Source organism: Pinus tabuliformis, chromosome 7 (assembly GCF_031772625.1).
Source record: "Pinus tabuliformis cultivar Carrire ecotype Pingquan chromosome 7, CPIR1, whole genome shotgun sequence".
NCBI classification, from domain to species: domain Eukaryota; kingdom Viridiplantae; phylum Streptophyta; class Pinopsida; order Pinales; family Pinaceae; genus Pinus; species Pinus tabuliformis.
In genome coordinates, this window is record NC_142293.1 from 242188886 (window position 1) to 242333064 (window position 144179).

At 38.7% G+C, this 144179-nt stretch overlaps 3 protein-coding genes across 4 annotated transcripts; 1 reads left to right on the plus strand and 2 right to left on the minus strand.

Annotated features, from left to right (window-relative positions):
- Positions 1-2278: 2278 nt before the first annotated feature.
- Positions 2279-5603, minus strand: LOC149246760 (uncharacterized). The gene is made up of 2 exons (XM_089455747.1): positions 3101-5603; positions 2279-2977 (listed from the first exon to the last, which is right to left on the minus strand). The coding sequence occupies exon 1, from the start codon at positions 5036-5038 to the stop codon at positions 3353-3355; it is 1686 nt and encodes a 561-aa protein (XP_089311873.1). The 5' UTR covers positions 5039-5603; the 3' UTR covers positions 2279-2977; positions 3101-3352.
- Positions 5604-10285: 4682 nt separating this feature from the next.
- LOC149246761 (UDP-N-acetylglucosamine diphosphorylase 2-like) lies at positions 10286-92984 on the minus strand. Of its 2 annotated transcripts, XM_089458017.1 has the most exons (16): positions 92839-92984; positions 92438-92654; positions 91864-91918; positions 90709-90860; positions 76098-76137; positions 75726-75818; positions 75506-75612; positions 75278-75352; positions 43573-43612; positions 43364-43446; positions 43194-43271; positions 42749-42892; positions 26662-26729; positions 18403-18517; positions 18087-18243; positions 10286-10469 (listed from the first exon to the last, which is right to left on the minus strand). In XM_089458017.1, exons 2-16 carry the CDS (start codon positions 92576-92578, stop codon positions 10372-10374), a joined length of 1446 nt encoding a protein of 481 aa, XP_089314143.1. In that variant the 5' UTR covers positions 92579-92654; positions 92839-92984; the 3' UTR covers positions 10286-10371. The 2 variants fall into 2 exon arrangements, 1 of the variants encoding a protein (XP_089314143.1); XR_016266554.1 differs by lacking the exon at positions 10286-10469 and having other exon boundaries at positions 18112-18243; positions 18403-18503; positions 92438-92874.
- A 21766-nt stretch (positions 92985-114750) lies between these two features.
- LOC149246762 (uncharacterized) lies at positions 114751-115967 on the plus strand. The gene is made up of 2 exons (XM_089455748.1): positions 114751-115179; positions 115311-115967. Exons 1-2 carry the CDS (start codon positions 115052-115054, stop codon positions 115816-115818), a joined length of 636 nt encoding a protein of 211 aa, XP_089311874.1. The 5' UTR covers positions 114751-115051; the 3' UTR covers positions 115819-115967.
- Positions 115968-144179: the final 28212 nt, after the last annotated feature.

Genomic DNA, 144179 nt, shown 5'->3' on the forward strand with positions numbered 1-144179 from the left:
GCTTATTTATTTTTCTTTTCAAGGTTCAAAGATTGGCTTGAAGTCCAACAGTCAAAATTGTATTGGTACCAATAAATTGTATCGGTACCAAAATTGTATTGGTACCATTGGAAGTTTGATTTCACTTGACAAGGATAATCTAAGCTAATTAGAGTAGGGATAATTGTGCACAAATAAGCTTAGTGTCAGGGCATTTAGATTTAGTTTGTATATACATTTCAGATTTGACTGAATAGGAATACGGAAGAGAGGTTTTAGGAAGGGGTTTTTCAGTTTTCAATCTTCAGATTTTACAAGTTCTCAAGGGTGGTTGAGAATAGTTGCAAAATTGAATCCATAGCCCAACAGATTAGGCACATAGTCTACAGCTCTTAGTGTACCACAAGGAGATGTTATCCACCATGGAGCTAAATGTTGTAACAATTACTGGGTTAACATTTTTGTTAGGTCAAAGATTCATAATTCATTATCTTCTGAGCATATTTAGATGAAGACGTGATGATATTGACATAGAACCAACAGTTTGTAGTGGAAGTGATGGCAATGAAAGAGGAAAAGGCGAGAATCGTAGTAAACCAGGTGAAGAAATTAGAAACTTCAACGTCGGTACTGGGTCAAAGAAAGCCTTCGTTGTTTCAGATGATTTTCCCAAGCATGGAGTACATCCTCAAGTTATGCATTGCCAATGCAGAATGCTTGACACTAGGCGTGAGGGAACAGAGCAATTGCATGGGTGGTTACATAATAGCAGATGGCATAAAAAACTTCCCGCTTCTTGCATAGACAGGCATTATAATGTTAATATAATTACAGTATTAAATCCAGCGTGCATGATGGTGTGTAGTTTGTAGCACTATCTGTCTGTCCATTCAGGGAGATTTGCTTCATATTTCTTTAAATCGGTGTGTGTTAGAAGGTTGAAATCGCAGATATAGTGGGGTCGTTCAGCGTTTCTTCAAACGGAAAATCAAACCAATTTACCATATCAAAGCCAAATAAATCTCCAGATCATCACTAATTGTGGGTATCTTGAAAGCACCCATCTAATATTCTAGTGAAGCACATATAAATGGTTATGAGATCATGCCCCATGTAAAATAAAAATAAATGACTTCTTTCTATAAAATAGATAGGTGTCGAAGCAGTTTGCAAACAAAGGAAGTTTCTGGATTTCACAATTGGATCAGTAATACGATTCAAGAGTTTTTAGGTAAATCTGAGAAGAACACTAGAGCAGGCTTATGATCTGCAAGTGAGATTGATGGATCCGACCAGAAGAAATTCGTCGTGTATTGTGATCGCAAAGCAGCCCAGATCTAACTGATCGGGTTAATTGCAAACCCCCTCGCTGGCGGACGGGTGATATTATGCTTTTGTTTGAGGTGATTTTGGTAATGTCATACATACAGAGACTATAAGCTGAGTTCTGACTGTTTATCCAAACTTCCTCGCAAGTTCATAGCAGCACATGCAAGGACTGTTTAGATTAGATTATTTATATTTGGACTGCATTTTTGGCAGCTGCTCCTTTAATATAACCATATAAATACCGTAGTATAAAATCCAAAAAGATTAAAAGGCATTGGCTGAAAGCGTAATTTAATTCCAAAAAAGTATTTACATGAAATTAAGTTTAAAGATTGATTTTATAACTAAAAGTGGAAGTTATGCTTTGGGAGAGAGATAAAAGAAATAAAGGGGGGCTTGGGGTTCGAAAGAGTGAGATAAAGTAAATAAAGGGGGCTTGGGGTTCGAAAGAGTGAGATGGGGGGCTTGGGGTTCGATAGTTTTGGGGGAGAAATCTGTAAAATATTGCACTGACAGCCCTAAGCAATTTTTCAAGAAATCAATACAGATTCCATTTTCTCAAGTTTGATTGCATTCTGTATTCTTCTCATGTGTATATGCAGCCTGTTCATAGCCTGTTTATTCTAAGCTGTGTTCTGGAATGTTTGAAATAAATTATTATGTTCAAGAATGAGTACATGCATGACCTTAACAAAATTTATTTTAATGAGATGAGATTAAAAGATTTGCAGGAGATTCAATTTGTTTCGAATGCACCTTTTGATCTTGTGGAATTGATACAATATAATTTCCAATGTTGCACAAAGCGCGATCGGGATTTAATCGGCGCCGGGAAAAAAGCGGAAAAAATCGACAAAAGCGGGAAAAAGGCGGAAAAAAGCGGGAAAAAAGCGTTTGGCACAAAAATATTCATTTTTTTTCATTTTTTTTCAATTTTTTTAATATCTAAACCATCTACAACATAAAATAAATACATTGACACATAAATATGATAAAAAAACTAATATATAAGATGTTTAATATCATTTCTAGCGCTAAAATCACACATAACATTGAATCATGTCCTGAATAGTAAGTCCTGAGTCCCAAGTCCAACTCAGCCTCAAAATATCAACAAAAAATATGATAATGTATCGCATCATGTCATAATGTCATATACAATAAAATGAAAGTCTAATCCTATTGATTTCCTCTGCCCCTCTTGCGAGAAAATGGCACAGCTTTCTCTTTCCCTCTAGATGTAGACGCTGGTGCCTGTGCTGGTGGAAATGGCAGTGGAGTCTGACGTGCTCTAGAAGCTGAAGAACTAGTAGTAGCAGCTACAGGAGGCTTAGGTGGACGGAGACCACGTCCTCTACTGGTGGTAGTGGTAGCCCGGGTAGCCCGGGTAGGCGGTGTCACCTCCTCCTCCTGCTCCTCCAACTCCTCCTCCTCCTGCTCCTGCTCCTCCTCCTGCTCCCCCTCCTCCTCCCCCTCATCCTGCACTAACCAATCCTCAGTGGGATCCATGAGAGGCCTCTCGGTCTCAACCCTCCATTCAGCAGTGGTGTCAATCCCATCCAATGAGATGGCTTCCGTATCAGGTGTCTTACTCTTCTCTAGTTGTCTCACCCACAATCGAAGATTGTAGTAGACATAGACCATGTCATTAAGTCTATGGGACTCCAACCTGTACAAAGTTCATGAAATAATAATTAATAATTAATATTATAAAAAAAATATTGTTTAAAACTTTAATGAATTCAAAAATTTATTTGGAAATTTGCAATATTTTAAATGTTTAAGTGTTAACCTATTGCGCTTCTTGTTGTGTATTTTTTCAAATACACTCCAATTGCACTCACATCCCGAGGAGCTGCATGTTTGGCTGAGGATGCGTACGGCAAGATTTTGCAAAAGGGGTACTCTGCCACCATACATCTTCCACCATGCGTCTACAACAAAATTACAAATAAAATTTTAAATAAACATAAGAAAAAAATGGAATTTGAAGAAACAATGAAATTTGAAAGTTGAAACAAAGTTACAAAGTACATACTACAAACTAAAAAATACCTGGCATTTTAATCGTCCTATCAATGACAGCCATCTCAAAGCCAAATGTGCCACCTGACAACTTATATTGCTCAATTTGTCTAGAGATCTCCATACGTTCTTCTGGAGATCTCACCATCTTCTGGACACAGGTTAATAATCCTTCCACGACCTCAACATCAAAATTAAACCCACATGCATAAGAAAATGCAGGGTTCAGGAAAAGCCCAGCAGCATGAATGGGACGATGGAGTGTGTTGTTCCATCGCTCATCAATGACTTCCCATAGGAGTTGTCTCTGAAACCCATCATCTCCCTTATCATCATAGTAGGACCGAATGGCTTCTTTGGCCCTGTCCATGGCTTCATACAAATAGCCCATTGCGGGCTTCTCACCATCAACCAACCGAAGAACCTTTACCAAAGGTTCTGTAACAGCGCACACCTCCTGCACTCCCGCCCAGAAGTCTTCCTGGTATGAAACTAGTTTGCAGACGGCCTCTCCTTCTGGTTTGCGGCTCATTGACGAAGCACGCCACTCCTCTGAAAGAAACATTCTCTTCAAATCCCACATAGAATTCAAGAGGGATTGAAGAGATATGAAACTCGTCGCAAACCGTGTAATGGCGGGGCGCACCAACTCTTTGTTGTTGGTGCATTTTCTCATCAAGCTAAGCACAGATGTGTGATTGTAAATAAATTTTGTGATGCTTTTTGATGAGTCAACAACCTTTTTGACAAAGGGAATTTTCCCTATGTCCTCTAACATCAAATCAATACAATGGGCAGCACAAGGTGTCCAAAATAAAGCAGGATGCCTGTCCATAAGCATTCTACCAGCAGCAACATAATTTGCAGCATTGTCCGTTATGACTTGGACAACATTTTCTGCACCCACCTCCAAAATAAACACATCCAGCAAATCACATAAAGTTCTTGCATCTTTGATTTGATGAGTTGCATCAACAGATTTGATAAACATAGTCCCCTTGGGACAACTAACCAAGAAGTTTATAAGGGTTCTCCCCTTTTGGTCAGTCCAACCATCTGACATAACAGTGCATCCTGTTTGTGCCCATGATGCCCTAAAATCCTCCAATCTTTGGGTGCAGTCACGCTTTTCATCTTGAAGAAGCCGGCCTCTGAAATCATGAAGAGAAGGGATTTTGTACCCCGGGCCAACACTGGCAATAGCATCAACAGTAGGTTGGAAAAATGGATTACTCCTTACAATGCTGAAAGGAATATCACTCCAGAGGAGAAATTTTGTCATCAACTTGTCAGCTTGTTCTTTTTCAGTTCTTTTTAGCATTGAACCAATAGTTGGTTGTGAACCAGGTGTGGTTCGAGGAACAAAATATGATGATGCAGCTACCGGATTGACTGACGCTGCAGTAGAACCAGTGCCACTTGGCCCACTTCCTTCAACTGACCTTTTTAGTTGCCTTTTGAGTTCTTCTTTGGCATCTCTAGTGTGCTCTAATTCTGCCAATGCTCTCATGGCTTTTTGGATAATTTCAGCATTTGTATTTAGACAGGGCCCCACATCATGTCCAGGGATTTGTGCAAGGTGGAACTTCAACCTGTACACCCCCCCGAATATTTCCTTTCCACACAACTTGCAATACAAGTTTTGTCTATCATTCGGAGTTTTAGGGTCACCATATTCCCAGAAAGGATCCAATTTCCTTGGCATGTTTGTTTTTGAATTTTGAATTTGCAAACCTATGGAAAAATAAGGATTAGGAAATAGGAATTTAGGATTACATAATACAAATTACAATTTAGCATTTGCAAAATTACAAGTTAATTATTTCCAAAATCCCAATTTCTAAACCCAAGTTACCTAACCAAATGCCAATGGCAAATGCCAAAAAACAATGAAAATTCAAAAAAAATAAACATTGTTTAAAAAAAATGAGAAAATAAAAATAAAAAATTGGTTCTCATAGTCATAACAAATTACCCATCCCAAATCAATGAAAAATTTCAAAAAATTCTTTAAAAACAATGAAAACCAAAGTTTTTATAGAAGCAAAACCAAAAAAAATTAATCTACATACCTCTTTTATGGACAAATTGGTGATCTTGGCTTGGATTCCTCCTAAAAACGCTTGGATTCGCTCCCAAATCCGACGGAAACCCTTCAGCTCCTCTCCCTCACCTCTTCTCCTCCTCCTCTGCGCGGCGACAGCACAATGAATTAAAAAAAAATCGAATTTGCCATATAAAACCCCGCTGCCCGCGCCTCCCACGATTTTTACGCAAAAAATCGCAATTTTTTCGAAAAAATCGCGATATTTTCAAAAAATCGCGATTTTTTCGATAAAAATCGGTATAAAAAAAAAGTGGCGATTTTTACGGATAAAAATCGCGATTTGATCGGGCAGAGGAAAAAATCGCGATTTTCCGATAAAATCGCGATTTTAACAACACTGATAATTTCAAATGTTAGAAAACACATAGTTATATTCCATTGGAATCTTGAATGTTAAATGCAATGCCTCTTGGGGTTCTAGTCTCTTGAATTCTTTATTACTCGAGGGATTAGTCCTTATCCTTCATTCTTCTATCACTCTTCAAAGTTGATTAAATCTGATTTAAATCTGCAGCTTCTGAGAAATTGGCCTATTTGGTTGAAAGAAATGAGCTTTTAGGGTTTCAAAGACTTATTGCAATCCAACTAATTTATCGAAGGTCTGCTCATTTTTCGAAAGTTTCAAAATATTTTGATGTTTGGTCATTGTTTCCTCTACAATCGGGTATTGTCTCCAGGGTTACAACACCTTCTATGATAGTTTTATATGTGCCGACAGCCTTTCCTTGTGTAGCCCATCATGTAGGCCAAGATGTATGAATGTAAGTTTTTAACCCTTGTCTAGTACCTTGGTAAGGTCATTTGATATCTTTCCTAGATCATTACTTGGCCTCGTCTAACCTTTTTGGGATCTCCTTCCATGGACATTCTCTTCCTCTTGGATAGACTTCGATGTGCATGTCTAATTTTGATCACTTGATTAGTCAATGATGCATTTGGCAGGTTTCAAATGTTCTCAAATCCATTTGAGGGTACACAAGGGTTAACTGAAAATATAATCTCAAGTTTCATGCTTCGCATATAGTGTGCAATACACCAATTCTATGTTCGATCCACCATTGTTACTCATGGATTTGTATAACTCGTGACCTACAGACCACAGCATGGATGATGACCCTCTCGCTAGCTGGGAAAACTCAACTCGTGTTTCATCGATCAAACTCATGTATGAACCTACCCAATGCAGGGATTTTGCCCAACAATTATTTGACATCCCCTCGATGCCACTAGGTCATTCACTTGTCAATAAATAACTTTATTTCATTTGTTTTAAAAGGTATTCTTACTCTCTAAAGCATTGAAAGTCTCCAAAATTTGTGACTAAAAGATCACCAACTTCTTAAGCTCTTGTGTTCTTGGATTTACTATCTTCTCAATCCCTCTCACAACAAAGACTCCCCCTCACAAGTATGTTCTCAGTTGGTTTTGCTTTCTTCCTCCTGTCACATTGGTCAGCTTGGATCTAGGGTCTTTCCATTAGTGTTTTCCTAGATCACCCAAAGCGGGCTACTAGTTCACTCACTACAATGAGAACACCTCACAATTGAGGGAACACAAAGATCTATTACATTGGGTATTATATTTATTGTTATTATTTGATAAACCTTATATTGTATATACATTGCTTTGCCTTGGACAGGATTTTCAAGGTATCTTGCAAGTAGATATGGGCAGAGATGCAAGAGGCTCAACTCTTACTGGTTTTTCACAAGAGGTTTCAAGTTTTCCTTTAACCCATGTAGCATATTTTCCTTCCTCCTTTTTTGCGTTGGCTTCGTTTCCTTTTGTTCATTAGTTAGAACACAAATTAATTAGAGGGTTCGTCTAGTTTCCTTTCTAAATGCTATTTCCATTTCTTACTATTATAGAACTCTTGGAAACTTGATCACAGTACCTTGTGAAATCAATTAACCCTACCTAAGCACATTAAATCAGATCTAATAAGTAATATTTACTCTCTTTCTTTCACCTTTTCCTAGTGCTCAGCTGCCCTCGACAATGGAGTAATGACTTCACTCCTTAATGCTCTCTTTTGGTCATGGTTGGGCCAATTTCGGCAATGTAGTAATGACTTCACTCCCTTAATGCTCTCTTTTGGTTATGGTTGGGCCAATTATGTGGATGTGTGATGCTTCTCTCTAACCAATGTGCTACAGGGGAGCCATATACTAATAATCTTAGAGAGATTCCATATATTTATCATAGTCTTACAGGACGCCATATACTAATAGTTTTAAAGAGATTAGAGAGATTCCATATATTTATCATAGCCTTGCAGGGAAGCCATATACTAATAGTCTTAAAGAGATTCGATATATTTATCATTAGCTATAAATACCGTCACAAAAGGACCTTATATTAAAGCATATCATTGTCCAGTTGGCAAGCCATGGAAACTTGATGTTTTATATTAAAGCATCATTCTCCAGTTGGTAAGCCATAGAAACTGAATGTTTTTAATCATATGCCTTTACACTTGAGAAAGACGTAACAAAATATGTTTTTCTATAACATAGTAAGCCATAGAAACCAAATGTTTTTAATCAGATTCCTTCATGTCTTTTGAAAGATGTAGCAAACATGTTTTTGGTTTTATCACCGTCCTTGTCAAATATATCTTAATAGTTTACACCTCCATTACATAATTTAGATAAGATAGTGGGATGACCATTGCGTAGAGACATTTAGAAATGCCATAAAAGATTCTTTTATTTTCTCCATATTAACACAAGTTCCCTCCATGGGACTTCACTCCCTTAATGCTCTCTTTTGGTTATGGTTGGGCCAATTATGTGGATGTGTGATGCTTCTCTCTAACCAATGTGCTACTACTAATAGTCTTAGAGAGATTCCATATATTTATCATAGCCTTACAGGACGCCATATACTAATAGTTTTAAAGAGATTAGAGAGATTCCATATATTTATCATAGTCTTACAGGGAAGCCATATACTAATAGTCTTAGAGAGGTTCTATATATTTATCATAGTCTTACAGGGAAGCCATATGGCATATGCTAATAGTCGTAGAGAGGTCCCATATATTTATCAGTGTGTTACAGGGAAGCCATATATTAATAGTCTTAGAGAGATTCGATATATTTATCATAGCTATAAATACCATCACAAAAGGACCTTATATTAAAGCATCATTGTCCAGTTGGCAAGCCATGGAAACTGAATGTTTTTTATATTAAAGCATCATTCTCCAGTTGGTAAGCCATAGAAACTGGAAGTTTTTAATCAAGTGCCTTTACACTTAAGAAAGACACAACAACACATGTTTTTTATCACATAGTAAGCCATAGAAACCAAATGTTTTTAATCAGATTCCTTCATATCTTTTGAAAGATGTAACAAAACATGTTTTTGGTTTTATCGTGTCCTTGTCAAATATATCTTAATAGTTTACACCTCCATTACTAAATTTAGATAAGATAGTGGGATGACCATTGGGTAGAGACAATTAGCAATGCCATAAAACATCCTTTTATTTTCTCCATGTTAGCACAAGTTCCCTCTATGGGACTTCAGTTCCCTTTTGAATAAAGCAAATATTTTATATAATCAATTACAATTATAATGTTTAAACTTTAAACATACAATGGATTGAACTGACTTTCCAAAACAAATTACAAAATGCTCAAACCAATCACCAATTAGAATGTTTAAGCATGTAATGGATTGAGGGAATTAAACTGTAGAGTAGTGGAGTGCTGCCCATGCATTTTATTTATCAAGATCCATAAAATCACTAATTCTGGATTTGAAATATTATGATAATCATTTAATGAATTTCGAACATAAAAGATTGCATGTGATTTCTGCTTTTATGAAATACCTAAAATAAATTTGAATTATGTAGCACATTGATGAAGCTCCTAAAGAAAATGACATGTTCACATGACATCTTCAACAGAAGTTTTAGACAACTAATGAGATATTAGCCCATTTAGCAATAACATCATGAGCAGCCTGCCCTAACACAATTTATACGAGCAGCTGCTGTTTTAATGTAATTAGCAACATAAGCTAAACACCAACATATATAAATGCACAAGAAAACATTAAGACCAGAGGCCTAATAGGATAGCAGGATCAAATTTCTAATTCCTACTGTGAACTCAAATGCCAAACTAAAACTGCCAAATACAGACAACAAAATTGAACATCAGTGCCTGATGATGCTACTCTCCCAACTTACAAATTTATAATGCTTCAACACCTTCATAGTCCATGCAATTTAAATACCTGATGTAGAAACAAACAAGACAACAGAAAGATATTAAGGTCTAAACAATTTTAAATGACAGATTGAAAAATGGATCTGCACTGCTAACCATGTCAGATAACAAAAGGCATATTTGACTATGAACACCAACTGGTAAGCACAACACAGTAATCATTAAAATTTCTGAAGTATTACTGACTCCACAGTAGATAGTTTACAACACCAACTGGTAAGAACAGCACAGTAATCCTTAAAATCTCTAATGTATTACTGAATCCACGGTTGTGAATTTAGAACACCAACTGATAAGAACAACACAGTAATCCTTAAAATCTCTAATGTATGTATATGTATTACTGACTCCACAGCAGACACTTTGCATATAAATATTTTGTAAGGATAAAAACATACATAATGCAGGAGTTGTCCATCACTATCAAACAATTAATCTCAGCCAGAGTATGTGCAAATCTACTTGCAAGAAATTTAATCCTAGTTCAACAAACAAGATTTCAAAGTTCTATAAACAGTACTGCTAACAAAAATCAACTGAACAATGAAAAAACTTATGTTGCCAATAATCAATGCATACCTCTACCACTGGAACCAATCGCTTCTACCCTGTCACAAATAATTTCAATTGCTGAATTTGTAAAGAGATTCATTCTAAAACTGCAACAGTTATTAATCACAATTCCACCTAAGCCGTGAGCTCGCATGGAGCATGGAAAGTCCGCCCTCGGCAAACATCTTCTAAATTTTCTCCCGCATAAGAGCAAAGTGGTGAGACCTCCACCCCTGCACAGATTTAGATATGTTTATCTCATTTTCTATTAAAATAGTTACTAAATTGGAAAATAACAAGTTATTTTGTAATAAGGAAAATACTATCTGTGTAACAATGTTGAGAAGACATCATGCATTTACTTAACCACTCTATAGAGCGCATACAGAAGAATGATGTCTTGATGCATATCCTGGAAACCTAGCAAAGATACAAACATGTGTTTGATAAACTAAACTGTAAGTTCGGTATGCATATCTAGCTAGTAACATACAAACATGTGTTTGACAAACTAAACTGTAAGTTTGGTATGCATAATGAAACAGAGCTGTAATGTTAGTTTCAAAGCTTTGCCCCTTCCTTCCAATAACAAATTAAAGTAATGCTAATGCAACAGCTTTATTAATACCATTATTAAGTGAACCTTTCGTTTTCATCTTAAAACACACTCTGAACGTCAACCCTTCTAAAGTAAGGTCCAGCTCTGACAGTCCTTCCAGGTTGACAAAGGTCAACCCTGAGTTAAAAGGGTTTCTCCTGGTCAGCCCTTCTTTAGAGGGAAAAGGTCTTGAGCTCAACTCAACCCAGCAAGGTCCCAATCCTAAATCTAAGAACACTAAAGCTGCCAGAGATGTAACAAAATTATGATCGGTAACATATCAATGCCTTGTTCCGCTTTTGATCACTCAGTGTAATCAACAATACAATGAAGTTATTGATATGCTGAAATAAATTACCATGAGAATAGGTACATTTTTGACAGCCCTAATCTTTTTCTCCAGATAATGATGTTTGAATATGTCGAAACCAATGTTCCACCAAGTTTCCAGGACGGGGACACAGGAACGGGGCAACGCACAAGGGAGACGTGTGCAAGAACCCCAAATTTAGAGAAATTCAAGTGGGGACAGGGGGACATCCAAGTGTATATATTATATATAAATTCAGCTTCAATATTGAAATACATTGATTCATGCATCATAAATGATTCAGTGAAATAGAAATTGTAAAATATGGTATACATTTGTTTAAATTCATCATTCATTATTCTTGAACCTGATTAGTACTGAGCAAAAAAGTAGATATTCAAGTCTGAAGACTGGAATAGTAAATTGAAATTACTCGGCGCATCGGGGGCTCTGCGGTGCGCATCGAAACTGGGTTTGTAGTGAGGGTTTTGCAAGAGGGGTCAGATAATAATATGTCACTGGAAGTCTTTAGTTTGTAGTGTTGCTGGTACTTGAATATGGTATCATACTTGTCAGCTGCTCCTTTCATGCTAGTGGTTTAGGGATGTTTAGGCACATGTATGGTGGAGAAATGGAGGATGAGATGAATTTTTCATTTGACACTAACAACTATTCTACCATCTAGACTGAGCAGCCACCTCAGACGTATGAGCTGGGATCTAGGGTAACAGTTGGCACTACAAGCATTGGGGTTTTCACCACTCTTCAGCGTTTGGAGTCGGATTGGGCGGTCTCAGAATTTACCTCTTCTACTGTAAGTTTGTTTGTGCAATGCAAGTAGTGGTCTTCCGAGTTAGGATCGACGCACTCATTAGGGTTTTTTTATTTTGAAATGCTTTCCGGTGTAGGCCTTTTTTCCAGATCTCCTTTGGATATCCAGGAAGAGGTTCCTTCATTTGAGCTTCTCCTTATGGCTCTAAGCTTGAGCGGGTTGTGGCAGAGGCAGGGGGAAATGAGAATGTGCTTACAGGCTTAGGGTTGGACAAAAGCAAAGGAAGAGGGTTGGTCGAGGGTAATGGAAGCAAGGAGGAGGAAGGTGACCCTTTAGGGTTTCAAGGGAATCAGGCCACTGGTACTAAAAATTATGTGGTTGTGGTGGAAGAGGCCAACAAAAGATATGGGGTTCGAGATGGGGTTTTGGACATGCCGCCAGAAACCGTAGGCGCTCAGATCAGTCTAGCAAGCCATCAACAGCTAGGCAAGAAAAGGAAAAAAGGTAAATGTGTCAAGGTTAAGTCTATTGAGGAGAATTTGGTGCTAGGGGAGGGTGTTCAATTGGGGGATGTGATGGACACCTCTGAGAGAGTGGTGGTCGGTCGAGCGAGGGGTAGACATTTTTTGGAGTTGTTGCATGCTTGGGTTGAATGAGAATGGCAAAAGGAGCTTCGTGAACTCCTTAAGATAAGTACTTTTGCCGGAGGGTGGTTCATGTTCAAATTTTCTTTTACAAAGTGGCCAGCTAGGTGATGAGTAAAACCTAGTGTATAGATTTAGTGTTGATTCTCTTGAAACGATGGACTCAACTTTTTTATGCTAGCACGGAGCAATTGGGGCTAGCTCCGATATGGGTTAGACTTCCAAAGTTACCCCCTAAGCTTTGGAATATGGACATGTTCAAGGCCTAGGCACATTGGAAACAAGCTAGGATCTTTTTTTGGAGGATAAGTCATTTGAAGAAAGCAGAAGAATGACCATTGCCAGGATCATGGTTAATTTGGACTCTCGTGAGGGGTTGCTTCCATAATTGAATATTTTTTATTGAGGTCTCTCCCATCGACATTTACGGGACTACTGGGGCATCCCTTTTAGGTGTCGTAGATGCCATAAGGTGGGCCATGTTCTCTGGGATTGTCATCTCCCTTTCTTGGGTAAAAAAGGATGCAAAACTTTCAGGGAGTAGAATTATGGTAAGGAGATGGGGCATGGTCTGGAGGGGCCCACGTCCGTTCCTAAGAGCACTTGGTAGGCTACAGCTGAACCTATGAATATGGACATGGATGCAAGGTTGAAGATAGGCAGAACGAGGGAGGACTCTGGACGAGATTCAATGGCGAAAAGTGCAACTTCATCTAGACTTCCTTTTTGGGGGAAAGGAACACACATGTCGATGCTCTCTCTAAAGCAGGTGCTATGCAAATTATGGGCTCGTGGAAGATGGAACAAATAGAAGACATAGCTTTTGTATATTACCACATGCGTTTTATAAAAGGCATTCAATTGGTCAGGGATCCTGAATGATAGTTATATTTCACTTCTTTTTTAGCTATGTTTATATCGATGCACTACGATTCCCAGGTGACTAGGAGAACTTTGAGTTTTTTTATACTTTTTTGGTATGATGATGTTGGTTGATCAAACTTTTGTGGGACAAAATCAAGGCCTCATAAAATGTCTGGGTTTAATCTAGCTAGTGGATGGTTGTTCTTTATATGTACAGCCTCTTTGAATGCACAAAAGTGCATATGCAGCATGTAATTTCCTACTTTTTCCATAAAAATTACAATTTTTCCTTCAAAAAAAAATTGAAATTACTCAAACTCAAAATAAATAAAAAGTGAGAAGTCAAAGACTTGATCTAAGGTCATCAACAACTAGAGTCAAGACTCAAAAGTTCAAACTAAATATAAACAATGGGCAATGAACCAAAGTTATAATTCACTTCTTTTCTAGCTGTGTTTATATCGATGCACTACGATTTCCAGGTGACTAGGAGAACTTTGTGTTTTTTTATACTTTTTTGGTATGATGATGTTGGTTGATCAAACTTTTGTGGGACAAAATCAAGGCCTCATAAAAGTTCTGGGTTTAATCTAGTTAGTGGATGGTTGTTCTTTATATGTACAGCATCTTTGAATGCACAAAAGTGCATATGCAGCATGTAATTTCCAATTTTTTTCCTAAAAATTACAATTTTTCCTTCAAAAAAAAAATTGAAATTACAACTCAAAATAAATAAAAAAGTGAGAAGTCAAAGACTTGGTCTAAGGTCATCAACAACTAGAGTCAAGACTCAAAAGTTCAAACTAAATATAAACAATGGGCAATGAACCAAAGTTATCAGAACCAAACCGGTAGACCCCAAAATTGAAAACTGGAAAAAAAAACAGACCAAAAATGGGTCGACCAGAAAATACATAAATATTCAAATTTTGAAAAAAAAAATACGTTAAATGTTCATATGCATCCCTATGGATCCAAACCATTTATACACAAATATGCAAAGTTTCTCATATATAGCAAGGGTGCATATAGTCCAAAAAAATTCATGCTACAACAAATACCTACATATCATCAAAATCATCATGTATACTGGGATCCTCATCATCAATATCACCATCCAAGCATTAAAATAAGATAGAAAAAAGCTTAACATGTCAAGTCTTGATTTTATATCATCAAAATCATCATGTATACTGGGATCCTCATCATCAATATCACCATCCAAGCATTAAAATAAGATGGAAAAAAGCTTAACATGTCAAGTCTTGATTTTGTTTGAGTGATGGAGACAATTTTACAAGGTTAATGACAGAGGAGCTCAATAAGCAATGTCACCAACATTGAGGTGAATAAAGTGCTTGGTGTTCTTGATTAAATGTTAGTTCTATACCCTCATACATGATAGAATCTAATGGAAACAATGCAATCCCCAAATCCTAAAATCCTGAAAAGTTTGTTGGGTTTTGAGTGGGATCTAAAATTCTACTCTCCATTTGAAATCCAATGAGCTCAGAACCCCTCTCAAACATGCCAAGTCAATTAATGGTAATGTTAAAAATTCAAGTAAAAAGATGAAAATGAAACATTAACACTAATTAAGAATTTAACATTACCATTAATTACATAGCATTGGTAGGGCCCTAGGGTTGAATATTAGGCTTCCCCACTTAAAATTGGTGTTTTACAGCAAAATTCATGGTGTGCCAAGCCCTTTTGAGGGGGGACACCCACAAGCACCTCTTTTGGGGAAATGTGTCCCCCAAATTAGGGAAACACTCCCCCCTCTATCTCCCCGAGTTTCCCCAAAATAGGGACATGGGGAAATGTTTCCACAGACATCCCTCCATCCCAGGTGCGTGGGAAATGTGGGGAGCGCGCACCCCACCCTGGGGGACACGTCCCCATGGAACACTAGTTGAAACTTGAAACCCATCATAACAATAACATTCTCTAATGGCCATTTGCCTCCTGACCAAACTTGGAGTGCCTATCCTAAGACAGAGGCATATCAGAGCCTCAACCTCTTTGATTTCCTTGAATTGTAAGCTCGTGATTACTTGGAATGCTAAAATCTGTGACGGCGAAATCATATAGAATAAACACAGGCTAATGCTAAGAAAAATCAGCACTGAGGAAACAGATACCAAAATTGTTGGGGGAAGGTTATGCTGGAAAGTTATGTACAAAGGTATTGCCAACTACTATCAATTTTAACAAAAGAAAAAATGGGGCATTTAATCCTTTGTGCAGTTTTAGACTTTTAAGTTCCAGGATCAAGCTAAATAAATTAGTGTTCTTGGAATTTGATGAAACTAGAGTACTTTTAAAAAAAATATAGGTCATGATACCATATTAGATCAGGTCGTAAATTGAGCATGTTAAGCATAAACACAAAAGCAACTTTAACTCAACTGTTTATAACTTATACCCTATTGAATCAACTTCAATATTTTTAGAAGGAATTTACTATTTTTTACAGATGCAAGCTGTGCCCATATTTGTTTCCAGTCAATGAAGAGGGCTGAACCCTATGCCGAAAGTAGAAATATCTCCAGATTGAAGCCAGATACTCATGTTTAAGATATTCATAGAAGAACAATAATCTTGTACAAGAGGCATAACTATAAAATTTGTATCATCAGGTAGTTGTCTATATACATGATAATTACAGAATCTCAACTTCAAACTCCTTCCTCGCAGTTTTTCTTGTTTTAAGCATTTGTGACTTGTTCAGTAAATTTGGTGCGGAAATGCCATGTATGTAACAATCAACAGGTCATATTTCTTATAATATATTGGTCTCAGCTCATATGGAGGATTTCTTATTTCTTGTAGCAGTTCTTATTCTCCATTTAAAACCAGTGAGTAACTATTTTCTTGTTGAAGAACAGGTACTACATGCGTACCGACTTGGACAGAGGATGTCCAGACATATCCCCCAAAACCATCACAAGAAGTTTGGACATCCCCTACCTAGCCAGGGGGAGACATCTCCACTTTCAGGGGAAACAACCAAGGGGCATGGGAGACATCCCCCATATCCCCAAGGATGAACTCTGAAAAAAAGGTACTACTTCCCATGCAATCCCTAACTCCCACAAAACAAGGAAACACAGCGGACAGGGTCCCTGGGGGTGGGGACAGGCCACTGCTGTTTTGTATATTGATGACAAGAGATAAAATTCAGATGTGCTTTTGTTGACTCAACCATAAAGAATATTAAATTTCAAATCTGTAATAGATTAAGGAAAGAGCACAACCTGCAAAAGTTTGCTAACGGAATTTCTCATTCTTTTACAACATATCTCATAGGTTACAGTAAAAAATTCTGGCAAACTTGGAGATTGAAAATAAAAATAGTTCTTCAGGTTTTATGAAACTAACCTAAAATAAACTAATTATAAACATTCTTTCTCAAATGAGAAGCACTATTTCTAGTGCTTAAAAAAAATTGCTAGGAATAGGCAAAAAAAAATTAGTATTTTTCATTTTAGAACCTTATCCTAACTAATTACAATTCAAGCAAATTTAATGCATGTCTTATTTCAACAAAGATTGCATGCACTGGGATCTAGTCGACTAATTTCCTAAATTTATCTTCAGCATATAGATGTTTCCAATTTTCTGTGCCCCTGCTAGCATACAACCAACATACCAAATGAGGATTAATTTCTAACATTACAATTAATGGTAATTTTGTTTTCTTTCGCACCAGAGATCAATAAATTTATAGATCATACTAAGGTATCAAGATAATGTCCATGTATTGTGTTGTAAAGGTTTATTGTGCTAATGCTTGAAAAAAATTGAATAGGCAAAGTATGTTTAGTATTTTTCATTTTAAAACGTTATCCTAACTAAATATAATTCATGCAAATTTTATGCATGTCTTATTTCAACAAGATAGCATAAACCATATTCAGTCAACCAATTTCTTAAATTTATCTTTAGCATTAGATGTTTCCAATGTTCATGTGGCACTGCTAACATGACAAACAATATAACAATGAGCATTAATTTCTAAAATTACCCTCAATGCTCATTTTGTTTCCTTTCACACCACGGATCAATAAAGAATCAAGATATATAGATCATATTAGGGTATTAAGATAATGTCCATGTATGGTGTTGTAAAGGTTTATTGAAATAGAATATTTAATGATATATAATACATATAACCAGTGGAAATAATACTACCTCTATAGATTTTCATGAATAGCGATCATGCTTTATATAAGATTAAATATCCCCATTATGCTCTAGCTCACTTTCTATAAATGCAAAATAGGAATCCAAGCGCTTTCTTCTTCTCCACAGACTTCAAGTATTTGAAATAGTGGAGGACCCATAAAATCTGTATGTTCTATGATCAAGCTATTATTACAAAGATACATAAATGTGCATAGTTTAACAAATTGTCAACGATCAGTTCAGGGTAATATGTGCCACATGGGTACATACATGTATAAGCGTGCACATGCAAAACAACATCCATGTCTGTTTTCTATTCTAATGTGGTTTGAACTAAAAGGCATACCTATCTTATGATTCCATGCAGAAGCATTAAATCCATATCTTCCATTCAAACATACCATGATATAAGAAATATAATGGTTAAAACAAAAAATTAACCAATACTCCTAAGCATGACTAATGTTTTACCAGTTGTGTACAAAGGCACTGAATGTGTCACAAAACCACCAGCAGCAATAACCCAACGAGTATGAAGATGGAGAACAAGAATTCGAGCAGTTTCAGGTGTATCAGTCGCATTGCCACTGGCATTTTTAACAGGTGCAAACTCTTCTTCACGCAACACCTGCACACAGATTATCAATAGACTCTTAACAAAAATAATATTTGATGATAAATACTAAATAGGAAAAGAAGAGGCTAGGGCATAGGAATCAAACATTGAACTCTAAGGGAACAAAAGCGTGAATACAAATGAGGAAAACCAATAAAATTGGACACTAACCTCAAAGAGGGCCATTGAAGGTGCATAAGGAAATGCATCAAATATAAATTGCTCCAACTTTATGCCCAATATATGCCCGTCAACAGAAGGCATTTTCTTCTCTGCCAGATGATAGCTGGTAACCCAGCAAAACATGTGAGAATATACTTATGACTTTGGCATAACATCACTGGGGCATCACTCTAAAAAATTCCATACTTTCACATTTTTATCAATGCAAAAAATAAAATAACTACAAAACCATACCAAAAAATATTAGATTACTGTTCATATAAAGTGTTCTTAAAACTTCATCAGGACACCACTGAATTTATAATTTGACATCAAGTAACTAACAGAAGGGTAACAAGCTTTAACTAAGCTCAAACCAATTTGAGCTCTCAGCAGCCAGTCCTACAGATAACTCCTCAATCACTTTTAAGTTTTGGGCTATGTTACCCACCAAAATGAGCAACCCTATAGGAGAAAACTTTTCACCTATTCTTCACATCCAGCCGGCAAGCCGTGCAGCCCCATACAGCCACCACTAGTTGATGATGTGCCATTATATCTCCACCACCTGCAGCAGCCATATGCCTCTCACCCATCCGGCATGAGCACATGGACGATGGTGAGCTTTCAATCAAAAGGTATTTCATTCATTTCGCAATCGGGTACTCATGCTTGTTTGCATTTGGGCATTTGATATGGATTATGGGGTGACCTGGAAGAAAGATGGGTTTTGACGGTGATCTTGTTCCCTCACCTTAATTAGGGGGTCAATCGTCAATCCTAATCCAATGGGACCACCCCTAATGGCCCAATGGGTATAGGAGGGGCACTACTTGGAAAGTCCTGATTGAGACAGCATAGTTCCATCTATCCCCATTCCATAATTACCACTTTCCATCATACATTACAAGCCCTTATCTCACATCCATTCTTCAGGTTCAAATGACCATTGGTTCTCTGGGATTTGGCACCCATACATCCTCATACCTAGTTAGGGCCCAGAAATTTCCCTGGTAGGTTGATGCAACTAAAAGAAAAAGAAAGAGCATATCATGGCCACAAAATAAAATAAAAAGAGTATCAAAATGCAAAAGATTGCACATGGGCAAAAGCCTAGCATGAGCCTACCTCACTCATTATGGTCATCACACGGTTCCTGAGCACATGTTGCTCCATTACACCATAGAGGAACCCTTGCATGTCCCAACCCCGATGAACAATGAAATGGCACATCCTTAAGGAGTAATACCACTGCCATACATCATTCAAAGCAAGCTCTAACCCTTTGGGCTACGAGCCAGAATACAAGGTAAAATCAAGCAAAAGCAAAAGGCACACGAGGTGTGGGAAAACAACGACCGAGTTGGTAACGCATGCATCCACGATTGCTCCCTCCTTGCATCTATACACTCAGGATGTGGATCCCCATCATGTTAGCCCTTTTGACAATGGCACTTGGCCATGAATTCTTCTCCCCGTCGTACCATCATTATTGTTCACTAACACCTATCAATTGAAGGGTGGAATGAAGCAATGTTACTTCCCCTAGGGGGTTGGAAACACCTAATGGGTTGTCCTTTAGCCACTAAGACCTAGGGAGGAGACACCATTGCAAGTTCACTTAGATGCAATAATGATTATTGTCCCTAATGACTGGTTGCTTTCACTAGACATTATGTTGTGATTGTTAGGTGGTTCAGCAACCCATGACCTGGGAACCTTACCCACAAGTACCTAGGCCCCAAAGAAGTATATTGGCACCCACAGGTGAAGCATTGAGAGCCTTGGGTCTCCGAGCAATAGCAGCAGCACATCATACCTACCCCTGGGCACCTACTGCAACTAGGATGTTCTGCCACTTTGCACTACATTTGATGATTCTTCAAGATGATATGCATGGACCCATCATGCCCCCAAGTCAACCTTGGCACTTTATGAGGGATGACAGTTGATTCAGGGTCCAAATGAGGATGGTCTCGCCTTCAAAGACTTGGGAGGGCTAGTAGCACCTCGAAAACCCTCAAAGTTGGAGTATAGATGGACACTTTTCACAGTTGTGGACACAGGAGACACCTTTGTGGTGCCCCAACTGGGATTTGGGGACCACATAGCGCCATTGACAGAGATTTATGGGCCAACCATCAAAGGATAATTTTTAGGTGCTTCCACATCACACGTGGCACTCTAGAGCACCCACGCTTGGCATTTGGAGCTTTTTTTACAGATGATGCCAGCCTCGAAGGCCTCACGGCTCACACATGTGGGATTTCTTTTGCTTTTATGTATAAGCTAGTTGGGTTGACTTGTAATGCAAGGGTTTCGTTGTAATTTGACTTGTTAGTAGGGGCTTTAGACTAATAATTAATAATTATGACTCTTCATCATCATCAATTGGACAATTTAGCCTCTTCAGAGAATTTCGACCTCTTTTATCTTTGACAAGATGTGACCTATGGAGTATACTTGGCTATTAGAGATCAATCTTGACATTGGTGAAGTTGTCTTGGATTGATAATGGAATGTTCATGCATTTTCATCTTGTAAGTGTGCCTATTTTTGAACAATTCCTATGCTTATGTCTAATGTATGGAATGTATTGATGATCTGGGGTTTTTTTATTTACCCTAATTTATTGAAAAACAATATTATAGTCTAGATGCCATAATTGCATGCATTACTCATATATGAAATGTATATGACATTTCCCTTAGTGAATCTTGATTGTAACTCACCTAGGTGACATCAATCCCTCACAAAGGCAATAGTTAGAAATTGTGCTAGTGCATCAAACATCCTTACTCCTTTGCAAGAATTGGCTAATATATCACCTTCATAGGCTCCATCAACCCAAGGACTAGGCACTAGCCATGTCATGTTGGTGATCAAGTCATTTTTATCCTGAATTTGAATTCTCTTTCTTTCTCTAATTCGGCCCTCTTAAGGCCAAGTAGCCCAACTAGGGATTAGTGCAAATTGGCAAGGAAGAGGAATTTTTGGTATTGGAAGGTCTCAACATCAAGGGTTGTAGTAGTCGCCTCAAAATCATTCCCCTTGGTGGCCATTCTTTCCAATTTTATCCATAATTCTCTTGCCCTAAGATAAAAACCCTAGTTTGTTATAGCTTCAACTTGAGGGCTTGTCGAAGGTTTCATGTGCCTTTACCTTGCTAATACTCATTATTTGAAGCATTTTCTTGGCATCTTGACCTTAGGTCGTCCCATCTCACAATATATCAAGTTGTTAGACGCACATGGAATGTGAAGAGATCTGGATTTTGAATGATAAAACAGTGAATTGCATTTCTTATTAACTTAGATGTACATTCATAATACATTGGAGTGATTGTTGGATTCCATATTCCAAGGTCTCTTGGACTCCCTTTGATTGTTCACATTCCACACCAACCCTTAGAGGATTAGATATCCAACATTCCCCCCCTTGAACTGAGGGGTTATGTATAAGTCCAAGAAGAGAGTTGTAATACAAAATGTGCAAAAATGCATGGCAGCACTAGGCTGAATGTGCTCTCTGAAATGTTGGTATAAAAGGGTGGTTTAGGGATGACCACCAACACTAGAACGCTTAGTGCAGTTCCTAGAACTCTTCCGAATCTAGCAAGAAGTTAAAGTCTTTTGCTAGAGGAAGTGCTGCTGATGCTTTGAAGAGGGAGACCTTCAGCCTGGAAAAGGGAGGTCTGCAACCTACATAAAAAGGGAGAACCTCAATCTGAAAAGAGAGGTATCAACCTGCAGTGGTTTAAGGATGACCACCAACTTTAGAATGCTTAACGCAATTCCTAGAACTATTCCAAAACTGGCAAGAAGTTAAAGTTTTTTGCTAGAGGAAGTGTCCCCAATTCTTTGAAGAGGGAGAAGCTCAGCCTAAAAAGGGAGGTCTCACCCCGCATAGATGATTTAAGGCTGACCACCAACCACTCTGGCTACAACTCTGAATCTGGTATGGCAAGTTGTGGCTCAAACTTGCTTGATGAAACTTCGAAGCTTGTATATGACCATCATTTCCCCCATTGCCAGATACAAAGTGAGATGATGGAGCAAACTCAAATGCAAGACTGTTCAGTACTCTAGAACAAATTATGTCATATGACTGAAATATCTTCTTGGCTCTTGAAGCCCATTGCCAAGAAGCAACCCATCCAAGGTGAATCTTTGTTCTTGCAGGAGGTTTGTTTCTGAAGCATATGTTTGAATGATGAGTGGTTTTATGACAGTGCTCACATGGATGAAAATCAAAACAGTGATCTTTCAGATGGCCAACTTGTTCACAATGTTGGCATTTAACATTTTGTTGTGGTTGTTGTGGAAGAGGATTAGAATCTAAAACAACTAAAGATGAACAGTGATAAAGAAATCCAGTGCTCTAAAACTAGATGGGCGTTGAGTAATCTGGAATATGAAAGGGCGCCTCCTTATCATATCCAAGACTTGTTCTATGCTTTTTGTTGACAAGCTCTTCCCAAGGTTTGATGATTGGCTTGGGAAGTGCAAACTGAATTTCCACACCTGTATTCAAATCTGCTTCTGAAATGAGCACTTGATCTGAATCAACCTCAACCTTATTGACTTGATGACTTGTTGGCTACTGATAGGATCCTGTTTCAAAATCAGATAGAAAATTGTTCTGAACGAAAACATGTTCAAAAGGATGCCTTTTCTGTTGTAACTCATCTCTCTGTAACTGTGATTCAAGTTGTAAAAACTCTATCTTCTCTTGTGCATTTTGCAAACAGGTTTGAATATCAGAAAGAGTGTCCTTGCTGATTTTAAGTGTGCTTTCAGCAGTAGACACAATTAGATTTCTCAATAACTCTAATAAATTGTCAATTTCACCATTTTATCAACAACTCAAATTCCACGCATATTCAACACAACAGTGAATGTCCAATGGTGAATGAACACCATAAACATAAAGTTATAAACCAACCTTCATTTTTCGTTGTAATAATCTTCACAACTGGAGCAGGCGACTCGAACTCACTGCTTCCTTTTACAAGTTCATATGCAAAATTTAAGCATCGAACCATATACATCGCACAGGTGCATTCAAACTATTGAACGTTATATTTAATGTTGCATTCTCACACATTCACCAAGCTTATATATGCTTTCTTGCCGCTGGGGAATACTTTTATTTATTTTATGTCAAATAGTTGCTTTGATATAGATCAACTCACATATACAATTGGACTGACTGTCATATAAATTAATTGTATCAACCAACTCTCAACCAGCTCAGCCTACTGCCATGAAATTTAAAGCAATGCAGCCAGTAAGTAGGGCAACGATCAAATCTTGCAGATTTGTTTTTGGGTTTACTGAGCGCCAACCATAAACAGATCCAAAATCTCAGTTTAGATTTTAAGAATAACATGCATCTTAATTGCAGTGAGTTCCAGTTGTCATAGCAATAGCAGCATTAATGGCGAAAAGTGCCACAGCTCCTGCGGAAATATAACCATGCATCCCCCATTCGGGCTGGAAAAATACTCTAGGGCTTTCCCCTACAGAAATCTCCTGCGCTGCAAGAAAAATGCGGAGGGCGCCAGCGTTCTCCTCCCCCTAACTCCTCGTGGGCCGTTTTTGGTCCAAGATGTGGACTACGAATCAAAGACCATCACCATTAGGGATTCCGCAAAGTTCGTTTGTTCTTCCCTAAAACCCATCCCGCAACAACTTCATTCAACACACATAATAGAAGGAGAAACTCATTGCTTCATTCACCGTTCCTGCATTCAATACAATGCCAAATTGTTTTGAATTCCCTTCAACCTTCTAATCTTCAGGCAGGCTAACTTTGATGGTGTCGAAGCAGGCCACAACCGAAACCTCCCCTTAAAGCACAAAAGCTTCAAAATGTCAACAAAAATCTTCAAGAATCCTTTCCCTAAAAAAATTCTTGGATCTGAAGAATAACCTCAAAAGAATTAACTGCTCTGAAGATCTTTTGCAAGGCAATTCAACAGAAGCCTTGGATCATTAAACCTTTAGCCGAATCAAGAAATTTGACCCTTAGGCACTAAGTCTAATAAGCCAGCAGAGCCGTTTTGGATCAATAAACGCAGTTGACTGTGTGCATGGTTGTGCACTATAGTCCTCTGCTTTCTTTCACCTGCAACGCCCCTTATCCTCAAATTCACCTTACCTATGTGCATGCAAATGAATTCTCTTGAAGAATCGTGACAATGAGTTCAAATGGGCTAAGTCCCATGCGGTTTAAGCGACAGTCAACAGAGAAAATCGTTGGTTGAAAATGATGACAACGTTGGTGGAGGCAACATCAACAAATTCAGAGATAGCTTTTACAAAAAATCTATTCCCTCAAGAAATTGAAAACACTAATTAAAACAATGATCACGCTCTCTTATAATGAGACTTGAGCAGGTCTCTGCAATTGCAGTGGGCACTATCCTTGTAAGTAGGCAGTATCTCTATATTCTAGTGCATAACTAACATGCAAGAAGAGGAAAAATGTTTCTAAAGGCAAAGAAATATACATTAGCAGTAAAAATGCTTTTAGTGGGCTGCCTGCTTGTGGTTCTTGTTAAATTTTGAGCCTGAGCCAAGGAATGTAGGCTGACAGCAGAGAGGCGAGTCAAGTGGATGACAGATAATTGGTAGCATGGCAAGTTGAAGCGGTAGATCTGCGATGCAGAGGTTGGTTTGAGACACCTGACAAGCCAGAACGGTAGAAACACTGAGCTGAGAATGCTTGTCTTTTTCTATTTATTTTATTTTGACTCTATGACAAGAGAACACAACTAGAATTTAGCTGACAAGACATTCACTAATTGATGGCAGAACTGATATGCACAGAGAGGCCACAAAACCAATGGCTCAATCTAGAGCAGCACCAGAATTCCCAGGCTCTGATACCATGTTAGACGCACATGGAATGTGAAGAGATCTGGACCTGAATGATAAAACAATGAATTGCATTTCTTATTAACTTAGATGTACATTTATAATACATTGGAGTGACCGTTGGATTCCATATTCGAAGGTCTCTTGGACTCCCTTTGACTGTTCACATTCCACACCAATTCTTAGAGGATTAGGTGTCCAACACAAGCAAACCCTAGGTCTTGTGTTACCTCAATTTGCCCTTTACTTGGGATGTGAATTGCCTTTTCTCATAGTTTGAACCTCGTCCTTAAGGCGAGCCATCCTTGAGTGGGCTATTATGTCATCTTGAACCTCTAAAACTAGAATATCTTTTAGGTGACATACATATCAGGACTCCTCCCATTGGTGAAATTCCATAAAGAGCAGGGGGTAGTGGTTGTGGTGACAGTGGGCCACATTTCATTGTTGTCACTTGGTCTAGTGCTTGCCTTGTAGAGCACCCCTCTACAAAACCTGCTAGATTTTGCGGCAACAGGATAGAGACATAGTTGAGGAATTTAGCAAACTTGAAAAAGCACATACTCAAATACTATTCCACATATTCATAACTCCTCAAACTTGCTTGGATAGCCAAGTCAGCAGCACTTCTTGGGAATTAGAAGGTCTGGTAATTCTTAAGACATTTTTACCAAACATTTCAAACCATTAATTCAGGATAAGTTAAATGACACTCACATATATGACAGTCACCTGCCAAACTTTTTCAAATTATATTATGCATCATAAAGGCAATGTCTTGTCATAATATTGTTTGGAATATTTTGAGACTTCAGCATTAATATATTTGCAGAAGACTAACAATCAAAACACTCTAGTACCAACACTTTTGACAAAGACGCTTCTAATTCTGAGCTGTAAAAAGTAATGAACAACAACATATTTCTGTCATCTGATAATAAAACACGTGCTAAGCCTGCCAAATTCAGAATTTGGATACTGAATCATTGATAACTAATGATTTTGTTTTGCATAGTTTCATTTGAATAGACTGCTGAAATTTCTTTGTTCCCAAAAATCACATTTCACAGTAACATCTCTTCCATATGAGAACTTGTCTAACATTCCAACAACAGAAATGTTTTATTGAATGACATATTCTACTAACGCAATATCTGCTAGTCATAAAAAGGCACAGACTACAAATAAATGTTGATATAACAACTTCTGCATGCAGACTGTTTGATATTCCTATCTATCCACAAATGCTACAAATCTTCAAAAATTATAATAAATAAATAAACAGAAAGGAGAGAAAGAAACCATGGCACAAATTATTCAAAAATAAACAATGTACATGAAAGCACCACATCTGGCCTACAACAGAAATGTAAGAGAGAATACCCACATGCTGTCCTGTTCAAGCTCTTCGGTAACCTGGTTCAAGAAGTCCAAAGAAAACATGTGCAAGCATACCTGTCATGTTAAGAAGAACCAATTAAGCCAGAGTGATACAAAAACATAAAGATAAAAAACTAACAAGCAATTTTCTACTCACTAGTAATACTCAAGGTAAAATTATCACAAAAAGAATATTCTTTACATACAACCCAAAAACAATTTTACCAATAACAAGAATTGTCAGGTTGTACAATCTCATTGCCAGAACTCAAGTCAAGTTATGAAAGGTACTTCTTTAACATAGTCGAAATGAACCATAAAATCCGTGTCTCACTATTTAAAAGTTATATCCCATTATACCAAAGAGCAGATAAGCAGGGTCATGATTTTTAAGCACACACAAACAGCCATCCACATCAGAAATAAATTCCAAGTGAATTCAGTTACACTATGTGCAACACTGTTTTCCTTTATATTTTAGCATATTTTGCCATAATAATATTTAATTTAACATTAAATTAGATTTCACTATTATATTGGTACTATTCATTGATTCAAAGAACTTACTATTTCAAGACTACTTTTTAAATACTCTAATAACATAGAAACAAATATGATTAGTTTCAAGGGTTAGCTCAATCAATCAAACAACCAACACAAGGCATGTTGCCAATGGGGAAGCCATAAGTCATAAGGTTCAAATCCAGACATAGTCCTCAAGGTGTTGTGTTTTGTAGCTCAGAAAGTACTTATAGTCTTCTGTCTTGACTAGGACCATGATTTGCCTCCTTAGGAGCTTGCATTCGACATGCAGTGTGCAATGGCACGCATGTTGATGTGTTGCATGTGACACGCATGAGATGTGCAAGGCAAGCTAAATTTATGACTTGTACTTGAGTTAAAGTAAAGAAAGCTAAAGATAGGATAGTTAACTAAAGCAATGTCACTTATCTTTAGTTAACTTGAAGTGCTAATTTTGGCCGTCAATCTTAGCTTAGGAAAGTTATAAATTGAGCCTAATGTGAGATGCTAAGGCACAATAGTAGCACAAGATTGAGAGAAGCTTCTTACTATCTTAGTGAACGTGTGTTGGGTTCAAGAATGTAGTGAGGTTGGTGATCAATATTGTATTTTATCAGGGTTCAGCTAGTCCATTATCAAGTACGGGAGGCCAAGTAAGTTCTGTGATTAATTTATTCATGAAGCACTGGTGATTGGGCAGAAATTTGTTTATGTGCGCATGATTCAAATCAAGTATTATTTTTGCCTCTGCTATATTTTATGTGTTCGGAATTTGGTCGTGTATTCGTTCAGTAATTAATTGCTAGGAATCGAATATCGGGTGTTGGATTTTAAAATTATAACATGGTATCAGTGCCTAAACTCCGAATTGATCTCAGAATTGTAGGTGTTAGATTCGTGTCAAATAGTCAGAGCTAGGTTAGCCAGGATCATACGAACTGTACAAATAAATTAAAAAGGGAGAAAAAAATTGCGACGAGAATTTTTTTTCGGGCCAAGGAATTCCGTTTACGGCTATTTTTTTCTTATGAAAGGCCATTTTTTAACAATAAATAAATAAATATATAAACTTTGGCATTTGGGTGGTGGTCATCGGTCGAGCCACCAACCGACAAGGCAATCAGCACAACCACAGTCACACCACCCACAACGAGAGGCAGTTCAGTCGACACGCGCAGAGAATCATCCAACCACCACTGCCTGCGAGACAAGGGACCAACGACAAGGTGTCGAGCAAGTTGTGGAGTTGGGTCGTAGGCGTGAGAAACCAGGCTGATAGTGAACCAAGTCGACAGGGGTCCAGGGATTGGCCGTTGAGTATATACCTACAGTGAACAGCCGAAAAGGTATGCACGAGAAGCGGCCAACCAAGAAATAACAATTGCATTAGTGGAGGGCCGATTGGCAAAGCAACCACAGAAACAAAGATAGAAAGGGCACAAAACAGACAGTCGTTGTTAGTCCATTCGTGAGCAAGAGTTGTGTGCAGGGGATGGGGTTGGAGCTTCCAAGATAGACTAGTTGTTGGGACAGGATGTGGGTATATACAAGGGGATCTTGGATACAGGAATAGTGTTAATTTCTCAAAGCGAGCAGGTGACGAGTAAGAGTGATTCTTCAAGTGCTGTCAGGAACCTTAGCTAGTATCCTAAGAGCATAGTTGGATGTGATAGGTTCTTAGCTCAGGTTTCAGATCAGGTAGCAAGACCGGCTTTAATGTTAGAGGGAGCAGCTACAAATACTGAGATGGGCTTGGAGACAGATTCAAGTGGAGGAGGTTCTTCCAGAAGTACCTCCCTCGCTAAGAGGGAGTGTTGAGCTTTGTAGCTCGAAAGGTACTTCTAGTCTTGTGTCTTGACTAGAAGGACCTTGATTTGCCTCGTTAGGAGCTTGCATTCGACATGCAGAGTGTGCAAGTGAGTTGCACACATGTTGATGTGTTGTGTGTGACATGCATGAGATGTGCATGTAAGGCAAGCTAAATTTATGACTTGTACTTGAGTTAAAGTAGAGAAAGCTAAAGATAGGATAGTTAACTAAAGTAATGTCACTTATCTTCAATTAACTTGACGAGCTAATTTTGGTCGTCAATCTTAGCTTAGGAAAGTTATAAATTGAGCCTAATGTGAGGTGCTAAGACATAACAGTAGCACAAGATTGAGAGAGGCTTCTCAGTGAGCGTGTGTTGGGTTCGAGAGAGTGCAATGAGGTTGGTGATCAGTATTGTATTTTCTCAGCTAGGCCATTATCCCTAGTACGAGAGCCCAAGTAAGTTTTATGATTAATTTATTAATGAATAACTGGTGATTGAGCATAAATCTATTTATGTATGTGTGGTTCAAATCGAATATCATTTTTTCTTCCACTATATTTTGTGTTAGGAATTTGGCAGTGTATTCCTTCAGTAATTAAATGTTGGGAACTGAATACCGAATGTTGGGTTTGAAAATTTTAACACAAGGTTACCTACCACTATTGTGGATGGCAATTGCACTGCCTTCCATCTAGATATTCTAGGGAAGTGGGAGGGATCGTAAAAGGTTTTCCTCATAAAGAAAAAAGAAACAAGAATGATTTATGTAACTACCATCCATCTAGATATTCTGGGGAAGTGGGAGGGATTGTCAAAGGTTTTCCTCAAAAAGAAAAAAGAAAGAATGATTTATGTATGCCACTTATAGAGACATTTCTACTAAGATGGCTAATGAAGCTGCTTTTAGAGATATAGGAGTTAAAAATGAAAGGTTTTAGGAATTATTATCTAGGAGAAAGATATTTAGAGGTTGATGTGATTCTTTTAAGGTAATCCAATTCTTTATAATACACACCTTTATTTTGAGATTTGGAGAGACAGGCTCGAACAACATATAAGAGTCAATCATGACTCCCTAGCATTTCCATATTTTTTAGTATAAGCACAAGATAAAGCATGCAAGAGATGGCATGTCTTTTATTGTTGAATGGTGGTTTCCCTTTGTTGTAACTCAACTTCAAGTGCCATGAAGGATGATCACTATATTTGAAATATGGTTGATATCTAGTAGCAAGCAAGATAGATAAAGATGATACAATTGCAAATCACTACTATTATGCATTTCTATGAGTCCATTTTGGGCCAACTCCACAGAATACAAGGATTGTCAAATTTTATCAAGAGTACCAATGGAGTGAAGCAAGGGTGCCTTCTCTCACCCACACTGTTCAGAATATACATAGCTGAGTTGGAATCCTTTCTCCGCTGATAACAAGATGCCTTATCAAGGTTTTGTGATCTTTGATAGTTGGCAATCAACCTTTGTAAACCTGAGGTTATAATCTTCTATGGCTTGAAGAGTGTCCCATCTAATTTCTATTTCTATTGTCAAAGAGAGGAGATTGAGATCACCATTACTTAGACTTACCAAAATGTTCAATTCTTCAAGCCCTGCTTTTGCTTAAGTAGGCTCTCGAACTTGGGATAACAAGATATATAGTTCCCTATCCCTTCTAGAGAAAGTGTTTTCAACACTTTCAAAATATTTCATCCATTATGGAGCTTGTAGACAACATTATCAAGCCCATAGTTTTGTACGACTTCAAGGTTTATGGAATAGGTCTATTAGAGGAGGACTGGACCAAGATGGAGATGGTCCAAGTTCTCTTGCTCCACTACAACATCCAATGCAAGAGGATTGTGCCTCGACACATTACTCAATCTAAGTTTGCAGGTCACCCCTTCCAAATCAAGGCCATTTTGGATTGGTCACACTGCTTTGAAACTTCATTGATTTGGTCGTCAGTAAGGATTGATATCTTTACCTTGCTTACTGCTCCTCAAATGACATTGACATTTCCTCAACTGGTCCTCCAGGCAAGTCGATTGTTGGTTTGTTGAGGTTACATGCCTTTTACAAGTAGTGGTAGGCTTCCCCCATGAAAATGCATCCTAGATCCCTTAGCCATTCTCCTATCAAGCAAGGAGTTGAATAGGATCATTAGGTAGGATATTTACAAACAACACATTCAAGTCACCTAGGTGGATCCATCCCACAGCATCAAACCCAAGAAGGCCTTCTATGCAAAGCATTTCATGGAGATGAGAGATGGCCCATTGTTAAACTAGACTAACACTTCACCACTAATGCACACCCGTAAGATCCCTCTCAACCAATTCCGGGTTAGTTTTCATTAGCTTTGGGTGCAAGCTAAGCACCATAACCCATGTTAGCAAGGCTTCTTGAGTCTACCACCTACAAGAGATCGACACAAAGAAACGTTTCATTTTTCAATGCCCCCTCTATTATAAGGTCAAAGAGTCCCATGACTCCCTCTCTATCTTCCTTAACTATTTAGATCAACAGTGTTTGGCTTTATACATGAGGAAGGCTTATGATTCAATTATCTATGCTCAAACCACCTGCGCCACCAAACATTACCAAGATGATCACCTCCATCTTAGTGCTCACAAACAGAAGCCCAAGATGTAGAAATTTTTGAGACTCAAGCTTTAATGCAGCTTCAGAAATTTCACCTCTTTCCTATAAGTTTACTGGATCTTAAACTTGTGAATTTTTAGCCTTAGGACTGTTATGAAATATGATAGAACAGTAGCAATAGCAAACATGTATCACCTCTTCACAAGGCAATCCAAGAGGAACGATATCAAATATGCGCCAACAAGTTTCGGCCCTCTAGGGCAATCTTATCCTGCATAAACTGAAATTCACTTTATAACGTTAGTATTTACAGTGGTAAATCCACCCTATCCTTTTCAAGACTATTGTCAAACCAATTGACAATTTCAAACTAAACTTACGTCAAATCAGCAAGGCATAAGTGCTGGAAATTACCAAACCATGCAGAAATAAAAGGCTGAAAATCAAATCTGCAAAATACAAATATTGGACAGCTGAAAACTTCACACACATATACAGATAAAGATAAATTTCATGTACATATTGTTACCTGCTCAGATGTACATAGGAGGGAACGAAGACCCTATTTCCCAATGAACAAAGCACCAATCAAATTTTTGAAGTTCAGAGGACATCAGGGCAATTTTGCCTTTCTCTCGCTGTATTCTCTCTCTTTTATGCAAATTTTGTACCCCAATGGAGGAATTGTGTGAAATGACACTAGCATGATGAACTTATGTAACAAACTCAGACCCTTGGAACCTAGTTAATAAGAACATCACTCTAGAACAATAAGAATAAATAAATTTATCTTTCTCTTTTCATTGAATACATAAAATCAACATTACATACGCCATTATGAAGACCAAACCTAGTTACATATTTCAACACTCCCTCTTAACTAGGAGGTATTCATAATCCATACAAGGTACTTGGACACTCTCAATCTGAAGAATTCTCATAAGAAGAGTCAAATTGGTAACCCATTTGTATAGCATCATATCATCCAGCATTGTCACATAGCAAGGCCTTGACTAACAACTCTGTCTCTCCACAAGATCAGAGCACAATGTTAGTGAGACCAATGATTTATAGACACCCTCATTATTGTCTCTCTTGGAACATACCCCACCCAGGTTCTCTCATAGTATGTTCCACCAGGACTATTCTTATCTTGGATTCCCAGTCCTCAAAGAATTTTGGTCCTCTACAACTACTCTTATCTTGGATGCCCTACCACATCCTCAAAGACTATTGGATACCAGATACTTACCCAATCCTCCATTCTATCTTCCCAGGTGAAGACAAGAATGATGTGTCTATCTCTCCCTCTCAATTAGGAAGGATATGCCCATTCCAATGACGAAATGTACCCATTCCTATAAAAAGAATGTACCCAAGCTCCCTCTTGACCAGGGAGTTGCTTCCAACAACTCTTTAGGTGGAGATCATGGGACAATTAGCTGCTTGAAGAGCTCCTCCTTTCAATGTCATGAACTACTTTTTCTTTATTCAGGAATCTTCATCTTTTTGGGACTTCTTTGTAGGGCATCGACCATCCATTGCCTTCCATTCATGAATTATGTTAGTCATGTCATCCTTTCTTTCATTGGAAAGTGATCCATTAGTCCATATATGGCCTTTCCTTCATACCTTGCTACCTTCTTCGCAACATGTTTCATTCCGGATCTTTCATCCTACCACATGAGTGTCAATTGTAGATGACTTCTACATCTCTTCCTTTGGTAGCCCTACATTAGCTCATCCAGATATTGTTCAAAAATAGAAAATGAACATTAAATCAAAAATACCTTTGTGATGTTCTTTCATTATGACATCTCCTTGTTTGCTTCAACATCCTGCATATATACTAACACATCTCCAAAAAGATGCACAACGTCAAAGGTATCTTTCTTTTTCATACTTTATCAGGATCTTTATATCTTTCCCATGGAGATATCATAGTCAAATCTTCTAGTCCTTGGATGTTGATTGCCTTCTCCATAGTTGCATTTTTCATGATCTCTTCCTTTCATAGTTCTTTCAACTTTGTCAACCACCTCATATTTCATATGAGGTCATATTATGTTGATTTCATCTAATGTGTGAACCATGTCTTCATGCATCCTTTCATAGGAGGAGATCCTTTATTTTGATCATGCTCTTAAGGTAGAGCCCTCATTCATGATATCTGCAACCATATGACATCACTCTATTTTATCAAGTACAAGCATACATACCTCATCTCTTTCTTTTGGTCATCTAGACTTCCTTCGGCAGTGTCCTTGATTGAAATAATTTCAATCCCTTGACCTGCTTCACTTCTTTTGACATCATACCATCATCCCATGAATCTCATACAAGTTGGAATTCCTAGCGAGACACTTGCTTCTTCCAATAGGTGAACCTTCCAATGAAGATTCCAACAGAGGATCTTGATCATCCTCATCCTAAAAATGCTCCTTTTTCTCAAAAGTGCTACTTATGCTTCTAATGAGGTTACCAAGAGCTACACCCTTCTATAGATAACAACCATAGACTTCTATTTAAGTCATCTTTCATGCTTCTTTTTTATGATGTCACGAGCTCTTTCTTTCAATCGTATGCTTCTATGATGCCATCTGCTAACATGATGCATCTTATCATGCTTCTAATGATTCCTACCATGATAGTTATACTTTACATTAGAAAACTTGAAAAGAACTAGTTGAGGAAGACTATCTCAATCATAGTAGAGAACTTCCTCAATGGATTTCTTATTTTCAGCTTCTTCCACTTCTTCAGTGATATGGGCTTCTTCCACTTCTTCAGTGATATGGGCTTCTTCCCTTCCTCTTTTGTTGTTGTCCTTCTTGAGTTTAGGACAATCTCTCTTGTAGTGGCCATATTCTTAACATTCGTAGCAATGAACCTTTGCCAAATTCTTCTTTCTTTTCTAAGGACCAAATTTTCCAAACTTCCCTTTTCTTTTTGCCATAGTAGCATATGTTTGAGTTTGTTCAATTGATCCTACATCAGATTTTGCCTTCAACCTAGTTTCTTCAATTTTGCATAGTGACCATAGATCATTGAATGGAGTAGCTTCCTTCTTCCCATAAATACTTTATGCGAAGTTGCCCCATTCTTCCGGTAGTGCATTGGGCAATATGGTAGTCATCTCTTTGTCAGACATTATCTCCCCCAATTCTTGTAGTTGATATCTTATTTCAGATATCCAAGATCCTCATAAAGTATGAGACTATTCCTTCTTCTTTTGATATCTTCATCTTGTAGAGTTTTTGCCTTAACGAGATTACATCTCTTGCAGTGTTTGCAGAGAACAATTCTACAAGTTTGTCATATATTTCTTTTGAGGTTTCTAATTTTGATACATATGGAATGAGGGGATCCTTGATGGATTCTATGAGAATTCTTTGGGCCCTTACTTCCCCTTTCATATACCTTGCAAGTGCTTGAGCATCTTCCTTTGGAGGTTTGAGAATTGAGTGACAACTCGAGACTTGCCCCAAGACCACACCAAGTGGATTAATATTTATTCCACGTTAGCCCAACTATGGATATAAGCAGCAACACATACTGCAGCCCCATCCCAAGGCTCATACAATCAGCTTGCTCTCCAAAAAACCTAGCTATTGAAAACCAAGAAAACCCTAGCCAATGTCAAGAAGCTCCAACAAGCAAGCATCACATCAGCAAGTCCTAGGCAAGATGTTTCCTCTTCTCCACTCTTCAACAAGTCCCCTAAGGTCTAATCACAAAACCCTAGCTCCATTATCTTCAAGGGATGAAACCCTAACCCTAGTATTCAAGATGCTCGAAAATCTCCAAGAAACCCTAGTGCCTCTAAAAAAAGAAAGAAAAAGAACAAAGATGAAGAATTGAGAGAGAGAGAGAGAGAGAGAGAAATGTGCTCTTCTCCTCACATCTCTAACACAAGATATGATTCATGATTAATATGAGAATGATGGAAGGATTCTCTCCTTCCTCTATATATATGAGAGATAAGGGAAGCCAATAATGCATATGTGGGCTTTGTTACCGCTCAATCTGTCATCCTAAAATTGTAAAATGTCCAAAGCACTCAAATGATAGACTGGTGTAACTAGGATGTTGGCCATTGTGAACTCACCAACACTCATCTACTCTTTAGGTTGGCTTTCCTTCGGCTCAAGGGAGGCTTCCCTAATTAGGATTGTTGGAATTCTAGGGAAATGAAGGGCAAAGGTAGCTAAGAAAGTAAATTCCTGCAAAATAGGTTATAAAGGTTGTAGAAAATAAAGTGGACAGTAGGATCGAAGATTAATGCCTAATCCATTGGGAAAATGGGGTCATAACAAGGGCTCAAATGGGAGGCTGTCCTGAAGGTGGAAAGAGTACAATATGGCTGAAAAATAAAAGCTGATTGCACTCTTCTCTGTTGTCCTATATTGCACAAATAAACCTAGTTTTGTTATGTATGTATATAACATCCCACACTCAAGGAGGTTACAGCGATCAGAAGTTATGTTAATGTGCAAATATCCATAAATAGAAAAGGAAGTACAATCATGCACAAAATTCCATTGATAACCTAAAATGAAGATGGAAGAAATATACAAAGTTCTTACTACTTGAGCACATGTAAAATGAAGGTGGGAGGAGTATACCAACTTCTTATTCCTTGAGCACATCTCAAAAGCCATTCTAGCAAAATGGAAACAGCAATAAAAATGTGAAAGACAACCTCACCCACACGATAGTTCTAGAGCCTCCAAGCACATCTAAGAAATATTGCATTAAGCTCCAAGGGAGAGAGTTCCCCCAAATCCAACCATGCCGAAAAGAAGTGAGGGAGATGCTCTTTATATTTAGTCACTAGCTCAACCTCTTACAATAAACAATAGTATTTCCTTTATTCTAGAAAGCGTTGGAAAGTCTCAACTTTTTAATGTATTCCATTAGCTTTGATATGTGACCCTTCATGATAAACTATGTTGCCAGGAAACGTGGGTTTGAAACAAGGTGCATGGGTTTGTCGGGGGTATATTATAATTTATATATATATATATATATATGTAAATATAAATATTATATTTTATAAATTATAATATATATGAATTTGTATATTTTTCAACTTTAAACAAGAAAACTAAAATATTTATGATTTAAACTTTACATATTTAAACATGCACATCATTGAACATTCAACATTCATAATGAAATTTCAAAATTTCTAGTTTGATATCAAGTGCAAATTGGAGCTTACATATTAATGAGAATCATGATATATGTCCATTGTCATACTACATTCAAAATTTTCCTTAAGGTATCTCCGAACAAGAACTAGGAAATTTTAAAATACTAAAATAAAAATAGTTAATAGTGAACAATGGCTTCCTCAAGCCATGTCATCAACATCACTCATATCTTCAATTAGCATGCTCTCTAGGTAGGAATCACTCGCATCTTGAGGCTCCTGCTCATCCATAGCAACTAGAGGTAGCTCAATAAGGCCATCTGGTTGTATCTCCTCGTCCACACACATAGCATCATCTGTGTATTGGTCCCATCTCCTGAAAGGACCCTCCTTGTACTCAGTGTCTTTTCGAGATATGAGACAAAGTGTGCTATGAATGTACACTAAGTTCTATGCCTTCTTTGAGCCCAACCTATTTCTCTTTACTAAATGGATAAAGGCATAAGTACTCCAATTCCTTTCGCAAGATGAAAGTACTCCAATTCCTTTCCCAAGATGAAGAACTAGCTACCTAGAATATTAGGGGAAGCACATTAAATTAATTAAAATTTTAAAAATAAAAACTAAAATGAACCCCAAAGAACCCGATTTTGGGGTTCCAAGTAACCATCATCAAGGTTCTTTGTACCCGTCAAGACAAAAGAACCCAAAAATTTTTAATGGAGAACCTGGTTTTATGGATTCTTCTCAAAAGCACCCGTACTTGAATCTAGTACTTGGGGATGAGAACCAAGGACGAGTTCGAGAACCCCACCCCCGAGTTCGCGAACATGTGCAACATAGATGATAAACATGTGTGAACGTGATGCCACTCCATGCTCCAAATGAGAATACAGCTCACTTATGGAATGCAAGTGACACAAGCAATGTATAGTAATCCAATGCCACAATTCATCATTTGTGCCATCGCATGGGTAATATGATGGGCCCATTCAAGCCATATGAACGATGTTTACATAATACATGAGACACATGAGGATGTTAGTTCTTTTATCATACTTGATTAGTCAACAAATGACTACATATAATAAAGTAGGAAAGCTCTAGCTATATGTGAAATTGAGTTCATGTGTATGGCACCCCAACATGGTATAAAGACGGCCCATCACAATGCTAGCTCCATAACATGTTTTAATTAACAAGTGCACCCTTATGTAATCACCCCCTTCGATACATAATGTGTGACGGCCCCTCCTTTCAATTCATTGAATGTGCTACACAAGCAGCAACGTGTCATATGACGAAGCGGATCCATGATAAGTTTAACATTACTAAATTAAGGATCACATCCAAATCATCATCACATGGACTAAGTATATGGTGCCCACATATAGTATAATACTATAATCATACATCCATTGCATGTGAGAGTGACTCCCTTTAAAAATCATGTGGGTGAAAAGGGCATAAGTTATTGTATAGAAATCAACAAGTTATGGGGGGCTCAATAAGAAAATGCATCCACAGATGTACCCAACACTTAAGTATGTGAAAAGGACCCACCACATAGTATAATATTGTTAGACACACACATGAAAATGAAGAAGATTAGATAAGTGTGTGATACATTTCTCATTCATATGATACACGTAAATACATTTCTCAAGTGAATAATCCAAATTCACACAAACCCTGTGAATTACATTTCCAACATTCCCCCCCTTAATTTGAAAGGATGTATGCGAGTCCAAGAAGAGAGCTAAAATCTGAAAGTGCATAGCTGCCAATGTGAACCATCGTTGAGAGTCCAAGGGACCTTGGAATATGAATCCAACAATCATAAAATGTAATTATGTGTATCAATTTTATGATAAAGTAAATCATGCTTATCTTTCAATTTCTTGTGCAACCTAACAAATATGATAAAGCCCCTCGATATAATAATATAATTTGCATGAACATGTGCCCTTTTAACACACATGGGGAAAATAAAGCTTAGGTCTAAATGAATACATGTTATTTTATGATAGTATAATAAGACAGAGAAAAAGTGAAGTGGTTAATAGGGACATAATCATCTTATTTCACATGCATACCAATGTGGAGCAAACCACATATTGTTTTGTACCATGAGAATAGGATTGGTGCCTCCTAGCACACCCACCATAAACCAAAGTTAATACCAAAGGGAACCATGCTTCGCACCCTTATAACATTGCCATGAAATAGGTTCATACCATGCATCCACCAATGATATACCATAGAACCAAGGAGCATCAAGACCCTAGACTTCTAACCCTCATGGCTCCATCACTCAAGATATGCCACAATGAAGAACCAAACAATGACAATCCACCACATAACCCACTTCTCATCCCATTCCACAAACAACCTCCACCAACGTCCCAACCTTTGGAAGGCTAAGATCATGATGCCAACCTAAAAATCCTTGAAACATGTGATCAAAATCACAGGTGCAATCCTCGTGCAATATGGTGGGTATCAGGACTAAACCCTAAAAAGCAACCTACAAAGCCATAAGAAGGCTCACACGAGGAGCGCTACACTCCCAGGGTACACATGTCAAGCTCCAAGGTGATGTTTTACACAAGTAAAGACTCGAAGGCAATGGCACTCAACAAGATTTGTCCAACACTCATCCTCCAAGCCTCCAAGGGCTCCAACACTCCTAGTGCTCCACTAAGTTCACTTCTACGACAAGAAAAGTATCACAACTCAAGCGTTCCCAAGTCAACTCCATGTGTTCATGCAAACATCCAAGCTACCTCACATCATCAACGGATCAATGTCATCTTTTAGAATACAAAATATTCCTCTTCTTATGCAAGGCATTTTCCAAAAAAACAACCTCCATGTGGCCAACAAGTAAAAAGTTGCCAAGTTGTCTGGAGATCTCCAATACCTAAGGAAGAATATCATGCAAGCATCCAACTAAAGGTCAAGCAACCAAAGTAAGACACCAATGAGTAAATCCATCATGAATCATCAAAGGGATAATCATGTACCATGTACCACAAATCTCATGAAGCAACCACAAACAATGTGTAAAAGCTACAAGCGTAACCCTAAAAGCTAACATAAGAGGGAGGCATAGAGCAGTGACACCTCATCTCCTAGATCCATGATATCTAGGGTAGACCCCTGACCTTCACCGATGAGACCATTGTGACAGTGTGAGGTTTGAGCTCAGGGCAATTTTTCCATCCACAGTAGATACCCTCCTTCACACTCATCTAGATCTCAATCAACAACAACGTCCTCTAGGAAGCACGTTGTTCCCATGACTTCGGTGCTTCTAGATCTTCCAGTTTGTCCAGATAGTTGTCCACTAGTAATTTTTCTTCACTTCAATCTCAAATGGTAGGAGAGTTCCACCCACTTCTAGTAAAGATTTAAAGGTTACAACTCCTCCTAGTCATCATCTGAAGGTAATGGCTCCTCCAAACCATTAGCACAATCTCCAAGCACCTCAACTGAGATAGTTCTCTCATTTTTTAGTTCGTTGAGAGGGGTCCTTTCTTTTGTAGGACTCCCAGCTTTATACCTTTTTTCATCATAGAATATAGAAATTAGATTCTAGGTCTTTGACCTTTGAGGCTAGGCATTCTTTGTAGGGGTTGCAATTGCACTCCCACTATGTATTGTTTCTAATATATTTAGCAATCCCTTTGACTCTGTATGGCCATTTATTGGAACTAATACAAAGACTTCAAATGTCAATTGAACATAAGAATAAACTACAAAGCTAGGGTCTTTGAACCATAGAAAACAAGAGATCCATGTTGCTAAAAATCCTAATAGGATTATGTGGCTACTTGATTTTGCATTTGTTTCATAATTATCCATAGATTGGAGCATTGAGTGTGACTGTTCAGTCAAGAAAGAATTTTACAGTTCATAGTAGGATCTGCATTAGTCACATGGGCCACCCAGCTAGTAGAGAATATCAACAGCTACTTGGTATTAATCATATCTATTATAATCAGAAAGGCTTCACCTTTGGACGAATCTATGGTCGATAGAACATAAGGCTACACAAGATTAACCACTGATCCAGTGGTAACATATTTCTTTTAATGGAAAAAAACCCCGGATGTTATTGAAACCCTAAAAGCCTAAAACCATAAGCCCCATTCCTAGTCTATAAGAATAGTCATCCATCCCATTCAAAAACACAAGATAAGTTCATATTTCTGTGATTGCTTGGAAATTGGAAAGAAAAAGAAGCTTGGCACTAGAAATCAAACTTTGAAGCAACAAAGGGCGAGAACTTTAGTGGTCATGAAAGCTACAGGAAGGCCATTGTCTGTTGTTCTTTGTTTGAGCATATTCCCGGTTCATAAATTCAGATTCCATGTTCTCATCTTGTTTGTGTTCTCTGTTTGCTTATGTTGTTAGCGTTTTTTTCTCCAATTTCCTATAATTAAACTGAATGTTTGGCCCAGTTTTCTTTTGTTCTCTCTAGAATTAAACCCTTTCTGAGTGCCGCCAAAGAAATACCATACCCATCCAAATGCCCAAGAGTTTTTTTCAAATCCTTAACCACAAAAACTCTTCATTTATTTCTATAAAGGCGGCATTTCAAAGTGACAGGCGGACAATCTACAAATGGAAAAGGTTTATGAGCAGAAAGGATTGCCAAGAGAAAAAATTAACATCCGCTGCAAGTGTTTCACCATGTTAAGATATGGCTAGTAGTCTGATGTTAGAACTACTTAAGGATAGGACATGCAACATAATTAAGCCAGTTCTGTCTTTGAACATGTTCTGAAATCTATCGATATGACAAGTTTAAATTAACTTTTACACTCATTGTGTGAAGAAGGAAACAACAACATGCCTAATGAAACAGTGTGGTTAAATTTCATGTGCATGGCTTGGCCTGTCCCAGTTTTAGGAACATTACACTGATGAGACGCCCATTTTTGTATTATATTTTTTCTATGAGATATCATTTCAGATTTACAAGTGATCAATGACAGTTATCAGTTATGGTCCACTGATGGCTAATATCCAAGACATCATTCATTTTGGCTATAACTTATAGTTTTAATGTTGTGACTCATGAATGGTTTTGATTCTTAAATCTGATCTTCATATGTGTGTTTTTCAATTATAGAAATATATTTATATTTTGTGCTGTCGTTTCCCTGTCATATCCAAATCCTGGCTTTTCAAAAATTTAACAGATCCATAACCAGATGCATATCCTGGTGATTTTGGTTTTTTGCCACTTGGTTTGAGGGGTAACCTACTTTGCATAGCCTAAGGTCGTAAGTCATCATGAATGTACTGAAAATGGCCACAATAAATGATACTATAGCAGAAGAAACCAGAAATCCTATTCTCTAAATCTCTCTTCTAGTAGGAAAAATATGGGAAAAAAAACATGCAATTTGAAATATGGCCCCTTGTCAAGGTGCTACGAGCACAAAATCCTTTTGGATAGATGCTACAAGGATTAGCTGAAGTATAGGTCAAAAGAGCTTTAAGAACCTAGGCTCAAGCCACAGCATGCAACCAAGAAACCTACAATGCAAGGTCTTGCTGGACCCTCTAATTGTGGTCTGCCCTCTTATTGTTCACCTTATCTCTCAGTGCAGAGAGTGGAATACACTATTTGACTTCAACGAGTACATAGCATGTCTTCAGAAATCACTCAAGTGTATTTGACGCATTTGTGCCGGGGGTTATATCAATCCCAATGGTTGAGCCCTATGTCCTAATTGTCCAATATCTTCAATCACTAAATTGCACTCTCATTGCATCCCATAAAAATGTTCTCATTCATGTTCCCAATACAGTTTGTGGAACACTGTAGCACAAAATTACAGACAATAGCACCATTAACTATACTAGTGACCTCCAAAGCATATGTATATCATTGAATACAATCCTATGTTCCAACTCTAAGAGCAAGGCGAAAAATGTCAGCATATATTCTACAGCATCAGCAATGCATATATCATTTCAAAACATACATTACTCCAATTGAATCGAAGGCGCCCTGTCTCCTGGTTTATAGCATATGCCATGGAAGAATCCATCTCACTGTATTCTATTACTCTGATAGATCCTCCTTTACCCTGCTGGACAAACACACCAACCTTCTCTTGTGGATATGCCTGCTTTGCACAACAAGATAAATTAGCAAATAAATAGCACATGAACAACAAATTCAGCTTTGAAAAGGATCGCTAATGTAAACATCAGGGAGTCCTAATCCTATATTTCTGATCAGAATTCCAGAAATATTGTAATGATTCAGTCCGTAAAATATTAGAATCATAATCAGTCTGGAAAAGGAAACAAGAGAGAAATTATATAAGTATGGTCAGATATGAGAGAGAGGGAGACAGAGAGAGATGATCCAGCATAAACATAAGCATAAGAAACAGAGTTTAGTTAACATGCTCACAAACATACCTTACGAACAACCTTGGCTGCAGTAGCTACACCTTTATCAATACAGTAACCTAGGAAAATTGGATCCGCAACACGGACCTGATTTCATGAAATATAGCAATAAGAACAAGTTTCCTTCATGAATACTGCTATATAATGTACATTCGCAGCTGTCATCGATTGGATCTTACCAAAGCATTGTCAACTCCATAGCAATCAACATATTTGATCCCTTTCATTGCCATATCATCCAAGCATTTTGAGGATTTCAATGCTAACACACCAATTCAACATATAAATAAGCAAACACCGTTATGCAACAAAGTTTTAGAACTTAGAATTCTATAAATCAAAATTAAACTCAACAAATAATAATAGATTTTTTCTTCAATAAGCACACCTGAATAAACACCTCCATTCCCATCTGGAGCCCTTGCAACCTACAGTTGCAGAACACTTTCTTTTAATAAGCTAATATGATACATGAAACTAAGTTGAACTAACATGAAACGCGTATGCATTATTCAATGTGGAATCACCAAGAGATTGATAAAATAGGCTACAAAAAGAAACTCTTCTTCATCAAATGTTTGCATATCTCAATATATTGTAGCGACCAGCATTCCACTTAACTCCATATCTTGGACATTAACAAACATTTACTCTACTCATCCCAGACTATTTCAACCATAAGCACAGTTAATTTTCCATGAAATTCTGCAACTACTTAGATGAATAACTGAAAACTAAAACTAGTTTACTTTCACCAAGATACAGAATTGTCTTAACAACGTATAAGCAGCAGAATAAAAACATAGATAAAAACACATCACACAAATTGATACACTTATTTTTCTCAGGAAACCCAACAGGGAAAAACCTTTCTCCTTGATGTGGTATTTTATTGATCTTGAGTAATTGAATCAATTACAAGGCAATTTGTGACTTTGAGAACACACTTGTTCTCCTGCTGATCTAGCCTGGACTTGCCCTGCCAACCCTTGATCCCAGCTCCTAATCCTTTGCGCACTTCCTGACCCTATTTCCTTGCGCACAAAATCTCCTATTTTGTAGCGCACTAGGCTCCTATTTTTGTGCGCACTTGGCCTCCTATTTTGTAGTGCAAATCTCCTCAACAAACTCGTGTGCTCTTGCTCCTCAAGGCTACGCACACCACAAGCAAAGAGATCTCACAAAAACTTGTGCACACAACAATGAATAATCTTTGTGCCTTCATCCTTCTTCTATAGATTCGATCCATGCTAAATTAAACAAGTACAAATTTGGAACCCGAGTGGTTAATTGGCAAGTTAACTAAGAGTGAACTCCTCCCTCCAATCAACACTAGAGTCATAACTCGTCCTTCCTTCAATCAAAGACTGAAGTTCCAACTTGTCCTAAACTGAACACGTGAGTCGTAACTGCCACCCAACCCTGTAGTTAAACTGAAGAAGCCTCCACGTAACTGATCCTCCAACACCATGCATGAACTGAAGTCTATCTCATGATTTCGAACCATGCTAAGAGAAAGGCAAACTCGTGGTCTGTGTAGCTAAGGCACAAGCTAGAAGACCTTCACTCACTACAATTTTCAACAAGTACAAGTAATCTATATTTTGTAGCATGTAACACTCCTTTGCATGTGGCCCATCTAATGTCAAAGAGATGACAGAAACATTTTTATCTTCATGAATATAATGTTTTGATACCCCAATAATTCATTGATTTATTATTGCTAGGTTTCTCAAAACAACAATTCAAAGTAGTCACAACTGTGTGGAACTTGTGTTTGTCTTGGTACACTATTAACATACAAACCCTTCTCATAACAGTCCATAAGAGTGTGTCAAAGAACCAGCCTACTTGCATGGGTTATATTGTCATGTGTTGCTGCGACGGAATGCACATCAAGCCTTCAAATGAACACCCTCACTTCTCAAGCACCCATGTTATAGAATGCCTAGAGTGTAAATACAAGCCACATCTCCAAGTCAATTAGTAAGACGTACTAGTAACCAGGGAAAAAAATGCTAAACATGCAGATTCCAACCTTCATTGGGTGCTTGAGGACATTCAAATCAATACATCTGCACGCCCAAGCTAAAACTATCACAAGTTCCAAACAGCATGGAAAACACCCTTCAAAAAGGTTGATAATTTGGCAATGGTTATTGTTACCTTCCCAACTTGTGCTTCATTATAAAATCGCCAATCCAGAAGGTGCTGTAAGGAATTCCGGGAGATTCCTCTGGCTTGGTTTCCTCCCCAATTCTCCAGCAATTAAATAATTTCACAAACAATGAACAGGAATGCTGTCTACAAACTGAAGAAGAAACACACATAGAAAACTTGTCTATTTTATTCAACTCAAGCTGATATATACTATTACATCTGTGATCAAAGAAAAGCATACAATCGAATCCAGATCAAAACACAAGCTAACAAAAGAAGAGATCTCCTAACAAACTCAAACCTTCCATAAGATACTTATCTACTTAGATAACAAACCAAACCAACAAAGCAAATAAGCCTTACACTAAACTCATCATTCTAACAGGTGCAACCTAAGCAGGAACTACTATGACAGGTACCACTGTCACCTCAGAAAACTATCCTCTTCACTTTAGGCCGGCTCTCCTCCAGGTTCCAACTCAAGGGGGGTATCTCTGAGTAGGATTATTAAAGTTAAACAATGAGACAATAGATGATAAAGAGTAGCTTTAGTAAAACAATGTTATTTTTCTAATTTTTAGAGTTAAAAGAGTGATGAAGGGATGTAGAAATTAGTGTCTGTTACCACAAAATCTAGCACCCCTAATGTGTGAAAGTCCCAAGCATAAGGTGTTAGTTTGTGTAACTACGAAAGGCTAACGATTATCACCACAGTAGCACTTTTTCACTCTTCAGGTTGGTTCCTCTCCAACTCAAGGGGGTTTCCCTATGGGAAACGATTGTCTCCAAGTAGTTTGATGTGAATCTATGAGGTTTACTGGACCAATGTATGTGTTTAGAATCTTGTTGAAGTATTTTTGCAGTTGTAAGGGAAGGTTCCAACTCAGGATACAAGTCTTCTTATGATTTCTTGATTGAAATTTAATAGACTTCTTTTAAATCTGAATTTTAGAGACATCTTACTGAAATATTATTTCAAATTTGCATTAGAATTGAGTAAGAAAATTTATGTAAACGAGAAGTGAATGCTCAAAAACAGATTATGAAAAATAGATTACAGCAATAAGAATTGATGCAGAATGTAAAAATTTCCTGATGTAAACAAAGCAAACTCCTCAACATATGTGCCACATTAATTAAATAGCTCATCAAGGTGGCAAATGTTAGTGTGAACAAGGCTAAAGTGAACCCAACAAATTAACACGAGGGCAAGCACTTTCTTGAAATCATTTATTATGTCAACTGCCTCGGCATGTGTGCCAAAGCAAGCACTACCTGTTGAAAAATAAGTAACTAGGTTCGGTCTTCATATATATGAAATGTACTTCTGATTCTTGTATTTTGTAAAATGAAAGAGAAATTATTGTTGTTATTTTGGAGCACAGGTTTCATGCTCAAGGTCTTTTATTTTAGAGGTCAAGCACCCATTGAGTGCTTCTAGGGTTTGTCCTTGGTCAAGAAGTCAAAAGAGTCATTGTCATAAGTTGAAGACCCCTTCGGGCACATTGTAATTTGTAAAAAGAATTATTTTTGTATTAAAAGTGTCAAAATACCCTTCAAGACGAAGTTGGCCTGGTAGCTAAGAAGTCAGCCCAATTTGAGAAGCCACATCCACCTTAAGAAGCCTATTATTATAAAGTAAGGAACTCAACCTCCTTGGGATACATTCACTTCTCACCCATACAAGCAAAGGAGAAGCACAAGAAGGCTAGTGAAGGAGGACAAAGAAAAGAAGTTTTTGGGCTTATTCTCTCTCACACGTGCAAAGAAGGAAGGCTAGGCTTTGCTGCTTCAAGGTTGAAATTCTCTATCTGCTGGAAGAGGATCAAAACTTTTGGAAGAAGGGCCTAATAGGTCACCTACTAGCCCTAGACAAGGAAGCAAGGCAAGCAAAGTTGTTAAGAGGCCTAGGAAGGCTAAATTTCACTCACACATGTGGATGCAGTGGCAGCTGCAGGGGGCGAAAATTTCAGATCTGCAGTAGAGGCCAAAATTCTGATGTTGGGGGTCGAAGTTGTGCTGTTGGAAAAGATTTGACTAGGTTTGACTTGGACAAAGGAAGCACATCATCTGGAGAGGTCGAACTTAGCCTTGGAAGGGTATTGGTCTTGGTATAGAGGTCTTGGAATTCGTCAATTGAATAAACTATAGGAAGATCTACTCTGTAAGAGGAATTGGATCTACCTCGCTAGAGCTGGAGAATGGAGGAAATATTCATCTCAACAATATCCTGTTTGTTCCAGGTTTGCATAAGAATCTTCTTTCCATTTCATGTCTAGAAGATAAGTGAGATAGAATTGCTTTCATAGATGGAAAGGTTGTAGTATGGGGTAAAAACTCGACCATAGAAGATGCAAGGATGATTGGGATCCATGAAGGAAGACTTTACAGATTGTTAACTCCCCTCGCTCAAGCTTTTGTTCACAATGAAGTGAGCCCATGTGAACTTTGGCATAGAACATTTGATCGCCTTCACTACAAAATCTTACCTACCCTAAATTCAATAGTGAATGGGATCCCCGAACTAAAAGAAGATCATGTAGGAGTGTGCAAGGGATGTGCATTAAGTAAAAACACCAAAAGACCATTTGGAAGCAGCTTCAAGGTCAAAAGAAATTATGGATCTCATTCATTTCGATATCTGTGGTCCTATGACTACAAAGTCTCTTGGAGGTCATCTATATTATGTAACATTCATTGATGACCATTCAAGGAAAACTTGGGTTTATATGATGAAATCCAAGGATGAAGAATTTATCAAATTTCAAGAATTCAAAGTTGAAGTATAGAACCTTACAGAAAAGAGAATCAAGATTTTAAGGTCTGATAATGGAGGAGAATACACATCAAAGGAAACTATAGCCTTATATAAGGAGTCTGGAATTAGGAGGGAGCTCATAGTCCCACATAATTCCGAACAAAATGGAGTTGCAGAATGAAAGAATCGATCCATTGAAAAAAGTCTAAAAGCCATGTTACATGATCAAGATTTGCCAAAATTTATGTGGGGTGAAGCTACTAAGATAGTTGTTTACATACAAAATTGAAGTCCCCACAGGTCACTAGATAACATGACTCCCAAAAAAGCATTCAGTGGGAAGAAAACAAGTGTGGACCATCTCCGAATTTTTGGTTAACCTGTCTATATTCATATACCAAAAGACAAGAGAAATAAATTGGATCCTTCAGGCATGAAAGGAACATTTGTTGGCTACAGTAATACTTCAAAAGCATATAGGATCTACATAAAAGGACACCAAATAGAAGTTAGTCGAGATGTATATTTGATGAAAGTATTGCAGTCAAGAAATCAAAGGTACTCCCGGTGGACTCTAATTATGAAGAACTTCCTATATTTGAAGAGGAAGGTACAAGGGAGGAAGGAGAATCATATCATGAAGATGAAGGTCCCAGTGAAGCAGTGCAACCGGTGGTCATCCCCGAAACTAGAAAGAGACCTAACTCGTTGAAGTCTACTCTACTAGATGTAGAAGGTCATGGGGTAGTCAAAAGCACGTTCAAGGAAAGTAAGAAGTGTTGAATTTCCACAACCTTGGGTCTAGAATAGAATCTTAAAATCTCTTATGCTACCAAACCAAGAATCTCAACAATACTACTTTGCAAAGCAGAATATAAACAACAGTAAATCACATATGCATAAAATATAAACAACTTTTTACAGTTTTCAACCCAACTTCGTTGTATTAAACAACATATAATACAACAGAGTAGGGCTCCCGTACCAGGGATAATGGCCCTCATACATCCACTAGTACAAGATACAAACTAGGGCTTGGTGTTAGTCCATCGACGACCAATCTGCCCTCAACAAGATACTCTGACCATCTGGCCAATGAAGTCGACTCTCAGCTCCCCTCGGTCGTACCCTGTACTTGCCCGATCTTGTGGCTCCTGATCTGCAGCTTATGTCTCTATCAATGCTCCAAGTCCATCTGGCCACTGAATCTCAACTATCCATTCTGCTCACTAGTTGATCGTTCGTCCATCAACGCATCAACACATCGAGACTCCTGTCTAGTTGTTCACAGTTCCACTTGTGAACAACTCTCAATCTGCCCACTGTTGCTCCTCAGCTACTCAGGGACTTCAGCCCACAATGATCTTCCTGCGTTGCTCCAATGAAGACCAACATAGGGCACATAGGGCTGCCACCTATCACTGCAAGATGTCCATCTCCCACAATGAACACAGGCTAGGAGGACTGCCCATCATCTACTGTAGAAGTCCTTCTCCACACACAAGGCTAGGGCTACTCAACCGCTCCTTGAGCTGATCAAATCTTGAGCTCAACTTCAACCACTCTAGTAACCACCCAGGTCCATGAAGATGGTGCACATCGGGCTCCAACTTGGACACTATCACATTGTCCTCCAAGAGACCATAACTGCCCAATCACGTCCAGACTTGGTCTACTCTGACACTGCCCTCCAACAGTCCACGAATGACCAAGTACACATTGTAGCATCTGCTCCTAGTTAAGGCATCCCCACACTTAGGAGACCCTTACACATGGTTGTCCACAAACTCCACCAATCTGCCCTTTGCTTCTGCAATAGAGGACTTATTGCACAAATCGGGCACATCAATATGTCCTTCACCTAGGACACCATCAACTCATCATCCAAGGGAACATCTGCAACACTCCTTGTTGTTGTCATCTTGCCTTCCAATCTGATGTGCAAATTGTCACCTTGGCTGCTTGGTAGGCCTCCCAACAATCCACGTGGGTTCCTCCAAACAACTCCTAAGGTCTCCTACAAGCTGCCCATCAATCTGATCCAAGCACTGGTCAAAGCAATGACCCAACGCACCTCCACGCGCTGCCCTCCAAGTCTGTTGTCCCTAATTGTGATTGGTTAGGGCATCTTAGACTATTGTAATAGCCCCTAAACAGTCACCAAACAGTACTTAAATTACTGCGGCCTAGGCAAGGAATAATGCCTTTCTCGTGAGCTGTTTTTCTGGGCATTTGGCAGCCCTTAAACAACTCAATGCAAGCCTGTTTTGGATGCAGCCCTCCAACAGCCCACCTTAAACAACCTTCTTCTAGCCCTCAGACAAATCCGCAATACTCCCAACAAACTCGACCTTCCTCCAAGGGACCTCAGCCCCTCTACCAACAATTCGGACCCCCAAAACAGTGAGCTCAGACCCTTAACACAATCCTTCTTTCGTGTTGTTCCTTCTTCCTCCTTGTTGCGGCTAGGGCACAAGAGAATCTCTCCAACGAGCTCTCCTCTTAAGAATGCATTGCCCCAAATGGATGAGTTAATGCCTCTACATCACCCTCTATTTATAAAGAAGAGAAGGGCTCCTTCGTGTTAGTTTTAAGTAGCATCGGAAGTGCTCTAGCCTTGAAATTTGGTGGAGAGGCTAAGCCGCTAAGGCACATGAGTTCTAAAGAACCCAGAAACTGTTTGGTGAAATTCCAGCCGGATTGTATCTTATTAAAATAATTAATATTTTTAATGGGGTTCCCAAGTATAAACTTAGGAAAATTAAAATATTAAAGGGTATTAATCAAAATATGAGTGAGAATGATCTAGAAGGCAGATCAAGTCATGTTTTAATCTTAGCCGTTGATTAGAGACTTAATCTCAGTCATTGAAGTCTCATCAAGAAAAGTATAAGATGGAGGCTAAAGTTTATTTGGAAACACACATAGAGAGAACGAATTGATCTAGAGTTCGATTTCTGGGGCTAGGATGCTCAGAAATTCGAACTAGGTGATCATTCTGCAGCAGAGGGGCAGTGAGAATCCGGGAGAAAGACTTTCCGGAGAATACTAACAGAGAGAACGAGAGAGCCTGTGGAGGCAACGCAGTAGCCGAGAGAGTTGACGTTGGGCCAATCTAGACCCACGCAACCTTGATGCAAAGCCAGAAGGGCCAGCACAAAGGAGAAAGTTGCCTTTCACACAGAAGTCGGAACTGCCGGGAACTATCGGGATCGCTAACATAGAGGGCAGAAGAGCTGACGCAAAGAGCAAAAGAGATGACGCAGAGCTTCAAAGGTTGACGAAGGGCCAACACAAAAGTAGTCGGGGTTAGCCAGTCTTGTTGCCTGATCAACCGGAATCTGCCGGTTGAAGTGAGGTAAAACTCACTGAAATTTTCCGCCAGTATTTTCTCTGTAAAGGATTGTTAGATGAGCATCCTAGATTTGTATTCAAATATTTCTACTGCATAATAATAAACCCTCAAAGCTGTTGCACCAGTTTTCCCGCATTAGGTTTTTTCGGGGCTATTTTGTCCAAAAATAACTGTCCTATGTATCTTGTTATTTGCTTAGTTTTAAGTAGCATCGGAAGTGCTCTAGCCTTGAAATTTGGTGGAGAGGCTAAGCCGCTAAGGCACATGAGTTCTAAAGAACCCAGAAACTATTTGGTGAAATTCCAGCCGAATTGTATTTTATTAAAATAATTAATATTTTTAATGGGGTTCCTAAGTATAAACTTAGGAAAATTAAAATATTAATGGGTATTAATCAAAATATGAGTGAGAATGATCTAGAAGGCAGATCAAGTCATGTTTTAATCTTAGCCGTTGATTAGAGACTTAATCTCAGTCGTTGAAGTCTCATCAGGAAAAGTATAAGATGGAGGATAAAGTTTATTTGGAAACACACACACAGAGAACGAATTGATCTAGAGTTTGATTTCTGGGGCTAGGAAGCTCAGAAATTCGAACTAGGTGATCATTCTGTAGCAGAGGGGTAGTGAGAATCCGGGAGGACTTTTCGGAGAATACTGACAGAGAGGCCGAGAGAGCCTGTGGAGGCAGTGCAGTAGCCGAGAGAGTTGACGTTGGGCCAGTCTAGGCCCACGCAACCTTGATGCAAAGCCAGAAGGGCCAGCACAGAGGAGAAAGTTGCCTATCACACAGAAGCCAGAACTACCAGGAACTGTCAGGATCGCTGACATAGAGGGCAGAAGAGCTGACGCAAAGGGCAGAAGAGATGACGTAGAGCTTGAAAGGCTGACGCAGGGCCAATGCAAAAGTAGTCGGGGTTAGCCAGTCTTGTTGCCTGATCAACCGGAATCTGTCAGGTGAAGTGAGGTAAAACTCACTCAAATTTTCCGCCAGTATTTTCTCTGCAAAGGATTGTTAGATGAGCATCCTAGATTTGTATTCAAATATTTCTACTGCATAATAATAAACCCTCAAAGTTGTTGCACTAGTTTTCCCGCATTAGGTTTTTTCGGGGCTATTTTGTCCAAAAATAACTGTCCTATGTATCTTGTTATTTGCTCAGTTTTTTGTTTCATGAGATCAAATATTTAATTAGTGTAGGTTGTAGAAGTAATTTGCTTCAATATTCAGAAGAATAACTTGATAATGTATGTTAAAAATCAAGTAGGTGAAGTAAATTCAAATTTGCTACAGTAGGGGTTCCTTCAGTGTAGGAGTTTTCACATGGTATCAGAGCATTGATTTTGAAACAAGGAGAGCAGCAGATCCAGTGCTGAGCAGTGAGGCTGAAAGCTGCACTTGGCAACAATTTGAATCCCCTTGAAGGGATTGCACAGTCCTTGCCGAGAAGCAAATCTGAGGATATCTCTCTCTGAGAGAGACAACAGAGAGGTATGATTTATGAATCGTGTGTTTGCAGAGGCAGAGGGAGTGACGCAAAGCCTCACCGCAGTGCTTGAACGGCACAGTTTCTGCCGGGGAAAAAATCCGTTGGAAAAGAACGAAGACACATAGAAGGGGAATTTTCTCCTCAAAGAACTTTTTGCTTGAATTTCTCACTTTGTTGAACAGTTGAGCAGTGCTAAGCAGTGACTAGAGGAGTCAGTTCGACGGTTGGGTGAGATCATGGGCTCAGAGATCGGGACAGGTTGGACAAAGCCTCCAACTATGTCATATGGAAGACCAGAATCTTAGTTGTTATGGAGGAGTACCATCTCGAAGCCTACTTCAAGAGTATTGTGGTTATTCCTGCAGACAACAATAAAAGGAAGAAGTATGAATGCAGTGTTAGCAGTGGCAGTGCTAGCAGCATAGCAGATGCAACATTTGGGAGGGAGTTGTAGTATAGATGCAGCAGTGACAATGGTAGTGTCATGGGCAGCAGTGCAGTAGTAGCAACAGCACAGTGTCGGTGGCAGCAACAGTGCAGAAAGGACGTGCTTGAGAGACAAAGCAGCATGCAAGTGCACATTGTTGCTAGAGCACTTTCCTCGCTAAGAGGAAGTGTTAGTTTTTGGTAGCATCGAAAGTGCTCTAGCCTTGAAATTTGGTGGAGAGGCTAAGGCAGATGAGTTCTAAACAACCCAAAAACCGTTTGGTGAAATTCCACCCGGATTGTATTTTATTAAAATAATTAATATTTTTACAGGGGTTCCTAAGTCTAAACTTAGGAAAATTAAATTATTAATCGGAATTAATCAAAATATGGGTGAGAATGATCTAGAAGGCGGATCAAGTCATGTTTTAATCATAGTCGTGCTTAGAGACTTAATCTCAATCATTGGAGTCCCAACAAGAAAAGTATAAGTTGGAGGCTTGGGGTTCTTTTCGAAACACACACAGAGAGAACAAATTGATCTAGAGTTCGATTTCTGGGGCTATGAAACTGAGAAATTCGAACTAGGTGATCATTCTGCAGCAAAGGGACAGTGAGAATCTAGGAGGACTTTCTGAAGAATACTGATAGAGAGGCAAAGAGAGCATGTGGAGGCAGCGCAGTAGCCGGGAGAGCTGACGTTGCGCCAGTCTGGGCCCACACAGCCTTGACACAGAGCCAAAAGGGCCAATGCAGAGGAGAAAGCTACGTATCACGCAGAAGTCGAAACTGTCGAAACAACTGGGATAGCTTACGCAGAGGGCAGAAGAGCTGACGCGGAGCTTGAAAGGTTGACATAGGGACAGCGCAAAAGTAGTCGGGGTTAGCCAGTCTTGTTGTCGGATCAGCCAGAAGAAGCGGAGAGATCCTGTGAAGGCAACGCAGTAACCGGGAGAGCTGATGCTGGGCCAGTCTGGGCCCACGCAGCCTTGACACAGAGCCAGAAGGGCCAGCGCAGAGGAGAAAGCACTGGTCAAAGCAATGACCCAACGCACCTCCACACGCTGCCCTCCAAGTCTGATGTCCCTAAATGTGACTAGTTAGGGCATCTTAGACTATTGTAATAGCCCCTAAACAGTCACCAAACAGTCCTTAAATTATTGCGGCCTAGACAAGGAATAATGCCTTTCTTCTGAGCTGTTTTTCTGGGCATTTGGCAGCCCTTAAACAACTCAATGCAAGCCTGTTTTGGATGCGGCCCTCCAACAGCCAACCTTAAACAACCCTCTTCTAGCCCTCAAACAGATCTGCAATACTCCCAACAAACTCGGCCTTCCTCCAAGGGACCTCGGCCCCTCTACCAACAATTCGGACCCCCAAAACAGTGAGCTCAAACCCTTAAGACAATCCCTCTTTCGCATTGTTCCTTCTTCCTCCTTGTTGTCGCTAGGGCACAAGAGAATCTCTCCAACGATCTCTCCTCTTAAGAATGCGTTGCCCCAAATGGATGAGTTAATGCCTCTACATCACCCTCTATTTATAAAGAAGAGAAGGGCTCCTTCTTGTTAGTTTTAAGTAGCATCGGAAGTGCTCTAGCCTTGAAATTTGGCGGAGAGGCTAAGCCGCTAAGGCACATGAGTTCTAAAGAACCCAGAAACTGTTTGGTGAAATTCCAGCCGGATTGTATTTTATTAAAATAATTAATATTTTTAATGGGGTTCCTAAGTCTAAACTTAGGAAAATTAAAATATTAATGGGTATTAATCAAAATATGGGTGAGAATGATCTAGAAGGCGGATCAAGTCATGTTTTAATCTTAGCCGTTGATTAGAGACTTAATCTCAGTCGTTGAAGTCTCATCAAGAAAAGTATAAGATGGAGGCTAAAGTTTATTTGGAAACACACATAGAGAGAACGAATTGATCTAGAGTTCGATTTCTGGGGCTAGGAAGCTCAGAAATTCGAACTAGGTGATCATTCTGCAACAGAGGGGCAGTGAGAATCCGAGAGAAGGACTTTCCGGAGAATACTAACAGAGAGAACGAGAGAGCCTGTGGAGGCAACGCAGTAGCCGAGAGAGTTGACGTTGGGCCAGTCTAGACCCACGCAACCTTGATGCAAAGCCAGAAGGGCCAGCACAGAGGAGAAAGTTGCCTATCACACAGAAGCCGGAACTGTCGAGAACTGTCGGGATCGCTAACATAGAGGGCAGAAGAGCTGACGCAGAGGGCAAAAGAGATGACGCAGAGCTTCAAAGGTTGACGCAGGGCCAACGCAAAAGTAGTCGGGGTTAGCCAGTCTTGTTGCCTGATCAACCGGAATCTGCCGGTTGAAGTGAGGTAAAACTCACTGAAATTTTCCGCCAGTATTTTCTCTAAAAAGGATTGTTAGATGAGCATCCTATATTTGTATTCAAATATTTCTCCTGCATAATAATAAACCCTCAAAGCTGTTGCACCGGTTTTCCCGCATTGGGTTTTTTTGGGGCTATTTTGTCCAAAAATAACTGTCCTATGTATCTCGTTCTTTGCTCAGTTTTCTGTTTCATGAGATCAAATATTTAATTAGTGTAGGCTGCAGAAGTAATTTGCTTCAGTATTCAGAAGAATAACTTGATAATGTATGTTAAAAATCAAGTGGGTGAAGTAAATTCAAATTTGCTACAATAGGGGTTCCTTCAGTGTAGGAAATTTCACATGGTATCAGAGCATTGATTTTGAAACAAGAAGAGCAGATCCAGTGCTGAGCAGTGAGGCTAAAAGCTGCACTTGGCAACAATTTGAATCCCCTCGAAGGGATTGCACAGTCCTTGCCGAGAAGCAAATCTGAGGATATCTCTCTCTGAGAGAGACTACAGAGAGGTACGATTTATGAATCGTGAGTTTGCAGAGGCAGAGGGAGTGACGCAAAGCCTCACCGCAGTGCTTGAACGGCGCAATTTCTGCCGGGGCAGAAATCCACTGGAAAAGAATGGAGACACGTAGAAGGGGAATTATCTCCCCAAAGAACTTTTCGCCAAAAAGTTTGAATTTCTCACTTTGTTGAGCAGTTGAGCAATGCTAAGCAGTGACTAGAGGAGTCAGTTCAACGGTTGGGTGAGATGGCATCGCATGGGCTCAGAGATCGGGACAGGTTGGACGAAACCTCCAACTATGTCATATGGAAGACCAAAATCTTAGTTGTTCTGGAGGAGTACCATCTCGAAGCCTACTTCAAGAGTATTGTGGTTATTCCTGCCGACAATGATAAAAGGAAGAAGTATGAATGCAGTGTTAGCAGTGGCAATGCTAGCAGCATAGCAGATGCAACATTTGGGAGGGAGTTGTAGTATAGATGCAGCAATGACAATGGTAGTGTCATGGGCAGCAGTGTAGTAGTAGCAGCAACACAGTGTCGGTGGCAGCAACAGTGCAGAAAGGACGTGCTTGAGAGACAAAGCAGCATGCAAGTGCACATTGTTGCTAGAGCACTTTCCTCGCTAAGAGGAAGTGTTAGTTTTTGGTAGCATCGGAAGTGCTCTAGCCTTGAAATTTGGTGGAGAGGCTAAGGCAAATAAGCTCTAAAGAACCCAAAAACCGTTTGGTGAAATTCCACCCGGATTGTATTTTATTAAAATAATTAATATTTTTAAAGGGGTTCCTAAGTCTAAACTTAGGAAAATTAAATTATTAATGGGAATTAATCAAAATATGGGTGAGAATGATCTAGAAGACGGATCAAGTCATGTTTTAATCATAGTCGTTGCTTAGAGACTTAATCTCAGTCGTTGAAGTCCCAACAAGAAAAGTATAAGATGGAGGCTTGGGGTTCATTTCGAAACACACACAGAGAGAACAAATTGATCTAGAGTTCGATCTCTGCGGCTATGAAACTGAGAAATTCGAACTAGGTGATCATTCTGCAGCAAAGGGACAGTGAGAATCTGGGAGGACTTTCTGAAAAATACTGATAGAGAGGCGGAAAGAGCCTGTGGAGGTAGCGCAGTAGCTGGGAAAGCTGACGTTGGGCCAGTCTGGGACCACGCAGCCTTGACACAGAGCCAAAAGGGCTGGTGCAATGGAGAAAGTTGCGTATCACACAAAAGTCGAAACTGTCAGGAACTGTCGGAACAACTCGGATAGCTGACACAGAGGGCAGAAGAGCTGACACAGAGCTTGAAAGGTTGACGCAGGGCCAGCGCGCAAAAGTAGTCAGGGTTAGCCAGTCTTGTTGTCGGATCAGCCGGAAGAGGCGAAGAGAGCCTGTGGAGGCAGCGCAATAACTGGGAGAGCTGGCGCTGGGCCAGTCTGGGCCCACGCAGCTTTGACACAGAGCCAGAAGGGTCAGCGCAAAGGAGAAAGCTACCTATCACGCAGAAGCTAGAACTGTCGGGAACTGCAAGAACAACTGGGATAGCTCACGCAAATGGCAGAAGAGCTAACGCGGAGCTTGAAAGGCTAACGCAAGGCCGGCGCAAAAGTAGTCGGGGTTAGCCAGTATTGTTGCCGAATCAGCCAGAATCTGCTAGGTGAAGTGAGGTAAAACTCAATCAGACTTTTCGCCAATATTTTCTTTGTAAAGGATTGCTAAATGAGCATCCTAGATTTGTATTCAGATATTTCTCTTGCATAATAATAAACCCTCAGAGCTGTAGAACCAATTTTCCAGCGTTGGGTTTTTCCGGGGACTATTTTGTCCAAAAATAATTGTCATATGTATCTTGTTCTTTGCTCAGTTTTATGTTTCATGAGATCAAATATTTAATTAGTGTGGGTTGCAGAAGTAATTTGCTTCAGTATTCAAAAGAATAACTTGATAATGTATCTTTAAAATCAAGTAGGTGAAGTAGATTCAGATTTGCTGCAGTAGGAGTTCCTTCAGTGTAGGAATTTTCACACTTCCAACGTCACTTATAGGGGTTGTCCAACTGTGACATGCCTAAGATATCCTTAGGCTAACCTTAAACATATGTCACAACCCCAACATATGACTTCAAAAATTCATAACTCCACAATGACAACTCGTAATCGGATGATTCTCGTTGTGTTAGAATCGTCTCACCGAGAGCTATCATCCTCATCCATCACATGTCAAAGACTCGCCACGATTTTGGCCCAAACATCTACGAGTGCAAAACCCCAGGCTTGGGTTCTAAGCCCACAAGCCTACTTGTGGCACTTTGACCTCCAACCCTCAAACATTAGGGCTTGGAGTACCTCCCAAGCTACACAAAAATCAACACTCCCTCTTAGCGAGGGAGGTACTTCCAAGACTAGGAAGTATCTATCATTCGGGGACGACACTAGCCCATCTGACATCCATCACTGTAGCAAACCCTGTAGAATGAATCAGGAAATCTCGGTAGTGCCTCTGCCTGATCACATCCGAACTTGAAGATCCCGAACCTACATAGGGTTGCTCCCTATGAGGCTAGGCTCCCTCTGAGCTTATGCGATCTCCACTAGCTCAATCCTGCAAGCACTCATCCTCCTAGATCAAATACAACACGTGCAAATCCCACCAATCTCGAATATGCAACATCACAATCCAATGAAGACTCTAGCCTGGCAATCTGTAGTCCATTACATGAAGCCATCTCGATCCACTTGATCTCGTCCATGCCAAAAGAAACCCTCAAGCTGTCCCAACCATCCATGACATGTCAACAGAAGTCCACAATCAGCAATCTGCCCTACAACAAACTATTGTTCACTAGGCTCACCACCAATCCACCGGAACTCCCAGCCAATCTCGCTGCCAAACCAGTCAAGACCACATCTCCATGTCTTCAGCTAAACCCTCTGCTCCATGATCTAGACACCCACAACTCCCTTCGAGTGGCTTCGTTGTGCACGCTCTGATTCACTGTCCCTTAAAGTAGCTCAAACACAATCTGATACCATGTTGAATTTCCACGACCTTGGGTCTAGGATAGAATCTTAAAATCTCAGACGTTATTAAACCAAGAATCTCGGCAATACTACTTTGCACAGAGGAATATAAACAATAGTAAATCACATATGCACATAATATAGACAACTTTTTATAGTTTTCAACCCAACTTCGTTATATTAAACAACATATAATACAACAGTCTAGAGCTCCTGTACTAGGGATAATGGCCCTCATACATCCACTAGTACAAGATACAAACAAGGGCTTGGTGTCAGTCCATCGACGACCAATCTACCCTCAACAAGATACTCTGACCATCTGGATGATGAAGTCGACTCTCTCAGCTCCCCTCAGTTGTACCCTGTACCTGCCCAGTCCTACGGCTCCCGATTTGCAACTCCTGTCTCTATCAATGCTCCAAGTCCATCTAACCACCGAATCTCAGTTATCCAATCTGCTCACTAGATGATCGTTCGTCCATCAATGCATCAACACATCGAGACTCATGTCGAGTTGTTCACAGCTCCACTTGTGACCAACTCTCAATCTACCCATTGTTGCTCCTCAGCTACTCAAGGACTTCAGCCCACTATGGTCTTCCTACATTGCTCCGATGAAGACCAACATAGGGCACGGAGGGTTGCCACCTATCACTGCAAGATGTCCTTCCCCCACAATGAACACGGGCTAGGAGGACTACCCACCATATGCTGTAGAAGTCCTTCTCCACACACAATTCTAGCGTTGCTCAACTGCTCCTCTGGCTGATCAAAGTTTCAAACCTTGAGTTCAACATCAGCCACTCTAGCAACCACCTAGGCCCATGAAGATGGTGCACACCGGGCTCCAACTTGGACACTATCACGCTATCCTCCAGCAGACCATAAGTGCCCAATCACGTCCACATGTGGTCTACTCTCACGCTGCCCTCCAACAGTCCATGAATGACCAAGTCCACGTTGTAGCATTTGCTCCTAATTAGGGAATCCCCACACTTAGGAGACCCTTACACATGGTTGCCCATAGACTCCACCAATCTGCCCTTTGCTTCTACAATAGAGGAGCTCTTGCACAAATCTAGGCACATCAATAAGTCCTTCACCTAGGACACCATCAACTCATCATCCAAGGGAACATCTGCAACACTCCTTGTTGTTGTCCTCTTACCTTCCAATCTGATGTGTCTGTTGCCTCCCAACAATCCACGTGGGCTCCTCCAAACAACTCCTAAGGCCTCCTACAAGCTGCCAATCAATCTAATCCAAGCACTAGTCAAAGCAATGACCCAACACACCTCCACACGCTGCCCTCCAAGTATGTTGTACCTGTTGTCCCTAAGTATGACTAGTTAGGGCATCTTAGACTTCTGTAACCACCTCCTAAATAGGCACCAAATAGTCCTTAAATTACTGCGGCCTAGGCAAGGAATAATGACTCTCGTGAGTTGTTGTTCTAGGCATTTGGCAGCCCTTAAACAACTCAACGCAGGCCTGTTTTGGGAGGCTAGGCCCATAGCCTACCTTAGTTGGTTGCGGCCCTCCAACAACCCACCAAAACTACCCTCTTCTAGCCCTCAAACAAATCTGCAATACTCCCAACAGACTCGGCCTTCCTCCAAGGGACCTCGACCCCTCTACCATCAATTCGGACCCCCAAAACAGTGAGCTCAGACCCTTAATACAGTCCCTCTTCCACATTGTTCCTTCCTCCTCCTTGTTGCAGCTAGGGCACAAGAGAATCTCTCCAACAAGCTCTCCTCTTAAGAATGTGTTGCTCCAAATGGATGAGTTAATGCCTCTACATCACCCTCTATTTATACAAAAGAGAGGGGCTCCTGCTCCTTCCAATGTCACTTCTAGGGGTTGTCCAACTGTCACATGCTTAAGATATCCTTAGGTCGACCTTAAACATAAGTCGCAACCCCAACATATGACTTCAAAAATTCATAACTCCTCAACGACAACTCAGAATCGGATGATTCTCGTTGCGTTAGATTCGTCTCGCCAAGAGCTATCACCCTCATCCATCACATGTCGAAGGCTCGTCATGGTTTTGGCCCAAACATCTATGGGTGCAAAACCCCAGGCTTGGGTTCTAAGCCCACAAGCCTACTTGTGTCACTTTGACCTCCAACCCTCGAAACTAGGGCTTGGAGTACCTACCAAGCTACACAAAAATCAACAAGAAGCCCAAAAGATATTATGGATATGCAGCCTGTATGACGAAACTGATAGAAGTAGAGGCATCCACCTTTGAAGAAGTTGTCACACACCAAGAATGGAAGGATGCATGAATGAAGAGTATCAATCAATAATGAAAAATGGAGTTTGGGAGATCGTACCTAGGCCTGAAGACAAATCTGTGGTAACTTCCAAATAGCTCTACAAGATTAAACATGCAGCAGATGGAAGTATTGATAAATATAAGGCAAGATTTGTGGCTAGGGGCTTCTCTCAACAAGAAGGCATCGACTATGAAGAGACATTTGCACCTACAACAAGGTATACAACTATACATTCGTTGGTCTCTTTGGCAGCATCGATGGGAAGGAACATCCACCAAATGGATGTCAACACTACATTTCTAAATGGCACCATTGATGTAGAAGTCTATATAGAGAAACCATTGGGATTTGAATTCAAAGATAGTAACGCTTATGTTTACAGGTTGAAGAAGGCATTCTATGGCCTTAAGCAAGCAACAGGGGCATGGTATGCTAAGATGGATGCATACCTACAAAGATTGGGCTTCACAAAGAGTTCAGTTGATCTGAATCTCTATATCAAGGTTGTGAAGAATGAGCTTGTTATCATTCTTCTATATGCGAATGATCTCTTGACAAGTGTGGAAGGTCAAATCCAAGAATGCAAGAAGCAGCTAGCAGCAAAATTCGATATGAAGGACCTTAGGCTGATGCACTATTATTTGGGACTGGAAGTTTGGCAAGGACCTGATGAGATTTATCTAGGTCAAGAAAAGTATGTGATCGAGATGCTGAAGAGGTTTGACATGATGTATTGCAAACCTATGACAACCCCCATGACCACAAACTTAGAGAGGCTAAAGAGTTTTGAATCGAGCCCAGTTGATCCGACCATGTATAAACAATTGATTGGCTCACTAATGTACTTGGAGCAACCAGACATATGTTTCGCAGTGAATGTTCTCAATCAGTTCCAAGTGGAGCTAAAGCATGCTCATTGGATAGCAGCCAAGCATATTCTGAGATATCTGCAAGGAACAATCCACTACTACCTGAAATATGATAGGAGGAATGATGTCCACTTGATTGGATATACAGATTCTGTCCATGGAGGCAGTGAGCAAGATGGAAGAAGCACTACAAGAGGATGTTTCAGTTTGGGATCCTCCATGGTCTCATGGATGAGCCGAAAGCAAGAATCGGTTGCTTTGAGTAGTGTTGAGGTTGAATACATTGCAGCCTATGAAGTAAGCAGAGAAGTTGTCTGGTTGAAGAAGTTGTTGTCCGACTTGTTTGAATGACCAATGGACCCTACAGTGATACATTGTGATAACACCAGTTGTATAAGGTTGTCTGAGGACCCAGTGTTTGATGAAAAGACAAAGCATATAAATAACAAGTATCACATTCACTACATTTGAAAGCTTGTGCAGGATGGTGTGTTGCAGCCACGATATATCTCCACTAATGAACGAGTAGTTGACATCTTGAAAAAATCTCTTCCTAATAAGAAGCTTGTGTATTTGAGAGGCAAGCTTGGATTAATTGATATATCCTCATATCCTCCCTAATTGAGAGGGAGAGATAGACTTGAGAGGGAGAGATAGACACGTCATTCTTGTCTTCACTTGGGAAGAAAGAATGGAGGATTCAATAAGCATCTGGCATCCGATACTCTTTGAGGATGAGGTAGGGCATCCAAGATAAGAGTAGTCGTAGAGGACCGATATTCTTTGAGGACTGGGAATCCAAGATAAGAATAATGCTGGAAGGTCATACCCTATGAACACCGGGGTGGGGTATGTACCTTGAGAGACAATAATGAAGGTGTCTATAAATCATTGGTCTCATCGGCATGGTGCTCTGATTTTGTGGAGAGATAGAGTTGTTAGTCAAGGCCATGCTATGTAACAATGTTGGTTGATATGATGCTAAACAGATGGGTTACCAATCTGACTCTTCTTATGAGATCTCTTCAAACTGAGAATGTCTGTGTACCATTTATGAATACCTCCCTAGTTAAGAGGGAGTGTTAAAAAATGTGTAATTAGGTTCGGTCTTCATAAACATGAAATGTACTTTTGATTCTTATATTTTGTAAAATGAAAGAAAAATTATAATTGTTATTTTTGAAGCATGGGTTTCATGTTCAAGGTCTTTTATTTTAGAGGTCAAGCACCCATTGAGTGCTTCTAAGGTTCGCCCTACGTCAAGCAGTCAAGTCTCAAAAGAGTCATTGTCATAAGTTGAAGACCCCTTCAGGCACATTGTAATTTGTAAAAAGAATTATTTTTGTATTTAAGTGTCAAAATACCCTTCAAAACCAGGTCGGCCTAGTAGTTAAGAAGTCGACCTAAGCCATGTCCACCTTAAGAAGCCTATATAAAGGATGGAACTAGACCTCCTTGGTATACATTCACTTCTCACTCATACAAGCAAAGAAGAAGCACAAGAAGCCTAGCGAAGAAGAAGGAGTACGAAGAAAAGAAGTTTTGGGGCTTATTCTCTCTTACACATGCGAAGAAGGAAGGCTAGGTTTGTTGCTTCAAGGTTGAAATTCTCTAGCTGCTAGAAGAGGATCAAAGCGAAGTTGTTGGGGGAAGGCTAAATTTCGCTCACACATGTGGACGCAATAGCAGTTGCAAGGGGCGAAAATTTCAGACCTATAATAGAGGTTGAAATTCTGAAGCTAGGGGTCGAGGTTGTGCTACTGGAAGAGATTTGACCAGGTTTGACTTGGACAAATGAAGCACATCATCTGGAGAGGTCGAACTTGGTCTTGGAAGGGTATTGGTCTTGGTCTACAGGTCTTGGAATTCGTCAATTAAAGAATCTATAAGAAGAGGAGATTTATGGGTTTTCCTCTCACGTGGAGAGGTTGTGGCCCTGGCTTGCAACCTATGTCCTGAGTTCTTATGTACTATTGTTCTTCTTGTTTTGATAGTTGTTTGATGATAAGAACGAACATAATAATAAGGGAAGAAGCTAATAAGTAAGAAAAAAATAAAGGATATAATAAGCAGTTATCATAGATAGAGAAATCATCCTAACCAATGCCCTGTAGATTTCTCAACACTACCCTCAAGTTGTGTTCCTCATGCACAATAAGTTGTACTCCCTAGTCACTTTTCTTTCTTCCTTTTTCTTTTTTCTTTTTTTCTAATTATAATTTAAGAAATAAGGCATTGATTAAGTTTTAAAACCCAGCAATAAAATAGGCTAATGATGTAGCACTTCAACCTTCTATTTGGGTCTGATTAATTAACAATAAAATAAGCCAAACCACTTTCACATATTCACACATGGAAAAAAGAGTTATATTGAAATATGCCAAATGAGAGTTGAGTTATGAAGGAAAACTATATGGAAAATGGATGAGATGATCATGTGCCCCTTATTAGTGCATAAATGACATGAAAATTGTCTAGTTAAAATGGAAATGTGATAATATAATGGATGGTACCTAGGCTAAATGACAGATAGATAATGAAAGGGGACAAGCAGCTAAACGAACCACCAAGAAGTACTAGAGGGCACCACAACTAGGAGAAGACTTCAACGGTCAACCCATCATGAAATGACAAGGAGAAAATAATGACAATAAATATCATAAGCACAAGATAGGGAGATAGGACATTTCTCCATCAACAATCAATCATGAAGTATCACCTACAAAAGGATGAGTATATATAATCTGCCACTAAAGCAACCTCCACCTATGGTACAATATATGAACGATATGCAATGAGATAGGATTCCTTGAGTGTCATCATACAAGGTGTCATGAACTAGTCCTCGAACACCCCATATAAAATATGGGGTAACATTGCCAATCCAAAAGGGAAATGGAGTCAAGGAACGATCTTAGAGGGCTTATTTTCTTGTGTAATTAGAGCTGGAAACAAGGCACAAAAGCTCATTAGATCCACCTAATATTGCCTGAAATTAATGCAAAATTTTCACAGGGGTGGACTCCAAAGGATGCTCCTTCAACTAGCATTTAACTTCACCTTGGAATTGGAATCAACAAGTTTGAAAGCATTCCTAAGAAACATCATACAAATTATCAAACCCCAAAGTTTGAAGAAGTGTTAAAATTGGCAACTAGGGCCAAACTCCATGTGGGTCATCTTATTCATGGCCATTGGCAGCTGATATTTTCCTTGGATTCCTCTCGTCGAGAGGTGTAGGATTGATCTAAAAATCATCCGATTCCGATATGTATTCATGGAGATATAAATTTATTTGTGTTATGTGACAATTCGTCAAAGTCGGCCAGCAACCAAATTAACCCCATCTATCCTCAACGTTGCACTATAAATAGAGGTGGCTTGCAAGTCATTTTAGACACACCTCTCGTGATCTCCTCCTCTCCACTTGTTTGGGTTTTGGTGGAAGGAGAAGTCTCTAAGAGAATACGCTGTCTTTGGGAGAAGATCTATATACTGCCCTAGAAGAGATGCCCTAGACCCTAACACTGTCATGGAGAAGTCCTAAACACAGCTTCTTATACGCTGCCATGGAGAGACCTAATTACAGTCAGGGAGAAGCCCTAGACGTGGAGGTGAAAGGGTCTTCTAGGAGTGCCTATGCTGCCCTAAATTACAGTCAATGAAGCCAGCCCTATAGACGCAGTCATGGAGGATGATTATCACATTGAAGAGAGGCACCTATGCTGTCCTAAAGGAGGCTCCTACGCAGTCCTAAGAGAAGCTTTAATGCAGGTAAGGAGATGCCCTAGGTGCAGTTCAGTTGGTGCCCTATCCGCTGTCAAAATGTGCCCTAGACACAGGCTTATGAAGAATCCTATACGCTGCATAAAGGAGGTCTAAACGCTGGCAAAGGAGACCTAATCTAACGCTGTCCTGAAGGAGTCATGAAGAAATCACCTAGCCGCATATGCGCAGCTAGGACAGGCCTTCTATATGCTACTCATATGATGTCCTAAGCCACAGTAAGGAGGCCTAGAAGAGGCCCTAACTCAGACTTGAAGGTGCCCTAATCCGCTGTCACAACTGCAGCTATCTAAGGGAGCTTCTATACATTGCAAAGGAAGCCTAGCCGCAGCATAAAAGAGACATATATCAGCGTAAAGGAGCAGCATGGAAATCCCTGTAACAGCGTATTAAATACTGCTGTTCTAAGGCATGGATAAGGTACGTTTGGGAGCAGCAGTCACTAGATTAGAAGACAGGGCAACGCTGCTATTTAAGATCTTGTTTAGGCCTGTTGAAGGAGTCTACAGCTACAGCTAGCTGCTTTGCTAGGCTGCAAGCCATAGCAAGCAGCAAAGGCTGTTCCAAGGCAGTATTACAGTTTGCTTTGAGTTCGGATGGCAGCATGGATTAGGAGAGACTCTACTAGGTGGACTGAAGCCCTTGAAGGACTTAGTTATCTAGCAGCTTGGAAGCATGATGTTGAATGCAGCATGGTGATGGAATCACCTTGGAGAATCAGTTGAAGTATGAGGACTGATAAGTGTGCCTTCACCTGAGTTCAGATCTGCGGTCCTTGTCATCAGAACTATCGTGTCAACTTCATGATGAAAGATCTCTAATGTTTGATCTCTTATTTCGGCAAGTCAAAGTGTTGACTTCAAATGTATTTGTACTATCTCTCTCTCTGCTGAACTATTGAAGAATATAAGAAGAATTGATCAAGGGTTTCCCCACATTGGGGTTTGTCCCTAGCTGGCGCCACATCTTGTGTCCTCTTGTCTTGGCTTATCTTCTAATGTTTATTTTTATGTTCTATCTGCACTTTACTATCATGCTGATGTGATTGCTAATCTGAATATTGTCAATGAGCTAATGTGAAAAATTGAAGTAAATTGCTCTAAGCATAGAACATACCAAAATTAACAAGAAGATACTTAATGGCTTTTACATTGAACATGGCTTGCATTTTATGTTGCAATGGCTCTTGTACATGTCGGTTGGTCTCAAGGGATGCCTAGAGCCCCTCCTTGATGGTCTTTTGGAAGACATGGATGATGACTTCTACATTTGATTAAGGTCCTTCCACCTTCCCTAGAGGGTGTTGGGCTTCTTGATGACATGGCACCCTTCTTGAGATTTGATTTGTTTGTATTTTTGCTAAGTCCGAAGAATAGGAATCCATCCTTTGAGGATTCAAGTCATTTCTCATTTAAAATAATATAAATAAACCCTCTTAGATAGAAAATAAGTGGTGGAGTAAAGTGAAAAGAGCAGAACAGAGCAGAAGAGAGTTCAGAGAGAAAGTGAATTGTCATTCTGTGTTATCAATATAAATTGCAGACATTTTTACGTGTCTATTCTTATATTTTTTATTAGTTACATCGTCACTTAATCTCTGTCATTGAATTCTCCGAGCATAACCTTCTAATTCCCATCAAATTATGTGTTTGACAAGTTAGTGTTATTTATCAGAGCTTGTAGAGGAAGAATCAAATCAAATCAATCATTGTTTTGAAAGGCGGATCAACAGAGAAATTAATCTATGCAAGGGAGAAAATCCGCATCCAAACTTTTCTTAAAAGTCCTTTATTAAATCTTCCGGATCTCATATGTTCCGGATCTTCCAGGTTCCAGAATCGGTGTGCTTTCCATAGCCATTTGATATCTGGGTCTTCACAAAAAGTCACATTTTAGAGAAAGCTGTATATCTCAACGTTCCACAGCATAGTTCCACCATATCTGAAGCTTTTAGAAAATCCAAACTCTATCCGAATATGGAACTTTAATAAAAAGCGGATTTCGAAATCTTCCAGATTTGAGGTTCCACAAGCAGAGTTCCAACTCATCCAGAAATTTTGAAACTTCCAGATTGTTAAATTTGGACAACTAGGTCCAAACTCCATGTTCTGATGCTCAGATTAAGAGGCTAATATTTTTGTTGGATTCCTCTTTCTGAGAGGTGTAAAATCCATATAAAAATAGTCTTAATCCGATGAGCAGAACTTATATTTTGAATTTATTATTCTTAATAAATTATATGTGCAAGGTCAGCCAGTTTTGTAATGTAGGCTCACATGCCCAACAGATGTGTCACACACCCTCATTGATGGATATATATACAGGAAAAGTTGGAGAGAATTTCATGACAACAAAACTCACATCTTAGGGTTGTTGTGACACATGCTGGGCTGGCTGACCAAAGGAGACTTTGCTGGTTGAAGCATCCTGTTGACCGCCGAAACGATCACATACATTTTTCTTGTTTCTGATTTGTCTTCTGTAAGATCTGCTTATATGTTCTATCTGCATTTTGCTTATCTACTTGTATGATTGCTGTGAGAAAAGTGAAATTGCTCTTAGCATAGAACATCTACAAAACTTAACATGGTATCAGAGCCAAGTTGAAGACAAACTCTATCTATAACAATCATCTCTTGTGATCTCTCTCCACTTGTCTTTGGGTTTTGGTGGTGTGAGAGATCAAAAGGGATACGCTATCCTAAAGGATGCCCTAACTAATACGCGGTCAGGGAGGAAGGTTTCATAGCGCAGCAAGGGAGTGACCTAAACACAGGTCTAATGTTCCGTTGATTGGTTTGCATATCTACTTGTTCGTGGAATATATAAGTTCGCAAGACTGTCTCACATATGATATGACCGCAATCCCTTTTCGCATAAGGTATACCCGTGTATGTCACAATCTCTGGCCCGCATATGGAATAACCGATGACTCGCTGAAAAACACAGTCACGTTATCAAATTGCATTATATATTATCACCACATTGTGTATGGCAGGGTATGGCAAACAACGTATGGCAGACAATGTTTCTTTGACATGGCAGACAATGTCATGGTATGGAAAACATCATGTTGAAACATGATATGGCAAACAGTTCTTTGACATGGCAGACAATGTCATGGTATGGAAAACATCATGTTGAAACATGATATGGCAGACAGTTCTTTGACATGGCAGACAATGTCATGGTATGGAAAACATCATGTTGAAACATGATATGGCAGACAGTTCTTTCATGGTATGGCAAACATCATGTTGAAACATGATATGGCAAACAGTTCTTTGACATGGCAGACAATGTCATGGTATGGAAAACATCATGCTGAAACATGATATGGCAGACAGTTCTTTCATGGTATGGCAAACATCATGCTGAAACATGATATGGCAGACAGTTCTTTCATGGTATGGCAAACATCATGTTGAAACATGATATGGCAAACAGTGCTTTGACATGGCAGACAGTGAACAACATATATATACACGGTATGGCTGACAGGATTTTGGTATGGCTAACAATATATATATATATATGACATGGCAAACATAGTATCCATGACAGGGTAGTCTCCCTAGTGACATGATATAGTGGACGCAGTAATAAAAGGACACAGTCAACCGCAATCTAAATTCCACAGTCCTGAGGTGTAGCTGGAGTTATGTATACGCTGTGCAATTATACGCTGGGCAGTCATGTCATACATTGCAGTTATGGTTATATACATTCGCTGGACAGTCCTGTACACATCACATGAGGATATATATATGCACGCAGAGATCCTGTACACGTCGCAGAAGTCTTGTACGCATTGCAGAGGAGTTATATCAGCCGCAGAAGTTTTATACAATATTATATAGGTCACAGAGGTCCTGTACACGTCGCAGAAGTCTTGTATGCATCGCAGGGGAGTGATATTAGCTGCGGAGGTTTTATACAATGTTCCTGTACACATCGCTGAGGTTATATATACACGCAGAAGATGCCAAAGACTTATATATACAAACAGAGTATGCAAATGTCCCTTATGTATATTCGCCGAGGCTGCGGAGGTTTCATACAATTGCATTGGTATATGGTCTCACATTCGTCTCTTTGATGTGGTATGACATTCGCATAATATCCCTGGTTATAATGGCAAATGATATGATCGTGATACTGTGATGATATGTGATATTGCTCTGGTGTGAAAATTGATACAAGATGTATGGCATCAGCGTTATATGACAGGGTCTCGATATATATGATCTTGCTCCAGCAGTATATAGGGTCTTAATATGTATCTGGTCTTGATGTGTATGGTCTTTATATATACGGTAGACTGTACTGACGATGGGCAGTAATCGCTGGACAATATACGCTATAGTACATAAGTTATATATATATGCTGGACATGTATATACACCGGGCAGTCATGATTATATATACACTTGTCATGGTTATTAATACCAGGACCAGAAATACCAGGTATGAGGAGTCTAATGTTGTTGATAAAAGAAAAAAGTTCAAAGACTTTTGCAGAGAAGCTGGCATTAAGAGGGAGACTACCACTGCATATACTCCTGAGCAGAATGGTGTTGCTGAACGCAAGAATAGGACTATTGTGGAAGCTGCCCGTGCCATGCTATGTGACCAGGGTCTTCCAAAGTTTCTGTGGGGAGAAGCTGCAAATACTGCTGTGTACATTCAAAACCGATGCCCTCATTCCGCTTTGGACTCCAAAACTCCTGAAGAGGTTTTCTCTGGTAAGAAACCTGATGTCTCACATTTTAGAATTTTTGGATGTCCTGTCTATTTTCATGTGCCGAAAGAAAAGAGAAGTAAGCTGGATGCTACTGGGAAGAAAGGAATGTTTGTGGGCTACAGTGAGACTTCTAAGGCATATAGAGTCTATGTACCTGGTCAAAGGGAAGTAGAGATAAGCCATGATGTCACTTTTGACGAAGATGCTTCCCTGAAGAAAGTAGTAGATCTTCCTAGATCTGAAGAAAACCATGAAGAAAGACCTGGAAATCTGGAAGAACCACAGGATGAGACTATGCCTGATGTTGAAGGGCCAATGGATCCTATTGATCCTTCCCCTTCTCTAGGAAAGAGGCCATCATGGCTCAGGGTCACCCTCGAAGATGCTGAGGGTCATGCTGCCCCAAGGGGAACATTCCGAGAAAGCAAGAAGCCGTGTAGATACCAAGGGTATCTAGCTGCCATGAGTACTATTATACAATCTGAACCTGGATCTTTTGAGGAAGCCATCAAGCATCAAGTCTGGAAGGATGCTATGCATGAAGAATATGAGGCTATTATGAAGAATGATGTCTGGGATGTGGTCCCGAGACCGAAGGACAAATCTGTTGTCACCGCTAAATGGCTCTACAAGATTAAACATGGATCTGATGGGAGTGCTGAAAAGTTTAAGGCAAGATTTGTTGCCCGTGGCTTCCCTCAAAAGGAAGAAATTGACTATGACGATATATTTGCACCTGTGGCTCGATATACCACCATCCGATCCATCATAGCCCTTGCTGCTACGCAAGGATGGAGTCTTCATCAGATGGATGTCAAGACCGCTTTTCTGCATGATGCAATAAAGGAAGAGGTGTATGTAGAACAACCTCTGGGATTTGAAGTTCAAGATCGAGACACTTATGTCTGCAGGTTGAAGAAAGCCCTCTATGGGTTAAAGCAAGCACCCAGAGCTTGGTATGAGAGGATGGATAGTTACTTGATGAAGCTGGGCTTCACTCGAAGCAATGCTGATCCAAACCTTTACTTTAAGGTTGTGGAAGGAAAGCCTCTCATTCTAGTGCTGTATGTGGACGACCTCTTCCTGACAGGTGATGACCCTCTCATTCATCAATGTAAGAGGGAGCTTGCTGCTGAGTTCGAGATGAAAGACCTAGGACTGATGCACTATTTCCTAGGCCTGGAGGTCTGGCAGAGACCTGGAGAGATTTTCCTTTCTCAAGGAAAGTATATTGTGAAGCTTCTGGAAAGATTTGGGATGGTGGACTGTAAGTCCGTGTCGACACCAATGGAACTCAACTTTAAGAAGTTGAGTGGCAACGCTGCAGGGCCTATCTTGGCCAATCCTACTGAGTATCGTCAACTCATAGGAGCTTTGATGTTCTTAGTGAACACCCGTCCGGACATATGTTTTGCAATGAATACTTTGAGTCAACAGATGGTTGAGCCTCATCATTTTCACTGGGTTGGTGCCAAGAATCTTTTGAGATATCTTCGGGGCACGATAAACCATGGGCTGAGATACACTGCCGGGAGTGTGATACTCCGGGGATATACTGATGCCGATTGGGCTGGCAGTGTGGTGGATCGTAAGAGCACATCTGGATGCTGTTTCAATCTTGGTTCTGCTTCGATCTCATGGATGAGCAGGAAGCAGAAGTCGGTGGCTTTGAGCACCGCGGAGGCCGAATACATTGCTGCTAGTATGGCCTGTTGTGAAGCAGTTTGGTTGAGGAAGCTCTTTAGTGAGCTGTTCCAACATGTGCTAGATACCACTGTAATACTCTGTGATAATCAGAGTGGGATTCGTATGACTGAGAATCCTGTGTTCCACGACCGATCCAAGCATATTGATATCAGGTACCACTTTATCCGGGATATGGTACAGCGAGGCGCCGTAAGGCTCGATCATATAGGAACTGATGAGCAGGTCGCGGATATTCTCACTAAGCCCCTGGGGAAGGTCAAGTTCCTAACCTTCCGTGAGAGTCTTGGTGTCGTGGAAAGACCCTATGATGTGGGTCCTGTTGGACGATGAGCTCTGGGAGCTCTGGGGGGCTTTGGGGATAGCTTCTCAGAGCTATAAGCACTCATAATGCTTCTGCCCCACCCTTGTGATTATTGAGCTGGTTCGCCACTCATTTAATCTGTGCCCCGTATGCATCCTACCCATTGAGTTCAGGGCTCATGGGAAGTACCTCTCATTTGGCCAATGAGGTGTGGAAAAGCTAGAGACTATTAGCAAAGACTGATGGACGCATCAGAGATTGCCGTACTCTCTATCTAGGATGGCATGGTCCAACCACTTGATCTGGGATCAAGATTTGTGAGGTCTGGGACCTCTGGACTGATTATGTCAGTCGGGGAATGATGTCTTTGTGACTGACCCACTTCTGTTCTGAAATAAAGAAGCCAGCAAAGCAAGTTTCGGCGGGATGACTCACGATGTTAATTGCACTAATAGATGGAGTTCTCCCTAGTTGAGAGGGAGTGTTAAATTTGGACAACTAGGTCCAAACTCCATGTTCTGATGCTCAGATTAAGAGGCTAATATTTTTGTTGGATTCCTCTTTCTGAGAGGTGTAAAATCCATATAAAAATAGTCTTAATCCGATGAGCAGAACTTATATTTTGAATTTATTATTCTTAATAAATTATATGTGCAAGGTCAGCCAGTTTTGTAATGTAGGCTCACATGCCCAACAGATGTGTCACACACCCTCATTGATGGATATATATATACAGGAAAAGTTGGAGAGAATTTCATGACAACAAAACTCACATCTTAGGGTTGTTGTGACACATGCTGGGCTGGCTGACCAAAGGAGACTTTGCTGGTTGAAGCATCCTGTTGACCGCCGAAACGATCACATACATTTTTCTTGTTTCTGATTTGTCTTCTGTAAGATCTGCTTATATGTTCTATCTGCATTTTGCTTATCTACTTGTATGATTGCTGTGAGAAAAGTGAAATTGCTCTTAGCATAGAACATCTACAAAACTTAACACAGATCTTGCCATCCTAATCAGGAAACTCAGTTAAGTGGTGTTTTAACCTTATTATGGATATAGTTTCTTCCAGATATAACTTCTTCCGCATACAATTCTTCCAGATTATGTAAGGCTATTTTTAATGTAGTATTTTGAGGTTACAAAAGAGTTTATTTCTGCAGGGTTTTGCCGGAAACATCTGTTATGATAGGTGCGCAGTTAAAAAGAGAGGGCGGAATAAGATCCAATAGGGTCTACATCAATTTCCATGTTCCACCTGTCATAGAAACTTGTTAAACGCTTTGCACTAGGGTACTGGATTTTGTGATAACAAATCCCATTGATCTTTCCTTGGTCATTAGTCTACATAATATTATTTACCTTCATTTTATTTGTTTTAATAGACTCAGGAAGGTTCTACACTGTTGGGTAATAAGGATAAGTTGTTGATTGGACAATGAAACTTCACATGGAAAAAATAGAATAAAAGGCCAACACTGGTTACAAGATAACCTATAATCAACTTCCACAAAATCATGCATAAAGAAACCATCATTAATTGAGACACCTCCCATGTCTATTTAAATATATTCAGCCAAAGGTATCAGTAAGGAGTTTCATACACCAGTCAATTTATACATCAAGTTTACTTGTAAATATTCAACTACAGAATTGAGGAACAAAATCAAAATTTATTAATTTGATTACACATGGGTTAAGAAACATTTATTATTTCAGTGTAAGTGTAAATGGCGAACTCATCACAGAGAATAGAAACCTAAAAGCTTACGATTGTTGACCAAGAGAAGCAAACAAGCAGATGGCTCTACATCATCAGTGGAACTTGAACAATCCCACTACGATAATTTGATCTAATTAGTTATTGTGGTATTTGAAGGGGAGATTTGATTAAAAAGATTGGGATCAGTACAATAAAGGATAAGAACAACTAAGATAATCACCAAAGACATCCACTCAATAATCCTGCAAATAAGCATTACTTTCACCAATGGATTTTCAGAATTTCTATTGCCAATTTCAGAACCCATCTTAGAATGATGCTCTAGTGTGAATGTACTCTAGGATGATGGCCAGTAGAGACCCTATCAACAACAACTATTTAATAGCATTCCCCCTCTTTAAGGAAGGGAACAGGCCCAAGTGAAACTTAGGTTCTTAGTAGGCCCAACTCTTGGACCATAGGCACAAAATCAACATGCAGCGGTAGAAAATTGCAAAGGCTTTGCTGCTTTATCTCAGTCAAGCTTTCAAAGACAAATATATGGTATAGGAAATACACTAAAACAAGAAAGCATAAGTCCAAAATACTGATGTCTAAACCTCGAGAGCAAACATACCTGATATGAAGTTTCCATGATAATCCGCCCTTCCTTAGATATACAAGGGAGTGTGCCTTGCTGGAAAAAGGTTACCTACATATGACAAGCAAATACAAATGGTACCAATAACTCATTCTGAATCAAAGCCAAAAAAAGATCGAGTGTCTCAGTTGTATGCCAAATTGTTTTCAGGAAAACCAGTTTCATGCTCAAACTCCAAAGGCACTATAAATAGTCCAAGCTTACCTGTTCTGATTCCAAGCCAAAATATTTTCGACTCTCAAAGAATTTGCGTATTGCATCATGTGTGAATGAACTTGTCATTATATACCAATGAATTCGGATAATTCGCCCTGCTCCTCAATAGCAAAAATTGCAAACAATGATGCCTATATAAAGCTCAACAATTATCCTAGATAAAAGAGTAATAACTTGCTGCACAATAACTCTAAAAGTGCCCCCTTACCATCAGCCACTGACTGGGATGCAAGTCTCTGAACACGTAAAATACGCTCTGCTTGAAGTTGAAACAGTGTTTTACCCGAAGGAAGCCCAATGTCTGAAAGACAACAGCATAACCAGTTTTCTGTAGATTAGATGGGAAGAAATATTATCTTTGACATAAATGCTTCATGCTCATGAACAGAGACTGGATTTGCCTTCTAAACCATTATAATCACTGGCAAAACAATACGAGGACCACCTTCCCAACTTAATTCCACCATATTCTCTATTTGATAGATTAATGTTACAACATACCTTACCAGTCTAAAAAGTGCTGTAAGTAAACAAATTAAACATAATTCATAAAATCACGTGACAGAATTGCTGAACTTACTGAAACATCCCTTCGCCTCTGAACTTCCTAGACGGGTACCCTGAACGGAATGACAGGCCATCAAACTCATAAGAGAAGGCCCATTGAGCTGTTAAGTTTTAAACTGCAAATATATATTTCAAAGTTCTAATGCCAAACACAAAAGTGTGGTCTAGGCGAGTTTACAGCAGAAAAATATTGCATATAGCAATTTCCAACAGAAAAAACGAACTAGTTGAAACCATAAAACGTAGAAAAGATACTAAGTCTTGAAAACTTAACTTATTATAATTTCTCAATAAAAAAAATACTGTATAAAGTGAGATATGTACCTTTAACGACAAGTTATATAAGGTAAAGATTATTTTAATATTGTCAAACAAATGACAACAATAAATAGGTCAATGATACTCAAACTTACATCCAGCGAAAATACATAGCGGGAGTACAAAAGCAGCTCCAAATACTATTCTATCAAAAGCAGAAAAGAGCCAGGTGCATAGTTAAAAGAAATACAAAATACTTGCAAGAACAAAAATTTGACCAACAAGGGCTCTACTTGATGAATTATAACTATCTTACCAGATGTAGAAGACAAAAAATTGACAAAGACAAGGAAACATTTCTAATTACAAGATAACATTTTGAGGTTTCTAGAAGTAGTGAGCATAACAAATTGTGAAACAATCCAGACATTCTCAATATATTTACCAAATCAAGATCAAAACCCTGTTTTGCAAGACCAACATCAATCAGTCACGTTCAGAATGGCCTTCCCCTTATATATGATTTCCTGGAAAGAACATGTTTCCAGGCAAGATCCCAAATGAAGCTTTGGCAGTGGTACTGACCTGTCTTACTCCGAATCTGCCGACACATCAGCAAAACTGTCAGGATTGACAAAAACCCTGGCAAACAAACTGATTGGGGTCTTTCAGGCAGCTTCACATTCAGATCAAGATGCTTCAAAAAAATGCAGGCCCCTCTCAATTGAAGCCAAGACTGTTCTCACACGCTGCCAAAGGCAAACAAAAGCTCCCAATTTCAAGGAACTCAGAGTTTGAATGTGGGGCAATTTATTGTGGAAAAATCATAGCCTGCTCCTGTTTTGCAGGACTCTTCTGAAAGTTTTTGTGCAAACATCAAGGCCCATACGGAGAATGCCCGGCCTTATAGATTTCAGAGACTTTGGCCAAAAGATTTAGAATGGATTAATAACTAAGTTGCAAAAAATGCATAGGGAGGAGGGCCAAAACACCATTCAGAATTTCAGACACAGAAATGAAGGGGATACAACATGCAAATGCCATCAAAAATATCAGTCAATGGAAACAGGACCCTTGAAATGCTTCAGCTCCTGCAACCCATGTTTCCTGTTAGAAAATCAAAAAGGCAGAAAGAATTTCTTTATGTTGATAATCACTTCTGATATTCTTATGTTCTTATTAACTTTCTTGAGTTATTCTTTTAACTTAGTTCATCAAGCAATTACCAATAACAATAACACGAAGATCAAAGACACCAAATGTAGGCGGGCAGCCAGGCCAAAACCCCTATCTATGGGAAAACCCAGTCAACAACTCTTCCTTAATAATTTCACGAGATGATCCAAGACTCCTTGACCTAGACACAGACTTCCTCCAACCACTACGTCATCCCTTCCCTTCTTCTGCAGATGATAACCTTCCAACAACAACTTTGACCTAGATGCAGCAACAGGACTTCATCCCAGCAGTAGCCCAGCAATATTTTGACCAGCAGTAGCCCAGCAAAACTTCAACCCAGTAGTAGTCCAGCAAAACCTCAACCCAGCAGTAGCCCAGCAAAACTTCGGCCCAACAGAAACTTCGATCCAGCAGAATCTTCGACCCAGCAGTAACTTTGACCTTCCATTAAATAGCCCAGTAAATCCACACGTGTGAGAGAGAGAGACAACCCAGAAACTTCGATTTTCCTTCTCGAGCAGATCTCCTCCTCTTGCAATTTCGCACTTTTTCTGCTTCCTTTTCTTGGATATCGAACTCGTGTGAGAAATGATCTTCCAAATGAATCAAACTGCTTGTATATATACACCCTTTTCTGGAGGTCAAATTACCCTCAAGTAGGCTAACTTGATCAACTAAGTGTCGACTTGGTGTGGAGGTGACAAATGACTTATTTTACTCAATATTAATTATTTTTACAGATTCAAAAGCCCAAGAAGTGTCTCATTAAATGGACAATAACTCTAATGACTCAATACAAAACCTAGAAGTCCTCAATGGGGACTTTGACCTAACACATGATGACCCAAGCATGAAACCCATGCTTTAACAAGTCATAATAATAATAATTTATTTTTCTTTCTTTTGATAAACACATTTCATTATGACTTAACTAGGGAGGTATTCATACATACATATACAAGTACATGGAAGATCTCAAAACACATGAACGATGAAGAGTTTAGGCACACACAGTGCCACGGACTAGATTCTTGACCAGGGCAATCTATCCAAGTGGGACTAAGATGGACTAAAGCTTTCAGCCTCTCTAGGTACCATCAGGCTTACTTGCTAACCATCAACCCAGGGAACTAGTTGCGTAATGCAAGGTCAGAGCTCTATGACCAACGCCACCCTCCCTATTTTGGGAACTAGACATCAACACATATGCTGGCCAGATGTCCTCCCAGGCATTTTACAGACAATGCCTTACCACATCAAATCTATCTCCCAATCAAATAGATCGGTAACATCAAGCATGCTTCCAAAACTTCGAGAGATTTTCCTGAACAATCCCAACCCCAATTAGTAACAAAATTTCAAATCTACATAAGTAAACACAGACCTCCGGGGTTTTCAATCATCTTGATGCTGCTTCAAAATTTATCATAGTAGGACTTAGAGACTTCCCAAACAAATCTTGACAGAATATTCCTTAATCATACAACTTCCTTTCCTACTTCACATGCGGCAACATACTCTACAACTAGATCCTGCTTTTCTTCCTTTAGCAGCACTTCAATATTCATTCTCCAATTTCTTCTTCAAGGTATCCATCATGACTATAACATGCCCTCCCTCTCAACTTGGGAGATATAGACTTTCTTTTATTCAGGCTCCCTCTTAACTTAAGGAGATCAACTACTTTCTATGACAACGGAGAATCGTTCATGGCTTCCATCCTTCTTATCAAAGTCGTCTTAATCATCATCATTCATATAACTTCCTTCGTCATGCTTATCAATCAAATCAACTTTACTTGTGGATACTTCAACATCTTGAAGATTGTGTACTTGCACAACTTAAACAGCGAGTACAACCAAAATACATAAATAGGAGCATGAAGTTAACTATATCATAATCATATAATAATGGAAGCATCAAATGCCTAAACTTAATTAGGTTCATACATACTTTTATACTTCAACTTCTTGCTCAGGTTTTGTTACAAACACTAGATCACATTAGTAACTCAATCAAGATATCAATCTCATTATATCTAGGGCCTCAAATTTCTTCCAGAGATATGACATACTCTATTATTGTAAACCCTAGAAGTAATTCAAACAAGTACACTAACAGTGCATCTAACAACTTTAGATGTTAGACTTCTACTCAGATTTAATGCAAACCCTAGGTTCCACCTTTGAGACACTAAGCCTTAGATACCAATAATCATAACACAATCTAAAGTTTCAACTAAATGACCAACTTCTACTAGGATTTTGTTGTAAACCCTAGATTTTATTATTACATTTGAAACAATAACATCTCATCATATCCTAGAATATCAAACTTCTACTAGGGCTTAGTTACAAACGCTAGAACTTATCAATAATTAGGTTAGCACATATACATATCTAGGATAATCATGCACAAGCATATCATAACCTATATTAGAGAAACCCAAGACACAAATATCAATACATTTAAAGTCAGATATATAACAATCCTGAATAGGCTAGGGTTTTGATCAAACAGGCAAACATACACCTAGGGTTTCATTCCTAGGAGCTTACTCTCGATATAGAAGGGTCTAAACCAATGTTGCACTAATCGTTATCGGGATATTATCGGCGCGGGAAAAAAACGGAAAAATTTGTAAAAATCAGGAAAAAATCGGTAAAAATCGGGAAAAAAATCGTAACATACAAAATATTCATTTTTTGCAATTTTTTTAATATCTAAAGCATCTACAACATAAAATAAATACATTGACACATAAATATGATAAAAGAACTAATATATAAGATGTTTAATATCATTTATAGTGCCACATCACACATAACAGTGAATCATGTCCTGAATAGTAAGTCCTGACTCATGACTCCCAACTCATCCTCAAAATATCAACAAAAAATATAATAATGTATCTCATATCATGAGTCATAATATCATATGCAATGAAATGAACCAAATAACTAAAGTCTAATACTACTGATTTCCTTTGCCCCTCTAGATGTAGATGTCGGTGGAGTTGGCAGTAGACTCTGTTGTGCTCTAGAAGCTGAAGAACTAGGAGCTACAGGAGGTAGACCACGTCCTCTACTGGTGACAGGGGTAGCTTGGGTCACCACCTCCTCCTCATAATAAATAAATAAATATATATATATATATATATATATATATATATATATATATATATATATATATATATTTTTCCATGATTTTTTGCCAAAAAATCCGCAAAAAAAAGCTCGATTTTATCGCCCGATTTTATCTTCTTCTTCTTTTTTTAAATCGCAATAAAACGATTTTATCCCGATTTTTTGGTGATTAGTGCAACACTAGTCTAAACCCTAATTTACCAAAACCTCAAGGTCTAGGAATATATCACTATACAACCCTAAAGGACTAGGGTTTCCATAATAATACTAAAACTATTACCATCAAAACACCAAACATCAAAAGAATAGTATTTTCTAGATTTCATCTAAGTAGACTAGGGTTTTATAGAGAACCTTTTAGGGTTCCATAAATATGATGATTTTAATGAGAGTAGTTTCAATCTAATGATTTATCCCTCAAGCAAGAATCTCCATGATTCAAAGGTCCTAGACATAACACTTGTTAGTAATGTAAAGCAGATTCATTAGAATGGATGAATATACCTTTATCACGAAGAGAACAAACTTATGATCTAGAACAAACCTTTGAGTTGCTTTCTAGACAAACCTTATAGGACATCAATTTCAATGCTTTGTTTTATGAGATCTTCTCCATAGCCCTTCAGCATATCAGGAAACTTTTCCTAAACAAGGAAAATATAAAAGAAATGTTATTAGCATCTAGTATAAACAATCTAGATAAGAAAAGAAAAACCAAACATAAAAGATAATACAGGGAGTAAGATACTTATCTTTGGAAAAGTGGTGAGGGCTCCCTCTTAATCCAATCTCGAGGGATAACTATAACTTTAACAAAACAACTCAAAAATGTTTTTCCAAAGCATGTTAAACCTATAAGTACTAAAATCAAAATATAAAGGAAAATGTTCAAAACTTTAGAGTAGAGAGACTTAGTAGTATAAGTCCTTTATTTTTTATTCTTCAGTCTTGTTCTTCTTTGGAGATCCTTCTTTGCAACCATTTGCATGATCCCTATTTCACCTTTTATTTCTCGGATTCTAAAGACAATTGCTTCTATAGTGACCCACCTAGTGACAATTGTAGCATTCAACCTTTGATAGGTCTATCTTCCTTCTAGAATCTAGGCCCTTTAGACTTCTTGAAGGTTCCTTTGTTCTTGTGATGAGAGGAATAGGCATTTAAAACTTTCTCCTCTTCATTCTCTTTGTTGCTTACTAGAGAAATTGTCTTCTTGACTACATGCATTCCATAATTGTTCGAATGTAGGAGTTTCCTTCCAACTGTTGAGACCTGATGAAAATGGACTCCAAGATGTTGATAGTCCTAGAAGTGTAGTGATTACAAGCTCCTTTTCCGATACTATCTCATCTATAACCTGGATTTCATCTCTGATTCTAGCTATCCTTACAAAGAAGGATGCCACAGTGTCTTCCTTTGTCATCTTTATAGATCTTAGTTCTTTCTTAAGACTTGCAATTTGACCAAGATTCTTCATTGTGAATAATTTGGATAATGCCTCGTACATCTCTTAAGCAGAATCTATGTTGGATATATATGGGATGAGGTTATCCTTAATTCCATCCACCATTAGTGTCATGGCCAATATCTATGTTTCTCTGAACTTTGCCTTTTCTGCATTACTTGACTCATTTGTAGGCTTCTTTACTTTTCCTTTGACTAGATCCAAGACGTTATTCTTCTCAAGGATGAGATCTATCATCTTTTTCTGTGCCCTATAATTGGATGCTCCTAATTTGTTTTATCCCTTCATTGAATTAGACATTGTCCTTGAAGATGGTAGGATTGACTTCTTATATGACCCTTTTGATGACCCTTATTCAAACTTCTTAAAACTCCTTATTTTCCTTTCAATAGATCTAAGTTGCCTTTTTCCTTCTTCTTCACCTTAGCTCTGGTACTATGTTAGAAAATCAAAAAGGCAAAAAGATTTTATTTATGTTGATAATCACTTGTGATATTCTTATGTTCTTATTAACATTCTTGAGTTCTTCTTTTATCTTAGTTCATCAAGCAATTACCAATGACAATAACATGAAGATCAAAGACACCAAATGTAGACGGACAGCCAAGGCAAAACCCCTATCTAGGGGAAAACCCAGTCAACAACTCTTCCTTAATAATTTCACGAGATGATCCAAGACTCCTTGACCTAGACACAGACTTCCTCCAACCCCAAGTCAACCCTTCCCTTCTTCCGCAGATGATAACCTTCCAGCGACAACTTCAACCTAGATGCAGCAACAGGACTTCAACCCAGCAATAGCGCACCAAAACTTCGACCCATCAGAGCTTTGATCCAACAGAATCTACAACCCAGTAGAAACTTTGAACCAGCAGTAACTTTGACCTTCCAGTAAATAGACCAGTAAATCCACATGTGTGAGAGAGAGAGAGACAAGCCGAAACTTCGATTTTCCTTCTCCAGCAAATCTCCTTCTCTTGGAATTTCACAATTTTTCTGTCTCCTTTTCTTGGATATCGAACTTGTGTGAGAGATGATCTTCCAAATGAATCAAACTACATATATATATATATAGATATATATCTATATATATATATATATATATATATATATATTGATACCCTTTTCTGGAGGTCAAATTACCCTCATGTAGGCCGACTTGATCAGGTAAGGGCTGACTTGGTGTGGAGGTGACAAATGACTTATTTACTCAATATTAATTCTTTTTACATGATTCAAAAGCCCAACAAGGGTCTCATTAAATGGACAATGACTCTAATGACTCAAGACAAAACCTAGAAGTCCTCAATGGGGACTTTTACCTAAAACATGATGACCCAAGCATGAAACTCATTCTTTAACAAGTCATAATAATAATAAATTTTTTTCCTTTCTTTTGATGAGTACATTTCATTATGACTCAAATACAGTTATGAAGACCGAGCCTAGTTACATTCTTCAACATTTCCTGCCAACAACGGTTTTTAAAAAAAAGGACAAAAGGAAAGATTTTTTTTTGGAAGGTCTTAAAGCAAATATACAAAAGTTTGTGGTTGAATGTGTGATATGCCAACAAAATTAGTGAGAGACAATAAAGACCCCCAAGGCTCCTTTAGCCAAGCCAACATTAGGAAGAAGTTTCAATCGATTTTATTACATGTTTGCCCAAATTTGAAAGAAAGAGTCACTCATTATGGTATTGGTAAATAGAATGACCAACTATGCTATTTTCGCCCTCTTGCTCACCCTTTTAAAGCAAGTACAATGGCAGAAGCATTCATGGAAATAGTCCAAACACTACATGAAATAACAAAAATTATTGTAAGTGATAGAGATCCACTTTTCACTGAAAATTTTTGGGCTGAATTATTTTCTTATTTGGTTACTCAGTTGGCTCACAACTCATCTTACCATCCTCAATCTGATGGGCAAACTGAGATTGTGAATAAGTGTTTACAAGGATATCTGCATTGCCCTGCATCCGATAAACAGACACAATGGGTCAAATGGATGCTCTTGGTAGAATGGTGGTACAACACAACCTTCCATACTTCATCAAAAATGTCACCATTTATGGCACTTTATAGATATCATCCTCCATCCATCACATCACTCTTGAAAGGGACTACAAAGGCTCAAGTAGTAGAGTACAACATATGGCACCAACAAGAGGTTCTCAAACTACTGAAGGACAACTTAGTTATAGCACACAAAAAAAGCAGATCAGCATTACAGTGAAAGGGAATTTGAAGTGGAGGTTTGGGTATTTGTGAGACTACAGCCATATAAACAAAGGTTCCTCAAGCAAAAAAGAAGGAAAATAAATTAACACCCAGGTATTATGGCCCCTATAAGGTGTTGCAAAAGATCGGAAGTATGGCTTAACAACTGGAGGTGCCTCCATCTTCATGGGTACATCCATTCTTACATGTTTCTTGCTTAAAGATGGTAATCAGTGACAAGATACCAGTCCAAACTATTTTACCATACATTAATGAAGGGGGGGAATCATACTAGAACCAAAAACAATCTTGAAAACAAGGATTAATCAACTAAGAAATCGAGCAATTACTAAGTACCACATCAAATGGAAGAACCTATCAGTGGAAGAAGCGACATGGGAAGATGAGTTGTTCATGCGAAAATAAACGTAGATAGTCAAGTGTTATCCTCAACACTTGTTTAAAGGGAAGGGACATGTTAAGCCTTATATAAGCCCCATGTTATCCCTAAAACTATTTATTAAGCCTTATATATTGAATGATTACATTTCTATTGTTAAATTGCAATGTACACTAAAATCTTTCATGGTCCCATTTTATTATAATTGTACCCTTTGTTCATATATATATATATATATATATACACTAAGGAGACCTAGTCTAATAATCATCAAATCTTGTCTTGTACATTGTATTCATTATCAAAGAAGGTTTCCCCCTCAAAGAGGGTTGTAATTATTGGTTTCTTATCATTTTTAAGGTGCAAGGTTCATGGTCAATAACATCTAGATCTTGACTTTTCCAAAAATCTCACGTGTTTTTATTAAAATCCATATCCATTTCCATTCAATTTAGTTTATGATTCAATAAAACTTCCATCCATAGACATCATTCCTTGGATACATAATGCATGTTCCAAAATTATAAATCATTTTTTATATTTTAGCTAGTTATTGTGACTATGTTTGGGACATTTTAGGGGAGTGGAAAGGGGTTGCATATGTGCTACAAGGGACATTTGTAGATCCCTTGTGCTCTTGAGGGGCGTTTGCACATGTCAAAGGATGCCTAGGCATCCCCTTATCATCCTCAACTTGTTGGGAAATACAAGGAAACATGGGAATAGAGTTCCAACATTTCAAGGACATCAAAGGACACTCCCCCTTTAATGGAAAATATGAAGAACGTGTCCCCATGAAACACTATTTGGATGGTAAATATGATTTTATACAAATAGGTTTGATTCCAATAGAAGTGACATGAAAGAATTTCAAGTATTAAAAATTATAGGGGATTTAAAAGGCCATCTTTCTCCTTAGAAAGCATGTCACCAACACAAACAAGAAAAAGGGGTGACACATTCCTAGAGAGATGCAACCCTAAGAAAGAGCTTACGCGAGAACAAATTGAAACAATAGGGATATAGTGGATGAGTGCCAGTGTGAAGGAAGTCAAGATTAGTGTTGCATTTATCATGATAATATTGCCAAATGCAACCTTGGCAATAATATTGGCAGTAATTATCGCGATATTGGCAGATTCGGCACACATGGGATGCTATCAAATAGTGGAAATAAGCAAATATGAGAAGTTATTCAAATATTGCAAAACACCAACAATAAATACAAGTGTATATGGAAGCAAACACACAACTTGAAACACTAAAGTGGCATAAAATATAGTGTGATTAAAATACATGGCGTTGGATGACTACAAAAAAAATTGTTTCAAAGTATAATCCATGTGTGCCAGATGAGCCATGAACATGTGAGTCTAAAAGTAATCGCTAGAGAATCAAATACATTAATAGCATGTGTGATTCTTTATTGATAATATGGGTGCTGGATTTTCATGGCACAATTGAGTGAACCATTAACCAAAAGTACTAGCCATAGGATAGCATGGGCTATGCCACTAACAATGTCAAATGAACATGAGAATCATTGAATTAGACATAAAAAATCTAGGACCTACAGTAAACACCAAACACTATTAATCAAAAGAAATTTCAAACCTATAGAAAATGTCAAAGACATGAGAGATTCCAAGGAAGGCATGGATAAACTAGACCCATAGCAATCAAACATGAGAGAAGTGTTTGTTGACAAAACTCGCAAGATTTGTTAAAGGTGGGCAACAATTGCTAGAAAATATGTTGTAAAGAAAAGTATATTTACCAAGTAGAATATAGGAAAGTTGTGAAGTTGAGGTACATTAAATTTGGAATTGAAAAAGGTGGTCCCTAAAAATGTGTTGATTTTGGTCACAAGGATTATTTGGTTATTTAACATTCAATGTGGTTATTGGGCTTATTGACAACACAAGAACTAAGTCACAGGACACGTCCTCCAAGGTCCCGTGTCCCGTATTTTACGTGTCGGACACGAAAACGGCCCTAAAACGTGTCGAAAACGTTTTTCATCGTGTCCTGTAAAATGTAAAACGTATTCGCCGGTTTTCATCGTGTCCTGCATCTGGAAAATGCGTATTCCGTTGATAGAAAACGTTGCCTGCATAAGCTGCAATTTGTTTTGAAAGAAACAAATAATTTTTGAGTGGGGCAGCTTAATGATCAAGTCTAGGCCCTAGTATTGATATGCTATTCATGGTAATGTTAAATTCTTAAAGTAAAAGTGACATTCTCCTTAATCTTCATTTTCATCCTTTTACTTAAATTTTTAACATTACCATGAAATGACTCGGGATGTTTGAGAGTGGTTCTGGCCTCATTGGATTTCATATGGAGAAAGTAGAATTTTAGATTTCATTTAAAATGCAGCAGACTTATCAGTTTTTCAGGATTTCAGGATTGGGAGATTATAATGTTTCCAGGTGACACCACCTGCCCGGGCTATCCCTGCCACCAGTAGAGAACATGGTCTACCTCCTATAGCTCCTACTTCTAGTTCTTCAGCTTCTAGAGCATAACAAACTCCACTGCCAACTCCACCAGCACCAGCATCTACATCTAGAGGGAAAGGGAAAGCTGTGGCATTTTCTCGCAAGAGGGGTAGAGGAAATCAATAGGATTAGACTTTAGTTATTTTCTTCATTTTATTGTATATGACTTTATGACATGATGAGATACATTACTATATTTTTTGTTGATATTTTGAGGCTGAGTTGGGACTCAAGAGTCAGGACTTACTATTCAGGACATGATTCAATGTTATGTGTGATTTTAGCACTAGAAATGATATTAAACATCTTATATATTAGTTCTTTTATCATATTTATGTGTCAATGTATTTATTTTATGTTGTAGATGGTTTAGATATTAAAAATTTTGAAAAAAAAATAAAAATATTTTTGTACCAAACGATTTTTCCCTGATTATTTCCGATTATTTCCCGGTAATTACGATTTTTTCCACGCGCCGATATTATCCCGATAACGATTAATGCAACATTGTTGTAAACATTGGACAGTGATACATTTTGATTTTGATGACTTAATGGAAAATCTACATTTTATGGTTTTAATATCTAAGTTCTAAATTTATAGTTAGTAGTAAGTACTTAGTAGTTTCTTATGTGCTTGTAAGTTGTACATGAACAATGAACATTGAATATTCAAGAATCAAGACCAAGCATATCACATTCTAATTTATAAATAGTAAATTTTGATTCTATTTATTTTTTTAAAGTGAACTATGAACTTTGAGAAGTAATTATATTTTAATTTGATTAGATAAGCTGCAACCTGCAATTTAATATGGATAAAAAACTATATTTCGGTATATATATATATATATATATATATTTTAATTAAATATATATAAAATGTGTCCCCCGTGTCCTGTTTCCAGGTCACTGCGTTGCGTATTGAATACTCGTATTTACGTGTCCTCCGTGTCTCGTGTCCTCGTGTCATGTGACTTAGCACAAGAAGCATGTTAAAAAATACCAGATAATTTCCCCTAAAGAAAATATCTATAGTTAGCATTTCAAACTTGTGTCAAGGCTCAATAAAAGTAATGTGCTATACTCTAAATGGGGGAAGGTATTCAACACTTCGTGTGTGTGCGGGCATTCATATTTGTAACACTCAAGAGCCAACATCTTGTTTCTCTTGATCAACATACCTTAATGAAGAAGAAAGAAAGAGCCAATGTAGTGTATCTATTATGCATCGAGAGGGGTCAAAAAACATTAAGGTTTGCACCTAGATATTTTAGATTTCTCTTGATACTTAATAAATACAAGGTCAAGATGGATTCGTGCTAATAACATCGAAAATGGGCTAATTCAAGGTCCACGTCAAGGTGGGGAATCTAAAAAAGTAAATCTCTTAAATGGTTTACCATAATCCAATTCAAAACTCATCAACGGGTGGATTGAGATAATCCAATAAAAGCATGCCAATTTCTTTGTGTGTGTGTGTGCGTGTGCACATTCATGTTTGGAACGCTTAGGAGCCAAAGTCTTATTTCTCTTAATTTCCATATCTTAAAAGAAAAGGAAAGAAAGAGCCAATATGGTATTTTTATTTCTTACCATATTCAAACAACAACTATAAATAAACTAGTAATCCAGCATAGATAAGTCTTGTCCTCAAATAAGCCCCACGGGGGTAGGCGAGTTGGTAATCACATCGCGGGAAGTCGTTAGAAAGGCGACTCCGCACTGAAGGTCACAAGTTCGAATCCCCCGGACTAAAACGGACCTGTGGAGAGGGGCGGGCGCATGCTCCCAGTGGTTATATAGGTAGCGGTCAGAATCGACCCCGTGTAACGCGAGTCGCGAGGCTGCCCCTGTTGCCAATTCCACTGTATAAATTAATAAATTAAACAAAAAAAAAAAAAAAAAAAGTCTTGTCCTCAAATATAATACACATCGAGAGGGATCAAAAAACATTGAGGTTTGCACCTTGAATTTTGTAATCCCTCTCAATACTTAATAAATACAAGGTTAAGATGGATTTATTCTAATAACTTAGAGAATAAGCTAATAAGCTAAGTCAGGTTGCACATCAAGTTGGGAAATCTATGGAGTGAATTTCTCAAGTGGTTTGGGGTAATCTGGTTCAAAAGTCATCAACAAGGTGGATTGGGATGATCTAATAAAAGCATGCCAATTGATAGTTTGGGGGTCTAAATCAAAACCCGTCATAGATACTTTGGGGTAATCCTAATCTAAACCCATTAGGAGATTCAAGGCTAACACTTGATCAGTAGTTGTTTGGTTGTTGAGAGTTTTATTACAGTTCTTGCTTGAAAGGGGGTTTTCAATGAGTAGAAAACAAGCTCCAATGTTAATTTATTATCATTTACGTTATCAGTGACCATGTTTACAATAACATGCTACAGAAATAATGTAACATTAAAAATAATGCAGCAATTAAAGTCTAGGTTAAGTATATAGGTAGACTACCTTGGGTTAGCTCCATGGTGTAATTGCTGCAACATTATTACTAATATATGGCAGTTATTATTCTCTCCATCTTTCCTATTCATTATGATTTGTAATGCTACAGAAATAATGTAACATTAAAAATAATGCAGCAATTAAAGTCTAGGTTAAGTATATAGGTAGACTACCTTGGGCTAGCTCTATGGTGTAATTGCTGCTACATTATTAATAATATATGGCAGTTATTATTCTCTCCATCTCTCCTATTCATTATGATTTGTGAGTGTTCGTTTATAAATCTTACACTTCTTTCTAAAAGGAAGTGTCTTTGCATTGGATGTATAGTTATAAATTGATTTACTTGATTTAATATTGATGTATATAAAATGTTCTCTTTCAAAATTTAGTGATTGTACTTAATAAAACAGATGTTTACTTCTTCTGATGCAAATATGTCATCGTGAAATTCAGGGATTTGATTCAATAGATTTTTGCTTGTTCTAGAACTGAATATTAAAGTTAGTGCCAAATCAGAAAACTTGATATAGATGGGACAGTTTGAAATTTTCAAATAATGTATGTACACATACAAGCAAAATGAGGTTAATCATTGGCTTGTAAGTTTATAACTAAGTACCTATGCATCCTTGCGACCTAGATAGGGGATAAGAAAACATCCATGAGATCTACATTAAAAGGGGAGAGGAGAACTAACTTTTTCTTAGTCTACCTGTAACAATAAGAAGCCACAGATCAATTTATATGCTCCAATGATTTTGTTGTTTTGAATTCTCTATGATTACACTGTTTCAGATTAATAAAACTAACATATGATAGTTTTAAATAAGCTGAGATAGTTAACCTGTCAATCTTAGAACCATACAAACATTCCAACAATTAAAATTTATCATATTAGTCTCCCATTCATGCATAATCTAAACTTTTGTTTTACTTTGTTTCTTCTTAGCTCTTTCCCTGGAATACATTCTATGATAAAAAGTACCTGGCCTCCAGACAAAAGCACGACTGCAAGCTTGCCCTCACATATGGCATTTAGTCCCATGCTCCACCATTTTTCTCTCTCCTCTAATGTCCTTTCCTCAATAGTTGAGACACTTGCTTCGGGAACTGGTTCTAGATTCAGTACAGGACGATCTTCACAAAACATAGTAACAATTAAAACTTTATTAGCTTGGAAAAGATCAAATATACAGCATAAGTGTTGGCAACATTTCATTCAATAAATATATTCACATCCATAATTAAGTATCAATTCCATCCTTGAGAATGAAAAAGTTGAAGAAAAGCGAGTTATAACTTCCTAAGAACTGAAATGGCATCACCTAAAGGATATAATTATGCTCATGAAAATGGTTTTTGTTACTTCAAAAATGGCTTTGCTTTTATGTTGTGCTAAGAATTGGAAATTTGAAACAGGAAAGGAGGAAAACAGTATCCAGAAACGAGGACAGCTGGGGTCCAATGCCAAATGAAAACTTTGGTGGACACCTGAAACATCGAGAAAGACGGAAAGGGGAAGGAAAATCCAACTAAATGCCTTGAAGAACACTGGAAATTTGGGTTTCAAGCCCACGAGACTTCATATGAACCCACAGAAACCCAAGTAAATTTCAATAGAACAGAGTCAGAAACCCCTCAAGAGTCAAAACAATCAGAAAATGCAGGAAACATTTAGAAATGTCCAGGGTTTCCAGCCACCTTGAAACTGCAGCCAGTGAAGTTTCCAAGTCTCCAAATGTTTCCATCACCAGAAAGCAGCCCCGGGGTAATCAGAAACAGTTTCCATGTTGCATATCTTTATTTCCTAAACTAGAAGAGAAAGGGGATCCCATAAAACTGAAGCCAAGTGACGCAATTCATAACGTGCAGATACTCTAGTCAAAACTCAAAAGCAATTCCCCAATAGAATTTAGTTAAAACCTACTGAGTTCTAGTTTGTTTGGCATATATTGGCAACCAAATTCATATTGTAATGCATCTAGATCAAGAATTTCCAGCCAATTTCGTTAGACACAACTCGGAAAACTCAATCATTGCATGACAAAACCCATTTATGGAATGTAGTTTGTAAGAGAATTTACGTTAAAAAACACCTTAGTTGCATGCGATATAAAAGATAAGGCTTCAAAGTACTCACCACGTTGAGCAAGAGAGTGTTTTATAATTCGATCCACTCGGGGGAGATCCAAGCTCTGTAAGGAAAAAAAATTACAGTCTGTAAGACTAACTTCAACGATGATATTTGCTTTAAGTTTTGAAATTAGACAGAATAGCCGACTTTTCTATACAAACCCTGTTAATATGCCTCAACAAGACAAATGAATTATGTTCAAACAGGAAAACCGAAACAAGAGAACTTACATTAAATTCAAAAAGAAAATACAGAAACCTATAGACAACATAATGCATACAGGATAAATCCATGAACTGTCTGTTGTTATAATTAAGTCTTTATATATAAAATGATATCAGGCATGAAACAAGAAAATTACTAATTAAAACCGAAAGTTATAAAACGCGATCTACACTTCATCAAAATCATAATTCCGAGATTGAGACACAATTTGCACCGCGTAATAACAAGAATTCCAATCTCTGGAAACGGTAAGAAAAAAAATAAAAATAAAAAATAAAGAACTGGCCAAATGATCATGGGGAATATGTGATGCAAATATAATCGATCTATTAGAGATTAGAGAAAAAATAAAAACCTCGAGGTCTTTCATGAGAAGGCCACGCTCATTATTATTCAGCTCCTTCCACAGCGCTAGGGTTTGTTCCTGGCCGAAATCTTTGAGGCGTTCCAGCACAGCCTGAGGCGGAGCTGCATCTTCGGCCCCCGCTTCCCCCATTAACGCAGATCCGAAACCCTCGCGACGCGCAAATAAAGAATAATTCACCAAAATCTTTTGAAAAAAGCCTCAGTTCCTACATTAAAAAGATCAACAGCGTAAAAAACAAGCTCGGCTCCTGATTAAAAGTCTCTGGATTGATTCTTCAGGATCAAGCAACACGCAACATAGGGAGAATTGCATCTGTTAATGGTGTGGACGTAATTACAGAGCACCCAGGGGCTTGTTCTTGATCTTTCCATCCATTATTTCTCGCTTACCTGCTGGCAGAACGTAGCGTCGAATATGAGTAGGCCCGAATCCTTTGATTTATTAAACCTCGATTACGCACCATGAAAAGGATCTGCCCCTTAAATATGGCTTCAATGTTACGTTTTAAAAAAGGAAAAAAAAACAAAAACAAAACAACTGTACTTTCTATCGTTTCAATCTTATCATTGAGAATATAATTTTTATTTTCCTAATAGTTTATTTTAGAGTAGTATTGTTTTGGTTTTTTTTAGTATTTTTTAATGAGACTAAAAATAGTTAATAAGTTCTTTGTTTTTAGCCTTTTGCACTTTAATTTTTTTTTATTCAAAATGATGATGAGTTGGCTCAATCTTGCGACAATCTTCTCATTAAAAACAATTGTCAAGAAACCAATGCTAACATATTCTCATAACTTTCTCTCACATCTTTGAATACATCACATTCCAAAATGAAATGTTTTTCTCATTCCATTGCCTCAACGTGCTAAATGTACACACCCCAAAAAAAAATTAGGCCTTTTGCGAATTGTTCTTAATTGAGCAATAAGAACCTTTGCCCTCACTTGAGCAATAAGAACCTTTGCCCTCACGGAATGCTAGCTCTAATGAACTCTTTTTGTTGTAAATCACAGGTAGGGTTGAATTCCTTGCTATTTGTAGGATAGACATTAAGGTAGATATTCCATTTTTGCATCCATTTGTAGTTTTGTTACATCCATGTTTTTCTCTCTTTTTTTTCTTTCATTCGTATGGTATAGAGTGATGTAGTAGAGAGTAAGATCGTTTAGATTTAAAAGTTTTAATTGTGTATGTTAGCAAATTGAGTTTTATTGTTTAAAATCAAAACTGGTATAGTTGTATTTAAATAAGTATTTTTATTTAATTTTTAAAATTAAAAAGGTAAAACTCATGGTATATATATTTAAAAGTTTTAATTGTGTATGTTAGTCAGTGGACTTTTATGGCTTAAAATCAAAACTGGGATAATTGTATTTAAATAACTATTTGTATTCCATCTTTAAAATTAAAGAGATAAAATGCATGATATATATAACCAAATTAAAAAAATTAATTGGTTTTATTTTTATTTAAAAAATGAATAAATTTTATTATTTTAATGTTTATTTTATTTTATTTAGAAAATTATATATTTTTTATTTATATTTTAATAAAAAAATCGTTTTATGACACTTTGTAAAAAAGTTTTATGATAATTTTAAAAATGAAAAATTAAAATTAATATAAAAATTTGAATGTTAAATATTAAATTAACCAAGATTTATCTTTATGATATGGTATATTTTTAATGTTAAAAGCAATGTGAAACCATCTTAGGTCATGTGTTTTGACATTAAAATTAATGTAGATGCATCTTGCGTCATGTGCTTTAACATTAAAATCAATGTAGATTCATCTTACGTCATGTGCTTTGACATTAAAATCATCTTGCTTTTAATATTTTAATTAGTTTAAATCAATCTTATATTATATACTTTTAATATTATAACATTAGAAATTAATATAAAAATTTAAAGTAAATTTAAATAGTTATTTTTGTTTAAAAGTTTAATAGAAATTATATTTTATTAAAATTGGTTTATTTTGTAATGTTTAATGTTAAAAGCAATGTGAAACCATCTTAGGTCATGTGTTTTGACATTAAAATTAATGTAGATGCATCTTGCGTCATGTGCTTTAACATTAAAATCAATGTAGATTCATCTTACGTCATGTGCTTTGACATTAAAATCATCTTGTTTTTAATATTTTAATTAGTTTAAATCAATCTTATATTATATACTTTTAATATTATAACATTAGAAATTAATATAAAAATTTAAAGTAAATTTAAATAGTTATTTTTGTTTAAAAGTTTAATAGAAATTATATTTTATTAAAATTGGTTTATTTTGTAATGTTTAATTCTTATTTAAGATTGAATAAAAATTTATATATAATTAAAAATATATTTTATTTATGTTTTAATAATAATTAACTTTCTAACTTGATTTTTTCATTTTTACTTTTCAATCTTGTAACACTTTTAAAAAAAGGTTTTTACAATAATCATGATAATTCAAAAATTAAATGATCAAAATTAATATAAAAAATTGAATGTTCAATATTAAACAATAAAGAATTGGCAAGTGCTTTTAATATTAAAATTAATGTAAATCCATCTTACGGCATGTGTTTTTAATATTAAAATCAATCTAAATCTAACTTAGTGTTTTACTATTAAAATTAATATATATTCATCTTAGGTCATGTGCTGAGACTACTAACACTAAAATTAATGTAGATGTATATATTCTTGTGTTTTTAATATTAAAATCAACCTAAATCTAACTTGGTGCTTTACTATTAAAATTAATATATATTCATCTTAGTTCATGTGCTGACACTAAAATCAATGTAGATCTATATATTCTTCTGACGTCATGTGATTACACTAAAATCAATGTAGATCTATCTTACAGCATGTACTTTTAATATTAAAATTATTTTAAATAACATTAAAATTAATATAAAGTCATCTTACAACATGTGCTTTTAATATTAAAATTAATGTTATTCTAACTTATGTCATGTGTTTTATTAGTAAAATTAATATAATCTTTTCTTAGATGATGTACTTTAAAATTAAAATCACTGTAGATTTATCTTATGGCATGTACTTTTAAAATTAAAATTATTATAAATTAATCTTACGTCATATGCTTTTAACATTATGATCAGTTTAAACTTATCTTACATTATGTGCTTTTAATATTATAATATTAAAAATTAATATAGAATTATTAAGCAATAAAAGATCAGAATGAATAAATTTTTATATACTTTAAATGTTATTGTTAAAATAGAATATAGCTTCAAGTAAAAATCTTATGGAGAAATCACATAGCAATATTAGGGGCGACGAGTTTTGAACCTCTATCAAGGTTCATCATCAGGACAAGGTTTCTATCTGATTTCTCTAGAAGATCTTTGCTTAAAAAATGAATCACAAAAACATCCAATTTGAGAATATGGCATCTTTAATTTTTGTTATATTTTTTTTATATACTTTTTAACTATTATGTTATTTTCTACTTTTACATTATAGATGTGAAATTTGTTTTGTTTTATTTTGTTAGGATTACTTATTAGACATTTCATCTATATGAAATTGTAAAAAGTGCACTTTGCTTCACAATTAAGATGATAATCATAATAATAAAATAATCTAATTTTAAGGTCATAGTCAAGACAAATAGCAAATTGGTATATGAGAAAGTCTACGTAGGTGTACATACTCTACTCCCCTCTGGATTTGAACCAATGACTTCTTAAGAGGAAACATATATTCTTAAGCATCAAGCTAACTCAAATGCTAATTTTAAAATTTTATTACTATTAGTATTAATCATACTTAAATCATGTTAAGATGAATATATGTTTCCCTGAATGTGTTGGTAAGAGAAGAGATGTGTGGGAGGGAGGAGAGGTCGCCACCACACCAAGCAATGAATGGTGAGGACGTGCCAATTCATCCCTCACCCACCTGACTTGATAACCATTATCTTCACAACATGCTCAATCTATTGAAAACATTAATCCCCATGACTTCTCCCTCGTGTGCACTCAACACCAAGATCTTGTCCCAACCTCTATCATTATGAAGCTTTGTTCATTTTTTACATTCACTCTCGTGGGGATCTATTCATTTTATTCATGTTTTCCTTATAGAGAGGACATTGCTTCTTTGAAGTTCTACCTCCCCAGTTTATCTATTTAAGTAAACAGTTGTTCCCTCTTCCTCTTTAGTCTAGGGGAGTGGATTTAGGTTTCACGGCTAGCATGTTCATCTAGCATCCCCCTTGAACTACTGATCCTTGTGCTCTTGCCTTCTCATCAGTGGCTCCTTCACCCTCCTAGCCCTGCTCTATCTCCCTTTCACTCCAAGTCCTACTCTTGTCGATTCGTCCCCCCTCCAAATTCCTCCCCATCTTTGACTCTACTCCATATCCCTACAATGACTCGTCATTGTGGCCAGAGCCAATGAAGAAGCAATGGCCAAGGAAGTCAATGTGGCTTACATGCTCGCTTTAGAGCAAAATCTTCTTCTCATCTCTTTTACTATCAAATTCCACGTGAAGTTCAGTAAGAACTTCAGGAGGCAAAGATGGAATCTCTGAGGAAAGAGATTGCCTCTCTGACTCAAAATTTTTAGCTAATGTGGGAAACACCAGAGAAATCCAAACCCAATATCTCCACACAATCAACCTCTATTAGTAGATGAAAACAACAATTGATAAGGCGGTCTTGAAAAGGAACAATGTGAAGGATGAGATGCAATTGCATAGTTGCAAATCTTATAGAGGTGGAACCCTCTACTTCTACTTAGTTTTCATGATAGTTATAGTTGCAAAATTTATAGAGGTGGAACCCTCTGCTTCTACTTAGTTTTCATTATAGTTATGAAGCTTATGGCTCTTTGTTTTTTTAGTTTCCATAGACATTCTCTATTTTTTTAGTCTCGGTATGCTAGTTTACTATGTAACTTCAAGTTTTGGATAAGTATACAACCAATTCCAATATATTTTTTGCCTTTAAATCCCTCATGGTGAAAAATATACTACATTGTTGTTGGATTGGTTTCCCAAATGGTAGACCATAGGCTCATTGTGAACTTAATACCATGCAATATTGTTGATAATCAATAAAATTAGCCTACCAAATAAAAAAGATAAATATGGACTAATTTATAATGGAACATATTAATTTGATAACCACAATTTTTATAATAATGTGGGGTCATAAAACACAGTTGTTATTGGTAATGCAAAAATTGCCCCAAATGAATGTGTAAGTTGACATCATTTATACTTTTAAAATTAAAACTAGCATAACCCTAAAACAGGTGAAAGAAAACATTGAATTGTTTTTGTGATCACAATGCTAGACAAGAGGTGTTGATTTTGGATGATCGGTGAACAATAAAGAACAATTAATAATGGATCCATTCCACAACTCCATTTGTTTCTTATTCATTCTTTCACAGATTTCAATTATGTCAAATGCCTCAAAAAATAAAATTCAACATGTTAATCATAAAATGGATGTATGTTGGGAGAAATATTGAATTAAAAGGGAATTGAGGATGGTTGTTGTGGATTGGGGTATTATCATGGGTAACTGCTACAACTCAATTGGAGAGTGCAAAAAAAATGGGTGAGATGAGATCCAAGCTAGAGTACACAAATATCAAAGAAAATGTTGATCACTCAAACATGTACTATAATTAATTGTCATTTGAGTTGCCACAACTTGAATGACAAATTAACCTCTCCACAAGTTAAAAACACAACCATGTTACTTGTAAGCATTCAATGACAATGCTCTAACACCTCAAGTTTGAATTGACATAAAAAAAAATTGCTCGCACTAAAATTCATTTAATACTAATGTGATTGTTAGACGATTCTCCTCCAATTAAATATAATTTAATACCCTTAACTCTTCCATGGAAGATAGAGTCCAAGCATCTTCGACAAATCCTAATGCCATAAAGCAACAAATCTACATCATTTTAAAACCATCATCTTCTAATATGTAGAACATTGATAAGATGGTTTATAGGGAAAATATAAAACTTGCTTTGTCTATGTGTATGTATCCATGATCGAGTTATCAAAAATATTGTCGTTTAAGAAATGTACAATTTAAAGTACTCTTTAGTTTCCTTTTGTTAAGCCATCTTCCCATAGATCAATCTTCTTCTATTTTAACACGGAAGTGTTTGTGTTTATACATTTACCAAATATATATTTCCATGTAGTTTAGATTGTTGAAGAGCCTCCACATGCTTGAGATAAATTGATTGATAGTGATTTGCAAATATTGAGATCATGTTTAATATTACAAACATTTAATATAATGTCTTAGAAACCACATTGAAGAAAGAAATAAAAACATGGAGAAAGTCTCAAAGGGATTGCATTAATTATTGATATAATTATGGGTGCAAAATCAACATTTGATGTTGTAAATGTACTTTTTCATTAACATTGTTGGGGAAACTCAACAAGGTCATGGGACACATATTCCAAGTTGAATGTTGGGCAAAGAACTATAGTGGGCATCCCTTTTCGTTTAAAAATGGCTAAGGAAATTGGCAAAGGCAAAGTGGCATTAATTGACATTTATTTATGAAAATAAAGGAAAATAGGAGAAAATGAAGGTGAAGAGACACATATTTGCATACTAAGAAAATTAGAGGAAAAATGAAGGAAAATGAAGAAAAAGGAGACATTAATGATAAAAAGGCACCTGAGAATCAGTTGAAAGATTTTGCTCATTCTTTGATGAGGTTCAACAAAGGAAAGAGAACAAGCACTTAGATAAGGAAAGAAAATGAAGGAAAAGGACAAGTAAAGGAAAGCGAAGGAAAGCAAGGAGGAGATGAAGTTGTTTTGATCAACAACTTCATCAAGAAGATCTTGTAGGTAATAGGTTGCATGTGTGATTTCCTAAGTGAGGTGTGAATGCATGGTACATGTATTTGTTTATCTTGTTCATTTGATTTCATTGACATGGGTTTTGTCGGGTTTGACAGTGGTTTCAGTCCCACCTTTCCATTTCCTGGATAGCCATGGTGTGATGGTATTCATCTCTGGTTGTGCTTTAGATTGGTAGAAGGTTTTGGATCTAGGTGAGGTGGTCTCAGGAAAATTCCCAAGGGTTTGGGGTGGAGATGGTTTTCTCCAAGAATCCCTCAACAGGTGGGTGGAGATACAAAAAAGTCCTCAAGGGATGGTGAAGGAATTCTGAGGCATCCAAGCTTGTTTTGGATTTGTGATCTCTTGACCAGTTTTGGCGAGATCGTGATCCCTTGGGTGTTTGTGTCTTGGTTTATCCTATGAGATCCCACATTCATGCTAGGAATATGGCACAAGGGTGATTGGGTGAAAGAAAGATTTGGTTAAACTCAATCTATGGTCGAGTGGTACGTGGAAGTCCTGACTTGGTTGGCTTTTGCATAAGTTAATAAGAGTTATTGTTCTGTTGTGATTTATGAGCATGTACTTGTTATTATGTTGATTTGATGGTGGTTCTATCATGGTTATATGTTGGTTATAAACATGGTTCTATAATTTGTTTTATTTATGGCTCTTATTATGCTTGATAAGATAATAAATTGTTGATGAATGCATGGGCTAACAGTTAGTTTCTGTAGCATCAGATGTGTTCTAGCCATGAAATTTGGTGGAGAGGCTAGAATACTTGAGATCTCCAAAACCCAAAAATCATTTCTAGAAATTCCACCTAGAAATGACTTAATTAGATTATTAACCAGTTTTTAAATATTTCCTAAGTCTAAACTTAGGGAATATGGTTAATTAATCAGAATTAATTAATTCAAGGTGTGAACCATCTAAAAACTCACACGAATCAACTTTTTTGGACACCTAATCCTCTAAGGGTTTGTGTGGAATGTGAACAGTCACCGGAATTCAAGAGACCACTTGGTATGAAGACCAAGGGTCACAAGGGATTGTATTTATATGTGAATATTGTTAATAGAATGCAACTCACAATTTATCCTACCCTTGTGGTCCACATTACATGTGTGTTTAACATGGTATCAGAGCAGGCAATCTCCTGCCCTACTCAAATGTGAGCCACTTGTTTTTGTGGCCTTTTTGTGCATGCTTGTTCTACAGCTCTGCCCATTTTCTCGATATAGAAAAAAACTAGCATTTTCCCCTCATACCCAGGTTCGTAGGTCTCAAATATCTGCTTTTGTAACTCCTCTAGTAAAACATTTCATCTCTCTGCTATCCAATCCACTCAACGTTTCTCTGACCTCTACTTCTGTTGCTTCGACAGTACCAAAATTTCCCTGCCACCCTAACGTATCTGACATTTCTCTTGCCCTATTTGCACTACGGTTGCATACAATGTTGAAAAGCATTCAGATACATTTCTCTTCATTGTAGGTCATGCTCTATTAAATTCTCTAGCAACCCAACATATTTTAAATATGTAATGCTCTCTTTGCATACCCAACATCTCGGTGCATTCAACCATGTACGTTCTACCATATTGTGTGTGTCGATTCAAGTTTTTCTGTGTGAAGTTTCAATTAGTTCATGCGATGGATGACTCTCATTGAGTTTTGAAGGTTGTGCACTGGAATATGTTGAACATTGGTCTAACCCGTCGGATATGAAATACAAAATTGAGGAGATACCTCCTTTTGGCACTCTCTCTTTCTGCTGCTTATGCTTCTCAGTGCTTGCTCGTTGGATACATTATTGCAGCAATTGTTGAAATACTTTGATAAAAATAATAGTAGATGGAGAAAATTTGGAAAAGGATTTCCAAGAGACGATGGAAGGAAAAATACAATCAGCTCACCACAACAAGCATGACGACACAAAATATATTGTTGAATCTTTCTTGAATCCCAATCAAGATAAGAGGTTAAGGAAGTTTTCCATATTTTTCAAAAGTCACACAGGATTTCCAAGTTCAATTACGGCACATAGTTTAATGAACAAATTCAGCGTTGGACAAGAAAAAGGAGCAAATACGCTTCTTCGGTTTGTATATTATTATTTTCTTCCAAATTGAGTGACAGTGACAGGGTCATGCAGTTGCAGTTGGTCTATGTATCAAAGGTGAATGCATCCTAATGAGTTAAGGTTGTTGAAAGATTACAACGTAATGCATTGATATTAATTGATGCTGCCCCAGGTTCGTGATGCAACAATTTGGAATCTGGTTGTTGGGTTCTTTATTAGTAGTACTGGATTACAAAGGGAATACTTTACTTTTGTAATGGATAGTGCCCATGCCCACGAAGGAAGCAAAGAGAAGATTCTTTTGCAGATGAGTATTGCGAGGGATCAGTTTTATGGGAAAATCGAAAAAAGAAATAAAAAATGGGTATGACGCTCAGCATTTTAGTCAAGAGCTCATAAAACTCGTTTCTTTGAGGACGTGGAGGAGGCGATATTAGAGATGTGGTTCCCATAACCACCCGGCTATACACATTTTCTGGTAGAATAATATCATTCCCATTTATATTGTTACCTTGATTTCCATTCAATGTGAAGGAGGAGACTGAATTCTTATTGTTGTCGCTTCCTTTTTAGTGGAAATCCCCTTCCAAGTATATGTGTTGAACCAATAAGTTATGTGAAACTACGTACACAGTTCTGGTACAGTTTTATTCACCACGACCATTGAGTGCATATTTTGGCATATGAAGAAGAGAATCTCAATGAAGGTCAACCCATTGTATTAGTATGCAAATTTTGTTGGATGCAGTGTTGAATAGTTTGAATGCAACCATGCGATGCATATGGTTCAATGCTTGAATGTTGCGTGGGATGATGCTTATGGAACTATAAAAGGAAGCAGTGAATTCAAGTCACTTTCTCCAGTTGTGAAGATTATTACAACGAATAATTGAAGGTTCATAGTTGTGATCAGTTTTAAGTGTAATTTTGACAATGGATGAAAAAGCTAGAATTGGTGAAGTATTAGAGTTCTTAAAAACTCTGATACATTCCTCTGATCATGATATAGTAAGAATCAACAAAGCTTCTCTTGCTGACATTAGAACCTGTTTGCAAAATGCATAAGAAAAAATTGAGTTTTTGTAGCTTGAGACACAACTACAACAAGAAGAGTTACAACATAATAGACATCATTCTAAACCTATTTTTGTTCAAAACATTGAGACAAATTCCCATCAACAACAAGAAATTGCAGATACAATACCCATTTCAAGAGAAATTTTGTGTAAGATGCAGGTATTCAGGTTCCACTTCTCAAGCCCATCATCAGACCTTGGGAAGAGCTTGTCAATAACAGAAACAGAACCGGTCTTGGATATGAAAAGGATGTGTCCTTTCATATTCTAGATTACTCGAAGCCCATCTAGTTTCAAAGTGTTGGATTTCTTTATGATAATTCATCCTCAATTGTTCCAGATCCTGCTCCTCTTCCACAGCAGCCACAATAGATTGTTAAATTCCAACATTGTGACAGAGTTGGCCATAGGAAAGATGATTGTTTTGATCTTCATCCATGTGAGCATTGTCATAAAACCACTCATTCTTCAAACAAATGCTTCAAAACAGGCCTCCTACAAGAACAAAGGTTCTCTTTGGATGGATCACTTCTTAATAATGGGGTTCAACAACCAAGAAGATATTTCAGTCATATGTTAGAATTTCTTCTAGAGTATTGAAAAGTCTCGTAGTTGAGTTTTCTCCATCTTCTCACCTTATATATGATAGGGGAGAAATGATGGCCATCTACAAGTTTCAAAGCCTAATCAAGCGAGCCTGAGCCACAACCTGCCATACCAAATTTAGAGTTGTAGTCAAAGACAAAGATGGCCCTAAGCATGCCTTTGGTTGGTGGTAAGCCTTAAACCATCTATGTGGGGTTGAGACCTACCATTTCAGGTTAATCTTATCCCTCTTCAAAGAATTGGGAACACTTCTTCTAGCAGAAGACCTCAGCTTCTTGTCAGTTTTGGAAGAGTTCTAGGAATTGCATTAAGCATTTCAAAGTTGGTGATCATCCTTAAACCACCATAGGTTGAGACCCCACTTTTCAGGTTGAGGTTCTCCCTTTTTATGCAGGTTGCGGACCTCCCTTTTCCAAGTTGAAGGTTTATGTCTTCAAAGCATTAGGAGAACTTCCTCTAGCAGAAGACTTCAGCTTCATGCCAGATTTGGAAGAGTTTTGGGAACTGCATTAAGCATTCCAGTGTTGGTGGTCATCCTTAAACCACCTCCTTAGGGCAACATTTCAGAGAGCACATTCAACCTAGTGTTGCCATAGCTCTCTTCTTCGACTCATACATACCCCTTCGGATTAAGGGGGAATGTTGGACACCTAATCCTCTAAGGGTTGGTGTGGAATGTGAACAGTCACTGGAGTCCAAGAGACCACTTGGTATATGAAGACCAGGGGTCACAAGGAATTGTATTTATATGTGAATATTGTGAATAAAATGCAACTCACGATTTATCCTACTCTTGGTGTCCACATTCCATGTGTGTTTAACATACTCTAAGATGATCCTAACAATTGTTTAAGTTTTAATCTTGGAATTTGGTGATCCAATAGTGGATTATAAGAGGAAGTCGATGGGCACTTGGAGAAAATACACTAGAGTCACTTGAGGAATTTGATTTTCCAAAGTAGCAACAGTCAGTTGCCAAAGAGTTCGAGCTTCAGTGAGGAAGAAGATACAATGAGGAGCAGGGACAACGAGGATGGATGAAGATTTCCAGATCCAGTGAGTGCATTTGCAGAGAGGCAAAAGAGCCACAGTGTGGCTGACGCAGGGATAGTGCAGTAGCCTCTAAAGGTGGTTTGATTTGCGGATTCGGGAAGTTGTTTCAGTGTTCCAATGGAAAAAAGAATTTTGCAGAGATCGGGAGAGGAATTTCTAGAGCAATTGGAAAATAGAAGAAGCAACTCAAGTTAAGATCCAAGTTGTGCGAATTAGAGCCTATGCAGAGGGTGACGTAGGGCAATTCGCAGAGGATTTTAGAGGCTAGTCTTCAGTGCCAAACTTGCCTGTGGGGTGAGGAAAATGCCTCACTAGATTTATTTCCAATATTTTTCTATGTAGGATTGATCTGAATTTGATCATTATATTTTTCAGCATCCACCTCGAAGCATTTGGAGTGGAAAAATTCAAGAAATAAGCTCACGGGACTATTTTTCCCTACAGACCCCAGTTTGGCGAAACAAGGTCTGAAACCTTCCTAGAGCGTTTTGAGGCATCAAAAGATGCTTTTGGGGGTAAAAATGTGTTACTTTAATTTAGCACATTTTATGTTATTCTACACACAGAGATATTTCCAACAACGTAAGAAGTGCGTTAATCAGAGTGCGTATGCAAAAGTTATGCCACTCAGAATTTAACCTTCTTGTTTTCACACCTATAGTTCGGGAGGATGCCGCATGAGCCCCCATTATTTATGGAAAAAGGGACTAGCCATGTGTGATGTAAAATACTCTAGAAAATTCTATATTGTAACTCTAATTAAGAGTTGATGTAGTTAAAATTAACCATTAGTAGGTTGTCGATTTGGGTTATAACCGGGCCACTAGGAGGAAGAGGCATTCCATTCTTTTAAGAGCATTTTGTTCCATAACTAAGCAAAGAGAGCCAGGAGAGATAGGAGCATACAGAGAGGATCTATGCACTGCAACATCCCACAAGCCACAGACATTACTTCTTTGTACCTGCAGCCATATTTCCAGACAGAGAAAGAGAGCAAAGCAGCCTCACCTTCCAGCTAGGTTTTCTCCCAAAAGGGTTTCCCAAAGAGCATATCTTGTGTCTTATGTGTGTGAGATTATTTTTCCATTCTCTACTTGTCTAAATAATTTCCATTCACATGCATGCACTAATTACATTAAAATCTATAGATCTATAATTTTAATAAAACTATAATAGTGTAAAAATACAGTATTTTAATATATTATTATCATATCTGTTGTGACCAATTGTCCAGTGGAATATCCATGGTAGTTTACGCATCATTTGGTATCAAAGTATGTTTCTTTGGGTATTTGTGGATATTTGCAAGGGATCTAGGTTGGAGGGGTCGAAAATCATAAAACCATAGTCATGAACGATGAATATGTAAACAAACCTCGTGATACTTTAGAGGTGAGGTTTTCACGGTTCATACTACAAGTCATGGATATAAACCGCAATGTAAACCTCCTCATAGCATCCCTAAGAAATAAGTTGGGTATATTTGAAGAATACGGGGGTTCGAATGCAAAGGGAAAATCACTGGAGTCCAAGAGACCACTTGGTATATGAAGACCAGGGGTCACAAGGAATTGTATTTATATGTGAATATTGTGAATAAAATGCAACTCACGATTTATCCTACTCTTGGTGTCCACATTCCATGTGTGTTTAACATACTCTAAGATGATCCTAACAATTGTTTAAGTTTTAATCTTGGAATTTGGTGATCCAATAGTGGATTATAAGAGGAAGTCGATGGGCACTTGGAGAAAATACACTAGAGTCACTTGAGGAATTTGATTTTCCAAAGTAGCAACAGTCAGTTGCCAAAGAGTTCGAGCTTCAGTGAGGAAGAAGATACAATGAGGAGCAGGGACAACGAGGATGGATGAAGATTTCCAGATCCAGTGAGTGCATTTGCAGAGAGGCAAAAGAGCCACAGTGTGGCTGACGCAGGGATAGTGCAGTAGCCTCTAAAGGTGGTTTGATTTGCGGATTCGGGAAGTTGTTTCAGTGTTCCAATGGAAAAAAGAATTTTGCAGAGATCGGGAGAGGAATTTCTAGAGCAATTGGAAAATAGAAGAAGCAACTCAAGTTAAGATCCAAGTTGTGCGAATTAGAGCCTATGCAGAGGGTGACGTAGGGCAATTCGCAGAGGATTTTAGAGGCTAGTCTTCAGTGCCAAACTTGCCTGTGGGGTGAGGAAAATGCCTCACTAGATTTATTTCCAATATTTTTCTATGTAGGATTGATCCGAATTTGATCATTATATTTTTCAGCATCCACCTCGAAGCATTTGGAGTGGAAAAATTCAAGAAATAAGCTCACGGGACTATTTTTCCCTACAGACCCCAGTTTGGCGAAACAAGGTCTGAAACCTTCCTAGAGCGTTTTGAGGCATCAAAAGATGCTTTTGGGGGTAAAAATGTGTTACTTTAATTTAGCACATTTTATGTTATTCTACACACAGAGATATTTCCAACAACGTAAGAAGTGCGTTAATCAGAGTGCGTATGCAAAAGTTATGCCACTCAGAATTTAACCTTCTTGTTTTCACACCTATAGTTCGGGAGGATGCCGCATGAGCCCCCATTATTTATGGAAAAAGGGACTAGCCATGTGTGATGTAAAATACTCTAGAAAATTCTATATTGTAACTCTAATTAAGAGTTGATGTAGTTAAAATTAACCATTAGTAGGTTGTCGATTTGGGTTATAACCGGGCCACTAGGAGGAAGAGGCATTCCATTCTTTTAAGAGCATTTTGTTCCATAACTAAGCAAAGAGAGCCAGGAGAGATAGGAGCATACAGAGAGGATCTATGCACTGCAACATCCCACAAGCCACAGACATTACTTCTTTGTACCTGCAGCCATATTTCCAGACAGAGAAAGAGAGCAAAGCAGCCTCACCTTCCAGCTAGGTTTTCTCCCAAAAGGGTTTCCCAAAGAGCATATCTTGTGTCTTATGTGTGTGAGATTATTTTTCCATTCTCTACTTGTCTACATAATTTCCATTCACATGCATGCACTAATTACATTAAAATCTATAGATCTATAATTTTAATAAAACTATAATAGTGTAAAAATACAGTATTTTAATATATTATTATCATATCTGTTGTGACCAATTGTCCAGTGGAATATCCATGGTAGTTTACGCATCATTTGGTATCAAAGTATGTTTCTTTGGGTATTTGTGGATATTTGCAAGGGATCTAGGTTGGAGGGGTCGAAAATCATAAAACCATAGTCATGAACGATGAATATGTAAACAAACCTCGTGATACTTTAGAGGTGAGGTTTTCACGGTTCATACTACAAGTCATGGATATAAACCGCAATGTAAACCTCCTCATAGCATCCCTAAGAAATAAGTTGGGTATATTTGAAGAATACGGGGGTTCGAATGCAAAGGGAAAATCACTGGAGTCCAAGAGACCACTTGGTATATGAAGACCAGGGGTCACAAGGAATTGTATTTATATGTGAATATTGTGAATAAAATGCAACTCACGATTTATCCTACTCTTGGTGTCCACATTCCATGTGTGTTTAACATACTCTAAGATGATCCTAACAATTGTTTAAGTTTTAATCTTGGAATTTGGTGATCCAATAGTGGATTATAAGAGGAAGTCGATGGGCACTTGGAGAAAATACACTAGAGTCACTTGAGGAATTTGATTTTCCAAAGTAGCAACAGTCAGTTGCCAAAGAGTTCGAGCTTCAGTGAGGAAGAAGATACAATGAGGAGCAGGGACAACGAGGATGGATGAAGATTTCCAGATCCAGTGAGTGCATTTGCAGAGAGGCAAAAGAGCCACAGTGTGGCTGACGCAGGGATAGTGCAGTAGCCTCTAAAGGTGGTTTGATTTGCGGATTCGGGAAGTTGTTTCAGTGTTCCAATGGAAAAAAGAATTTTGCAGAGATCGGGAGAGGAATTTCTAGAGCAATTGGAAAATAGAAGAAGCAACTCAAGTTAAGATCCAAGTTGTGCGAATTAGAGCCTATGCAGAGGGTGACGTAGGGCAATTCGCAGAGGATTTTAGAGGCTAGTCTTCAGTGCCAAACTTGCCTGTGGGGTGAGGAAAATGCCTCACTAGATTTTTTTCCAATATTTTTCTATGTAGGATTGATCCGAATTTGATCATTATATTTTTCAGCATCCACCTCGAAGCATTTGGAGTGGAAAAATTCAAGAAATAAGCTCACGGGACTATTTTTCCCTACAGACCCCAGTTTGGCGAAACAAGGTCTGAAACCTTCCTAAAGCGTTTTGAGGCATCAAAAGATGCTTTTGGGGGTAAAAATGTGTTACTTTAATTTAGAACATTTTATGTTATTCTACACACAGAGATATTTCCAACAACGTAAGAAGTGCGTTAATCAGAGTGCGTATGCAAAAGTTATGCCACTCAGAATTTAACCTTCTTGTTTTCACACCTATAGTTCGGGAGGATGCCGCATGAGCCCCCATTATTTATGGAAAAAGGGACTAGCCATGTGTGATGTAAAATACTCTAGAAAATTCTATATTGTAACTCTAATTAAGAGTTGATGTAGTTAAAATTAACCATTAGTAGGTTGTCGATTTGGGTTATAACGGGGCCACTAGGAGGAAGAGGCATTCCATTCTTTTAAGAGCATTTTGTTCCATAACTAAGCAAAGAGAGCCAGGAGAGATAGGAGCATACAGAGAGGATCTATGCACTGCAACATCCCACAAGCCACAGACATTACTTCTTTGTACCTGCAGCCATATTTCCAGACAGAGAAAGAGAGCAAAGCAGCCTCACCTTCCAGCTAGGTTTTCTCCCAAAAGGGTTTCCCAAAGAGCATATCTTGTGTCTTATGTGTGTGAGATTATTTTTCCATTCTCTACTTGTCTACATAATTTCCATTCACATGCATGCACTAATTACATTAAAATCTATAGATCTATAATTTTAATAAAACTATAATAGTGTAAAAATACAGTATTTTAATATATTATTATCATATCTGTTGTGACCAATTGTCCAGTGGAATATCCATGGTAGTTTACGCATCATTTGGTATCAAAGTATGTTTCTTTGGGTATTTGTGGATATTTGCAAGGGATCTAGGTTGGAGGGGTCGAAAATCATAAAACCATAGTCATGAACGATGAATATGTAAACAAACCTCGTGATACTTTAGAGGTGAGGTTTTCACGGTTCATACTACAAGTCATGGATATAAACCGCAATGTAAACCTCCTCATAGCATCCCTAAGAAATAAGTTGGGTATATTTGAAGAATACGGGGGTTCGAATGCAAAGGGAAAATCAGAAGGGGGGTCAGGAGATCGACAAAACACAGAGAACCAGCGAAAGAAAGAACCCAGAAAATATCAACCCAGTTCGAGTGTGGTGAATCAATCCCTATTCAAAATGGAAGCAAAAGTTGATATCAAACCATACCATGGCGAGATCGATGTTATGAAGTTGAACCACTGGTTGCAGCAACTGGAAGTTTATTTCAACATCTATCAGATCGAGGAAGGGAAAATTATCTCATTCGCGGGCCTGAAATTAGAGGGCCATGCACTGACTTGGTGGGAGATCCACACAGAAACCTTAACGTTGGAGGGAGAACCTCCAGTGACTAAGTGGGAGGATTTCAAAACCCTCATTAAGTCATAGTTTTATCCCATTGGGTGCGTGGAGCACCGGTGGATCCAGTGGCATTACTTTATGCAAAAGTCGGGCTAAAGCGCGAAGGAGTGCAACACAAAATTCAGAAAGATGGCTATAATGTTGGGTATCTCTCCAAAGAACCCAGATGTACTCCTCAAGTATTTGGGGCATTTGCATCACCATCTGCGTGAGCAAGTGATGTTGTTTAAGCCCAAATCGGTGGACGAGGCTTATATACAGACACAATACTTGGAGAACATAGGTCTGAAAAGAGCGCAATCAAGTGGACCGAAGCAGAAGGAGCAACAAGAAGCTTCTAATGAGGGGAAGAAGAAGAAAAAATGGGGAACGTATAAAAAGACAACATCCACAACACACCAGTGCAAAGATCCTAGCAACCACTACAACATTGATGGCCATACAAAGGAGAAGTGTTGGAAGTTTCATCTATAGCTAAACCTGAAGAAAAAGAAGAAAGATAATAATAAGAAGAATCTCATGGCCATTGATTTGAGCAACCATGTGGAAAGCATCTCAGATGTGGATGAGAAGATCATATGTACATCAATGCGAACCTCATTGCAGTAGAGATGGTCAAGAAGTTGGGGCTAGAAGTTTGTGATCATCCAAACCCATATCCACTAGGATGGGTAAATAAGGATGCAAAACTGAAGGTAACAAAACAGTGTAAAATTAGATTTGCTATCAGTGTTGATTTTATTGATGAAGTAGATCTGGATGTGGTTCCACTTGATGTATGTGGAGTCATGTTTGGGAGTCCATACATGTACATGTGTGATGCAATATTCATGATGAGAGCTTACCAGTACCATCTCATCAAGGATGGAAAATCGTTCATCATCAACACGCACAAAGGCAAGTCAAAAATTTCACTGGTAAGTGCCAACCAAGCCAATAAATTTATTAGTTCCAGCAAGAAGTATGTTTTATTATTTTTAAGAGAAAGTAATTCTGAAGAGGAGTCAATAAGAGGCAAGGCCTCCCTCGAGGGGTGTACTAAGAAATAGAAACAATAATTATAGGAGTTGTTACAAACATACAAGGATGTGTTATGAGAACCTAAAGGGTTACCACCTAAGAGAGAAATGGAGCACGAGATCCAACTATTGTCAAACTCCTCATTGCCAAATATTGGGTTGTACAGGCAGTCTGTTATATAAGTAAGTGAGGTGAAGAAACAATGCAACAACTGCTGGAATAGGGTGTCATTCGACTGAGTACAACACCATGTGGGTCACCCATCATTATTGTGACAAAGAAGGATGGGACTTAACGAATGTGTATAGATTACAGGTCGTTGAATAAAAGCACACTCAAGAACAGATACCCCCTTCCCGGGATAGACGATCTACTAAATAAATTGCAGTAAGCAAATTATTTCACCAATTTGGACTAGAAGTCTGGATATGATGAGGTTCGAGTCAAAGAAAAAGATACATGGAAGACCACCTTCAAACCTGTTGGAAAATCAAAGTAGTTATATTAGGATTTGATTCTCCTTTCTTGATAATTACTTGTGAGCGTGTTGGCTTCTTTCACTTCTTTATTATCTTATCTTTCATCAAGTAATTACCATATTATGTGTGTATGGAGATCATAAAACAAGAGACACAAGATATAGGTACTCTGCTAAGGAAAACCCCCCTCGAGGGGAAAACCTAGTCAAGATAATTCTTCCTTTCAATAGTAATCTTTGAGATTCTTCACCCTAGACCAAGACCAGACTTTCCGTCCACACCAAGTCAGCCTCCCAGATCTTCGGTCCCTTCCAGCAACTTCGACTAGGTAGCAACTTCCAGAAACAAGCAGCTTCCGCAACATCGAAAACTTAGGAGACTTCGATCTCCCAATCCAGACCATGAAACAGAGAGAGAGAGGCACCAAAAGTTTGGTTTTCTTCCTCTCCTTAGACTTCCCTAAACTCACACTTCTTTTGACCTCCCGACAACAAACTTCACACTTCTCCAACTCTTCTTGAGATATCAAACTAGCTTGAGAGATGATACTTCAAATGACTTCGACTAGCTTGTATTTATAGGTTTCTTGTGGGTCGAATTAGGGTCCTTTAGGCTGACTTGATCTCTCTTAGGACAAATTGATGTGGAGGGTACATAAATCTTATTTGACTCAATACTAAACATTTTTACATGATTCAAAAGCCAAGAAGGGTCTCTTTGAATGTATAATGACTCTATAAACTCAATATTAATCCTAGGAGTCCACAATGGGGACTTTGAATAATATAATGATGACCCAAGCATGAAACCCATGCTTTAATAAGTCATTATTACAATAATAAAAAATATTTTCTTTATTCTTTTGACAAGTACTTTACATGATGACTCAAGTACATTAATGAAGACCGAACATAGTTACATTTTCTAACACTCCTCTTAACTAGGAAGGTATTCATAATGTACAAATACAATGGAAGATCTCAAACTATAAGAACCATGAAGAACTTTAGGCACCGCAATGCCATGGACTAGATTCCTGACCAGGGAAATCTATCTAATTGATCACTCAACAATTTAGGCACAGCAATGCCATAGAGTAGATTCCTAACCATGGCAATTTATCCAAGTGGGAATAAGGTGGACTCAAGCTTTCATCCCCTCTAGGTACCATCAGGGTTACTTGCTAACCACCAACCCAAAAGTCCAGGTTTGTATCCAAACAAAGCTCAACAACCAACACCACCTTTCCAACTTCGAGACCTAGACATCAACACAAAGTGCCAACTAGATGTCTTAACCAGTGTTGCACACATCGCGATAAAATCGGAAAATCGCGATTTTTTAAATTTGCCGATTCAAAGCGCGATTTTTATCGAAAAAATCGCCCATTTTTTTTTATAGCGATTTTTATCGAAAAAATCGCGATTTTTTCGGTTAAAATCGCGGGGGGCGCGGGCAGCGGGGTTTTATATGGAAAAAACGATTTTTTTTTTATTCATTCAGCAGTCCGCCGCGGAGGAGAAGGAGAAGAAGGGAGGGAGAGGGTTGCCGTCGGTTGTGGGAGCGAATCGAAGCGATTTTAGGAGGAATCCAAGCCAAGATCGCCAATTTGTCCATAAACCAGGTATGTAGATTAATTTTTTTTTGTTTTGGTTCAATAAAAACTTTGTTTTTCATTGTTTTTAAAGAATTTTTGGAAATTTTTCATTGATTTGGGATGGGTTATTTGTTATGACTATGAGAACCAATTTTTGATTTTTATTTTCTCATTTTCTTTAAACATTGTTTATTTTTTTTGATTTTTCATTGTTTTTTGGCATTTGGTTGGGTGACTTGGGTTTAGAAATTGGGATTTTGGAAATAATTAGCTTGTAATTTTGCAAATGCTAAATTGTAATTTGTATTTACTATTATCATTTATGTAATCCTAAATTCCTATTTCCTAATCCTTATTTTTCCATAGGTTTGCAAATTCAAAATTCAAAAACAAACATGCCAAGGAAATTGGATCCTTTCTGGGAATATGGTGACCCTAAAACTCCGAATGATAGACAAAACTTGTATTGCAAGTTGTGTGGAAAGGAAATATTCGGGGGGGTGTACAGGTTGAAGTTCCACCTTGCACAAATCCCTGGACGTGATGTGGGGCCCTGTCTAAAGACAAATGCTGAAATTATCCAAAAAGCCATGAGAGCATTGGGAGAATTAGAGCACACTAGAGATGCCAAAGAAGAACTCAAAAGGCAACTAAAAAGGTCAGTTGAAGGAAGTGGGCCAAGTGGCACAGGTTCTACTGCAGCGTCAGTCAATCCGTTTGCTGCATCATCATATTTTGTTCCTCGAACCACACCTGGTTCACAACCAACTATCGGTTCAATGATGAAAAGAACTGAAAAAGAAAAAGCTGACAAGTTGATGACAAAATTTCTCCTCTGGAGTGATATTCCTTTCAGCATTATAAGGAATAATCCATTTTTCCAACCTACTCTTGATGCTGTTGCCAGTGTTGGCCCGGGGTACAAACTCCCTTCTCTTCATGATTTCAGAGGCCGGCTTCTTCAAGATGAAAAGCGTGACTGCACCCAAAGATTGGAGGATTTTAGGGCATCATGGGCACAAACAGGATGCACTGTTATGTCAGATGGTTGGACTGACCAAAAGGGGAGAACCCTTATAAACTTCTTGGTTAGTTGTCCCTTGGGGACTATGTTTATCAAATCTGTTGATGCAACTCATCAAATCAAAGATGCAAAAAATTTATGTGATTTGCTGGATGTGTTTATTTTGGAGGTGGGTGCAGAAAATGTTGTCCAAGTCATAACGGACAACGCTGCAAATTATGTTGCTGCTGGTAGAATGCTTATGGACAGGCATCCTACTTTATTTTGGACACCTTGTGCTGCCCATTGTATTGATTTGATGTTAGAGGACATAGGGAAAATTCCCTTTGTCAAAGAGGCTGTTGACTCATCAAAAACCATCACAAAATTTATTTACAATCACACATCTGTGCTTAGCTTGATGAGAAAATGCACCAACAACAAAGAGTTGGTGCGCCCCGCCATTACACGGTTTGCGACGAGTTTCATATCTCTTCAATCCCTCTTGAATTCTATGTGGGATTTGAAGAGAATGTTTGTTTCAGAGGAGTGGCGTTCTTCGCCAATGAGCCGCAAACCAGAAGGAGAGGCCGTCTGCAGACTTGTTTCATACCAAGAAGACTTCTGGGCGGGAGTGCAGGAGGTGTGCGCTGTCACTGAACCTTTGGTAAAGGTTCTTCGGTTGGTAGATGGTGAGAAGCCCGCAATGGGCTATTTGTATGAAGCCATGGACAGGGCCAAAGAAGCCATTCGGTCCTACTATGATGACAAGGGAGATGATGGGTTCCAGAGACAACTCCTTCTATGGAAGGTCATTGATGAGCGATGGAACAACACACTCCATCGTCCCATTCATGCTGATGGGCTTTTCCTGAACCCTGCATTTTCTTATGCATGTGGGTTTAATTTTGATGTTGAGGTCGTGGAAGGATTATTAACCTGTGTCCAGAAGATGGTGAGATCTTCAGAAGAACGTATGGAGATCTCTAGACAAATTGAGCAATATAAGTTGTCAGGTGGCTTATTTGGCTTTGATATGGCTGTCATTGATAGGACGATTAAAATGCCAGGTATTTTTTAGTTTGTAGTATGTACTTTGTAACTTTGTTTCAAATTTCATTGTTTCTTCAAATTCCATTTTTTTCTTATGTTTATTTAAAATTTTATTTGTAATTTTGTTGTAGACGCATGGTGGAAGATGTATGGTGGCAGAGTACCCCTTTTGCAAAATCTTGCCATACGCATCCTCAGCCAAACATGCAGCTCCTCGGGATGTGAGCGCAATTGGAGTGTATTTGAAAAAATACACAACAAGAAGCGCAATAGGTTAACACTTAAACATTTAAAATATTGCAAATTTCCAAATAAATTTTTGAATTCATTAAAGTTTTAAACAATATTTTTTTTATAATATTAATTATTAATTATTAATTTATTATTTCATGAACTTTGTACAGGTTGGAGTCCCATAGACTTAATGACATGGTCTATGTCTACTACAATCTTCGATTGTGGGTGAAACAACTAGAGAAGACACCTGATACGGAAGCCATCTCATTGGATGGGATTGACACCACTGCTGAATGGAGGGTTGAGACCGAGAGGCCTCTCATGGATCCCACTGAGGATTGGTTAGTGCAGGATGAGGGGGAGGAGGAGGGGGAGGAGGAGGAGGAGGAGGAGCAGGAGCAGGAGCAGGAGCAGGAGCAGGAGGAGGAGGAGTTGGAGGAGCAGGAGGAGGAGGTGACACCGCCTACCCGGGCTACCCGGGCTACCACTACCACCAGTAGAGGACGTGGTCTCCGTCCACCTCAGCCTCCTATAGCTGCTACTACTAGTTCTTCAGCTTCTAGAGCACGTCAGACTCCACTGCCATTTCCACCACCACAGGCACCAGCTTCTACATCTAGAGGGAAAGAGAAAGTTGTGCCATTTTCTCGCAAGAGGGGCAGAGAAAATCAATAGGATTAGACTTTCATTTTATTGTATATGACATTATGACATGATGAGATACATTATCATATTTTTTGTTGATATTTTGAGGCTGAGTTGGACTTGGGACTCAGGACTTACTATTCAGGACATGATTCAATGTTATGTGTGATTTTAGCGCTAGAAATGATATTAAACATCTTATATATTAGTTTTTTTATCATATTTATGTGTCAATGTATTTATTTTATGTTGTAGATGGTTTAGATATTAAAAAAATTGAAAAAAATTGAAAAAAAATGCATATTTTTGTGCCAAACGATTTTTTCCCGCTTTTTTCCGATTTTTTCCCGATTTTAACGATTTTTTCCGCTTTTTTCCCGGCGCCGATTAAATCCCGATCGCGATGTGTGCAACACTGATTAACAGGTAATGCTTCCCTCACAAAGCCTCAACAAATCTCTTTCACTCTCTTATCGTCAATACAATCAGCAATATCTACCAAACCAAGAGGTTCCTTAGATATTCAAACTTCTTATTAGGAAGATCCTTTGTCAGTATGTATGCTACTTGTTCATTTGTCGAGACATCATCCCATCCTGCACTAAGTTCCTAATAAAGTGGAACTTATTATTGATATGTTTCGTCCTCGAATGAAACACAGGATCTCCAAACATCTTGATACAAATTTGATTGTCACAATTAATCACAGTAGGACCCAAAGACTTCTCGAACAAATCTGTCAGAAGCTTCCTTAACCAAACAACCTCTTTTCCTACTTCACATGTAGCCACATATTTTGCCTCGGCACTACACAGTGCAATGAGATCTTGCTTCCTACTCATCCATGAGATCATAGTAGCTCCCAGACTAAAGCATCCTCTAGTAGTGCTCCTTCCATCGGTCTCACTGCCACCCCAATCAGAGTCTGTGAAGCCAATTAGCTTGAATTCCTTACTATCATACTTTAGGCAGTGATGTATAGTGCCACGAATATACCTTAATATATGTTTGGTAGCTATCGAGTGATCATGACAAGGTTCCAACTGAAACTGACTATGAATGTTCACTGCAAAACATATATTTGGCCTAGTATTTACCAAATACATTAGGGAACTCACTAACTGTCGATATGAGGTAGGATCCATGAGGCTAGAGTCAGAGTTCCTCAACTTCTTGAGGTTGGTGATCATAGGAGTAGTCATCATCTTGGAGTCCATCATCCTGAATTTCTGCAATAACTTGATGATGTACTTTCCTTGCCCCAAACATATTTCCCCAGGTCTCTACCATACTTCTAGACCTAGGTAATAGTGCATCAATCCTAGATCCTTCATTTCAAATTCAGTTGCCAACATCTTCTTTCATTCTTGAATTCTTCGTTGTACACCTGTGATGAATAGATCATCTACATATAATAGAATAATGAAGGGATCATTATTCGTGACCTTGATGTAGAGATTCAGGCCAACATAACTCTTCGCGAACCCAATTCTAAGTAGATATGCATCCATCCTTGCATACCATGCCCTAGGTGCTTGCTTCAAACCGTATAGAGCCTTCTTAAGCCTACAAACATGAGAGTCCATGTTATTCACTTTAAATCCCTCGGGTTGTTCGATGTACACTTCCTCGTCAATGGTCCCATTCAGAAATGTGGTCTTAATTTCCATTTGATGGATATTCCACCCCATTGTAGCAAACAATGAAACCAACAATCTAAGTAGATATGCATCCATCCTTGCATACCATGCCCTAGGTGCTTGCTTCAAACCGTATAGAGCCTTCTTAAGCCTACAAACATGAGAGTCCCTGTTATTCACTTTAAATCCCTCGGGTTGTTCGATGTACACTTCCTCGTCAATGGTCCCATTCAAAAATGTGGTCTTAATTTCCATTTGATGGATATTCCACCCCATTGTAGCAAACAATGAAACCAACAATCTAATGGTAGTGTACCTTGCTATAGGTGCAAAGGTTTCTTCATAATGAATGCCTTCCTTTTGAGAGGAACCCCTTGCAACGAATCTTGCTTTTTACTTGTCTATACTTCCATCAACAACATGTTTGATCTTTTAGATCCATTAAGATTTGACAATCGATTTGTCACTAGGTCTAGGAACGATCTCCCAAATCCCATTCTTTATTATGGATTGATATTCTTCCTGCATAACTTTCTTCCAAACCTCTTCATGCTCAACTTCCTAGAATGTAGATGGTTCAACTTCAATTAAATTTGTCATATATGTAGCATAGCCATAACATCACTTAGGTTTCTTACTTTCCTTGAAGGAACCTTACGTAGCTTCATGTCCTTCGGCATCTTATAGTGTAGCTTTCAACCAATTTGGCCTCTTCCTTGTGGTTGGGATAACCACATATTGAATAGGCTCACTTGGTCCTCCTTCTTCAAGATTTGTAGTATAATTTTCATGATGAACTTCATCTTCTTCAAATATGGGAACATCTTCATTATCAGAATCAATAGGAATATCCTATAACTTCTTGTATGCTTGATTTTCATCGAATGTGACATCCCTACTTACTTCAATGTGTCTTCCTTCATTTATGTAGATTCTATATGCTTTTCGGGAAAGACTATAACTAATAAATATTCCCTTGATACTAGTAGAGTCCACTTATTTCACTTGTCTTTTGGAACATGGATATATGTTGGACTTCCAAAGACTCAAAGGTGATCCACACTTGGCTTCTTTCCAGTGAATACTTCTTTGGGTGTTGCATTATCAAGACTCTTATGAGGACTTCTATTTTGAATGTATACGGTAGTCATCGCTGCTTCTCCCCATAAGATCTTCGGTAGATCTTGATCAAGGAGCATAGTTTGAATGCCTTCTTCAATTGACCTATTCTTCCTTTCAGCCAATACATTTTGTTCACGATAATAGAGAATAATGAGCTCCCTCTTAATCCCTTCTTCCTTTCAATATGCAATCAATTCCTTAGAAGTGTATTCCCTACCATTGTCAGACCTTAGAGTCTTTATCTTCTTTCCGTTAGGGTTTCCACTTCAACCCTAAACTCCTTGAACTTATCAAAAACTTCATCTTTAGTTTTGAGGAGGTAGATCCATGTATTTCTAGAATGGTCATCAATGAATGTCACATAGTAGAGATGACCTCCAAGTGATTTGTCAAACATGGGCCCACATACATTGGAATGGATGAGGTCTAATATCTCTTTAGACCTAGTTTCACTATTATGAAATGGCTTTCTAGTATGTTTTCCCAAAGAGCATCCCTTGCACAGACCTTCATGATCTAACTTCATATTAGGAATACCATGAACCTGTTGACTAAGAGAAGGGATGACCTTGTAATGTAGATGACCATACCTTCTATGCCATAACTCAATGGGACTTATTTCCATATGAACCAAAGCTTGAGGAGGCGGTGTAATGACTCGATAAATATTTCCTTCACAAACTCCAATAACCCTAGCTTTATCAATGCTAGAGTATTTTCACCAAACCAATACTTTTCTATCAACAAAAGCAACTCTTTCCCCTTTATCTTCTAAACAAGAAATAGAAAGAAAATTCTTTTTCAAACTTGGAACATATAGAAAATTGTTGAGATGCAACTTCGACCCATTATCCATCTTCAACGATGTTGATCCCAGGCCTCTAACAAAATATCTTTTGTTGTCACCCAATTCCACTGCATGAGAAGAGGGCTCCTTTGATAGTGTATGAAGTTGCTTACTTTCACCTGTCATGTGTCTCAATGCTCCACTATGAATGATCTGTATATTGTCATCAGAAAGATAACCTGTAAGGGCAGCCAAGAATCCTTAACTCTTGACCTTGTTGAACAAGTAGTAGATGACCTTCTTGATCTAGCTTCCAGTAGTGTTGCAACCCGTTCTTATGTAGTTCATCATAGAGGGAGATTCCATGCGAACAAAGTGACCTTCGACTCTTCCTTACCTTAGCTCTGATTCCATGTTGGAAAATCAAAGTAGTTATATTAGGATTTGATTCTCCTTTCTTGATAATTACTTGTGAGTGTGTTGGCTTCCTTTACTTCTTTATTATATTATCTTTCATCAAAAAATTACCATATTATGTGTGTATGAAGATCACAAAACAAGAGACGCAAGATATAGGCACTCTGCCAAGGAAAAACCCCCCTCGAGGGGAAAACCCAGTCAAGATAATTCTTCCTTTTAACAGTAATCTTTGAGACTCTTCACCCTAGACAAAGACCAAACTTTCCCTCCACACCAATTCATCCTCCCAGATCTTCGACCCCTTCAAGCAACTTTGATTAGGCAGCATCTTCCAGAAACAACAAAAACTTAGGAGACTTCAATCTCCCAACATAGACTGTTATCACTTCGTAATTTTTGAGGTTTCATAGTAAATTACAAAGGTAACCTTAGAACCACTTTGGAAATTGGGAATCCATCCCTTCTAGTTTTAGAGAGGGATCTCTCTTTATGATTTAACTTCATTTTATTGATGATATTAGGCTAGTTGTCATGTTCATGTTTAGGTTTTTTGTTGTTGTGGGGGTTGAGATAGTGGAATTAGGCCATTGGGCAATGGAGTCACAAGTTTAAATTGATCAAATGTAGAGTTTACAAGGAGAAACTTACAGGGCAGGGTAGGCAAGTTCATTGGATCCTTTAAGATCTATGGTATGGAGGAGAAGAAAAAGATTCAACAATCTAATTAAAAGCATAGCAATTAAGAATTTTGTTTTTAATTTTCAGTAGAAAACATAGAAATTATTCATAAGTCAGATACAAAGTGTACTTTTAAACAAATTATGTTCGTACTCTTCTTAGAATAATTTAGATTTCATAAACATATATGAAAAACAATGAAAAAATTTAACAGAGAAAGATGCACTTCACCAATGAAATTGACACAAGAATCTTGTAATGCTTGCACTATATTACTAAAATATGATCAATGATAGCTTCGTGAGCTTCTTTACAACATAAGTCATTTCTTCAAAACTAATCCCAACCCTTCATAATTCACATTATTAAGTACTTATAGAAAATATTACAAAATATCTTGGTTCTAAAGATCAAGATAGGATCCTAAAAAATATCTATCAACTGATTACAAAAATAATATGAAATTTTAGGAATCTTCAAACTGTTGGAACTGCTGGAACTGTTGGCCCTATTTCTGAGGATGACTATTGATGACTGAGCCTCCAACTTTTCTGCGTTGTTTGCCTTGCTGTAGAAGATAAAAATTACTCAAGTAATTCACACAACTTCTCCCATCTATCTTCAGTAGGGATAGAAAATTTAACTAATTTTCTATAGGCCTCATCGACATCTGTGTACTTCTAGAAAGTTGGTTTGATTAGGAACAAATGTATGAGCTCATGACTGATGAACAAGTCAAAATATAAGGCCTCCAGGAATGATTTTCTTGTTATGTGTCCCTTTATACCTGCAAATTTTGACTTATCTTGGGCCATAGTGGATATTTTCTCCTGGTACTCTGTCAAGCTCATCAGTTTATCTTCCCTACCAATCAGTTTTGGTAGACCTTTCCTATTCAGCACCTGCATCTTCTTGTGAAATCTTTGTATGCTGGTTTCTAGACTCTGACACTTATTGTCAAGCTGTAGCATAAGGTTCCTCTTGGTGTGCATCCTCCTTACTTCTAAAATGGTCTTTGTCCTATCTTGAATTCCCAGCTGCTCTAATTCTTCTATGTTTTTGGAATTCAGGAACTTAATAAGTGTTGTTGCATCCCCAAGCTTTTGTCCTAAGTCTATTTTAATTTGCCTTACTACCTCCTTGACCCTTTATCAATTCTTTTTGCTCAAAAATAATCTGTATGGAAGGCCATATTTCTGTGATGGCTTCACCGATTTCTGTCCATATATTTTCTCTGGCTTGGGCCAGAGTTTGACCCATAACTGATTCACTATGCAACTGCTCAATTTTAAGATTTAATTGATGGGTTTTCTGCAACTCTGCCACATAAAAATTATCAATTTTTAACTTATGTTCTGACAGTGTCTTAAGCTGAGCTCTTAACTTAACAATTTCCTGTTCCTGAATGGACAGATCGTCCATGGCTTTGACAGGCTCACTTGTAGAGTCAGATGTCTGTATTGGTACTAAAGTTGATGTAGATGCTCCTGGGGTTGTGGCCACTAAGATTGGGACTGTTGTAAGTGGAACTATGGCCAATTGTGTTGCCTTCTCTTTCTCTTTGAGCAATTTCTCCAATTCTACTTCCATGTCCCTGATCTGGCAATTCTGCTAAAAAACTATCTGGAATATATCTTCTTTTTGCTTTTCCATCTCTCCGACTTCCTTAGCTTGTGGATCTTCTGTGGTAGGCATTTTTAGTTGTTTCCTTAATGCTGCTATATCAACATCCTTTCTTTTCACCAACTCTTCTGCTGCCTTTACATCTTTGGGATTGTATCCCAATTTGATCACCAAGTCTTCTAGTGACTTGATCCTGGTATCCTTGGCTAAGGATGAAATCCTTTCCAACTTTAGTTGTGACTGTGTATTGTTTAACGATACCTGCAATCTAGAAGCGAACATGGCAGCATTTGTTAGTGTAGAATACATCATTTCACTAGTTTGTTTGTGCATATCCATTTGATCTATTGGATGGATCTGCTGTGTATCAAAACTAAACACATATTCTTTATAATTTGCTGGTGTCCTTGGGGCTGGCACTTTAGCTTCCAGGAATGCAATTTGCATTTTTTCCTTTTCTGTTGCAGTGTAGATGTCTGCTTCCATAATTGTGTGTATGTTGTGGCTTTCAAAATCTCAATCCTCTTTTTGATTTCCTTGTATTTGGAAAAAATATTAGGCTCAACAGTATCTTGAGCCAAGTCCCCTGTTTGTGGTGTTTCTGGAGGATCTTGAGAAACAGAGGAAGATGGAGAGCCTAGAAAAATGTCCTCCTATCTTAGACCTACAAAGATGTCTTCTGATGTTGTTGAAGCATGTTTTCCTGACATGACTATGGTAGTCTACCCTTCCTCCTCATGTATAAATACTGGTGGTGGATTCTTTTTAGGCTTCTTGGTGTAGATCAAAAATTGCTTGGCTTCAATGTCTGTTACTGGAGAAGACTCTTCTTCTCTGGGCCTTTTACCATGTTTCTCCTTAGGAATGGGTGTCTATGAGGTAATTGTAGATAAAATCTGCTCCTCTGCTTCCTGCGAGGCGTTTTCCTCCCTCTGGTCTCGGTTCATATATTGTTCAATCTATGGCCTAGGAGTATGTGTCTAGGGAGTAGTCTTTTGCTCCACCCTCAGCTTTAAAATCATTCCAAAAGGGTCATATGGCCAAGTGAAGCTCAGTTTGAAGTTTAGTTGCTTCAACAACAAGTCTGCTTCTTTACCAGTTGCTCTGGTATTGCACACAAAAGGTTCTACCCGCGCTTTGATTTTAAATTGTGCCTTTTTCTTGGCTGCCAAAAAATGTAGGTCATCCATATGTACCATTTGTCTAATGTATTCTAATGAGATTAGTCTCATGGGAACAAATTTTGGTAGCATATAGGGTGGCAGTTCACACCCATAGACTCTGATCTCGATGTAATTCTAGTATAAATACCAGTCACCTGTCTTCATCTGGTCACTAAGATGCAAAACTTTCTTAATATCTGCTCCTATCCTAGACTCCAAATCAATGTGTAGCAGACAAATAACTGTATACAGAAACTGATCCACATAGTCTGTGAAAGTGAATTCGATGGAGTTTCTCCTGACCATGGAGGTCCAATGTATAACTGATTGAGCACCACCCTGCTCATCCATCTTCTGTAAAGTGTAGGGAAACCTGTCTGCTTGATGATAAATAAACATATAAACTAAAACAACAACATATTTGAAATCTCCCTCTGTAGGAAACTTCATGAATTGCTCATGCATTGCCTTTGCAATAAATTCACTGTAATTAAAAACAACAGGTTTCTCACTAGTGGTAAAAATTGAGAGGAAGCCAATAATGACCTCATCAACCCACTAATCAGAGTGATAACCAAGTAGGTATGAGATAATGCCAATGATCTGTTTAGTTACCTCAGGGAACTAACAGATGAGTATGGAGGGTTTATTTTGCGTAATTGGGCATCTTCAGGAAGAAATATTTCGAATATTTTCACTCTATGATGGAAGGTTAAGTTCTTGTAGAGCTCTGTGAGAGAGTCTATTGAAAGTGGCTTCGAAGACTTCGTAATTGTTACTTGGAGCATTTGAGATATGGCTTCGGCTATGATGGTGATTATAATTTCACCATTTTGACTCATAATCGCTCTTCGGGAGGGTACATAGCTCGATTGACACCAAGAGACTAGTTCAGGGAAGTGATGGGCCTGTGGGAACATGAATTGAGGGAGGGTAGACTCCCATAGATTTAATTCATCACTTTGATCCAAGAATTTATGGTTCAACCAACCGTGAAGTTTAAACAAGTCAAATTCACAACTAGTTTTAGCGATTTTATACTACAGATCAACTAAGGGTAGATGATCCATATCAATAGGAGGGGGTAGCATAGGATTTTCCTCTGGTTTCTTTCCCTTGTCCTTAGGGGTTATAGTCCTAGGAGGCATTGTCAATATTTAAAAGTAACAACAGGGGGATGATGATACTAATATTACCTAGAAAAGGAAGCTAGCTGCAGAAAGCTAGAGTGGGGTCTCCGATAGTGACTAGATCATTGTCGCTAGTCAATTGTATGTTTATTGCGACAACGTGGAGGATGAGAGCTTGTACAGGTCATGCAAAACAAGTGGAAGAAAGGAATTTGTGGTTTTAACAATGCTTATAAGGTAATTTTTGTTTTTTTACCGTTCGACTTTTACCGTTACAGGGAGCAGGAGAAGTTAATGGGCGTAACGGCTTGCTGACATGGGCAAGGGAGTGCCAGATGGCGGTCTATGATTGGGAGTGAGATGGATTCTTGGGACGGGTTTAAATAGAAAGGAATATTAGGAGAGTGGGGTCCGCTATGCTGAGGTGGCGAATGGTGAGTGGGATCGAGAAGGGCATCATGGCGGATAGGGAATGGTGGAGGAGTGAACGCTCAACGCCACATGACTTTTCGGGGGGGGGGGGCGAAAACACTTCCCCGCCGTTGATCCTGGCGGGGAAATCCTCGACCGTTGATTTGTCATTGGTCATCAGATGCCACCAAACCATTTTGTTGCATTCCAACTTATTACAACTTGTGAAATGTTTATAAATAATATACACTATTACAAAAAATTAATCATGTTTAACCTCATGATTAATGTATTCCAAATCAAATTAACTAATTTAAACAAAATTAACCAAATCTAGGGTGCATTTGATTTTGCAAGCCCATTTATTCATTTTTCTAACGCTTATTATATATATATATATATATATATATATTAATTAATCAAGATTAAATGGTGTGATTAACTGCACTACTAAAGCTCAATCACGATTAAACTGTGTGATTGATTTATTCACTCACCTAGTTAAATTTATTTCACACTAATCAAGTTTAAACAGTGTGATTAGACTACTTATTTCTAATTCTCCTATTCGCAGTGTGGCATTTAAACAAGCTGGACACTTTATTTACAAAAATTCTTGCAGTAAGATTTCATGCAATTTTGATTTTTCTTGGTGGCATTTATACTTGCTCACCTAGGGGGACATTTTCATGTATTTTTTCTCTTTTTGTTTTTCTTTTCTATTCTTTCATTTCTTTCTTTATTCTATTTTTTTTTGTCCCCTACTATTTATTTTTCTTTTTATTTTTTCTATATATGTATTTTTTCATTTTCTTTTGGAAATAAATTTCAAACATGAAACATTATTTACATTTTTTCAAATATAAATCATTAGGTCAAAACAACTCATCCTATGAAATATAGGACCCTAACACAGACCACGAAACAGAGAGAGAGAGGCAACAAAAGTTCAATTTTCTTCCTCTCCTTATACTTCCCCAAACTCACACTTCTTTCGACCTCTCGGCAACAAACTTCGCACTTTTCTAGCTCTTCTTGAGATATTGAACTAGCTTAAGAGATGATACTTCAAATGACTTCGACTAGCTTGTATTTATAGGATTCTTGTGGGTCGAATTAGTGTCCTTTAGGCTTACTTGATCTCTCTTAGGTAGACTTGATTTGGAGGGTACATAAATCATATTTGACTCAATACTAAACCTTTTTACATGATTCAAAAGCCCAAGAAGGGTCACTTTGAATGTAGAATGACTCTATAAACTCAATATTAATCCTAAGAGTCCACAATGGGGACTTTGACTAATATAATGATGACCAAAGCATGAAACCCATGCTTTAATAAGTCATTGTTACAATATTAAAAAATATTTTCTTTATTCTTTTGACAAGTACATTACATGATGACTCAAGTACATTAATGAAGACTGAAGATAGTTACATTTTCTAACAAAAACCAAACAAGGTTTGTATGAGTGGTTAGTTATGCCATTTGGCCTATGTAATACATCAACGACATTTATGAGATTAATGAATGATATATTGCGCCCTTTTATAGATTCATTTATTATTGTCTATCTAGATGATATGCTAGTATATAGTGTTACCTAGGAGGAGCATATTTCACATTTGACGCAAGTGCTAGAAACATTGAAGAAGCACCAGCTGCTAGCAAATCTCAAGAAGTGTGAGTTTGCGCAACAATCTTTGGTGTATCTGGGGTATGTGATCGATGGAGAAGAGTTGAAGATAGATCCTTCTAAGATGGAGGCCATCATGAAATGGCCGATGCTTACTAATGTTTCTGAGGTCAGGAGTTTCATTGGAGTAACACAATACCTTAGGAAACTCATAGCCTCATTTTCAACGGTAGTAGCACCACTCCACGCCATAACAACAAGTGGCAAGAGTTTCCGATGGAGAAAAGGTTAGCATAAGGCTTTCGAGGAGCTAAAGAATAAGATCAGTCAAACACCAATTCTAAAATTACCAAACTTGCAACGACCCTTTGAAGTGGAGACAGATGAGAGTGGGTATGCTACGAGAGTTGTCTTGATGGAAGGAGGAAGGCCCGTTTGCTACCATTTTGAAGTATTCCATGGGGAATTTCTTAACTACCCTACCTATGATAAGGAGCTCTATGCTATGGTGCAAGCTATGAAGAAGTGGAAGCACTATCTGATGGGAAATGATACAGTAATCCACATAGATCACCATCCGTTACAATATTTGTAGGCCTAGAGTAAGCTATAACAGACCAAGTGGATGGGGTTTTTACAATAGTTTCATTTGGTGATCAAGTATAATAAGGGCAACACAAACAAGTTGGTTGATATGCTTTCAAGGCCAACCACATCAAAGATTACAACTTTGGGGACTCTTATGCAAAAGGAGCCATTCACCCATGATGCATAGAGAGAAGCATATTCATAAGATGAGGAATTCAAGGAGGTGTATCAACAGTTGCAAACTCAGAGTCATGTGCACGATGGCGACATCACCGTTGAATACCATCTCCAGGATGGGTTACTCTATAGGTTGGATAAGCTATGTGTCCCTAAAGGTGAGCGTTTGCAACTGATTAGAGAGGCTCACACCTCCAATGTTGCAGGGCACTTTGGTGTAGGGAAGATCGTGGCTAACTTGCATAGGTATGTGTATTGGCCCAAGATGCAAGAGAAGGTAGCTAGGTTCATAAGAGGATGCATGCTTTGTTGTACCAACAAGCCTAGCAATAGGAAACAAGGTCTATATCATCCCTTACCTATACCTACTCATCCTTGGGAAATCATTTCCATGGACTTTGTGGGAGGTTTACCAACAACTAGGAAGGGACATGACTACCTGTTCGTGGTAGTTGACAGGTTCAACAAGATGTGTGTTCTGATGCCCTGTAAAAATACCATCAATGGACAAGAAGCATCAAACTTGTTCTTTGGACAGGTCTGGGTGCACTTTGGGATACCAAGGAGCATCATTTCAGATAGGGACATAAGATTTCTCAGTGCATTCTAGACTACACTATGGGAGAAGATAGACACAAGGTTGAAGAGATCTACATAATTCAATCCACAGACAGATGGGCAGACATAAGTACTTAATAGGGCTTTGGTGCAGCTTTTGAGGGGGTACAACCAGAAGCATCCGAAGACCTGGGATGAAAATTTGGTATCTATACAACATTCTTATAGTGGAATAGTCCACACTTCTATAGGAAAGTCCTCATTTGAGATTTTTTTTGGATATTTGCCACCTTCACCTTTGGATATTGCATATGGGTAGCAAGGAGGAGCGAGGGAAGATATTATAGGAGATGCTTTGAGGGTTGAAAAAATTATAGAGAAGATCAGGAAGATCCATCTACAGGTGTAGGAAATACTACAAAGGTTACAGGAGAAGTATAAGTCCAGGCATGATCAGCACAGAACAAAGAAACCATTCAAGAAGGGAGACAAAGTATGGCTACAAATTAACAAGGAGAGGCTACAGGGGCTTGGTAAGAAAATCAAGGCTCTAAGGTATGGTCCCTTTGAGATACTGGAAAAGGTGGGTGATAATACGTATCAACGCAGTTTACCACCATATTTGTGCATTTACTCAGTTTTGACTGTAGATAATTTGAAACTCTATGAGCCTTCGATGTTAGATGAGGAAGAGGAACACATCCTACCTTTTGTGGGGGATTTGGAACCAGACGCTCAAGCAGAGTTGACAAAAGATATAGTTTTGTAGAAGAGGTCCAGAACTACATGACATAGGCAACATGAACTTTGACAATTGGGTTGAAAGGACAACTTCCACAGAAAGCTAAATGATACACTAGAGAGAAGGTGGAGGAAAAATTTCCTCACCTCATTCAGTAAAAGCTTTTGGGGACCAAAAGCCTTCAAAAATTGGAGGTGTCATTTGAATTAGATAATTATATTTTTTTTCATCCATATCAATGCATTTTGAGTGGAAAAAGTTGAGGAATTATCTCGCGGGACTGTTTATACCGACGTGACCCAGTTTGGCGAAACGAAGTCTGAAACCTTCTGGGAGTGTTTGGAGGCATCAAATGAAGTTATTTGGGGGTTAAAATTTGTCACTTTAGCCCATCATCCTTTCATGCTATTCTACACACAAATATCTTTCCAACGACGCAAGAAGTGTGTTAATCAGAGGCCGTATGCAAAAGTTATGCCACTCCGAAGTTGACCTTATTTTCAGACCTATAGTTCGAGAGGATGTCACACCAACCCCCATTATTTATGGAAAAGTAGATAGCCACGTGTTTGTGATGTAAAAGACTCTAGAAGAGTCTATATTGTAACTCTATTTAAGATTTTTTGTAGTCAAAATTACCCACTAGTAGGCTATTGGGTTCTATTATAACCGAGCCATTATGAGGAAGAGGCATTCCATTCTTTCGAGAGAATTTTGTTCAATAGGTGAGCAAAGATAGCCAGGAGAGGTAGGAGGTAGAGCACATAAGAGGATTTGTGCACTATATCATCCCATGAGTCATAGGCATTACTTCTTTGTACCCATAGCTATATTTCCAGATAAAGAAAGAGAGCGAAGCGACCTCACCTTCCAGCTGGGTTTTCTCCTGAAAGGGTTTCCCAAAGAGCATATCTTGTGTCTTATGTGTGTGTGAGCTTATTTTGTCGTTATATACTTTTTTGTATAATTTCCATTCACATGCATGCACTAATTACAGTAAAATCTATAGATCTAGAATTTTAATAAAATTGTGTTAGTGTAAAAATACAGTATTTTAATATATTATTATCAAATATGTTGTGACGAACTGTCCACTAGAATATCCACGACAGTTTACGGATCAAGGATTGTGAGATTCAACATTCGGATTATTGTACTTAGATTTCACTGCTGCTTAGTAATAAAAACCCTCAGTGTTGCACTGGTTTTCCCAAGTTGGGTTTTTCCAGGGACATTTGTCCAAAAATAACGGTGTCATTTTAATTGTGTGTGTGCTAGTATTTTCTCAAGTTCCAACATTATTTATTTTTGTGGTTTTATTTGTGAAGGTTGTAGTGTGATTAATTTGATATTTTCTATAGAAAATAAATTGTTAAATTAATTAACAATGAGAAGAATTAATTCCAGTTGTTGTAATAGGATTCCAGTTTTGGAATTTTCACATGGTTTTAGAGTGTCAGTGATCAACCGGGAAGCTCAGAAGTGAAAGAGGGAATTTCATTGTTCAGTAGGAGCAGCAGGCCAAAATTCCTAGAGGTAGTGCAATGCTCAGATAGGCATGCCAAATTGTTGAGGCAAGAATTCAATTTTTAGTTGCAGGGTTGCAGAAAAGTCGAGTTGTCCAAGATAGTGATTCTAGCATTCAGAGGGAGCAGTAGCAATTCAGACTTTCGCTGAGAAGATTTCTGGTTGGATGCAGAGGGTTTTGCATTAGCAGAATCAGCGTCGAGTGGAAGAAAAAGCAAACACAATAGAGGGAAATTTTCTCTCATGGGACTTCGAGTTTCAGACGTACGCTTTTCCAATTGCAAATTGGCGGAAGCTGTGAGCAGATTTTCTCACTCCAACAGGGGGTGCAAATAGTATTTCCAACAACCAAGCAAAGGGAAAGAGGGAGATTTTCGAGGTTTATTTTCTATAGTCTTGAGTTTCCATATTTTTCATCTCTGCAGGGATGACCGTACGATATTGCTATATGAGTTTGTGCGAGTTAGCTAGAATGAAGATTGGGCAATAGATCGACTTGCATATGTCGGAGGAAGTGCGAGTTGCAAAGAAAGGAAGGGTCCCAGCTAGGGACTATGCTTAAAAGGAGATAGTAGGGAACCAAATCCAGGAGGAGGAGGAGTATGAGACTCTAGTGTGCTAGATGGGCAAGGTCCAACGCAATTGCAACAAGGAGATCAGTCAGATCAGTTCCAGATTGTTGTAGCAGGACCATCACCCTCACTACAGGGGCCCACAGTATCATAGTAGCAGATTCAGTGTCAGCAAGTGTAGTCAGTCATTCAAATGACAACTGCAAATCTAGTTGTAGTCAGTACATGTGAGACAGTTGCAAAACTAGTTATCGTGACACATGCAATGCGAATTGCCCAGTTGCAGTATGCAAGTGTAGTTCCAGCCAGGGGATTCCAATGCAGAACTACGTAGTCCAGTTTCCAGTGTGGGAGGAGAATGAGAGTTACCAGGAGGGAGCAGAGAGATTTCCCATCGGTAAATCGAGACTCAGAGGGAGTCGAGCTTCAGAGGGAGAAACCCTATGGAAGCTAGTGCTTCAGGATTTGGGGAGATCAGAATCATTATTATAGTAGTTGCAGCAACAATAGAGCAGTAGCAACAACAATATGAGTAGATCAAATTTTTCTATGTTTGCAGCCATACCTCTAGGAGTGAGGTGAGGTGACTTGGAGGTTTAGCCCCAGAGAGCTACAAAGATTGGGCAGGGTCCTTGAGGATTCCACCTCATGGAACATTACCTATCTATGGGGGCCCACAATATTTAGTAGTAGTATGGATCAGTGGCGGTTGATGTCGTTAGTACTAGAGTGACAGTTGCATACTAGTAGCAGTTAGATGCAAAGGAGCGTAGTACAGTGTTGGCAGCACAATAGGTGGCTTAGTATTAGAGTTAGCAGCGATGCAGATGCAAATGCTAGTAGCAGTCAGAGAATCGGGAGACAAATGCATCATATTGAACACAATTGATTCAATATTTTGGATGCTTCTTAGTTGTAGTAGTTGTAGTTGCAACCACAATGGATGAGAAGGAGTTGCAGTGCAGATGCAGAGTTGGCAACAATATAGTAGTGTCAGCAACAACATAGATGCAACATCAGAGTTGTATAGTAGTTAGTCAACAGTAGTAGCCAAACATCAGCAACGTGACAAAGGTGATGCAGAGACAAGGTGTTGTGCCAGGATGTGGAACACTAGAGAGAGAACACAACCCTCGCTAAGAGGGAGTGTTAGTTTATGTAGCATATGACGTGTTCTAGCCATAAAATTTGGTGGAGAGGTTAGAATACATGAGATCTCCAAAATCCATAAATCATTTCTTGAAATTCCACCTAGAAATGGCTTAATTAGATTATTAACAAGTTTTTAAATATTTCCTAAGTCTAAACTTAGGGAATATGGTTAATTAATCAAAATTAATTAAGTCAAGGTGCGAATCATCTAGAAGCTCACACAGATTGACTCCAAGATGATCCTAGCCATTGGTTAAGTTTTAATCTTGGTCGTTGGTGCTCCAACATTGGATTATAAGAGGAAGTCGAAGGGCACTTGGAGAAAATACACTAGAGTCTATTGGAGAATTCGATTTTCCAGAGTAGCAGCAATAAGTTGCTAGAGAGTTTGCGCTTCAGTGAGGAAGCTGTCGTGGCGGAAAAAGTCGTTTGTGCGGACACAACTGACCTCCCTAGGAGTCTAAACTCTCTAGCGACAAACAAGACAAAATGGAGTGATCTTTCTCTAAATATACCTTTTAAAACATGAAAACTACAAGTGTTTAGGCTTACCTTATTCCAAAACGCGGTTGTTGTAGTCCGTCCTTGCCGATCCGGATGAGCTCCTCCTTCAAGTCAATTCTTGCAACCACAAACAATCAAACAATTACCAAGCACTTGCATTTCATATAATAAAACATATATTCAACATGCAGACCAAGGAACACATGAAATAACTCATTAACACAAGCTATTGAGAAAAATAAACCAGTTTGTATTAATAACGAAACAAAGAAACTCTTACAACCTGGCCTTGGTGTTGTGCAAGTTCCTCCCAGGGTCCATCAAGGGTTTTCCTCTACTTTGACAAAGCTCACCCACTTCCAAGTAGAATCAAGCAAAGACAATCTCTCCTCACAAGGTTCTAAATGGGAGTCCTAATTCCTGCAGCATTTACCCAAAGAAAATGTATAGCTCCAACCTCTCCTCCCTCTGGCTCAATGTCTTTATTTATAGTGCTGTAAAGAGGTTATTCAGGTCCACCATCAATGGGATAATCCCCCTCTTTGGGTGGGATAGCTCCCTTATTGATGGGATAAGTTCCTCCTTAATAGAGATACATGAACCAACTGGAGGCGCATCCAATTCATCAAACCGACCTCTAGAAAGTTCTAGAAGTAACCACAAGTAACTTTTTTAAGATGAAACTCGCGCATTTTGCCTTTTACAGAAGGACGCACCTGTCCCTTAACATACAGAGCGTCCAAGGACGCACCTTTTGTGAACATTGTGAGCGTCCCCGCAGGTAAGGCTAGAGAGAACCTGCGACCCCAGAGATAAACATATTTTTGACAAGACTTTCTCTCTTCTTTGAGTTTGAGATGGATAGCAGAGGCATAAGACTTGCCTAAGAGGGTAGCATGACTGTTGATTTGAGCCATACTAACTGTAAGTGGTCATGGTGACATTTTTTAGTGTAACAGATTGCCCCCTAAAGTGCGAAGCCTGGAATAGATTTAGGGTTTTGTAATTCTAGGAAGGGTGAAGCGCTTTATCATTTCAAGGATTGTCTTGTGGATGACCTGGTTGGAACCTGCAATTTTCAACACAAAATACATGTATAAGATTATATCATCACTGAGGTAGGCATTCCCATACTCAGATTCAAAACTTTAACTAATGGACTAACTATTCTGATACAGGAATGATCTTGCAGTACATCATTTTTATAGACTTTTGTAGACACAGTATGGACGCAGCCATCTGTTTATGATTAGTCTACATAGATAATGAATACAAAACTCCTCGCAGCCTGGATGGTAGAAACTAGATCCAGGGTCTTCACTTCTACTTCCCGAATTGGTACGATTCTAGCCATGTGATTAAATGATTCGATGTCGAACATGTTAGAAACCACTTGATTACCAGTCGATGATGCAAACTGTTAACAAGCGTGAGAGAAACCACCAGTAATGTCAATGGTTCTCAAAGTACCAAGCACAACCCGTGAAATGTGAATAGATGTTTTGATGTCGAACACTTCACGGAATCCTTTGATCGAAAGTCAATGATGTAAACTGACGTCAAAGGCGAGAAACCTGCCATTGATGCATGCAGACTTCAAGGTGCTGTCGATTCCTAAGTCATCTTTCTAGATAATGTGTCGATGTCGATAGAAAGCGACCCGTTGCAGGCAAGCCCGCAACACGAAATCATTGTTCAAGTTGAAGAAATGTTGCTGTAAGGACTGACTCAGGGATGGTCAAATGGATGACAAGTATTTTGCAGATGAAAGTTTTTGCTTGCAGACCTCTTGAACACATAACGACACGACAGATGGCTTGGTGACGAATAACTCAAAGTTAATCCCCGGAACCCGGTTAAAGACTTTCAAAGTGGTTTGGTCAACTGTGAGGTAAAAGATTTCCCAACCCAGGTGAATGAAAAGTGTCGTGTTCAAGAGTGGTAATAAAGTTTCTTTTGAGACAAAAGGTAACAAACAGGTTCATTCTTCTCTCTTTTCCCCCACCATTTCTGGCAAGTACCTCTTTATTTTTAACAAGCTTGAGGAGGATAACATATGCTTGATTATAAGCTCATCCTTCGGACAAGTCCAACCTAGTTTAAATTCGAACCCTAGGAAGGAGTGGTTCGTTCCTGTTTGTAATTGAACAGGTCCTTTACTGTAAAAGTTTAACGAGCCCAGTATAGGAGAAACTCGGCGTTTTTCATTTTTAGAGAGTCTGAAAAAACAAAAGGAGACTCCACGTTGAACTTTTTCGTATATTTGTGTCCCTCAAGCCCGAAAAAGTATAAAATAATACCTGGGGGAACCGCTTGATCTTGCGACCAAGGAGTACTTTCATAATAGTGTCGTTGACCTGAAAAGTAAAAAGCGATCAAGGACACGTCGTTTTATTTCCTTATCGAGTTCGAAACGACAAAAACCCGGCAATCTTTTCCTGATTTTGCGGTCAGAAAAGAGCTAAAAGGGGACCGTCTTTTAATTCCGTTTTAACGAGTGTAAAAGAAACGCTCGGCGATCTTTTCATGTTTTAGGAGTCAGAAAAGGGCTTAAAAGATGACTCTGATATTTTTGTTTGTGAAAAATTACAATTTCCCTCGAAACCCCTTTGTCCTGCACAAAAGCAACACATTACTCATACCTGTTTAAAATAGGCAAAAATACATCGAAAAACATCTTTTCATGGTAAAAAATGAACTAATTCATCCAAAAAACCTATAAAAAGACCTTTTACCATGTCATTTTTACCGTTTCACTGTTGAGGTTGAAAAAGGAGCTTTTGACAAGAAACTTCCCGTGGTCGCTGCGGAAAATCCGACCGTCGGAATCGAACGCCGTCTTATCCAGGTATTTTACACATCCTACTCTGCATTTCTATCCGTTTAGAATCAATTTTTAGGTCTTAGTTTCATTTTTTGGGGGGGTTTTGGTTTTGGAATGCGCCTCTCGGCGGACGCGGGTGCCCTTCGGGTGACCCGCGTCCCCCGACTTTTTCTCATACGGGAAAATGGTCGGAAGACGCGGCCCGCCTTTAGGCCAGCCGCGTCCGGGCGCCCTGTGCTACAAAGCCGGGGTGCGTCTTCCGAGAAGTGCGCATTTCAAAACCCCAACTCCCTCAAAAAACCACCAAAAATTCCCAAATCAATTTCTAATTGCTATTTTTGATGTGCAGGGTATTAACCATGTTAGATTGGAGAGAAAGAGAGCATGTAGAGGATGATGAAGTTGCAATAAATCATCAACCTTCCCTGGATGCCCTAAGAGCATGCGGATTATACAAATATTGGACCATACCGGGCATGAGGGGCCAGGTAAGATTCTTGGAATGGCTGGTTGAGCGATGGAACGTTCAAGAACAATGCTTTTACATAGGAGGGCACCAGCTCGAGATAGAGCCCTCGGATGTATACTTTCTCACTGGCTTGCCGAACAGAGGTGAGCAACTCAGTCTTGCGGGGACTAGGCCGGGTGGCCAATCCCTTGATAGTCTCCGCGACGAGTGGTGCACACCTGGGGCTCACCATTCAAAAGGCATAGAGATAAAACACATCACTTTGCCGGAACTCAAAGTCATAGCGTTCACGGTTACCAGAATTTGCGGCGCGGCCGCTTTACACATTGCTTCCGGATCCCAAATGCGGATGGCAATTGACTGTTACCAAGGCACCATTTTCAACTGGTGTGAAGCTGTGTCGGCTCATATGAAGAGCCAACTGACCAAGGCAAAGAACGGACGACTAAAGACTTTTGGATATGGGCCTCTAGTCGTGAGCTTTGCCTTGGAGAGAGTTCCAATGCTGATCCCTCAGCAACTCACTGTTGATATCTTGGGTCCTCGGGAGCCAAAGCTGATACGATGGGTTGCGGTGATGGCCCGGCATCCTGACGAGGGTGCGACAGTGGTTCGATTCTCAGATAGTTATTTTCACTGGTTAGAGGACCAGGTTTTTTCGATACAGGACTTTCCGTATGCCGGAGTGGATTTTAGAGGTGATCCGGACATGGTTCTTCCACCGGGAGAACAATGGGATGACAGAGGTACTTTTATTTTCACAAGTTCTCTAATTATGTATTTTTTATTTTTCATATATATCGTCTCAAAACTAACAGTAAAATTTTCAAAATGCAGATGTTGGTCCACAGCGTCCAGCCAACCTCCGGCCTTTTGATAGACTACATCCAGCTGCACCGGTACCGGCCCCACAGGACGCGGCTGCGGAAGTACTAGCTGAGTTGGAGCATGATCTAGAGCGTCTCACGGCAGATATACCTGAGACTACTATGGATGACATTCCTACCCGGCTTCAGCGCTTCGTAGTCGCGGTCCCTGGACCGTTTAGGAGATTTTTGCGTAAGGTAGCCCGCGCAGTGGTGTCATACAGAGAGCACCACCAGTGATTGACTAGTCACTTTTGTAGTCACATGTGACATTTTGACTTTTTGTACTATCATTTTGCCGATCATAAGGTGTTTTCAACCTATGATCGAAGACGATGTATATATTTTTTGACACACTTCTATCTATATATATCACTATTACCGGCTTATCTTGTTTAACATATGTGATGAAATGTTTTTAAATTTACTTGCATGATTATCGTAAATGTCTGTCCAACATTCGAGAAGCAATTGCATCTGCTAATGTATTCAAAGACCTTGGAATATGTTGATATTCAATGTAATCAAATTCACGTTCCAAGAGACGCACTCTCAAAAACAACCTTAATAACACAGGATTCCTAATGGCATAAACTCTATTAAGCTGTAATACAACAAGTTCAGAATCTAACCTCACTGTCAAACGTCGAATTCCAAATGAAATAGATTCGGATAATAATTCAATCACTGCACTGTATTCTGCAATGTTGTTCGTTGTTTGACCGAGGCTTACCCCATGCATAGAAACTAACTCGTCAGAGGGCGAATAGATAACCCAAGCTGCGGAAGAGATGTTCCGTGTACTACGACAAGCACCATCAGCAAATCCAATATATGTTTGGAGAGGCGTCGACATCTGCAATATCAAGAGTAAAACCAAGATAAGCCAGAATAACGACGAAAAACCACACTCTCTAAGCTAAGCACACTGACTAAACTAACACACTTGCTAGCTAGAAAGAAAATCTAACCTATCTAAAAATTTCTCCATTCCCATCATTTAAGCATAATACCTCTTTAGGTAAAGTCCATTTCTGGGTTTACCCAAAGAGTCCCCATCAAAGTCAACTAGCTCATAAGCCCCTTTTGCTAGCTTTCGCTTTACAATGTAGGGCCCATGCCACATGGGAACGAATTTTCCGGCACCTAGCTTATCGTTAGCTTGATCATATAATAGTACTAGGTCTCCTTCCGAAAAACTTCGAGGGGTTACATTTCTATCATACTGAGCTTTCATTCGTTTCGCGTGAGTCTCGATTGCCAATGTAGCGTCACGTCGAGTCTCATCTAATTTAGCCAAGTACAATAAACGTGTCTCCTCTTCGGAAGTAGCTGGAAGTAATTCGACAGCCATTTGAAGTGATGGGATTTCGCATTCAATGGGTAACACAGCTTCTAAGCCATAAACTAGCTGGAAAGGAGTGAACCCTGTTGAATTTTTCACTGAGGTTCGGTATGCCCATAGCGCTGAAAATAACATGTTGTGCCAATTCGACCGATGAACACCAATGGTTCGTCGGATCATGGTAACTAGAACTTTGTTGATAGACTCAACCAAACCGTTGGCTTGCGGATAATAAGGAGTAGAGCTATCGTGGCGCAAACCAAGCTGGCTTGTAAGCTCAGTCATCATGACATTTCGAAAATGGCTCCCATGGTCAGTAATGATTGCTTGTGGGACACCAAACCTAGTTATGATATGATTGAATACGAAAACTGCAGCTGTTTTGCCGCTTGCGTCGAATGTAGGCATCGCCTCGGCCCACTTAGTAAAATAATCAACCGCAAGGATGATATACGCATGCCCCCCGGCCGAGTGAGGGTTACAAGTAATAAAGTCGATACCCCATTTGGCGAATGGACCAACGGCAATTATAGGGTGGAGAGGAGCAGGTGGAGCGCGCATCTTGCGATCAAACACTTGACAGTTGTGGCACTTCCTGACTGCAATGATACAATCTTTAAACATAGACGGCCAGAAATAACCAGCGCGCAACACCTTCTGAGCTGTGGCATACCCAGACATATGACCGCCACATGCTCCAGAGTGACAATCATTCAAAACCCTCTCAGCCTCTTCGTGAGTTAAACAACGTCGAAAAACTAAGTCTGCCCCCCGGCGATAAAGTGTATCTCCAATAATTTTGTATGGCTGGGATTGAAACCGAATTTTTCGACGTTCCGCTTTGGAAGCTTCAGGCCGAAAGGTTTGGGTTTGGAGATAAATGATTATATCCCCGTACCACGGATCTACAGTACTGATAAGAAACAAAGATTCGTCCGCAATGGACTCCTCTGCCACAGTCTCTGTGTCAGCACTCGGGAAATCACACATCAATTCCGCAAAAACTAAGGATTTCTTAGACTTGGACTTCTCGAACTCCAAGTCGAACTCTTGCAGGATAACAATCCATTTAGAGTACTTGCCCCCTAGCAGTTGTTTTGTCAAAATATAAATCATAGGGTTGCAATCCGAAATAACTGTAGTTTTGCGGAGAAGAATGTAGTGACGGAAACGCTGGACAGCTTGAACGGCTGCCAGGGCCAATTTCTCCACATGCGAATATTTTAGCTCAGTTGGATTCAAGGTCCTACTAAGATAATATATCACATGCTCCGCTCCGAATTCATCTTCTTGAACTAACACCATTCCAATGGTGGAATGCGAAGCTGCGAGGTATAAGAAGTAGTCTTGGTTGTAGTTGGGAGGATGCAATAACGGTGCATGGGTCAACGCGTGTTTAAGTGCATCAAAAGATTGTTGGGCAATCTCGTCCCAAAAGAATTGTGCATTCTGTTTCAACAACCGTGTAAAACCTTTAGTGACCTCGGCGTAGTTTGGGATGAATCGGCGTAAAAAGTTCGCTTTCCCTTGCAAACTTTGGAGTTGGCGCAAACTCGAAGGAGGAGGCAATTTGATGATAGCCTCGACTTTCGAGGGATCGACGCGAATGCCGGCTTTTGAAACAACAAATCCCAGCAATCGACCTGTTTCTATACAGAAAACACACTTGTGGGGATTCAACCGAATTCGATAATGCCTACACCTCATAAAGATTGCTCGTAGGTGGACAAGGTGATCAGCTCGATGTAAAGAATGAGCAGGCAAATCATCGAGATAGGGTTGCACAATGTGCTTGATATCATGAAATGCATAAGACATCGCCCGTTGAAAAGTGGCCCCGGCATTCTTAAGCCCAAAAGGTAACTTGCAATAAGCAAATGTCCCCCATGGACAAATGAATGCCGTTTTTGGTTGGTCGGCAGGTAGAATATTGATTTGATTATAGCCCGAAAAACCATCCATGAAGGAAAACATTTCACTTCCGGCACAATCATCAATAATTTGATCGATATAAGGCGTAGGATAGTTGTCTTTTGGACAAGCTCGATTTATATCCCTATAGTCGATACAGATTCTTATTGTTCCTTGTTTCTTGTTGACCGGAACAATATTCGATACCCAATCCGTTAACGGGATCGGATAAATGAAACCTGCTTTCAACAGCTTTTCGACTTCTGCTTTAATCGCAGCCGCTTTTCGAGGGTGAATTTGACGCAACCGTTGCCGGACGGGTTTAGCATCCGGGTAGGTCTTTATTTCATGAATAACAATGGCAGGATCAATTCCCGGCATTTCCTCGTAAGACCAGGCAAACACGTCGCGGAATTCTTGGAATAGGGCCTTGTAAGTTTGGATTTCTTCTTCAGTACATGCGGCACCTATATGAATGTTTTCCTCGATTCCGGGCTTCACTGAAATATCAATGGGAATAGTACGAGAAATATTCCCTAAATTCAACTCTGAATCAGAATGTTTCGTTGGATCCTGAGCGTCTTTGACATATTCAGCGGTAAAGATAGATGAAAAATCATTTTCAAATGCATCATCCTTAGGTAAAAACGAAGATCTGTGATGGAGATCTTCCCATGGTAGATCGTCTACACTTAGGATTTCGCGAAGTTGTTCGTCAGATGACACGACTTCGGGAAACGTTATCCGTTCTAAGGGTGAGGTAAAAAGTGACTCTTCACTGACCACATTCATTTGGTCGACTTCGGTTGAATGAAAGTCAGTAAAAGACATGAGAGCTTCATAAGCAATTTCATATGGACTCAAAGGCATAACATCACCGAGTGAGTCTATCTCAGAGTCAGATGGGACGAACCAAGGATCATCATAAATAATGTTTTCTGATGTAATCATATGAATGGTTGCAAACGAAGGATCTGCGTTGAGTGGAGGGAGAGGAAAAGTTCCCAGTAAACCGGAATCCTTAACTAAACCTACACCAACATCCCTATAAGGGATTGTCGTTTTACCAACATGCTGGATACTCTCTGAAGAGGCTGGGTCGGATGAAAAGTATGTCAGCTGATCAATAGTCACGATCTTACCGTTATGTGGAAACTTAATTACTCTGAAGACCGATGAAACGACCGCTGTCATAGCATATGACCAACTTCGACCCAAAAGAAGGTTGTAGTCTAGAGGGGCATCAACCACTTCCACATCCAGACTAACGGTTTTACCTTCAACCCCTATAGGCAATTCTTGTAGAATACCAAACGGACGGAACCCACGGCCATCAAAGGCCTTAAGGATGGTGGGGGATTGGTTCAACGAAGGAGAACCAAGCGATCTCCAACATTGAATCGACATAATACACGTAGAAGCTCCCTCATCAATCACAGTCCGATGAATAGGCCTGTTTTTGACTATCACTGGAATTTGGAAAGCCATTTGATGGGGGAGACGTGGTGTACTATTTTCTAGATCAAAGATCATTAGGTTCGGGTCCTGAACATCGACAGCTCCGATAGCCGACAAAAGCAATTTCCGTTGTGCTGGGCATGATTGCAGCACTTCGAGTGCCGACATTGCTGAAGGTGAAACAGCTAAGTCCTCAACAATGTTGTAATTCTGGGCTGCTCTCGCATGTGGATTGAAAGCAGACCTTCGAAGTACACCCTTGGCGGGCGGCTTAATCACTAAGTCTGGGTTAGGTTTTTCGATCTGTAGTGGATCGGAACCAGGAGCTGAGGTTGATGGGTTAGAGTGAGAAGATTCTGCTTCCTTGCCATCAACAGGAGCCTTACTACCATAATCTTGCGATCGAGTCGCAATCCTCACATGAGACATCATCAAAATGGGTTCTTCACTGGCATTCGAAGAAGAACCTATCATCTTATTCTCCTGCTCTGGAAATGGATTCTTTAACACAGCAGGAGTGGGAGAACCTTTGACTATTTTTACAACCTCGGCCCGATGAGGGCAATCTCTCGTAAAATGATCCTCTTCACAAATAAGACAAGGATATCGAGGTTTGCGTTTGTCGTCATTGGTTTCCGACTTTTCAGTTTTCTCCTTTGGAGCCTTGTCTGCTTTAGCCTTCTTCTTTCCTTTCTTCTTTCCACCGTTTTTTGGTTTGGCCGTAGATGACTCTACAGCGTGAATGTCGGCGGTGAGTTCAGGAGAAGACTCTCCTGTCGGAGAATCAGGCAAAGTGATAATTGGAGTAGTTGAAGCCTTGGAAGACTTCTTCTTGCTCTTCGTAGTCACGATACCAATCATACCATCAGCGGCATGAGATCCCGAAGGAGCAGCAGCGATTTGATTCGACTTTGGAAGATCCGGAATTTTCTCGTGTAACGTACCCGACTGAGTGTAAACTAAGTCAAGGTATTGTGCCTGAGCAATGACTTGCTCCTCAGTAACTACTCCGGCCTTAGCGACATCTTCAGTAATCTTCGGTAATAATGATTTGACAAACCATTCAGCTAAGATTTGGTCCGGGATAAAAACTTTCACTAATCGCCTTCGACGTCTCCACTCATGAATGTGATCAGAAATATACGTGGACGTCGATTGTTTTAGTGAAGTTAATAACTCCGTGCCGTTATCGTATCTGACCGGCAACTGAAAGTGAGTTAAGAACGAGGTAGCTAACTGGCTAAAGTTGTAAAAAGAGGCCCGTGGTAACTCAATGTACCACTTGGCCGCGAGACCAATGAGTGTACGCTGGAAAAGACGTAAGCGGATGGAATCATCTGAGATAGAATTCGAAGCACACCAGAGGTGGTAAGTCATCACATGATTGGACGGATCCTCTCCAGACTTACCTTCGAACTTGGGTATATCACTGGGCAACTTATTTGGCATTGGCGGCCAGAACTGAAGATATTGAATTGGATCGTTCGTTAGGCGCGTCAAGTCGGGTAAATCCAAAGTTGCAATAAACGGTAACTGCCGGTTAGGATCTCTAAAACTCTGGGTCACAATACCAGCCCCAGGAGGAGGATATCCAGGATAACTAGGAACTGGGGTTGTTGAGGTTGTTGATAAGTGTACCCAGGATACGGTTGATACTGGTAAACCGGTTGTTGGACAGCTTGCCCAGGTTGGTACTGTCCCTGGTACGGAGGTTGAACAAATTGAGGTTGAGTAGTCACAACCGTACTTATACCAGGCTGACCTACAGGCATCTGGACCGTGGTTTGAATCGTAGATCCAGACAACGGTAAAGATATCTGAGGTGTGGTAACAGGGATAGTAGAAACTGGAGCCGTCGATACTCCAGAAGTAAGTATGGTAGATGTAGCGATAGTTGCAGCAGCCGTTTGAGATGGAGTACTAGGTGCAATTGACGGCTGAGTAACTACCGAAGCTACAGAAGTTTGAACATTTGGCTGGACAGGTTGCGGTTGCTGGGTTGGACCAGAAACTACGGGTTGTCCAGCTTGAGGAAGCATCTGTACACTTGGCTGCAACACCTGTTGACCCTGTGAGGGATCCCACACTAACATTCCAGGGTACTGACCCGTAACAGGTTGAGGGTACTGAGATCCATAACCAGATTGAGGGTAGGATTGATAATTGTAAGGTGCAGTTCCCATACTTGGAACATATGACTGACCTTGAGGCGGTTGATAACCTTGACTTGAGTATTGACCTTGAGGTTGATAACCTTGAGGTAAATACTGATACTGGGGTTGACCTTGACCTTGAGGTTGGTACCCTTGAGGTTGATAACTTTGGGGTTGATACCCTTGAGGTTGCCATCCTTGAGGTTGCCATCCTTGAGGTTGATATTGATACTGAGGTTGACCTTGGGGTACATATTGAGGCTGAGGTTGACCTTGAGGCAAGTATTGCACCATAGGTACATACTGACTTTGAGGTTGCCCCCCAGACACGATTTGTGTACCTTGAGGTTGCCCCCCAGGCGTTAACTGCGGTTGCCCCCCAGGCGGTAATTGGCCACCTTGAGGTTGGGAAACGGGAACTGAACCTGACATCATGTAAATGTCTCCTACACCCAATGGTATATTACCACTGTTTCCAGCAAATAACCCATGATCAATGGGTTGAGGAGATGCCCCCGCAAAGGTACCAGAAAGTGACTGATACCCAGTGGGAACAGAAGGACCGCCGTGTAAAAAAGATTCAGGACTTTGTGTAAACACGGACGACTGACCAGACATATTTACAGGAGTATGAATACCTCCAGGTGGAAAAGGAGTACGAGGTGTGGAAAAACCGACTGAGTTGTCTAAAAAATTGGTTAACGCAAGGTACCAAGAAGTACTTCTAGGAGGACTGTAAAAGATGGATTCACGCTCCCTTAGATCAATAGTAAGTTGACCTTCAAGGTGAGAGACACCTATATCTTCTTCTGGAGCAAGTTCTTCTATAGCAATCAAACCAGAAGGTAGATTTTCGGTGATAATTCTTTCTATTCTCGGTGAATCAGGGACACTAGAAGTTGGAGTAACAGGTTCGGAAATTTCAGGTTCTTCG

Excerpts from the sequence above, each read along its gene's own strand:
- LOC149246760 (XM_089455747.1), bottom strand. The coding sequence starts at position 5,038 with ATGCCAAGGAAATTGGATCCTTTCTGGGAATATGGTGACCCTAAAACT.
- LOC149246762 (XM_089455748.1), top strand. The coding sequence starts at position 115,052 with ATGTATGGTGGCAGAGTACCCCTTTTGCAAAATCTTGCCATACGCATC. Across the intron at positions 115,180-115,310 it reads CACAACAAGAAGCGCAATAG|GTTGGAGTCCCATAGACTTA; the intron begins GTTAACACTTAA and ends AACTTTGTACAG.
- LOC149246761 (XM_089458017.1), bottom strand. The coding sequence starts at position 92,578 with ATGGGGGAAGCGGGGGCCGAAGATGCAGCTCCGCCTCAGGCTGTGCTG. Across the intron at positions 90,861-91,863 it reads ACACTCTCTTGCTCAACGTG|ATCGTCCTGTACTGAATCTA; the intron begins GTGAGTACTTTG and ends TGTTTTGTGAAG. Across the intron at positions 43,613-75,277 it reads TCATGGAAACTTCATATCAG|GTTGCAAGGGCTCCAGATGG; the intron begins GTATGTTTGCTC and ends CTGCAACTGTAG.